Below are 126,200 nucleotides of genomic sequence, written 5' to 3'. Positions count from 1 at the left end.
AGAAAAAGAAAAAGAAAAAGAAAAAGAAAAAGAAAAAGAAAAAGAAAAAGAAAAAGAAAAAGAAAAAGAAAAAGAAAAAGAAAAAGAAAAAGGAAGAAAAAAAACAAAACCAAACAAAATTACGAATGTTCTCAAAAAGCTTTTCTAAAATGGTCTATTCACCTTCCAGTGGGACTCTTTTCCAAACCTGAGTGTCATTCTTCAATTAAAAGATGTATGATAACATATATCCTGCAGGAGATTGCTGAAGGTGATTCAATGTAGTTACACACCTTTTTCACCATGTTTATGTTCTTGGCATAATTTGATGTGGCATTTTAAAACAGCTTACACAAAATTAGCAACAGAAGGATAAATCCCGGAGGCACAATTATCTGACAAGCCATATCTTCGACACAGTATCATATTCAATTTCTCCAATTATATTTTATGAGAAAGAGATAGCACAAAGAAGATAACATCCTTTCATCACTGTCTCACATCATTCTGAAAGGAAGACTCCACACAGCTTTGTTTATTGGGACCACATCAGAAGCTGAAGGTCACAAAATAAAGCCTCAAGCCAATATATAGTCATAGAATCATTGAGGTTGGAAAAGACCTTTAGGATCTTCAATTCAAACTGTAAACTGCCAAGTTTGCCAAGTCTAAAAATGCCAAGCACTGCCAAGTTCACCACTAAACCCTTATGTCCTTAAGTTCCATCATCTACACATCTTTAAAATACCTCCAAGGATGGTGACTCCTCCACTTCCCCAGGCAGCTTGTTCCAAAGACAAGCCTTTCAATGAAGAATTTTTTTCTGGTCTCCAGTCTAAACCCGATACTTATCTACCCCCACCTTCCTTTTATAGAGGTCTCTTTTCTGTGGATTTCATGCCTGTCTTCATGTTCCAACCTATTCCTGACATGCTGCCGTGCTCCACTGGGCTCTTCTTGTTATCCAGTGCCCCATACACCTGAGTGGTCTCCATTCCCTGTTGCTGGTTCACCAAGTTTCACCAGCCCAGGTTAAGAATACAAATGTGATATGAAATATTATTCATATTTTTTTCTAATTTTAAGCCATATATTAATCCTCTTAAATAAGGACCGTATTCTGCACTCAGCAGGCTCCACCTGGTCCCAGTGGCCATAGGGTAGTATGCAAGTGAAGACATCTTTTCCCTAACTATATTAAAACTCAAAAAGTCAGTCAAGTTAGGCCAGCCTTATGTTAGGTTCAGCTCACAAGCAATTACTCTATTTTCTGAAAAGCTGCTCATTATAAGAATATGCATACTCAGGTGAACTTTAGTAATAGTGCAATGTTCCAGTAATTTAAGTACATATGAAAAGGCAAACAGCACTTTAAAAATAATTTTTAAGTTAATTGTGTGCATCTCACTGAAAGTATAATCTCAGCATCAGCAGATTATAAAATTTGTAGTTCATTTAAAAGCTTCATATTTTCATGTATGTTAATTACTGAAAAACAGAATAGAAATATGTTTTAGTGTGCTTTGCTAATGATCTAGGACTTTGGGGTTTTTTTAATGTTTAAACCTCTAATTCTAAATTTGGTATAAAGTGAGCATACGGATGGGTATAGACATTTTTTCCTAAAAAAAATTAAATATTTTAAATTATTTCATAAATTATTTAATTCTAGTCAATTTCTCTGAATGTTGCTGTGGAAAACAAACATGTTTCATCTAAACAATGGACTACCACATTTATATCTAATCCTGCTCTTGTCTGTGCTAACATAAATCAGGACAATAACTAAAGCCAATAGGATGACATGGGGTCAAACCAGTTTGAAATCTGAATGAAGACCACACACCTTTCATCCCTTGGAAACTCTCATACCATTTTGCTGTTGCTTCTCTTAACTAGGCTTTGCTTTCTGGTTTTTACACACCAAGCATAAGAGCAGCACACATTCATGGATTTAAATTGAAATGAAACAAAAGTTAATTCAATTACATATTTCTCCCCACTAGTCTGACTGTTAAAGTCAAACAAGCTATAAACTTTCTGATGCTATTTGCTTTAAAGATATGCAGGATTATTACAAAAACACTTTCTTTGTAGTTTTCAAATAATTGCTAATATATAAACTCCTCATCTGGTTATTTCTTACTGCATGGTAAGCCTAGAAAGCTTTTTCATCTTGACCAGGGAATCAGGGGAACAGATCCTCCAGCCTCTGACAGCAAAACAAGGTATCCACTGACTTGACAGAAGGGGCACCATCCAAAAGCTCACAGAATTCAGTGAATAAATGGTGATCTGGTCCTGCGGTGAATAAAAAAGAAAAGGGAGATTCCAGCAATAATTCCTCATCCAGAAACGCAACAGAATCACAAGACATGGAAAGCAGCTCTTCATCCTGCACTCACTGACGTCTAAGAAGCACTAGATAATATTGTAATTTGAGGTCCAAGGCAGTACATTAATACTACACCATAAAATGTATTTCACATTTTAATATACGTTTTGCTGCAATGGCATTTTCTTCCTTTTTTTTTCTTCATACTTTTGCTTTGATATATAAACTCAGGTGAAAAATGTTAAAGGAAAAAAAAATCAGTTGAGATACAATGTGTTTCCCTGCATCATTCAAATTGCCACAGATTTATTTTTTTTTTCTTGGTATGTTTTCTGAGGTTTTCCTAATTAGCTCTAGGCTTTGTTTCAAATTTTCTCCCTTTTGTTTTAAATATCAGAGCTCATATCTTAGTCTGTTTGCAGCACACAGGCTTGGATGGGAGTTTATCATGCCCTTCAACTGTTCATAGTTCCTTTTAAACAGTAGCTTTGTCCTCTTCAGTTTGAGATAAAAATCCTTAAAATCAAAAGCTACTAGTTAGAAGAGCCTACATTTGAAGTGCCTTGAAGTCTGGTTTTCCTTTCATTTCTGTGGGCCTCGGATCAGCCTGTACAGTCCCCTTTGTTCATTTATAAGCACAAAGAAGAGATTCTCTTTTATTTATCAGAACTGTAGCCACTCGGATAAAAAAGACTTTTTTTTTATGGGGGATGTTATGGAGTTATTTAATGATCTTATAAGCTAAAAGCTCATTACATGATTCCTTTTAGATCCCTGCTAAGGATCTGAGCGGGACTAGGCTTTGCACAGAGACAGGGCTGGATTAACTAAGCTGAACCCAAGTCTGAAGAAGACTCGGACTCGTTCAAGCGTGTGGGCACAGCGAAGCCAAGCACGAGCCTGAGGTGTCTTGCCAAAGGCAGTGGGGTAAATCAGGAGCTGGGCTTGGCCCCACATGCCTGTGCAGGAATCCGAGCTGTCACCGCCACATGGAGCCAGGATTGACTTATTAAGAGTTTGACGAGAGGCACTTGGTATTCCACGGGGAAGGTGGCCTTCGCCTGTGTGTCGGGAATGAAGGAGTTGTGGCGTTTCTATGGGTCCTGTGAGCCTTTTATTTCATTCAGCTCTCTGCTGCTGCACAGCATGAACTGACTGAGCCCCAGAAGAGGTTAACGAGCACAACAGCCATCATTTGTGAGGAGTGGGAAAGAGCCATGTGCTGCACCAGCTTCTTTTCAAGGCTCCTGATTTTTTTTTGTCTTCACACTGGCACAGGGGCATGCACCCAGCATAGCTTGTCTTGGGGAGCTTGGCAGCATTCTCCTCTCCTGGCAAACCTGACGAAGCCAAATAAAGTAATCTGTGCATTGTCTATTCCTTCTCTTGGGTGACTTTTAAGTTGAGAAAAAAAGGAACAGGGCGGCGATAAGACTTTTGGATTGTGGGCCCTGTTAACTACTCATACTGCAAGCATCTTGCTTGGGACAAATTAACTGAAATGCTTTTTTGAAATTGCACTTATTAAGTAGAATTTATTTTTTGAGACTGTTCTCCCTCCACCATCCTCCTCCCATCTTTTCTGAAGCCATCGTTGCATAGATTTATTCTATTCAGCCCTCACATTAGCAGATGTGAATGAGGGAATCTGACTGAGCCTGTCAAGGCAAAGAAAGCCATGAAAGAAGAGAAAGAAGAAACATTACACGACTATAATGGCAGCCACAATGGAAATATGCTGGCGTGAAAGCAATTAATGCAATTGGTGCACTAAGTTCATGGCTTACTCCAAAACCAAGCAGCCCCTGGAAGTACGAAGCTTATCGCAATGTGGGACAAACCCGGAGCCACTGAGGAAAGCACAAGTAAAAAGGCTTTGCTGTGCAGGCAAAGCTGCTCTGGGAAAGGGCTTTAGCATGGAGCTTCTCTGCCATGAGATCCTGTTCCATCCTGGAGCTCCATTTGAGGACCAGAAGGCAGCCGGGGTATCACACTGCAAGGCTTTGTATAAATCCTTGCAGCCACACTATAGGGTGTGAGAGCCGAGCTAGGCAGCCTTCCTCCCCACTGCCAATCTGAGGATCCAAACCCTTCCTCTTCTCAATGGAACAAAAAGCCAAAATCCTTAAAAGGTTTGAAAATCAATAGCTGTAAGGAGAGAAAGAAGGAGAAGTCCAGGTGGAATGTTTTCTTTTGATAATTTTGCGTTTTATGCCAAGGCATAAAAACAAAAATTTCGTCTAGAAAATGTTGAAATATGCAGTTTCAGTAATTTGTTCATTCCTGAAAACAGTCTTTGCTGTAACTAGGTATCATCTCAGAGGAAAGAGGAACATTTTCTGGAGATGTCTAACTAGCTCTGTTGCACGTACACCCAGCTACAGCTGACTCCAAGTATCCCTCATAGCACATTTGAGTCACTCGGGACTAGTGGTACAGGTTAACTTTGGCACAGCAGAAGTGCCACTTTCCCACAGCTCAATCTCACTAATGACTCATGATAGCAGAAGCAATCTTTGGACCCAAAAAGTGAAGTGTTACAGAGCATGCAACACCTTACATGACAGCAGGTCTGAAACAGGATTAAAAGCCATGGGCTAATTTGCATATTTTTACCTTCCAGGATTAATACAAACAGGACAAAGGAAGACAAGGGAGAGATGTTTTCCTCTCTGAGGTGTTACAATGTATGAAGAGATATGAAGAGAGACCTTCTGCTGGTCTCAGTGGTCAGATACATGATCATCTCTATCACTCCCCATCTCCTGGACCTGGAGGGCAGTGATTAGGCACGTGGGGAAGGAGAGGGCTGCCTCTGAGCATTACCAAAGATTTCTCCACACATCTGCTCCATTTCCAGCAGCACCTTGAGAGGACAACGATTTTTATTCCTTAATGCAATTTCATATAGTGTCTTCTCTACAGCCTCAAATTTAGGGGCTTTCTTCAACCTGCTGCATAGTAGCAGCAGCGCTGTGACTCAATCGTCGTTAGATCGCCCTTCTGGTAGGGACACATACATCATTGCTCAAGAGGAACAAACATAACTTGTCCCTGCTCTCTTTCCTCAGATCAGGATTTACATTCAAAACAATTTAATTATCTGAATTATAGATTGAATACATTAAAAATATCTTCTATTTTCTTTTTCCATTATTTACAAAGGGCCTCTTTTTACTTCCTAACATTATATTTGCTTATATTATGTGATAGGTTTCTAGTTGTCTCTGAAAGTTGTTCCGTCTCATTTGCATATTTTTGCCCATTAACGTAGTCATAAAAGAATGGTATACACTTGTTGTTCTGTTTATAACTTATCTCCTTGTAGAGATAGAAATGATCCCTCAAAATGCAAAGGAGATCCATCAGCGCATTTTTCCTTCCTTCATCCCTTTCTTTTTAGAATCACCTCTTTCCATTGTAGTTATAAATACGGCTTCTTTTCTTCCCTTTTGTGAATTTTGGGGGAGCTATCAGTCACTGGTGTAGGTCACAAACCTGTTACACATTACAGTGATAAATCATTGTCAGGAGGCAGTCACTGTAGAGTAAAACAGGGCCCTGCCCCATGACAATGCAACAAAATGTGCAAGTGGACCTGCAGTGTCTCACTTCACCTGAAAATCCTGAAATCCACACAGTTATTTTCCAGAACTTTCCCCAGCAAGTTTTTCCTCCTTTTTGTTTCCCAGGGCACATGCACATTTCCTTTGAACTCTGTGGGATCCCCGGTGCTCCAGGTCAGTCACTGTCAGAGCATGGGGTAGGGAGATCTTGGGGTATCTTGGTTGAGTTGACATTCCAAGTCTGGCCCCAGAAACAATCAGTGAACCAGGGGGAAAGAGAGGGAGGAAGCAGGAGGCACAGGTGACACAGAAAGTCTGGCCATAAAGAAAAAGGGCTGAATGATTGTTTTACTGTTATAGAAAATAAATTAGTTTAGAGTCAATGCAAACACACAGCACTATCAACAAACTCAACGTGTTAGGAGAAGGTTTGCTGAAGGCCAAAAAATAAATCAGGTATCACGTGTCAAACACCAACTTTTAAATCAGAATGTAAGCCTCAGGCTTTGTACACCATGGAATTAGCTCACATCTTAAAGTTTAATTTCAAAAGGACAAAATTCTACATACATTATCCAGTTACCTTATTGCTCCACATCACATGCAGTCCCTAAGGCAGTACTTGAGCTATACAAAAGAGCATATTTTCTTTGCTTCTTTCTGTTCAAAATAGAGCAGACAACGTAAACAAGATGTTATAAGCCTACTATGCTAATTGTATTATTATTAGAATGCACAACTTCTAACTATTTGACAAAAAAAAAAAAAAAAAAAGAGCAGGGGAAATGAGGAAAGCAGCAGCAAGCAGCAGTGTTTGCCAGCTCCCCATTATGACAGGGTGTAAATAGAGGTTAGGCTCATGCCTCCGTCTGCGAGGGGGTCACATCAAACCGCTTTCACCCCACAGGCAAGGTGAAAACAAGACCACATAGACAAAGAGGAATTGAGCTTCAGCTGGCATGACTGGAACCAATGCCAGTCAAAGAGTTCATTGAACAGTTCAATCATTTATCTTGACAGGATATGATTCTTTTCAGTCTCCTTCTAGCACTCAAGCACAGCCAGCTCCTTAAAACCTGACACAGGATTTAATAGCTCTAATGATCCAAATGAATATTTAGTCTAGAAAATTAACTTTTGATAACAGTGGCTGATATACCCTCTTAAAGCATACTGTGTTTATCAAATGTTACGGTAATTTATCACTGGGGAAAACAGAATGTTAGCTTTTATGGACAGACCCCAGCACTTCTTTCTAAATGAAAGTTTAGAGACAGATTTACAGTGGTCCATACCACACAGGTTGCCAGAGGATGAATTTCAAGTTCTTGAAACCAAAACGCATACCTCCGTCACTTGAGAGGAAGCAACCGTGCTGCTGGACCTCCCATTCAGTGGGGTCTAAACCATGTTTTATGCATTCTTCCTGCTAAGTCTGACTTCCAAACTGACAACTCTCTGAGAGTTTTCATTCTCATGAATTGCATTATTAACATGTTTTGTTATCTCCACACAGGAAAACCATGACTTTAATAAGGAAATTTTAGTTAAGGCTGAAATTAGACAGTAGCAAATTCCAGTTTTCCTGTAGCTATGGTCTGGCTGGGGAATTTCAAGGCTTCACAAGAGTCCTGCTGCAAGATGGACCATATGGATAAAAGCATATCAGTTTGCAACAGGATTTTCTTCCCAGATCCATCCTGAGCTGCATCACACCACTGTGCAGCTTTCTGTATTCTATTGTTGATTCTCAGAGCAATGGATATAATATTAATTATTTTTGGGGTCCTACCTATGACATGTTTAGACCAACTGACTAGACTGAACAACCTACTCCCCCTTTTTGAATTGCTCCTTTTCTTACAACTAGCTGTCTTTTTTCTAGCTGTTCTTGAATGGATTTTGGAAATATCTCCTTTAGTCACAAATCAGTTTTTCTTTCATTATTCTAAAAACATTTCAGTTGTAAGGAGGGACAAAATGTTCTCTACTCTGCTACCACAGAAATATGTTTTGGGGCTGCGATGAATACAGCATCCAACCTACGTCATTAATTCAGCTTTGGCATCATTAGCATCTCTCCAATAACAACCCAAAATTAGGTGATTTTTGTGAAAGGTGCCATCCTGTCCAGTCAGGATTCAAACAGACACCTCAGCCAAAATTTATAAAAAATCTAAAACCCCAAAGCACAGCTTGGGCAGAAGTTACAGACCAGTCCTCACAATCCAGCCTACACCCTCCAGCACAGCATTATGTCCCACTCATAACTCAGCAGTTACTTGTACAGCTGTAGCATCTGCTTTTGAAAGATACCTAAAAATCTTCCTTCAGTGCCTGGAGAATGCAGCTCACCCCATTTGATAACTAATGACAAATTTGTTATCCAGGCTGATTGCCTCAATGATAAAAATATGCAATATTTTTCTCTTCTGGAATTATTAAGCTATGTTTTCCTCTTGCATTACTGCATTTATTTTAGATGTACTACCTAGTACTTTTGACACTAGTTGCCTCTTGGCTCTTTGTTTAATTAAACAGACAAAGAGACTTAACTTCATTAATCTCTTTCATAAAGCCATGTTTTCCAAGAGCTACATTTTAATGTTACAACATTTTCATTAGTTCGTTGTGGCAATTATTTTCTAATATCAATAAAAGTTAAGCCCATATTCTTTTCTATGCCAGAATTCATAATTTCCAATGCTCATGTTAGAAGCGGACAAAATATTTGGATTGATCATTTTAGACCAACAGCATCAGTATGAAAGCTTTCATGAGAAAACTTCATTATGCTTTATATTCCTAAAAGAAAAAAGTGTTTCACTTAAAAGATTCTCTTTTCCATAAATTTTAAATGGGATTTAGGTAAAGAAGTGCTTTACCTATGCCCAAGCACTTTCTATGCATTGATACAGCAAAGAGAGGAGAACCCAAACCCCTTCCGAAGTCAGGAATAAACAGAATGAGAGAGATTTCTTTTGTGAAGGGCTCTCCATGACCAAGAGTGTAAGAGACAAAACAACTTGGAGCACCTATCACATGGAAGGCAATTACAGGAAAGCAATCTAGAGTGCTACAGTGACAAATAATAATTTAGGAAATAGAAAATAAAATACACCCTACCCGGTATCATAAAACCGTAACTTCACATGGGGATTTTCACAATGTTATTAAGTTTGAGAGACAAGCTCAAGTGGTTTAAATAATTGAAAGAACGAAATACAACTTCCACGACATCGTGTCTCAAAGTACACTTCTTGGATCTAATATATAGGGCAGCCTCACTCCAAATGCATTTGAGATTTTCTATTTCTTGTTCTGCTGATGATGTTTGCAGCTCTGTATAGGTATCTAATTTCCAGCCAAAGACAATACACTGGGAGCAGCATGAGGTTATAGCAACAAGCCAGTCAGAAAACAAGTTATTCAAAGACTGTTCAAAATAATCCTGTAATTCTATCTATTGTGCTACCTTTCCTTTCAAAGGATAGAGCAATACACTGCTCACTGAACAGTTTTCATGAAGCCAACATTATATAGTTTTGTTCTTAGATTCAGTTTGGAGCAAAAATAATAAATATTTCACTTTACAATATCACTGCCATACTTCTGCATGAGTCCCAAATGATCAAACTATTCTCATTTCTCTGCCTCAAAGACTAAAAGAAGGTGAGAGTATATGCCTGCACCAGCACCTTGCTTTTGGATAAAGAAACTATAGATGAAATACGAAGTTTTTTATGGCAACTTGAAATAACACAGTTGAGCATCTTGGTCAAGAAACTGAGACGATAGATTTTCTTATGCTCAGCCTCCAGTATTGAGCACTCTCAAGAAGAGATCATCAAAGGAACCATTGATTTTATGTAGCATGTTACTATATTCTTGCACTCTGACAAACCTCAAGGGTTAAATTCAGAATAATGTGTTCACTCAGGAGCTCTGCCAAAGATGCCAAATTTGGGCATTTTGCCTCTTAAGCACTGTGACAGGAATTAGTTAAATCCAAGTTTGTAATGGATGCAGTGTTTAAAAGCCTCACTGCCATCCCCAGTGCTGTCATCCTTGGAGGCAGGACTGCCATCAGCACTGTCACTTTTTACCCTAGACTTTGGTCTTGAGGTATTAACACTGACTGAAGAATTCACCCTCATTCTTCTACCATATCTTCTCTTGCTACTTATCAACAACCCAGGAAACTTTGCTCAATAATAGCATTCAGTTTTTACTGTGATCAATCCATCAATAGGAAGGCTGTGTTTTATTGACCCTGAGTTATTGCACCCTGGTGAAATCTATGGCTGCTCTACTATTCTAATTTCACAGAAACTTGTCCTTGGGTGACTTTTATGGTGCTTGTATCCCCAATTGTCTCTTCTGTTTATGCTGAATATTGAGTTTTGAACATTTAAGACAGGTTCCAAGAGTGAAGGGGTAACGAAGAAGCCGCAACTTGTTTTCAGAAACGGCACTTGCTCCCCGACATGCTTCTCCGGACTGTGCTGTCCACAGCATGGACAGACATCAGGACAGAGCTCTCCTTTGCTTTTTAGTTAGTTTTTAGCTAGCTGAGGCAGAGAAATGTCCTGGACTGTGGTTTTTCTGTTTCTTGGAACTGTTCAAACCTGCTCTGGACTGAAGACCCAGACAAACACCAGGAGCTCCCACCTGTGGCCCACCAGGGGCCGGGAGGCTGCATTCCAGCACAGAAAGGACTGGTAAGAGACTGAGTGAGCTGAGCTACACCCCATGACAAGGACTTTCTGAATTTGCCATAACTTCAGAACTGCAAGAGGTTTCATTGTTTAATTTTAATCATTTTTTTATACTCGTGAATACTTTGATTGTTAAATAAACAGTTTTTTCCACTTTTCTCCAAGGAAATCTTTTACCAAACCCAAAAGTTGGGGAAGGGGCCACTTGAATTTGTTTTCTAGAAGGACACCATTTAGAGGTTTCCTCCCAAAATTTGCCCTAGACCAGGACAAAACTGCATCCAAAACAGCTCAAATACTGAAAATATATAAAAACAAATTATATACAGGGAACATGAAATATTAATAATATTCATCACTGAGTGGTAAGATTTTCCAGAAAGAATCAGCTTTTAGAATCAGACTCAGATGCTATTTAGTCACCTAAATGATTATTAGGATAATTTCAAAGGAGCTCAGCACTCAGTCTGTTGAAATATTTTGAAAACCTGGTCACAATAGTCACAACGAGAACTGAGTTCTTTTGAAAAACTAGTCAACAGCTGATAGTGCCAAGCCAGTGAGAGCTGGATTCAGACAGAAATCTTGCTTCATAACACCTCTTGAAATACTCAGCGGTGGTTGATGGGACAGGTGAGTATCTACTCTACCCTCTGATTGCAGCCAGCATCAGATAAACAAATTGTTACTTTTCCATTGTATTGATTTTCCCAGCAAAAAAAAACTGGATTCCAAAAATCCTTTTATGAGGGAAGGTATTGATTCAAGGAATGAGTTTGCTTTCCCCTCAGAACACTGGTCCCATGTACTGCAGTTCTCAGGACATCCAGGCAGCCACTGCTTCCTGGCTTGGGGTTCACAAGTAAGAGGGAAATCTGCATCTTAAAAAATGGGATTCTATGGATGTTTGCCTGCTGGGACTTGGAAAGGAGATAGCTGTGGTCATCCTGCATTCTACATCCTCAGTAGCCACTGCAGCTCTTGGCACTTTCAGGTTTCTAGTTCCTTAGAGTCCTTATACCCGCAGGGTGTGTTTTAATCATCTAGGACTCTTTTGGAGGCCTCCTGGTACCCCATGTGGCTGCCAGATGCTACTCCAGGAAGTCACAGCACTCACTAGTACCAAAGGCATCTAAAGCAGCTCTAGATGCCAGTGTGTAGGCGCCTGAATTGCTCCTCAACAAAGTTTGAGACAAGCAACTACATTTCGAGGGGTCCAGTGCACCAGACAGATGCTTTATCCATCAACTGAGGCAAAAAAAGTGAACATTCATGTTTTTCCTTCAGTAAAACTTTTTCAGCCTAAAAGTTATTCTGAATACTTTCTACAAGAAACAAGAGTTTACTTCTTACACACTCTAAATGCTGCACAGGAAGTCTGTGAAACAATTTTCTGCCTTGTTCTTCTCAACCACAAACTTCTAAAACATGAAGCTTTACCTACCCACATTATGCAATAAGAAAAAGAGAAGTTTCATTAGCAAAAATGACTGAAAGCTTTTTTCACCTCTTATTTACAAAGAAACAACTATCTTTTGTCCTTTTTTTCGAGACAATTCTTTCAAAACATCTCTTATTGTAGAATTAAAATAAGAAAAACTCAAGAACTTCCTATGTGTGATTTCTACACATATCATAATACCTCTATTCATTTTACCTCTCTTCAGTTTTCTACATACTCTACACAGAAATTTATCTCTTCCTAATTTTCTAATATCTGCCATTTTCATTCTCCAGATCCTTCCAAATCTTTCTATATTTTTCATGAAAACTAGAGTCAGAAGAAGAATGAAGAGAACCTCTGTCATTAAAATATTCAGGCCATATTTTTAATCATCTGTTTGGTTTTCTTCTAGGAAATAGAGTTTGTTTTCCCCCATGAGATCAATAACATAATTTCCCCAAATGATTCCTGAAGTTTTTATACTACTTCACAGCTGTGGGTCAAAATTGAAAAAGAAAAAACAAATAATAACTTGAAATTTAAATGGCATTTTCCTACAGCGCTGTTCCTTATCCCTAAAACCCTGTGGGCAGCCAGCCAGAATTTGTCATATATGGACAATTCCAGGGAATTTGGGGTTCTGGTTGGTTCAGAGTCAATTGATGGTGATGGACAAAAAGAGAACACTAAAAAGTTGTGAATGTGAAATAATATTTCTTAACACTGCTTTCACACTGCTCATGTTAAATGATATTAAAGTACACTCTACAGTTACAGAAAGAGATAGATAGTGCTGGATGAGAGTCTTGGAAAAGTGTCTGGCAGGACCAGAAAGAGATGCATTTGCAAATGGCAGTGTTGGTACTGGGCCCAAAGATGTAAATTATCCTTCCTTAGAGTTTCACATCATCAGTCTTGTTTCTGTGCCTAAAAACCTGTGTGGATTTGAAATAACTGCATTGAAACTTTATTTGCAGCTGGGTTTGGTGTTTTCTGTCTTTTTTTTTTTTTTAATATTTTAGTTCATAGCATTTCCAAAAACTTTTTTTAAAACAATAAACAAACAAACAAGAACCACAAAAATGTCACAGCAGTTAAAAAAAACCCCAACCTTTCTACTTTTAAAATTTGAAAACAATACAAGCACTCAAAACCTAGGTAGTTTCTGTTTTATAATCCCTACATAAGCTACATTTTTCCTCTCTTGAGAGGACTACTTCATGATATTGTCTAACTGCTAAAGTGAGTAACAGCCTTGGAGAGGACATTTAATTCTGGATTGTTCATAGCTCTAAATACTTGACTTCTCCATCAAAACTTTCAAAACTGTAGCTCTTTTTTTTTTTCATATTAGACATGTCCAAAACTTATCTGTTTGTAGGTGAGCACTTTGCACAGTCCTTTAAAAGAGCCTTCTGTAAAGAGCCTTGCTACACATTGGTGAGCCCTTGATGAGGTTTTTCTGCATGTGTGCTCAGCCTAATCTCATTGCCAGTAACATTGGCTTTACATTTTTCTGTTTATTAGGCTTTTCAGTGTGTTTTACACAAAGTATAGTCTTTTTACCATAGCTTTTGTATAATTGGAGAGAATCCTTTTATGTTTACTTCATCACCATAAAAAAAAAACAAACAAACAACTAGAACCACCACCAAACAGTAAACTTTGTAACAAAGTTTAGTCTTCAACACAGAAGGCACAAAGCAGAATCTTTTGGATAAATCTGCAGCAGATGCTCCCATATATTTGAAATCATTCCAATTTCTTACTCATAGTGTATATATAATTTTGTGGGAGTCAGGGAAAAGTGAACTGTCCCCTGACTGCTCATTTTCTGAGATGCAGCATATGTTTGTGCAGGTATCTGACTATATCCTCTCCCTTCTACCTCATGTATTTTCTACTCTTAACAACAGGTGGCTGTTTCCAGATATCTATACGTAAAAGCTGCATCATTTTAACATTGCCATAATTGCATTTCTGTATCTTTATTCTATATTTTTATTTGTTATACATATCTATTACATCTTTATGTTAATTTTATATTTCTTTTATGCCTCTTAATATTAATTTTATGTATTTGCTTGCCTTTTATTTTTTTTAATATATTTTCATAGTTATACCTATGTTCTATGTATCTCTTTTTGCATTTCTATTTGACGGATTTATTTCCGATATGCTTATTAACCATCATATCTTTTAATCCCCATTTCTTTCCTATATTTCTTCCTACCCTCTCGCTCTCAGGCCTCCTCTCGGAGCATCTTCCAGGCTCTGGTTTTGGGGTTTGGAGCGGTGCCTTGGGCTCTGCTGCCCTCCGGTGGTCCCGGGGCCAGGCCATCCTCACGGGCCCCTCCGGCAGAGAGCCTGCCGAGGTCCTGCGCACCCAATGAGGGGCAACAGAGGATGCTGAGGGAGAAACCGAGTGTTGTTACCAACATTAACTGGCCCAGGAGCCATCCTGTGGAGGCACGGACACACAGACACGTGGTGAGAGCCAGACAAACTCTCCAGAGGCAGAAAGGAGACACAGCCGAGGCAGATGGATAGCGCCTTGTCCACATCTTTCAATGATGGAGCCAAAAACAGAGCCTGAGTTTCCTTCTCCCGAGTCCAGCTCTGTTTCCTATGGCAGCAGCTCACAATCCCTGCGTGCCTGTGGCCCCCTAACTCGTGCCAGGAACGCCACACTTGGCTCTTCCGAGCCATGCCTTGGCTTAGGGATTCCCATTCTGCATTCCCACTCCGAGCTACCCAACTAGAGCAGCACACAGCCCTGTAACTTGATGTAAACCGTGGCAAGTTTTCACATCATGAGGAGGAAGGAAATTAAATACAACACTGTGTTATTATTCTGTTTGTGGGAATTGCGCCGCATTGTTTTCCACACGATTTTCTTTCCTAACCAGATTTGGGGATGGCTTTTCCTAGATAAGATAATTGGCTGAAATCAATCCACCATAGCCACAAACATGCAAATTTGGATAATGCTATAAAGGCTGCGTTTAAAAGGAAGAAAGAAGAAGGGGAAAAAAAAAAAACCTGAGCAAGGGCTGATTGCTCCATATCACTATCTGCAATTCAGTTCCATTTGTAGTGAATTATTAACTATATTAATCTTTGTTTAAGTCTGACTAGACAAAACAGAAATATTACTGTGAAAACATACAAGTTCTACACAGGCCAAAATTACAGCAAGCTCTCTGCATTGTCTAGAGCTTGTCTAGAGGAAGGAAATCATCAGGTAATAACATTGCTGTAACACCACAGCTTCTGCTCCTGCCCCCAGCTCCACAAAATCCCTTAACTTATGGTGCCTGAATTTCCCAAACATCCCCAGTCCTACCACAGCTACCTGCTAAGCAGTGAAATGGATGTGCTGCTCTCCATCCTGCTCCTCCATCGTAGGGTTAGAAAAATCAATGTAATATTTACAGCATCAGAGATCCATGCCGTACATCCCTCTACCCATCCCAAATCCTGGAATCTCAGGCCTTCCCTAGCACTTTTGCTTTACATACTGGAACCTTAGCAGAACTGCAGTAAAAAACACATACAGAAAAACCCCACCATCCTTCCTGCATGTTTATAAACTGAAAAATAGGCTTGCATGATAAAAGCCATAAAGATCCATTTGAGCCAACTTTGAAAGTCCATTATTGGATCCTAGACTTCAATCTCCTTTAATCACATCTTAAAGCTGAAGTTCCTTACATGCTGGCTTTACACAGCCAGCATGTTAACCCAAGCTAAAATTTATTTTAGTGTATTTACCCAGCAGTTCATAATTGTAATCAATTTTATTTCAAATCTCTGCAAGGAATACATGCTATATTTATACTTCATTAAACATGAGATTTAATGATTCTGAAGTGTGTTATACCACCAGGAAGAGCCACAGTGTTCAAAGAAAGTCGAGATTTTGTACCAGGGCAGTACCTCCTCCATTTATCACACCATTAGCTGGCAGTAACATGGGACCAGAGTCTGTGTATGGTCTGTCAAGAATGACAAGGCAGTAGATGGAAAGTATAGAAAGGGACACAAAGATGACTTTAATATTCCTGTAAGCCACCTGTACTTCCAGATCCAGGTTACCAAGTCCTTTCCCCTATTCCATGGCATTGCTTCCCAGGAATGCTGTAGATCCATCCCCTTGTACATCTGTCTCACAGCTGTACACGGAGAACACTTCCAAGAAACTGGGGACTTATCGATAAATCCTGTATCCTGCAGAACATACATGACCTGGGACTTTACCCATTCCTTGAGGATGACTTCCATTTTTTTGAGCCACATGCAATTATAAATAACATGAAGGGGTAGCAGAGGTACCTGTGAACAGCTCCTGATTTTGTGGTCATTCAATTTTGGAGCATGATACTGGTTCTAAGCTCAGCCTTACAGCTCTCCAACTCAATCCTGCCCTGAAAACTTGTGGTAAATATCATTGTCCAAGTTAGCACCACACACACCACTCTCCTCATGGCTCCCTAGCAAAGCCCTCTCACCACAGCTTCAGCTAGAATGCCTTTTGTTTACAATTTCACCAGCTGAAAGACTCTTTTGAGAACACAAAAAAAAACCAAAAAAAAAAAAGAAAGAAAAAAAAAAAAAAACACCAGAAGGGAAAGAAAGCAAGCTGAAGAGGCCACTATGAGGATCTAATCTATGGCTAAGACCACCCCTTGCCTGGCAGTCTGCATTGCCATCAGCTGTATGCATTGTGAGTGCATTGGGGTTTAGATCAGCTGTCTGTGCCTTCTCCCTCATTAACATGGATAAAAGCGATGGCCTCTGCCGGGTGCACGGCATTCCTCAGCATACCAGCTGCAGCTCCATCTTAATGCATCCTCTGGGCTTGGAGAATTAATTAGTTCTGATAGTCACCATGTTTCAAAATGATGGCTGTCATAACCCCACAGATAAAATTACACACCCCTGGCATATTCCACATTGCCCATTCAGGCTCTCTGTAGGCCACCGTTGGCTTCCTCAGATGTATGGCACAGGAAAGATTTAACTTGCCAAACCCTTTTTTTTTTATATCTCTTTGTTATGTTCCAATTAAGTCTGTGTTAATCAAAGGCAGTATTTCCCAAATATTCCCCCCTCCTTTCCCCAAGCCTCCTCCTAGGCAACTTGAGGGTTTGTACCCCCCTTCCTCCCACCTACAATTAGCATTCAGACGTTTCTCTCGGCAGAGCCAAAGACTCCCTCCCCCTAGGAAGCTTTCTTCTTATGAACACATTTTATATTTCTCTATCCCTCTGCAAGGTGCTCCAGCCAGTTTCCAAACAAAGAGCAAAGTGACTTCCCTCAGACATGTGGAGCCTCCAACTGTATTCAAACACCCCTGTGACAGTTTTCCTGCTGTGACTGGCTCTAAAACAGAAGCCACATGCAGTAAAAAAAACAATAATTCATTGATTTTCTTCTGCTTACTTCCAAATTACCAAGAATATCAAATTTAGCTCAATACTGCCCTCACCCTTGAGACCCTCTAAGATCTCACTAAATAGGCTGCACCCCTGGGAGAGGAGCTGAGCTGCAAGTAGGGTAGAACATACCAGGATAGCAGTACCAGATTTCATCATGCAGAGCTCACAAATATTCAGGCTGTAGTGAGTGCCTTCTTTCAAAGTAGCCTTGTTTCTTTCTTATTTCTTCCTCTGAAATGGTGCTCTGGCAATATGGTTGTGAAATGTCTGAGCTTTGTATGAGTTTCTGAGACATCATCATGCGAAGTTTAGTCACCTCTGGTCGAGGGAGCTTCACATTCTGAAAGTTAAGGGGAACAATATACAATGCAAGCTATGTGATCAATATTCAATTAAAAATGTTTAAAATGCAGGAAATTGTGTGGTCATCAAAACTGTGTAGAACAAAGCAAGTGCTGCGACCCTCACGTCTGTATCTGCTGATTTTGATTTACTTTTGAACTGACCTCACGAAGCTGGCTCTGAGAAAGAGCAAATACCTCATTGTCACACTGAAATAAGCACAAATATTGTTTTCAAAAGCATCTACATAAATGAGCTGTCACGTTTTCTCTGGTTGGTTGACATTTACAGCACAAAAATAGAAGCAGTAACTTGGGAGAGGCCATAGGTGGATGAAGAAAGTAAAAGGACAACTAGTTCACAATTGCCTAAAGTAGGAGCATCCAGTCCAGGAATGAGAGAGCAGAGCAAGACTGTAACACACCAAAGGAAATGCCCCAGCACATGGTATTTGCAGTATTAAAGCACACACAGTAACTCCTAATAATCTTTTTCACCAGACTGCTTGCAGCCTGAAAGTTTTCAGAGGTGCAAGGGTGCCTAGCAGCTGAGACACAGGGCATCTGAGAAGGGAGGCTTGGCTGGGCTCCCCATGCCAAATTGACCCCAGTTCTCAGGAAGCCAGCTCCCTGGCTGGTGGCAGACACCCTGCCACACTGCACAGGCTGCTTCAAGCACTGAGGTGACACCTTCATACCCCCAAGGGCCCAGGGAGCCCCACCTTGTGTGCCAGCTGACCTTTTAGCCCGAATTTCTGCCCAAAGTGGTGCAGGAGCCAGCCAGGTAGAGCTGTAGTCAGAGCCTGGCATGGTCTGTAACCCCCATGAAGAAGGAGAATGCCCATCACCAACAGGAGGAAAGGGTGGCTGCTCCCTCTGGAACAAGGAAAGTGGACATCGTAGCAGTCAGTGAGGAGATCATGCTCTGCTGAGAAGGGAGAGGAAGGAAAGGGGAAAAGAGTTTACTTCACACAAATGCCTATACAAGAGGCAAGAGCAGATAACAAGAGAGCTGATGCTGTTACTTTTTATCTCAGTCTACAGGACAGGAAAGGGACGTGCTTGATTTACAGCTCTTTTCACCACAGCCCTGCCTGAAGTGGTAACAGGCAAGAGACCCAGCTGACCTCAAGCTGCTGAAGAAGCTGTCAGCTCCTGCCAGCACCCACACAGGGACCAGCCAGATGTGTTTTGCCCAGGTGACACAGACCCTGTCCAGGCAGCCACTCTGCCCACACTCCCACAAGGGGTTCCTGCAGAAGAGGGAGGGTAAGTTTCATCCCAAACATCCCAAACATCTCAAACATCCCATAAGAAATGGGATGTGGCCATGGGCTATCACCACACAGAAGAGGAGATCCTCCAGGATTCTGCTTCTGGAGTAAAACCTGAGCCATCCCTTCCGCCAGGCTAGATTGTACATTGCAGCAAAGCCAAAATAACATGAAACCTTGACCTCAGAAAAAAGAAACAGCCCTTCTTAGGAACACACCTACTGTCAGCATGTCCATCACAACCCTGGCTGCTATCCTGTCTGCATAAACAAGGAATGATTTACTTTCCTCATCCTATAGGGAAAGGAACAGGATCTGATGATGCACAGGAAACACCTTGCCCTGCCAGCTCCAGCGATTTTGCAGTTAGAGCATATAACAAAAGTAGATAGATTTGTACATTATATGCTTATCACCACTCAGTTCTTTAGGAAAACCACACAGAGTTAAAGATAAGGTGTTATGAAGCACAGCTTTGTATTAAGACACCCTTAAGGAGCACCATCTAATGGCAGAGAAAATTCTAATGTCAGGGGGACCAGGCAAAGCTGACAAACTGAAGGTTGCCACACTATTGGGTATTTGAGACAGGACAGAGCCCTCCCTTACAAGACTGACCAGAGCAGTGGCAAAGAGCAGCACTAGAAATGAGCTGAAAAACTCAGAAAAAAGAAAAGTCTTGCTTTTGGCAAATCAAAATGGCAAAATCAAAATAGTTTTGGCAAATCTGAGTATTCATCTCTGTCAAGCATATCCAAAGGGGTGGGGGAAATCTGCCCCTTTTCAACTAGCTAACCAAATGTGGAAGATGTTATTTTGCCCTCCTGAGATAAAATCTGTAGTACTTTTCCCAGAACCACATTGGGGTGACCTATCCTATCCTTTTGTTGATTAAGGGCTGATAAGCCAACTTGCAGAGATCCTTTGCTCTGAGGATCTCTGAGATCTCTGAGATCTCTTTAGATCAATTAAATAACTGTAATAATAAGAAGCACAGTAGCTACTCCAGCCCCCTGTCCATGTTCACGTAGAAGAAGAAATCATCTTCTGTCATACCAGTTCAGTGTCCTTGGTTTGTACTATCAACAGCTCCAGAGAGAGGAATAAATGATCAGAGGCCCATCAGGATATCCTGTCATTCAGTGGGGAGGCTTTATTCAGCTTCCCAGTGAAAACTTTCAGCAAATACCCTGCATTTTGGAATCTCTCCTGCCTGGGCAAGCTCTGCATGCCTTATCCTTCACTCATTTACCTTGGGGAAGACAAGAGTCCTGTTAGAAGTATTTGCCTGAGAATGCAGAAGAAACAGCACCTCTAACAATCATTTTACATCAGAATTGAGTTTTCATGCTTGGACAACTTTGAAAGAAAAAAGTCCAGCTCACAATGGAAAAGAGTCCAGAGTTTTTATTCTTTTTTGCTTTTTTGGTTGCAATGAAACTATGTTTGACATCACAAGTCCAAGATGAGGTAAGAAGCAGCTTTTTACCTAATGGATTTTTATTTGCTTGTATTACTCTGCTTTATAGAGAGAACATTTATCAGATACTGTATCTTACAGCAGGAAAAAAAACACTTTAACAGTCACTGCTAATGAATTTATAACCTACGAGCTATGTAATTCAGACCTCTGAAATAACAGAAATGCATCTGTTTATTCTGCATGAGAATTTGGCTCAAATGATATAACATGAGTACACTGAAAAAGTGTCTAAAACTGGCATATGTGGAAAATACTGTAAATGATGCATTTATCAAAAGAAATTGCTTGGGATTTCTGGTAAGTCAGAAGATGAAAACAGAAGTTTTTTCTATAGTGAAAATTATCTGTTCCTACTAACTAAAAGGAAGAAAATCTAAAAAAAAATTAGACAGGCAAGGGATAAAAATCAAAGGAATTGAACTATTTAGAGTAATAACACAAAGTTAAAAACATATTTAAAGGGTTTGTAGACCTTAGGGGAAGTGGTACATTTGTCATGTACAGATACTATGAATCTGTGGTACTTCACAACATTTATTTTCATTACCCTTGTAGAGAGGCAAAACAGATCTAGAAGAGAAAATAAAAGGACAGAGAAAAATTAGAAGGGGGAAAAGGGAGACACTCAGGTGTTTGTTGCTATTGTTGTTGGTTGGTTGCAGTTTTTAAATGGAAACATACATTGAAATGCACAAAAAGTACTGGGAAATATGTTAAAGTCATCCTTCTTCTTAAAAAATAAAACAAAACACTAAAAGAAGAGGCAGTAAAAGAAGAGACACTAAAAAGTCAACTTTATTCCATTTTCTCTAAAAGCAAAAAGAGAAAATGAGGAATTTGGACAAAGTGGAAATAAAATGTTACCATTCCAAAACAAATAGTGTTTTACAGCTGGTGGCAGAGAAAGGGCATAAGCTATTTTTATTTTAATTTTTCCTTTTCAAAACACCCAGTGAATTTTATTGTTCTGAAATGAAATTTTGTGGGGTGTCTTTTCTGATAGCAACCAAATGTCTTTTCAAGCTGTATCCACATTATATCCACATCTGGGAAAAGGTCACATTTTTACTTCAGACTCCTGAAAAGCATCTACACAACAAAAGGGTTTCACTACCCAAATATTTCAATGTTACCCAGACCAGATTTCACCAGTGCACTAATGAAGACTAAAATTTGGCAACTAAATAGATGTTGAAGTGTGCTTATATGTGGGTGGTGGCAATCACATACAGTGGCTCTGAGGTTATGCAGCTTAATCTCCTTATTGTGGTCTGTGATAAACTTTGTCTGTGACAAATTTTGCTGCTGGAATGTCCAGCTGTCAAGGGGAGAAATTGCTGAGTGAGGGCTTCATCCAGGACCACCAAGGGACACATAGAGATCCTGCCCAAGGTGCCAGGGTACCCACCCAGACCAGCTGTGAGATTCCACAGAGGCTGCAGCATCCCACAAGTGCCCAGAAGGTCCAGGACTCTCTGGACTGCACAGGGTTATGTTGCTGGTTTTTAAAAACCATATTCTGAATTAGGTCATTTCTCACCATTTATGAATGATGAACTTCTACAAATACCAGGAAGAAAGAAGATGAAGCCAACATTAGATGAAGTTCAACAAAGACTTACTGCTTTAAAATAGACACATGAAAACAGGTTAAAACAAAAAAAAAAAAAAAATGAGGCTGCTCTTCTCAGTATGCTCTGGTGGGGTCAGATTCAAAACCTCCACCTTTGAACTCAAAGCAAGGTGTCATTCTTTGACAGCAATTTGAAACTAGCAGCCTTTAGATCAGTACAGTGGTGCTGATTTAATTTTGCCTCCTCCACACATTGTTTAATTTTGCCTTTGAGTGGGGAAGGCACTTGTCAGCAGCTTTGGAACTAACACTCCGTAGGATGATGCTGTCTCTATAACCTAGCTTTTAAGTCTGACAAACTCAAAGTATTTGTTGATAAAGCACTCTTGGGAAAAATATTACACTTAGAAGGGTTTATCCTGCAGTGGTTGGACATATTTTGTGCAGACAAAGCTTCTGCAAAGCACTAATAAATAGTCTATTACCTAGTTTAACTCCAAAAAATGGAGCTCCTGCTGAACAGAAAAGAGCTGTGAGTGAGAACAAAGCTGAGTTAAACTTGCCATTTTTCAGCAATGTCACTCGTGGTAGTGTTTTTCTTTGTTGTTAATTATTCTTCTCCTATTGCAGATGAAGAAGCAATGTGATCAAAAGCTGCTCATTAGAATGAAGACCAAATGTGTACCTTGCTCTTTAAACCTTGACACCCAGTGCCCTGCTGGTTACACCAAAATTACCAACGGGACTGGGACACCAGACTGCAGGTATCTCCTCTGGCAGAGCCTTTCTCATCAATATTGTTCTCCAGTCATTAGAAAAACTTAATACATATAAAAAATTCTCTAGTTTATGCAATTTTCTTCTGGAACATTTACATCAGCTTCACCAGCTCCAGAGCTCAAGCTGCATTCAGGGTATTTGATGCTTGAAGTTGCAAGTGATATAAGAGGAAAATAAACATTGCTACTGATGATCTAACAGATTTTTCTCTTGAATAATATCATAGAATCTCTTCTACATTTATTCTCCACACTTGATCTAAATTATATAAAAATACATGATAAATATATATTACTATATTATACTTATGTGTTAATCTTATCATATCATATTTATATATCATATAAATAATCTATTTTTCACATTTCTAGATCAGTGAGTTGTGGGGGTGAAGGACAGGAAGAGATATCTCAAAACCATTTGACATCTTGCCATTCCAATTGGAAAAAAAAGAAGCAGTATTTTAAAGAAAAATTAACTATTTTAGAGAAAATGTAACTATTTTGAACTTAAATAACATTTAAGTAATCTTGATATTAAACATTTTTTAAAATACTGTTTCAAATCAAAACTTAGAGAAATGTGCTGTATTTAGGCTGGAGTGGGAAGATAAATACATTGTTCAAAAGAAACAGCTCCAAGCATCTTTTTAGACCTTGAGTTTTAATGTATGTTTTAATGAAGAAGAAGAAAAGGTAGAGCAATGCAACCAAGCTTAAAATGCTCGTCTGACACTGAAAAGAGAAGAACTTAAGAATTTCATTTTTCCCCACAGAAGGCTTCTAAGTACTTTAAAGCAGCTCTAACTTCTTTTCCACAGGTACTACCTGGAAATTAAAACACACACACTTTCTTTTCCGGGCTGTCGGCATCGATGTGTGAAGGAATTTGAACACCCTGAGTGCTGCCAGGGACACTGGGGCCCAGACTGCATGGGTAAGTTGTTTTGGGCTTTGGGAATTTATTTTCTTATAGAATTTGAACAGAAATAAAGCAGCAACTTTTCTTCTTTTCAGAAACTACTGCTGTGAGAAGTTTGCTTCTCAGAGCTTGTTATAAAAGTAGAAATAAATAGCAGTTTTCAGCTAAAATTTAGGGGATTTGAAGAAAAAACAGGTATTCAAATTTTAATTTAAAAAATAAAAGTCATAGAAAAATTTAAAGAGCCTCAGAAAGCCTCTTAGATCTTGGGATTTTCAAAACAAATCCTTACATTCAATGCCTGCAAAATTATTTCATTCAGGAGGATCCCTAAAATGGATTTTAAATATTAAGATTTTCAAACCACAAATTTAAATGTTTCATTTTAGGTCAAAACCACCCTAAATCTGCATCTGAATTATTTCCAAATCTTTTTAATTCTTGACTTTGTGATGCAGAGAGGATCTTTTCTTACAGCTCAACTTGAGACAGTTTCTTGAACTGCCTGTGAATGCTGAAGGCCATTACTGAAGCAAGGGAATCAGGAGTGCCTCCTCTCCTGCTGCCCCTTCCTCAGGAAAAGCTTTTCAGCATCTCCACAAATACATCAAATCTCAGGCAACCAAGATGGGCATCCAGACCCACAGAGGAAGTTTCCCTGCCCAGCCAGAGTGTTTCCTCCTTTAGTTAATGGCCTCGAGGTCTGTTGCAATGTCTGTGAAGTCCTTTGTCCGCAAAATAGATTTTAAAAAACATATCATTTTAGCCCAAGCTATTATTTAAATACCAGCAGCCATTTATCCTCTATAGGAAAGCAGTCCAACTGCAGCTCACAGCAACTTCAAGAGAAAAGACAGGCAAAGAGCTGAGTGCGTAGTGTGTGCTCATGTCTTTTGAGTGACTTGTGGGGTGGTTTACCACCCCACCACCAAATCTACCTCATCATCCCAAAATCAGGGTAGCCACACAAGGGGCATCAGTATTTCTGGAGAGAACAGAGTGAGTCCCCTGTCCCAGAGCCAGAGCCCTGCCTGCACCACTGTGTGAAGGAGGCTGCAAAGGCAAGGAAGCCTCCTCTTCCTTTGGACAAACTTCCTGACCCCAAAAAGCAAAGGACCAAGGTCTCAGCATTGTTTCTGCTTTCATTTGGAAGGAAAAAAAAATTGTTATCTCTATGTTATCTCAACCTCTGTAATAGAACACAGCACAAGTTGAAATATTTGGAGGAAAGACGGTCCTTCCTGAGGCAGGGCAAAAATCCCTGACTAAAGGTTTACTTCACATTTAGCATCTGACGGCAAGGACAAAATCAGGTCTTAAATTGAACTCTGACTTCCTTAAATGATAGCACATGTTGAAACACACAGTGTGAATGAAAGATCTTCTGTCACATTCCCTCCCCATGAAGCACACCGAGTCATCCAGCTGCACACCAGCTCACACTCTGTAAAAAGTCATAAAGTCAAAAGAGAAAAGGGTCAGAAAAGGTCCAGGGGGGAAGAGCACAGCCTTTCAACACTGCCTGTATCACCCAGCCACAGGTACTACAGCTGGTGGATCTCAGGTGCAGAAGGAGCTGCTCCCTACCCCAGCACAGGTTCCCACTCTGGGCAAATATTGCCATGGCTCTGAAGAAAAGCCTGGGTAGCAGCTGAAAGATGTATGGCATGACCAGCTGAGTAAAAAGGACTGTAAGAATAAAGAGGGGGAAATGTTAAAAGAAAAAAATAAAAGCCAAGAGGAAAGATACTAAATTTAATGGTACCAAATTACATGGTTCAAAATACTACTTTTCAAGTACTACTCACTGTTTCAGCCTCACAGGGAGTCAAGCAAAGGGATTTAAAGAGGCTCTATTTGACAACAGGAAAGTTAGGAATTTAAGTGCTGAATTTAAATCCATGAAGGGAAAAAAGTGCTGATAGATTTCGGTTCTTTTGGCCTAGATTTAGAGATTTGGCCTTCACACTCTGTCAGCTGTTAAGAGATAAGCAAGAGCACCTCTTTCTTATTGCTTGTCAAAAAACATCCTCAATAAAAGCAAAGGTCTCTCTTCTCCCCGGGGTGGCAGCAGGCGACTGTTCCAGCTCTGCTCCAGTGTCCCAGCACTGCCTCCTGTAGCATGGCTGGCTGCAGGAAGCATTTTATCTGCCTGGCCAAACTTGTTCAACAGTATGGTAATTTACCCAGCTTCTGATAAAGCTGTCCCTTGGTCCTGGTTTCAAAGCAAGAGACAAGATGTAGTGAAGACAAGGGCAAGTGCAATGAATGCCAACAGCAAAAAAACCAAACCGAAACAAAAAGCCCAAATTTAAATTACTGCTTTGTCAATAATTTAAAAGTAACTTTTCCTAGGAATTACACTATGAACTCTGAGTTTTCTCTATCCTTGCACATTCAATATAATCATCAGTGCAAATAAATTATTTTCCATTCTGTGCAAATATTAAACAGTTTCCATTAGGATTTAGCTTTCATATGGTAGCCAGAAAACAAGATTCACTAAAAGCCACTTGAAAGATTAAAGTATATTTATTTACTACTTTCCCTCAATTATAGTTATTTAACATAAATTCTTAAAACATCTTATTATTTCAGGGTGTATGAGATAAACAGCACTAAAATTTTCATCTTAAGCTCATTGTTTTTTTCAAAAGAAGCTTACACAGATACAATAGACCTCAGACTACCTTAGGGAATAAATTAAGAAATACTAACAGACTGGTTTAAAGCCAAAGCTTTTAGTGGAATTAAGTGTACACATATGCACATCTACTTATTTGCTCATCACTCTATCCAAATCAAATTAATTTTTGCTAAAACTTCCCCATTAATTAAATACTCTCAATCAGGACTAACTTAGGCAGGGGGAGCACAAATCCGGTGCTGCCCATCTCCACCCACACAGAACAAACTCTGAGACTCTTTATAAGCAATAAATCTCACTAGTAATGTACAGCAGAGTACCTGGCAGGCCAATGGGAGTATGATACATTTAGCTACCATCTGCATCAAAATTATGGTACCTAATGGGAATCCTAATTCCAGGAAGGAAAGGCTTATGGAAGAGAGTTAATATATCATTTGCAAGGAAGGGCAGGACAACTGTGAAAAATAAGGGTATCCCTATAGGAGAGAAAAGCTGACAGAACAATCTGACTGAAAAACACTGTAATATACATTTCCTGTAGGCAACCTTTCAGTAAAAATTTGTATCTTGAAACCTTTCATACAAAAAAATTGGACTACTTTTATTATAAATATGGCATTTTTTTCTTATCCTGCTGGCTGGGGTTTTTGTTCAGACCATGTCACCATACATATATATATATATATATATACACAACACTGCCTGTAGCCATAGTTTTAGCACCAGAGGCACTAGAGAGTATAACACACCTTTGGCACATAAGCTTGATTAGTGACCACAGCCCTTTGAACAGGATTTGGTTGTGAGATATCTAGATATTTCAATTTCCAAGATCATTTGAATCAATCATCACAGTCTTATGAAGGTAACAGGGAAAAGGAAAATTTCCCACATAAAGCAAATTCAATTTTTAGTGGGGAAAGAAAAAAGGCTTATTAAACTCTAACTTAGCATCAAATAAAATCCTGAGGGCAAATTATCAACCCATCAGAGTTATATCAACACACAGGAGTGGTCAGGCAAGCTCCACTTGTACCAGGGAACCAACAGCTTAGGGTGTGGCAGACAGAGGTGGATCAGAAGGAACAAAACCATATGGTACTTCAGAATAAGAGAATTATTTTTTTGTTCAATCCTTTGACTACAGTCACTAGCCTGAGTTCCCGGACAAGAGAGGGTGATGGTCTCTGCTAAGATTCCAGTGAAGAGATTCAGGCAGCTACAAAACAGCAGCTGTACCCCAGAGTCCCTGCTTGGTCCAAAACCCTGCAGCTGCCAAGGGGAGCAGAAGGGTCAGAGCAAGGTGACTGATGGCTTAAACATTGTCACTTCCAGCCTGTCCAGGAGGAGCTGCTTCACCATGCAACAGGAGAGGCCACTGCTCACAGGGCATAACTGGGAACGGAACATGCACGTGTCAGGTACGTCCCTCCTTTCAAATGAAAAATAGCATACAGCATGTAAGCTGTCCTAGGGAGTGATGAATGTTCTACTGTATAAATACATTAAAGGAAAGTATTCCAGAAACAGCAGTGATGATCAGCTTGGAGTTCATTTTTTTGCTTGGATTGCATTAATCTTCGCACTATTATTTCTCCAGACTTAAGCGTGTTCAGGTGGAATTATTAAGTTCTTTCATCTTACCTTCCTGAGACAGGTGTTTTGAGTTCCTCTATTTTTTTTAATTGTGACTTTTTGCCCTAAGTAGAAAGTACTTATACATGGGGCTATATTCTCCACACATTGTTCCTTTGCTGAGAGTGCAAAGTGTAGTGTTTAACCTCAGGAAAATAGAAACAATTCAAATTAATCTTTTCTACCTCCCCCACAACCAGTTCATCTTTACATCCTAAGTCTTCTTCTGGGGACATGTGAAAAAGAGACAGAGGTAGAATTAGCCAGAAAATACAATCCAACAATTGTAAGCCTGACTTGGACTTTAGGCTTGATTACTGTACTTTATTTTTACCTTGATATTCAGAACATCTGATTTGAAGAACTAGAAATTCTTTTTTAAAAATATGTGGGGACAAGATTGTTCGAAAGACAAAGTTCTCTAGATTGTGGTAGCTACTGATTGAAACTGCGTATGTTATTTTCTCTTGGCAGCAAAAGGTGCTGTTTTCAGCCTGCTAAGTATATATCTATCTGTATAAAGAGATGAGAAACTTCAAGTTTTTATTTCCATTGTGTAATCCACAGAAAGGGTTTGGTGGGACAGCCTGTGAAAAATGTGCTGAAGACAATTTATTCGGTCCTGACTGCACATCAGGTAGAGTTTTAACTTGCTTTATTTGACTGGGGAAAAGAAGGGAGTGAAAGCTGTATTCAGACTGTAAGAAAACAAAGTGAAATGGGTAGAGGGCCTAAAGAGTTCCCAGTAGGAGCTGCTGTCTGCCTTAGAGAACACAGTGGGGAAAGGAAAGAGAGCTCTTCGCTCTGTTCTGTGCCAGGGAGAGATACAATTCTGTCAAAGGTGTGGAAAAGATTGTGTTTACTTTAGTTTTTGGGTTTGGGTGATTGATTAATTTGATAATTAGCCATACATCTGTCAGAAGTGGAAGTCTGAAGGATCAGTTAAAGCTGTGTACACTTTTTAAAATGTTTATGTATCACGAGTGTATACATGCATATAACATTTTCCAGTTTTGCCTGCTTCTTACACTGAAAAAACAGAAAACTCCCTGAAAAAAAATTTTAAATGGTCACTCTTAAGTGGTCATGGTTGTTTATCTCAAAGTAAAACTTTTCTTCCCTCAAGATCTACAAAATGTTAATTTTAAGGAGTCACAAATACTCTCAATTTAAATAATCTGTGTTGGCCTTTTTACATTAATCCTACACCACTGCTGGCTCAAAGACCCTTTTTCCACCAGCTGTCCACTGGATGCCAGTGTTGATACATAGAAATGTAACTGAGGCAGCATTTTCATGGAAAATACTTGGATTAATTTAATATCATAAATGTAATTATTTTCCAAGAAGTTACTGGAGGATTCAATTATTCATTAATTTAAGCAATATTTTACACTTCAGCTTTCAGATATTTGAGCTCCTCCAAGCTCAAATAGAACCTCCTCAAGTTCTAAAATAAATTAAATATAAACAATGTTCATTTGTGGCTGCTTTTGTGTAATACCTTAGACATTCCTGGGTTTGATAGTAAGATTATTAACATAGGTAGGAAATTACTAATTAATTAATTAGTGCAAGTGATTTGCATGAACACAAGCTATGTTTTTAAGAGGAAGTGGATATGCTACATCACTGCAGCTTAAAAACCAAGTCAGCAATACAATTCCGTACTTCTTTTAGACTTTTCCAAGTGTAACTCTAAATGGCCTCTCTAAAAAGCATCATTTCCATAATTCAAGCAGTTATAAATATAAAGCTTTTGCAGTATACTTAAGGCCTCAAAAATTATTCATAGAAGGGTCTTAAAGTTGCCTGAACTGTGAATGCATCATCTTGTGTGCTTATTGTTATTGGGTTTATAAAAAGAATATAACCAGAAATGAGAGACTATAGGAAGAAAGAAGCCTGAGATCACTCCACGGTGATTAATTATGTTTTTATCTAAATAAATTCAGTTTAGGGAGGGGAAAAATAAAGTCACAAAATTCATCTCTTCTTGAGATGCTTGAGAGATACAGAAATGAAGCAAAACCAAATAATAGCTTAACTGTTATTGAAGAGGTCTGTGTTGCATATCCAACTTTGACTTCAGATTGTCAAATTTTACAAGTTTTATGGCATTAGCAGCAAGTCAGTTTGGTGGTTACAGTGTGTGTTCTGCAGATTTTCAGACCCCAGGCTCTCAACAGCCTCCAAAATGTGTGTGTTATTTACTGACGTATGCAGCTGCAAGTATTGATCACCTCAGTAACAGAAGCCTATCAAGTCAGGTCAGAGCTTGGTTTGGCCAAAGCTGCTGGCCAGGACACTCCTTGATACTAATAACCTCTAATGATGTCTTTCCAAACACCATTATTATTCCATAAAGCAAATCCATTTCTCCCTCTAGTCTGTGACTGTGTCCATGGAGTTTGCCACAGTGGAATTGCAGGGGATGGAAAATGCACTTGCCTGTCTGGATACAAAGGGCTCCGCTGTGATCAGCGTAAGTGGCATTTTCCATATGGGATGTATTCAACAGCTGTGATTCAGGTAGAATACACTCACTGAACCCCAAAGCCTGACAGAGTGAGGGCAGCTTAACCTGTCCCCCTCTGTCCCTCAGCCATAGCCGAGTGTGAGGCGCTGCGCTGCCCTGCAAACTCCAGGTGTGTGGCCTCGGGTGAGGATGGAAGTCAGCTGCAATGCTCGTGTCTGCCCAACTTCCACGGGGACAGTACACGATGTGAACGTGAGTAATTTCCGTGTCTGCCCCAGTTCTTTGAATATACCACCATCAGTGTTATAGCTCATATATGCCCTTTTGAGCCACATCTCACCATCTCATTTTTCTTGGGCTAATATCCCAAAGTACAAATTAGATTCCTTCAGGATGAAACAAAATCCTAAAAGGTGCTTCAGAAGCCCATCCATCCAATTGCTGACAAGTTACAATCCGTGCAATCAGACTAAAGCTAGTCAACTCCCTTGAAATACATAATGTGGACACTGTGTCGTCAGTGCTTACAAATCCACTGCTGTCATATCCCTCTGCTTGGTACAGTTCAGCCTCATAGCTTGCTTCCATGAAAATCAACAACAGCAACCAAGGGAAATCCATCATGTGGCAGCCCAGTTCCATCAGCAAGCACAAAATATAGAGACAAGTAAAGTTCGTCTTAGCTTTCCTGTTTTTCATGAAACAAAGCTAATAGCATCTCAGCTAGAGGTAAACTCTACCTTAGAGGTGTCTTTATAGACCCCTCAACTTGCCATTGAATGTCCAAATTAACTGTATAAGAGTCCAGATTTTCTTTTCCCTAGTCACTTTATGTCTTATGGTAGCAGTTCCTCTTCCTAGACTAATTGCAACAAAGAATATTGTTTAATCCGATGCTGGAAGCACAGTTTACAAGAGGTTGGCTCAGATCAGTCCCAGCTGAGGGGAAAGAAAGGGAGGAAAAGAGGAGAAAACAGTGAGAAGCACCACTTTGTAGGTGTCCAGGACATGCCATCTTCTAGATACAGTGTGTGCTTAACCATAAGCTAACCTGGACACAAAGATGTGAGAAGTTACTCCAAGCACTGCTTAATTTTGAAAAAGAACAAGCAATGCTATTGCCTCAAAAAAAAAAAATGGTTCATGGAAATAACTAGTGAGCTTCTAGGGCCATCCTGAAAGTAGAAGAGTATGGAAGACTAAAACACTTGCTGGACAGTTTTCCATACAGCTGAACTGATGACATTATATTGTTTAACCACCGGAAAGAAAACAGTGAAGCCTATTGTATTGAGAAATATTTTCCAACTGATCTAACATGTGCTTGAAGCTTGCACAGACCTTATACCTCCCACCTGACCTTCTCTAGTTAAAATCCACCAGAGAACAAGGAAATAGTTGTGATATTTTAATGAGCACGTTACATGCTTTAATCTGTTTATAACTCAACTTGCCAAGTTAAGAGATCATTTCTGCTCAAAAGCAAACAGTTGGTTGCTACGTTAGCATAAACACATTCCTCCCTTCCATCTCCATGCGGCCACAATACTTCAGACTTGGCTGTTATGAAAAGTTTAGTCTGCCCAGGCTTTGTTTGGCATGGAGGTGCTCTGGTAAATCCTTGTCTTCAATTTTAGATCTGTGGGCAATGATTTATTTACTTCGCTTCTTTTTTCACAAGCTATCAACCCGTGCTCCAAAAGGGCCTGCAATCCTAACGCCGACTGCGTTTACCTCGGGCCAAACCAGCACAAATGCGTCTGTCGAGAGGGTTACACAGGGGATGGTCAAATCTGCCTGCCCATAGACCCTTGCCAGGCAGCACATGGGAGCTGCCCTGCACAGACCAGCATCTGCATCTATGACGGTCCAGGAAAGGTCAGTGTAAATGCCCAGGAGGAAATAATGCTTCCTCTCCAAAAAGAAGGTGTGAGGGTATGGAAACAGCTCGCAAGGAAATCAAACGCTGTTGCCAGCTTTACCATAAGCCCTGCTGTTGACCAGGAGGGAGTCCTTTTAGCTCCCCTCTGAAAATAAGAATGGCAATGGTGTTGTTTTTTCTGGGACTATTTTGGCTCTGATTTGCCTCCCCAAAATGGAGGCATTGAAATAAATCTTCTCCCAGTTAAATTTTGTCTCTCTGACCACAGGAGACTCGTAGGACCAGAAGGGTCCATATACTGGTACCACATATACATGTCTAAATTTAGTTTATTTAGGAAAAGCAATCTGAGCCTTTGAAAAGATTCAGTGAACAGCACTTTACAAAGACTGTATATTATTCATGATGTTAGGACTTGTTCCAATTTCTGTGTGTAAAACGCGGACCAGCAAAAAAGCGAAACTTCAAAAGGCCTGGTTTGCTTGGACACCCTGAAGATCCAAGAAGGGATTTGATCATTCAGGCTTGTTTGCAGCTCATAGTCATCCCTCAGTGAAGTGCACGTGGCTGAAACACAGGCTGGTGTGTACAAATGTAATCTCTATATTTGTGGCTGAACTCAACAGGTGATTAAGTAAGACACTTACTTAAGTGTTCAAGCTAGTTCCCAAAATTATGCTGAAATCCGCAGTTTGTGCATGGCTAATTTTCTCTCCCTTCTCACATCCTTCTGATTTAGTCCCACTGTGAATGCAAGGAACATTATACCAACTTTATACCTGGGAAAGGCTGCAGCATGAAGGACAGCTGTGAAACAAACAACACCTGCCACAAAAAAGCCAAATGCTCAACAGTTGCACCGGGACAGACTATGTGAGTATTTTTGCTATGAAAAGTTTCACAGCTTCTCCTTCCTTCCCTAGTAAACAGTCTGCTAAAACAAATCCTGTGGATGGACACCTCCTGGAGTTATCTTTAATGGCTTCTTTATCAAGGACAAATCACAAGATTTAATGGGGTTAGGGTCAGACAATTAACATAGTGTTAGATTTCATCAAGCCATTTGCTAATACCTATTGAGTTTTATTTTTAAAGCACTCACAAGTCATTTCTACACTAGTAAATAAAAGGGACCAAAGCCTCTTTTCTCTTCCTCAGGGCAAGCAGCATTGTCTGTCTCACAGCTAAAGTCTCTTCCAGAACAGAGTAGCTGCCTCTTGGCAGCAGTCCCTGGCACATGCTATCCCTTCAACTGTGCCTGAGCACTTCCAGGGAAAACTGTTACTTGGTGTGGGCCAGAAACACGCCAGGCAGCATGCTGAAAATTAATTGGCATTAATTATGGGATAGCACTGAAGCCCTACCTCTCCTGAGTACCCTAATACAGATACAACCAGGGAATCTGCCCCCCCAAGCTGTGAAAGCAACACCAACCCTAGCAGATTCCTTAAAACCTCGAGCCAAGCAGGTGGGAAACTGCAAAACCTCTGTCAGACTTGGCTTTTTCTGTACAGAAATATGCTACATGGATGGTAGGAAAAAGGCACAAATGGCACTAAACTCTACAAAGCTCTCTTAAACCCCAGAATTTGGCTTCTGTGTTTCTATAGCCCAGTGATGCCACATACTGGGTTAAAGAGCTGTGACTGAAATAACAGTTTTTGGGAGCTGAGAGCTTGTACAGGAAAGACAACATGGGCCATTCATTGTAAGTTAGGAACAAATTATCACATAGATCTGTAGACAGAAAGAACTCACTCAGGAGAGCACTCTTACTGCCAGTCCTTGTGCCATCATGCAGCTTTCCCTTACAGGATAATATCAGCAACACTTCTGCAGAAGCCATTTCAAACAAATTTATGTAGAATATCCCCTAGTTCTCTTCTACAGCATAGTGTGCTACTCAGACTGCTTACAGACTGCTTATAGACCCACACAACACTTAGTGTAGAGTACTACCATGCTGCACAACATCAGTTGGAATTTTGAAATAAAATTCCAAATCAGGAGCTTTTTTTCCTAATTGGTCTCTGTTTCACCATTGTAAATTTTTGAAAGCTGAGAAAGCTTTAAAAATTTTAGAATGGGAAAATGAAAAATTTATTACTGGGGATGAAAAGAAAAATAAAAATTCGCTGCACATCATTCGTTTAATGATATTTAATGGGAAAAAAGTACCAAAGAATGGAGTGAGATTAAAATAAAACTTGAGCTAAGGAAAATCTGTTTAGGAAAGAGGAACTTTACAAAGAAAAGTGTTGATTTGTAAATGTGAGCACAATAAATAGATTCTGGTAAGTGACGGACTATTTTGGTTGCATCTCAGATTTTAAATGCATATTGGAGGGCTTTTCTGGTTGGGTTTTGTTTGTTTGTTTTCTAAAACATAAAGCTATAACAGAGGCCACAAAACTGCAGTGCTTCCTTCGTATTTTTGTTTCGGTTTGTTTTTTTTAAGGATACAGTTGTGCTATTAGCTTTCCCCACAGAGACAGTTCTACTTTCTCCAGAACCAAATTATTTGTACAGGATGAAACTCTCAGACAGGCAAAGATGGAAAAACCCAAATATTTGATTTGTAAGCATTACACAGCAACCTCCTCAAAAATCACAATTGCCTCTGTCTTATGTTCCCATGTAGGTCTTTCCTGAGTGGGTGCTGACACTTTCTGTAGTGTTGCTTTAGTACAGTAATCATGTTCAGCCTTGCCCAGAAGCTATGAAACTCCAACCAGTGCAAATTTCCCTGCATATTAGATCATAACCTCTCTGGTTTCCAAGGAGAGCTGCCTTACCATCAGTTTAAACTCTATTATTTTCTATCTTAATCCCACTCTTATTTTTCCTCTAGGTCTTCAATGTAGAAATTAGTAACTTCATAAACCAAAACTCTATTACAGAGGGGTTTGGTAAAATGGAGACAGAAAGCTGAGCTTTCCTCTTCCAGAGAGATAGAGTAAGCTGAAGTGGTGACAGTTCTCATATTTTTTAGTTCTGCTGGTCTTCCCCATGCCCAGCCACAGCAAGTCCATTCTTCATCAGGAGGAGTGAGGAAACAGGCAGGTTGAAGGGTTCGATCCCATGCCATAGGTGCTAATCTGTAATTGTTCAATGCTTTCCTTTGGCACACAAATCCAAACTATGTTACCTGGATGTCCACTCAGTCATGAGCAATATTGTCCTCAGGACAGAAGTTTCAAGCTATGCAGGCATTTCTGCAGTTCACTGTGCCCCCAGAAATGATAGCCAAGAAGTTCTTATGTTTAACCAGCTGCTTCTTTATGAGCATTGGATGAAAAAGTGAGGAGAGCTTTATTTTGAAACCTGGATCTGGTTTATGCCATATTTCAAGGGTAGTTCCTTTTTTTCTACTATGCTATTTCTCAGCTCCTTTGAAGCCTCAGTTGTTTTCTTCTCTGTTCAGAAATGCAAGGGACCTGCCTACATCAATTCAGCAATATTTGCCCCACCAGAAAAAATGGATCAGCACCCAAGGAGCAGCTGCTGTTCACTCCCAGCTGTAAACCCTTCATCCAGGCTCCACAGTCACACTCCCTCTGCTCAAGAGATCCCCTTAAAAAGAAGCGGATAAACCCTCAGAATAGCATCATAAAATTTAGGATGCTTTTAGGCTGCCATTTTTACCCAGGATCAGAGTAAAAACTTGAGAGTCTTGGCCAAAATCTCAACATTCCTCTGAGCCTGCATGCAGCTCCCTAGATTGCAGGGACTTGAGGGGACATTCAAATAATATTGCTGTCACCAGAGAAACAGCTACAGCAGAGACCATACATGGAGAAAAAAGAGATGGTCTGGCATCAGGCTGCCACTGCTGTGGGGTGTTAGTGGCAGGTGTGTGTTTCTAATAACCAGCAGATGCAAATGATAATTACAGAAAGGGCATCTTTTGCTGATGTGATGTTCCTTCTCTAGTGCTGCCATTAGGAAAAAATATCCAGAGAGATGAATCATTGTGGGTAGAGCTTGTATGAATACTGAACATGCTGCAGACTTAATTGGGAAGGGTGCTATTAAATCCAGTGTCTGTCTGTCCACCTCATGGGCACTGTGACCTGAGTCTGCTTTAGACACACAGAGGACTGGGTCAAGCACACATCACTGGCACCTCTCTCGGGCTGGAGTCCCCAGGAGACAGACAAGGTGTTATATATGAGTTGCTGTTTCCAGAAGAGAGACAGCAGCAACACGCACATCTGAAAAAGCATGAGATTTTGTGCTGCAGCAGATAGATCACGTTAAAAGTACAAGTATTACTGCCCAAAATGGTGGCATTACTTAAAGGTCAGTGTAACAAACCACCCCATTGCTTTGCTGAAAGGAAAAAACTTTTTCTACAAAACCCATGCTGCTATTACAAGGGCTGATGAGCTGCTATCACTCCCATAACTACCATTAATCCTGCCAAACCCCATGACATGAGTGAGACCTTCACAAAGCAGACTCCCTGCTGCAAGAGTCACACTCAACACATTTATCCTCACCCACAGACAGGCAGGTTCAGTGGATTTCTGTGCTCCAACAACCACATTTTGGGACCAGAGGCTGCACATAGCTTTATTCAGAGGTCCTGCAAGACAGACACCACTGTCTCCTGACCCAGCTAACAAGAGACCACCACATCAGGCAAGGATCCATCAGGCTGCCCCACACACTGACACACTTCACAGCATGCAGAAGCAAAGAATTAACTGCAATGCACTGGTGCTTCCTGAAAATGCCTTCAGAGAAGCAGCAGGTGACATTTTATTGCGAGCCACAGGTAAAAATCCCAATCCCTTCACAGGTGCACGTGCCAGGGAGGCTCCGTGGGGAACGGGTTTGTGTGCTACGGGAACATCATGGAGCGCCTCCAAGAGCTAAATGCAGAAGTGGGAGGACAGTGGCAGGGCAAGCTGACATCCAGCCTCTGGCTCATGGGTGAGTAACCACACACGAGAGGAGCCAGCTTCTGCCCAGGGGGCTGATCCTGCCCTGACTCCCCCCATGCCCCCTGCTACAGCAAAGTGCCACCCACAGAGCGACACAGCACACGTGCCCTCGCTGCAAAGGCCATCAGACCATCTAAAGCTGCTCTGTTCCTCACACCATGAATGCAGTCTGCAAGAACTTCCAGGCAGAAGTGCTAAACGTGTGTCCACAACCCCTCACACACCATTATCAACAGCGAGTTTCTCCCCACAGTGTAACAAGTAGAGTTACCCCACTTCTCCCTGCCCCCACTGTTTTGGACAAATGAGATTTGGTCTGGCATGACACACAGTAGTCCATCATAAACACTGGCATTCCCAGGTTCCTTGTGAACTGAACAAACTAACAGCCTTCATCATCTTCTCCATGGCCAAAAATTTGAGCTATGGACAAACACTGCTAGAACTGAGCTGGATCTTTGACTTAAACTTGTAAATAGGGGGGGAAAAAAAACATCTTCTGTTTAATATAATTTGCTAAGTCCCACAAAGCCCAGCAATTAAAATAAAGACCATGAATTCCTGAACAGAACAGAATAAGAATCCCCTCAGCTGGCCAAGGTCAAAACCTGGCAGTGACTTTCATACTCAGCACTGAAGATCAATATCCATTGGCTCAGCACTGGGAGTTCAGTCACAGTTTCTCTATGCATTTCTCCTCAGCATGCTGAGTTAACAACAACCCAGATTTTATGTTCTTTGGTAAAGTTTTGGACATAAATGTACCATGTGATCTACTAGCCAGAAGCTACAAAGATGCATTAACACACAGATTATTTTACAATATGTTCACTCCACACTGATGTCTTTCAAAAGCTAAGAATTTATAGATGTTTTGTGGGACAGCATATTAATTTTGAGATACATTCTCTGTATAATACACCTGTAACAACTGTAAAGATTTTTACAGTTCTGATTTTATACCTCTGGAAAAAGAGCTGAATATCAGAAATATTTAATGCCTTCAGCTGCAGAACCAGTGCTGTCTCATGCTGCTGTCTTGGATACAGAAACAGCCTCTGGGTAGTAAATGAATTCTAATTAACTTTCAGTGCATCAGTTTTGATTACCAGTCATGTGTTTGCTGATATTTGCAGTACCAGCAGGTTGGCAGCAGCATATTTCCCACCCCATAGAGACGGAATTGATTTAGAGCAGAAGGCTGTCTTCCTGTAAGGACACATCTCCAAAGAAACTGCTGGGTTTGTGCTCTTGCTCTGGTCTGCATGCCACAGAATCCAGGCTGGCAAAGGCATCCTGAACATTTTGTCTCATTTTGTGTCAAATATGCAGCAGCACCTGGATTCCACATCCCATCTGTCTCTCATCTCTTAATGACTTGGACAAGCAAATCTTAAATTAATATTTAATAATCAGATAGTATTATTGCTTATTCTCTCAGCTTTGCACAGTCTCTTTGTTAAACAAGCTTTTCAATAGGCATTTAAACTTTTTTTATTCCCTCTTCTCATAAGAAAATACCTATGAATGGCAGCTGAGCACTCTGGGACCATTTACTGTGCTTGTACCAACGAACAAGGGACTCAAAGGTACAAATGTAAGTAAACAAGAGAAAAGGTTTCACATCAGGGGGATTTGAGTTCTGCAGAAATCTCATCTGTATTGTGTTTTGATTCAGCAGATACAGATAATTTTCTCCAGTACACTTCTGGTCACATTTAAATCTAGGGGCCACAGATTGCATTTTTCCCACTTGAAAGAAAAACAAAATAATTTGTTAAGTTAGGGTAGAACGCTGTCACACCTCAAGTTTTGGATTGTCTTACATGACTGTGTTCAAAGTCTTTTCGCTCAGTTGAGACAGGGGCTGAACTAAGATCTGAATTGTCAGCAGCCAGGCCTTCAGGTCACCTTTTATATAAGGGGGGATAAAAAAAAGGCTATAGTGATAAAAAACAGAGACTGACATGTAGCTAGCACCTTCCACTGACATCAGGACAATTCTGGAGGTACCAACTCCTCATGCAGGGACATAAGGGTACAATGTGAGCTGAACAGAAACCAAGAGAAGCCTCCACTTTTTTCAGACTCCACCACCTCACTCTAGGGTAAAATATGTAATTTCAGAATGTAACAACTGAAGAGAACAAAAAATAATTCACCATTAATATTTATTTTTTTTTAGATGAAGTCTGCATTGAAATAAATCTCTGTTCCTCTGCTTTTCTAGATAAAGGATCTTCTTCAAAATAAACAGAAAGCTCAGTACTTCGTTAAACTCCATGTTATTGCAGGTCAACTGAACACCAGTAGCTTGAATAATGCTAATGTAATATATACTTTGACTGGCAAGTCAGGAGAGATGTCAAAGAGAGAAAAGGTAAGTGGCCTTTCAGCCTCCCACAGCAAGAATTGTGCTCTCTGTTCCCTCCACAAGGATTAGGAAAGCTCTTTCTGCAGGGAGACATCAGGGTGAATATAACTGTTGGATTATGAAAAACCACAGCTGTAGCCACAAGTCAAACTTGAAATCTCACTGGCACCAAAGTTTCCACTAAAACCAGAGGGGAAAAAAAAAGTTACTTTTAGACAGGTATCAGCACTGAGTGACTTGGCAGACTAACACAGACTGGTCTAAAATGTTTGCTGAAATGAAGTTCTCTTAAATCTGCAGGTATGACCAACACAGCTGGGGGGGCAGGGGAGGGGCGTTAAGAGAGCCCAGGTCCAGTAAGAGGTGTCAGGGAGAGAAAGAAGCCCAGAGTTTGTGCTGGAAACCTGTGAATACTGCTCACATGGGGCAAGCACTGAATGAGCTGCAGATCCCACCTCCCACTGAGCATCAGCAGCCTTGGAACAATGCAGCAAATGGAAAAATAACTAGCAAAGTTCATCGTTAGCCCTGATCATCTAATGTCAGTAAACATCAGGGCAGTCTGATTCCACACTTACAAAAACTTGTTTTCTATGGATGATATACTGGATTTTATAATCTGAAATTATTGTTCTTGGTCCATTATGTGTCTCTTGATGGATTGTGCCTACGTGGAGGCTGAAATCAAGTACTTCTCATGTTTTGCATTAGATCAGTGGCACCTGAGCAGAGATATCTGCTTTGTGTGTTCAGTGAGTACACACTCCACTTGTAACAGGAAAATATCCTTGCTGTCTGAGCCCTGTTTGTTTCCTGAAGGCTTCAGTACAGTGCATAATCAGCAATATCTTGTTGTTTTAAATATACATAGAATATAAGGAAATGGGTTGGAGTGCCATAAGATTATAGGAGCTGACCTTTCCAGTACAACAATATTTTAAATCATTTCCTGACAGATTTTTATTGCTAGCGGTCACCAGACCACTCTCAGGTATACTGAATTCCCCTCAGGGCCTGTCTCTGTTTCTCTTCTGAATTTTGCTGTCCTGAGACAAAAGAATATGGTCCTGATCCAACAGGGTTGTTTTCCATTTCCTTGATATGCATTGGAAGCAATCTTTAGCCTCTCCAGATTTAAAATGCTCAGGTGTTGGCAACTGGAGGGGGTCTTAGAGTACAATCAACCTCTGTACTCACTCTGCTATCATTTCATAATAAAGAATTCACTATCCATTGCTTGGCTTCTTTCAGGATAATCAGTTAAGGATTAGAATCCAAGGAGGAAGGAGGAAAGCAAAAATTTTGCAGGGAGATATTATTGCTTCCAATGGAATTTTGCACATTATTGACAAAGCCATGGACAGCGTGGAGCCAACATTTGAGAGCAGCAAAGAGGTGAGCCATAAATTTAAATTATATACATACAATATCAAACTTTCTCTTAAAATTGTTTCACATTAAGTGAATGTGAAGGAGGATGACTGACAGAAACTAAACAAACTCTACTGAACCATTGCACATCAGCTCACAGAACAATATTCCAAGTTGAAAGGTAATGACACAGTTTCCACAGAAAACAGGCATTCAGCTTCTGCCAAGCTGGTCCATAGAGGGTTTGGGTGTTCTCACTGTATCTGAGTGACTCCTTGGAAAATTGGCAGTCATGATTGGTGAATTTCACTGAATTCCAGAATCACATACTAAAAGGAACACCTGTACAGATATCAGGCAAGACTTGTATTCAAAGTTTCAATTCCTCCCCCCAAAAGGCTAATATTAAAAAAAAAATGGTGATTTTAAATACTTTGGGTTTTTTGATGCCCAGTTTATCATGCTTGCTTAAAAATCCTCTTCCTTATGCTGCATTTTTCAAACATTTTACTCCTCTACCTCTTTTTAGTGGAGATGAAGAGGTAAAAACCCTTTACCCATACACACACATCTGTGCCACCACCCAATATTTCAGGACAATGACAAAATCTAACTATAATCCAGCATAGCACCAGGAAAGAAGTGCTGCCATCTCTGTCATTTCCAAGCACCACCATCCCCCTGAATGAAATGTATTCAACCTGTAAGAGCTAAGACTCATGCAGTAAGTCAAAAAATGTCTCATAAGACTGGTGTTGATTTCATGTTCCAAGTTACAAAAAAAATCTTACTTGTATCCTATTTCAGAAAACCATAATGTCAGTACTTCAAGCTAATGGGAGATACAGCCAATTTACATCTTTGATAGAGGTAAGAACCCAGAAAAGCAATTACATAAAGCTACTTTCAGATGTTCTTTGACATTAATATGCAATTTCACTTTTGTTTCTAAACCAAAACAGAAAACTGGCCTGGGAATGGATTTACAGCAGGACAGCCAGCCTTACACTGTCTTTGTTCCAAGTAACAAGGCTCTGAGTAACATAAAAGCTGAGGTTCTGGATTACCTGCTTTCTGCAGAGGTACAGTCTTTCTATAAGGCAAATCTTTCTCAGCTGATAGGTAGAAAGATAGGAGATGCATACATGCATTGTGCAATGTTCATCTAAATTAGCTCTTATGATCAAGGCAGAAAGCCATCCCCAGCAGTTAAGGATCAAGACATCAGCTAGAGAGGAAAAGGATCTGGGGTCTCCCATCACATTCAGGGATGCTGTTCCTCCACACCAGGCCCCCAAACCTCTGCTTTTGCCCAGACTTCAGACTGGACAGCCACATGGCACAGCCCCAAAACCTCTCCTGAAATGCACCACCCTTGGTAGGAACAGTCAAGGGAAGCAGCTGCCACAAGGGCTTGGCTGGATGGGAGACCCTGCTGATGGGGTCCCAGGAGGAGGATACCGGTGTCCTGTCCCCTGGACACCTCCTGCTGTCCCAGCACACATGCAGGTCATGGAAGGCCCATATCAGAATAAAATGTGGTGTAGGGTGAGGGCATGGAGAATGCCAGGGTGCCTGCCACAAGCTCAGCACCACCACTGACCCAGAGGTTTCTGGTGCACCAGAATGGTGTTCTCATCCCCATGTCCACTCAACAAGCCAGACTGGGTTTCTGAGGTTCATTTTGGGCTAAAACAGCCTCTTTTCTGCCCTGGCAGGGCTCCTGGAAGCTGCTGGAGCTGGTCCGATATCACATTGTCTCCAACACTGAGGTGAGCACAGCTGCTTTGCCAGCCCAGAGTGTAAGAGCAAGAGCCACTGTCAGGGGGTATTTTCAGGGCTGCAGGCATGAGCAGCAGGAAAAGGACTTACTGCCATTGAAATCAAGCTATCTCTGAGCCTTTTCTGCTAAAATCAGTCTTCTGTTTTTCAGAAAGAGCTGGCTTTTCCATCCTCTAAGCAAGCCCTCTGTTTTCCCTGGAGGCAAGTTCATTCCCACCTCAGTCTCTGTTGTGGGGAAGGAAGGAAAGAAGTGTCTGTATCCTTAATGAAAGCTCTGTTTATATCATCTGCCATGGTCACTCCCAGCACAGACAGTGGGATCAGAGGGAACAGAGGCAACATGAAGGACCATGTACATGTGTCATGGTACCACCACCACCACAGGGCTATTTTTAGAGACAAGTATTAACTTTAATTAGACTGATTGTTATAATTGGAAGAAAAACTCATATTCTTTTGAGCAATAAGGTTCTCACAATGCAGGAACCAGCAAGCTCAGTCATGATTTAATGACACTAACTTTGTTACACAAGCTGGTTAGTCACTGCAAGGCTGACCACATTGATAATAATTTTCACGCCCCGAAGAAAGTCTTTCTTGTGAAATCTGTCTGGATTTGAAAAGAGTAATGATATTACACTTCTCTCAACCTATTTGTATTCATTTCAGCTAGAGGTTGCCAGCCTTGTCTCAATAGAGCACATCAGGACCATGGCAAAGCAGTTCATTCACTTCAACAGGACCAGCACTGTAAGTCACAGCCCTCACCTGTGAGCAGCTCACTCTGATCAAGGCAAATTTGCATGCAGGGAGAATAAAAAATGGGATAAGGGGAGCATTATCAGAGGAATTTCTTGCTAGAATGAGGCAGGAATTTTCAACTTTTCATTCCCACCTACTGTCGGCATTAATATTATAAAGGATGCTGAGCCAATGAGTAGTATATAGCCCCCATTCTATAGGGGTTTTGTCCTTATGATTATCCACAGTCCAGGAATGATCTCTGTTCATGCTCTGCCTTATTTAAAAACAAAAATAAAATCTATTAAAAATATTTTAAATTATTCTGTAACATATTTTAGTAATTTCAAACACTTATCAGTGCACACAAAAATATTATTTTTCTCTCTTTAATATTCTAGTCTCTGATCGTGATGTACCTAGTGAACACATTTTTTAAAGTGTTAATTTATCAGTGCTTGTGCAAAACCAAACTGATCTGTTAGGTTAACTTCCTTCTCTTCTGGAGTGGAGATGCACCTATAAAAATTCTTGTAAGGGCAGAGCAGCTGCAGGAGTAAATGCTGAAAGATTGCTTTTTTTCCTCTCTCCTGTGAATTTGGATAGATCCCAAATTATCACTCACTTCCCCCCTCCTCTGACAGAGAGAACACCAAGGCATGCTTAAACCCACTGAAATCAGTGCCTGAAGTCAGCAGTCTTCTCATTTTGGCCAGTCTGTTATTCACCAGTTCCAGAGGCTGACAGGGCAGATACATGGAAAAACTTCAGATACCTCTGCTGAAGACCAGTATTCAAAAAAATACACAATGTATGTGTGCTTCCTGCATAAACAAGCATAATAAAAATTAGATAGCAAATTCAAAAGAAGCATGACTAGAAAGTAATTTTCAACATTTAAACTTAAATCATCAGAATTTGAGGACCTAAAAACACTTTATTATTAATAATAATTTATTGTTTCATAGGGACAAGTCTTGGTGAGTGGAGAAAAAATGGAAGAAATAGATATTGTTGCAAGAAATGGTCGCATTTATACCCTTGAGGGCGTTCTCATCCCACCCACAATTGTTCCAATCTTACCACATTGGTGTGAGGAGACAAGTCAGGTCACAAAGGTAAGAGAAACATGATGAATCTGTATCTCCAGCTTTTCCCTACAAAGCATTCCAGCTTCCTCTTTATTAACTTTCTCTGATATCATCCATTTGAAACAGGTATTTTTTGGAAATGATAAAATAATAAAAGTGGTCACCAGCCTAGCAGTACTACAAACAGGGAACTCATATGAACACATCCTATACCATTGTAAAAAATGTTAAGCTGTTGCATTACCCCTTTGAAATACTCTTTGTCTTTCCAGTCCAACTCTTTCCTCCAGTTCCTGAGTCCCATCTGTGCATACAATGGGGATGGGAATGGTACATGGGAATTTACACGTGTCATGTTCTCAGGGCAAACTACTCCAGATCAATATTTTCATTTCTACTAAATATGCAGGGAAAGGAAACAGAAAATTAAAATATTTACATAACCATTTTATATTTGTATATTAGAAATAAGTTATTTTCAGCAGACACAAATTCCCCTAGCCCTGCTTTCCTCCAGAAACAAAACTGTTCCTGTTTAAAAGGGTGGATTTTGACAAACCTTGCTTACTTAGGTTACACAGTCCAGGCCTTTACTTGGTAACATTCAGATGCTGTTTCTGGTAAGAGGGCTGAATGTCAGACCAAACTTTTCACTTGGAGCAAGCACAGCTCCAGTGAGCTGCCTCTGGACCATGTTCAAGCCCATATCTGGGCCAGTAACAGTTCCGGTACAAAAGGAAAACATTTAATGTCTCAGCTTACAGCAGTCCAGAACCACAGCCTGCAAAGAGGTTCCCAGCAGAGCTGGACAGCATCAAACTGTAATGAAGAAAACACTGGCAGTAAAGATCTATTACCTCTGGCAGTAACTACAAAGTGCTGCACTTGCAATATAGTCATAAGCCAGGCAAAGCTCCAAGCAGCAATCTCTGATGCAAAAAGCAATCCACACCCAGAACATTCCAGTAATTCAAATTCCTAGAAATTATTTACAACATCAATTGATCCTAAAGCATCAGACAAAAACTAATTTAAAGACAAAACAAACACTGTTGGTCGCAAAAATTATTCCCCAAATTTAAGTTAGGCACTTCTGTCAGCCTTGAAATCTTAATGCATTGCTAAAAATATAGTTATATATTCCATGATTTAAGCAAAGCAATGCTAACCAGGAAAACATAATTTTGAGAAATTTTGCAGTTTTTACTCTGCACCAAGCATTTCCATCACTCTCAGAAAACAGGAGTAACACCACTTAATAAATACTACTTGTATTTGAAGAGTTAAAGGACACAAACCTTGTGGGAACCTGTAGATCTACACATGTACAAGAACTTTGCATCCCTAAAGATGAAACCTTTGGGCAAATGCATATTTATCTGTGTAACCATACCCAAATGCTGAAAGCTGCAGCTGAGCCTAGCTGAAGGAAAGCAGGGCTTTTTCTTAATGTCACAAAGAGCACGGAAGGGACAGCAGGTGCTCAGTAGCTGCCTGATGTGTGGACCATGGCCAGATCTGATGATCTCTGACAAGTGGTGCTCAGAGCACTGAAGGAGCAGCTGACCCCAACTCCCTGCTCCCCTTTCCCCCAGAGACCATCACCCCCATGGCAGATTTGATGGGAATATATCTCTGTGCTCCAACTACTTCAGTGTGAAGGCAGTGTGTCAATCTGCTACTGAAAACAGATCTGACCTTGCCTGGATGTGCAGACTCTTTTCTCTCTCCTCCACTGGGCCGTGGCAGAAGAGAGAGACCAGGCTCCCACTCTCAGGAAAAGGAGGGAGCAGGTGCATGTGGCTGGGACCATTCCAGGGGGAGAAAGGGACTGAGTAGGTGACACTAAGTGGCACTGAGCAGCAGGAAGAGCAGCACCAACAGAGGAAAACTTTGCCCACAACAATCAGCCAGATTTTTATGTTCTAAAGGGGCAAAAGCACAATTACAGGAATTTTCAGACAAAGGCAAGACTTCATGTCAGCTTCAGACATGACTATGAAGCTTGTAAAAGAGCTTTTATAACATCTAAATGTATTTGCCAAAATATATATATCTGACCCACAGATTTTAAAATAGGAGTGGTGTTGGTACCTCAGCTGTTTGCTGCATGAATACTTTTGTAAGTCTGGTTCTTTATTCCTTTAAGCCTTGGAGACATGAGGGACTGCTAAATCCAAACCAGTACCTGATTCTTTCCCCACAGCTCCAGTGATAAATCTGTGGGAGAAATGACATAATTCAGGTTTATGGTCTCCTGTTCAATGGCTACAAAACAGAAGCACGTAACACATTGGATGCTGACTCTAGGATTCATGCTAACTTGATTGAAAAACAAGACATTAATAGTCACAAGGACAATAGCTTTGACAAACTCCATATCCACACTCTGAAAGTTTCAACCTCTCTGAAGTAATTGCATGTAGAGCTTGTAGAGAATTCACCTTTAAAACTGCCAATGGAGTTTATATATCCTCAGTAATGTAATTGCCAGCCTCTGTCACCACCACGTGATGATAAATTAGCTAGTCAGGAAAAGCAACCAAAGGGTGAAGACAAAAATATATCTATGTACCACTGGAGCTTAATGGAGTACAGAATCCAGGATTTGGAAACAAAGAATATTTCTCTCTTTGCCACCTATACACAAGACAAATTTGTGTTCACAGTGCCTGCATTCTAGACTCAAATAATCCATGGTTTTCCAGGAAGAAATAAGATATTCTCACAGAAGTTAAATGTGTAGACTTCACTAGACTCTCAGACAATATTAGTTAACTCATTTATACTGAGTCGAGTAGAGGACAGCAATGCATTCATGTCCTTGATTTCTTCTGTCAAGGAAGCTTCATTAAAAGAAGGGAGTGAGGGAAGGAAAAATGGGGAAAGAAAGGAGAAAGTGGAAATTAACAACCATTCTTCAAAAATCAAAGCCAGCAGATATACTGCTGGTGCTGCCCTTTGGTTCCAGATTCATGCTGTAACACTTAGAAGTCATAAAACAGAGGTACTTAAAATTTACAGGGTACGCCATTCAAAAGTATGCATCTCAGCAGTTGGTATAATGCCTTTTCAAATCCCTGTCCCTGTTGTTTCCTTCTAGGGTGTGTGTGCAGGTTGTTTACAACGTGCACTGGCTCCCTGTCCCCAGGATGCACAGCCCATCCTAAGTGACATTTCCCTGCAGGCTCCCCAGTTGTACAAAAGGCACAGGGGACATAGGAAGGCATGCCCATATTTTGGTTATTGTTCTGCCAATATAGAGAGCAAAAGGACCATATGGAGGCTGAATAAAAATACAAGTAGAGATGGTACTTTCACCTCTTTTTGGCAATGACTGAATCATCTGATAATTTCAGCATTATTTTGTTTGCTGTTGCAAAACTCCCTGTATACTTCATAGAAGCTCTTACTTGTTTCTCAGGTCCTATTTCAGCAGAGAGATGTGAGGAATGAGAAGCACTGTGACAATGCTTTGAGAGTTAATGAAACGAATATGTTTAAAATAGACCTCACATCTGTTAAAAGTTTCCTTTTGATTAAGCATCTTCCCTGAAGTAACAGTCTGCAGACACAGGTTCAGGAAGGATTGAAGTCCTCCCATCTGCTTTGTATCTAAGAGATGCAAATTTAGCTGCATATTTCTCTGCATACAAAATTCAAGTCTAGCTACCATGAGAATGTTATTCCCCATTTTATAAAAATTCACTGATAGTAGTCCTGTAAATCAGTAGTCAGAATACAATGAAATGAAATTTCATATCGTGAAAAATAGATGATTTAATAAAATTTTAAAATGCAATACCAGCAAGGTGCTTTTTGTTCTCCAGGTAAATTATGCTGTGATATTAAGACTGTATCACAGAACTCTACATAGCTTAGAAATACTAAAGCTTCCCTTTTGTGCATGTTCCAGCCTTTGTCAAAACAGAGGTTCATTATTGAATGCCCATCCTCTTAAAAAAAACAGCTTTGCAAGAGCCTGGAGTCATAAAGTCACCCCAGGACATTGCAATATAACAGCAGAGCTATAGTATTACAGCTCCTGAAGGAAAAGTATGTAAAAGTTTCTCAAAATATTGTCTTATATATGGTGAACTTTCCTTTTGCAGCTGAGAGATGTTTGGGCATGTCCATGTAGTTTCCATGCACTTCAACACCAGGCTGAGAGGAGCTAGTGTAGATCTCAAAGCTAAATCTCAGGGAAAATCCAGATTAGTTGTCATGTTATTGACAACAGCCAACTCACACTGTGCCATGCAGGACTTTTCACACAAGGCTCCAAGGCCAGGTGAATTCATTTTCCCATACAGCTTCACCCATGAAGAACAGGACAGCTCATCCTCTCCTGGTCCCAGCCACTCCTGTCCCAGGACTTCCCATGATATTGGATAACAATGAGTGGGAAATATTCATGAGAAACACACATCAACTACTGCTTGGGAAGTCTAGTTCTTGCAGAAGCCATTAGCCCCTGAGAAGTTCTTACACCCTTCTGGCTTCTGGGGCTCCTAAATAGGCTTCTGCACTTCATGAGCACCACTTAGTGACAGGCAGATAAGCCTAAAAACTGTAAGCTTTGTAAGCCTTCTGCTAAGTCCTAGTTCTCTGCAATCACACATGCAAATGAGTCTTTTCTAATACACTTTCTCTTGATAAATAAATGGATCAAGAAGGCATTTCACAAATAAAACAACAGATTTGACTGAAAAGACCATTCAGAGCTGCATGGTGGCTAAATCCCACCCTGATGCAGAGGTAAAGGAGAAGGATCAAAGCAGCACGTCTGGCTGTCACAGCATCTCCCTGGGGTGAGATATCCTGAGGTTCCTGATCTCAGAATCCAAGGAGACTGCCTACAGCCCAATTCCACTGTACTCCCACTGGCAAACATGAGACTGCACACAATATGAGGAGATAGCCACTGGCATGTTTGTAAGTGGGGACAGGATGGGGATTTCAAACACTGAAAGAACAAGGACAATAGCTGGTGGTCTGTGCATCCCTTTACTGAGCTGTCAACACCCCTCCAGGTTTTTAACAAGGCCATTGCGGGGCTGGTTCTGGTTCAACACAAGGCTTTTCAGAGACAGTTATCCCTGTGGGCCTTCCCAGAGGGCCAAAACACGACAAAGACTTGATCTTTGTGCACTGCCTCTGCCCTAAAGCACTGAAAAACATATACTTTCTTTATTTTCTTTATTTTGCAGGAACCAAAGTGTTGCAAAGGCTTCTTTGGCCCTGACTGCAGGCCGTGTCCAGGAGGTTTCTCCAAACCCTGCTCTGGAAACGGGCAGGTAAGCAGAGCATCCAGCAGCATCCTGCACTCCAAGGGTGGGGAAAGACAAGCTGTGTCCTGAAAGTTCCTGGAGCATCTCTGTCCAGCAGGAATTTTGGGCTCCACAAGGGCTGCCCCCTTCATCTGTGTCCAGTGATGGCCATGAATTTCAGGGTCAGTTATAGGTAGGAGGGAAAAGGAATCTTTCACCACTCAGATGTCCAAATTGCAGATTTCTAGGGTTCCAACACACAGCACACAGGCAAGGCTGAGTGGCCCATTCTCATGCTTTTAATTTGCACAGCTCAGTGTAATGACCCAGCTCACTATTCTCACATAAAAACTGCAAAGAAAGGTAGAATATATAGCAGCAAAGAAAAAGCATAAGGAAAGTTTTTCTTTGAAACTTTTTCAGCAAACCTGGGGTTCTTCCTGAGAGTCTGTCAGAGTCACAAAATATGCACAGGCATGTAGTCCCTTTTCTAGGGTAAAGACTTGCTTGAATTCATACATAACAATCATCTCCCTTCCATATCACAGTGTATGGATGGCCTGGATGGAAATGGCACTTGTGTTTGCTCTGAGGCATTTCAAGGCTGGAGCTGCCAGTTCTGCTCAGACCCTGGCAAATATGGACCTCAGTGTGACAAAGGTAAGTGCAGCTCTGCAGCCTCAGCCCAAGAGTGTGGGCTGTTTCTTTTGGACCCTAGTGGTGTTCAGGTAGGAGTTAACTGGTTGTCCCTGTGGAGGATGAGCAAGATGTTCCTGGGGTATTTTCATTTCCTATTTCAAAGGGACACGTCATAAGGCCAGGGTCTGTGTAAATACTCTAAATTACTTTTTGCAGGGGGCATAGCTTGTTTCATACTAATTTAATGTTCTTTTTTATTTCTGTCTCACTCACACAAGTAATTAAAAAGAAAATCTTTCCTATTCTGTTCCCATCTGCTATTGCCCACAACAGAACAGATTTTGCCTGCAATGACAAGCATAACTAATCTAAGAACAACTAGATCTATAAACAAGTCATATTTAGGCCACTTAACTATCCCTACTGAATAATTTCTGATCTAATTTATAGTTTATAGTTCTGCACTGATAGATTTAATCCTACTGAGCCAAACCATAATACTTTTGAGAGCCTACAGCATATACAACATCAAACATATATACATTCTTCATCTACAAAATCATTGTTAGTCTTTTTTGTTATGAAATAGCCTGCCATTCATGAAGCAGAGCTCACTTGAGGGTTCAGAGGTACATGGACAAAAGCTGAGACACAACTTCCATAAGGAATGGTGGTAGTTGCTAAACTCCCACCAAAGTAGTAAGTGTTTGCTTTACTAGTCACCACTGGCACTTCTTTGGAATGCACAAAGCTTTCCTGCTGTGTCCTTTGGGCACATTGCTGTGCCTCCAGCAGCACCAATCCACCAGTTCTGCAAAGTGCTGGTAGGTCTGTGCTGATGCTCTGAGTACCCAGCACTGTGCAATCTGTAGGGTCTGTGGGCTCAATGCTTAAAGGCTTGCTCTGTCACAGCAAAAGTCGTGCAATCAATCACTTTAATAGTCTAGGACACAGCATTTTGTTCCTACTTCTCTGAAGCACTTTGAAATTCATTTATAAGAGAAGTGTAAAAATACAGCAGGTTTTATAGAGTTACCCATAAAACACACCTGAAAAGGCATGGCTATGACTAACAAACAAGTCCCCCATCAAAGTGAGATTAAAAAATACGAAAATTTAGATTCTTGAAGAAAATAGGAAGGGCTGATTCATAAGAAATGCTATGCAAGGATAAATGTTTTTTTCCGCTATGGGACTGCACATTGTAATTTATCTCTGGTAGAGTGCCTCTGCATTCATGGGAAGTGTGATAACCGAATAGACAGCGATGGGACCTGTCTTCCTGGATCCTGCAGCACTGGGTACACAGGGAAACTCTGTGAGGAGCAGATTGTTCCCTGTGAGCCCTCCCTACAGCTCTGCCACGTGCATGCAGACTGTCAGCTTAGCGATGGCACAGTGAGGTAAGTCAGTAACTTGCATCAAATTAAAATTCACTGTGCTGCAGCTCCTTCCCGTTTGCCTGACCAAAACAGTCCCTGGCAGCAGTGCACAGACAGCAGCCACTGCAATCCTGCTATGCAGCAAATAAGCATAAGCATGCACCACATCAGCCTTGATTGCAAGATAATAATTATGTGTTTTCAATACCCTGTACCTTATATATTTTACACTGAAAGATAGTTGCATTCAGATCTGATTCTTGATTAAAAACCTCCCTTCCTACCAGCATCTACAGAGGCTTTTAGGAAGCTCTTCTTTCTAACCACTCCTTAGCAATTTAGGAGTTTAAGCCTTGCTGAGAAAGAATGAAATTCTCAGCAGTTTGAGGATCGATATCTCACTGTGGTCAGCTCAGGTAAGTTTTGCACACCACAGCACCACAGACTTCAGCACAGGTTCCCCAGTCCTGCCAGGACTGGTCACAAAACTCTGCTACAGCTGCAGCTGCCCTGCACTTTCCTCAAGCTCACCGTCACATGCAGCAAGTTTGCCTCTTGCCGCAGTGTATCCATAATGAGTCACGACAAAGCACAATGGGGGATGCTGCAGAACCTGAGTGCTTAATTCCCTCCAATATAGGTTAATCCTGGGGAGGGACCCAGGGAAACAGGGGGGGCTCATTGTCTTGCACACATTTCAGGGAGAGAGCCATCTTCTGTATCACTGAGAGCAAGCATAGCCAGCCCATAAATATTTCAGAGCTGTTAGCTCAGCTTTACAATGATAACATTAGCTTGGAATTAATTTCACTCCCCATCTCATATGCAGAGAATGGATCCCTGATTTGGCTCAATTAACCCAGTCAATATTTTGGAAAAAAAAAAAGATTAGTGTACACACTTGAGCTACTTGCATCACGAATCCAAGGTTACCATTTTTAAGCTGCCTATAAATAGCATGTTACAGTGGAAAACAATCACTGTACTTTAGAGCTGTCCTGTCACGTGTAATGCCTCCTTCCTCCTCTTGTCTCTGTAGCTGTGTTTGCAAACCTGGCTATGAGGGAGACGGCTTGAGCTGCAGCAAAGTTGATCCTTGTGCTGTTTTAAACCCTGCTGGCTGCAATATCAATGTAAGTATGTCCTTTTCCCTCTGAAAGGTGAGCAAAGAGGAGTGTTTGGCCAGAAACTTCTGCAGAAGAGTCACAGTTTTCATTGGAGCTCCAGGCTGTTTCCCCAGATACCACTACAGAGCTTAGACAGCCTTATGGCTAAAGCCAGATGCCCCCTAAGAGTCCTGAATAGCTGCCTCTGCATCTTCCCCTAGGCTGAGTGTGTTCAGACAGGCCCAGGGGAGCACAGGTGCATTTGCCAGGCGGGATGGACAGGAGATGGAAGGGACTGCTCAGCCATCGACAACTGCCTGCTGCGCACCTCGGCACGGTGCCACGAGAATGCCACCTGCATTTACATTGGGCCAGGTCAGGTAGGTCCTCCCATTCAGTGTCACCTTCAGTGCATGTCCTCAACCATTTTCCTCTGCCAGAGCTTGGGCTCCCTACCCTGTCTTCTTCCCCAAAGCCTCCTCTCCCTGACAGCCACAATGTTATTTCCACATGGTGCTCTCTACCCAAAACAGTCTCCTGAAATTCCAGTCCCAGTGCTCCCTCCTTTCTATGTGGTGGTGCTCTGGCAGAAAACACGTTTTCAGAAAGCACATTAGTAGATGTCAGTATAAAGGTCTGCTGCAGATATTAGTCAGTGTCATTCCACTGAAGCCAATGCTAAGCTACAGAAACACAGGGAAACTAATTCACCATGTCTAGAATATGCACACTATTTTAATCCTTTTAATGAATTGTCGTGTTTTATTGAAATGACAGAATGACTGTAAGTGTAAGGATGGATTTCAAGGGAATGGAATTGAATGCACACTCATAAACTCGTGCCTGGAACAAAATGGAAAATGCCATCATCTGGTGAGTAATTAATCATTCCCTGAACAAAGTGTTCAGATACATATCACACCTCGCCTCCTGCGCACACCATAGAATTTATTTCCCATTTCAAGCCTGCAATTTCTTTTTGAGAAAGCCCTTTCCAACCAGTTCTACAAGCACCAAAAACTGTGTGAACCACATCAGTATGGTACATGAGTTGAGGATAGACTGCAAGGGCTGCTCCCAAATCTGCTGGTACAGGGATTATCTTGAGCCTGGAATAAATAAATGCTGTTTTTCTACCAGCAATTACAACATGGATGCACTATCCTGTTGGGATATTTACCCAAGTCAAACATCTCTACCAGGCATCTATCAGTTTTATCAGTGGCTGCACATGCTCTGCTGTGCCCTGCAGTCCCAGCCTCAGGTGGGGCACAGGGACAGAGCTGAGGTGAGGAGCTCTGGGCAGCAGAGGATGGATCATTCAAGTGAAAGAATAGGGCCCAGAATATGTAGAGAGGAAACCAGAAAAGGTGGAGCAAGGGTTTAGATTCCTACAGACTTAGTGCATGGTGGGTAGGGGAGGGAGGTAGTGCCCTGGGCTGATGGAATGTGTCCTACAGGAAGGTGAGAACATCCATGGAAGATGGCAAAAAACTCCTTTGTAAGTTTATGCTTGTATATGAACAGGTCCTAGTAAGAGGCTTAAAAGGCCATCCTTGCTGGAGTGGTCTCCTGAGTATTTGACAAATTCTCTCTCTTTCTGGTTTGAAGGCAACTTGTCAGTTTGAGTCTTCTCGTGGCTGGGAGTGTGTGTGCCCAAAGGGCTACGAGGGGGACGGTAGGATATGCTATGGAAACGCTGCAGATGTAAGTAATGGGGTCACTCCCTCTGGCACAGGACCTGCTGCACAGGTCTCACACTGGATCTTACCCAGAGAGAATAGCAAAGACTTTATACACAGCCAGAAAAATATGAAGCCCATCAGTGATCCCTGCAAAGAGCATTCCAGTGGGAGCTGCTTGCCTGATTGATAAATGATCTGTTGTGTTTAAAACACAGCTTGGAAAGGGGCCTAAGGGAGCAGAGCATATTTCTGGCTCCAAACCAACTGAAAATTTGAAATTGAAAACAAGTTGAAAAATGCCAATCCCAGAGCCCAGACCTGCAGAAGTGCTAAGCACTCACCTCCCAGCTGGGAGCAACAAGCAGTCAATGCTTCTGAAGTTCTGCCCTGCAGCCTCTCTCAGTGGAAATGATCAATTTATCATGTTGAAACCAACTGTGCTGACCCACAGACAGATAAAATCAAAGCAAGTCAATTGGTGAAATAAATATGCATTTAACAGCGCAGAAGAAAAGAAAGTGCCCTCAGTCTCAGCTCCTGGCAATAATCTTACATGGCTCTCAGCACTATCTGCCACCCCTGCTTATACTATCATCTATCTCTGTTCTAAGTACTGTGGCAGAATAAGGGCTGGGTGATGTGAAAGCTGCTGTACAAATATCAGCTAAAACAACATATACTTCAATCAATTTTGCATGGAGTTAAGAGAAGAATTAAGTTTAACATCACAGGAAATGAATGCTTAGCCTGGGGTCAGTACAAAATACTTACCAGGTACACACCTAAGCAATCCATGGCCTGATTTTCAAGAATTGGTAACTCATCATTTCCATTACCAGAAAGTATCAGTATTAAAAAAAACATTAATGCCATCCCTTTTCACACACACAATGAAAACTTCCTCTTCCATGTCACATCAGCCAGGCCAGACACGGTGGTTTGCACCATAGTCAAGAGCACTTTGTTATAGCTAATTATAGCTTATAAACTCACTGATCTCTTTTCTTTCTAATCAGGAGTTATCCACTCTGTCAGAAGCAGCTGCTTTTAACCAATGGGTTAATGTAAGTACCCTTCATGGCTGATTTCTTTAGAATGTTCAAGTTTGCAGAAATACATTAGCCTTGTAGAGTTTAGAAATGGGAACCTCACAGCAATATTTCCATCAGAGCGAGGAAGCTGAAGATCTGGAGAGACATCAGGGTGCCTTTCCCACCAGTTGTGGAGGGGCTAATCATGTGGTTCTCTATTTCTGCCTGAAGAACAACTTCTAAACCCAAGTTCAGCAAGTAAGGAAGCTCCACAAGCAGCAGAGCTAGTGCTCTCTGAGGCAGGGAGCTACATAAGCCTTGACTAGTTTAGCATGAAAACACAAGTTGCAGCCCAGATGACCAGCAGCAGGGTGTGAGCAGCGACTGAACATGACCCCAAGTGTCTTTTTCTGCGTCTCTCATTTAATAAAATGGCAAGTGCAAGGGAAGACAATGTCTTATCCCTCATTTCCATGTCCCATGGCAGGAAAATGCAAGTGTATGGCTGGACAATGTGTTGCTGCCACAGCAAGAGAACAGGAAAAGAAATCAGTCTGTGCAGGCCTGGCTGAGGTGCAGGAAAGAGGATCATAGAATGGTTTGAGTAGAAAAGGACCTTTAAAGGCCATCTGGTCCAATCTCCCTGCTATAAGCAGGAACATCTTCAACTAGATCAGGTTGCTCAGGGTCCTGCCCAGCCTGACCCTGAATGACTCCAGGGACAGGTCATCCACCACCTCCCTGAGAGAACTCTTCCTGTGTTTCGTCAGGGAAGATGGAGAGAGAACTTCTCCCTGAAACACTCTTCCAGTGTTTCATCACCCTCATTGTAAAAAAACCTTTTCTTATAACTAATGTAAATCCACTCTTTTTCGGTTTAGAACCATTATCTCTTTTTCTTTTGGAAAAGGTCCTGCTAAAAAGTCTGCCCCCATCTTTCTTACAAGCTCCATGAAAGGCCACAAAAGGTCTCCCTGAAGTATTCTTTTCTCCAGTTTGAACAACCTCAGTGAGGAAAGAGATTAACTTCTTTGTCTCCAGATTATGGAATAAACACAAAATCAGGTTTTAAACCCCAAAGCCTTGGACACACTGGTTATCAAAATTTACTTTCTATTTTCACCTGCTATCATTTATTACTGGAGCAGCAGTAACATCAGTAACATCCACTGTGACTGAAACTTTATTCATAAAGACCAAAACCAGTTGCTCCCACAAAGCATTTAAAACCTAAATGTAAGGAGTGTACAGCAAATACACAGTGAACCAAAAAAGGACAAGTGATGTGTTCATGAATAGGATCAGAAGCAGAAGTTGTGGCAGATTAGTTGCTTTAAGGCTTTTCAAAGTCAGATGGCTTGGGGATCATTAAAGCACTTAATTGCAAGGAACACCTCAGGGAGCTTCTTGAGGGAGCTCAGTGTAGTTAATTCAAGTCAGCTGTCTGCCTGGCCCTGAGCTCAGACTGTGGCACTGGACACTGCACAGAGAAACTGAAGGATTTAAAGAAATGGGCACAATAGGAAACGCTGTTCACCTGCTAATGTGCTCTTCAGATAATGAGGGAACAAATCAGAGGGAAGATTCTGTATAATCTATTGAAACAGAGATGTGGAAAGTTCTGCTACACTTCAGAGAAATGCTATCACTTGAAATAAACATCAGTAACTAAAAACATGAGCAAAATAGGGAGGCATATCCATCTGTGGGTTTTTAACTTAGTACTTGAGCAGGAATGTGATGTTTACCACTTCTTAAAACCAACTATTTTTCTTGCTGGTCAGGAAGAATGAGAAGGAGAGGTTTGTTGCTCTTTCTTTATTTAAATATTTGGAAGGTGATAGGGATGATGGCTAGAAAGAAGAATTATCTTAACAGAGACAAAATTCCCAGCTATTTAAGGGAGCTGATTCCCTTTTTGGCTTAAAACCCAATATGGGTAATGAAGGACTATCCAAAACAAGCCAGCTTCCAGGCAGCATACCAGCTGCAAAAAGGTAGAACCTAAGCTCATATTGCTCCTTCAAGTTTTGCAGTATCAAAAATGGCAAGTTGTGGAGCTTGTGAAAAGCTTGGAGAATCCCATCTTCAGCAAGATCACATGTAATTTTTTTACTCAAAAAAAAAATTCCACACAAATAGAAAAATACTCTCCAGTGAAGACTCTTTCCATCCTTAAGGCAGATAAAAACATGGAAGATGAATTAATTCATGCATGCTACAGATCTCACAACCCCCATCTAAAATTAGAGTTGTCAGCAGCAAGCTCCACTGCAGTGCTAGTGGGCACAAATAACCCTTGGACATCTTGAAAAACATCCCAGCCACGTTAAATAGTCTTCTTTCAAATGGGAACATTGTGTCATGGGAGTTTCTTATATCATGGTTCATAGTCCTTCTAGCTATTAAATAGCATGGTGTGCTCTGTAAGAGCAAGTTATTTGAATTTATCAGTAACCACTAACATTTATCACCCTCATTTATCACCACTATATTTTTTCTAACATTCAAGTGCATAATACAATACCTATGAGACAGGCTACCTTTTGTGAGGGTCAAGTTATGTGTGTTATAATAAAAAACAATTCTCACCTGAACATTATTTCTGCCCTTTAAATGCTGGCAATCTATTCTGTAAAAAATAGACACCTTTACCATGTTTGTAGAGCCTTAAGTGCTATTGTTCAAGTCATTGCTCAGCACAATAATTTTTTCCTTTCCAGGCTGGTCACAAAGCACGTCACATACTCCACCTTGCTTGAAATGTCACCAGCTACTATTTATAGACCATCCTTAGAATGAATTATTTTACCCTCTTTATTTCCATGCAGGAGGCCAAGATAAACTCGGTGCTGTCCACCACCTCAAACCTAACTGTCCTTGTGCCTTCTCTGAAAGCAATTGAAAACATGGATGAAGATGAGAAAGCCTTTTGGATGTCAAAAAGTAACATTCCAACTCTCCTTAAGTACGTTAAATGTTTGGGGGTTTGGCTTTTTTAATTAACTGCTTCTTGTGCTAAACAAGCCTTTGGTTTGAAGCCACTAGAGCAAGAGGGGTATTTTGATTTTAAAGGAAGGGCATAGGATTCCCCTTCCAGTTCCAGAGGTATTAATCTCTGTAGCAAGGCCACTGGAAAAGAAGGAATAATTTATATTATGTCAGAAATGTTTAAAGGTCAAACTAAGATCAAAACATGGCTGAACAAGGTGTTGTAGAAGCAATTCCTGCTTAAAACCGCAGTTTTAGATGCACTAAGCATGTTTATCTGAAATAAGAAAAACGAGAAAATACAAAACATTCAAATCCAGTTAATTTCCTTTAGGTATCATGTACTGACAGGAGCTTACAGCTTTGCTGATTTCCAGAATTTATCGTCCTCTGACATGCTGCCAACATCGCTGCAGAGCAAATTCCTACGCTTGTCTAAAGAAAATGGGGTGAGATGACCTGCAAACCACTGTGGTATCATACAGCAAACCCTGACCATCACTGCCACTGACCTTCTTTCTTGTATCACAAAACCACACAGACATGTATTTTTTTAAATACATGACATAAAATTAAAGGCATAGTTCAATTATATTGGGCCCTCTGGGAGAAACATTAGCTTGTCTCCAACACTTTACATCACTGAAATTTGTCCAAAATGTTATTTATTTGTAATGTCCCCAGTGACCACACTTAGTCTTGTAAGCAAGCAGAAGGGCAGTCCTTGCCTGGAGCAGCCTGTGTGAGCTAAATTAAGACAAAGAGCATCAAGGAAACCAAATAACTTAGTTTAGGGAACCGGGGAAGTAGGAGGAAGCAGTGATAACACATGTCTCCACATATGCAACTTGATAGTCCTAAACCCCCTGAGGGTATTTTTAATGGTAAATAACAAGTTACAGCCCTTCCCCCTTAGCCTTTTTACTAGGTAAATTCCATGTTCTGAGGAGGATTTCCTGGAAATGCACAAGTCACATTTAAGCACTTCATCCCTATTGAGGGAGAGGGGAGCTCCCTCACCTCCATGTTCCTGTCTCCACACAGGGAGCAGCAAAGAACCCTAAAGTCTCCTGCCCTGTGCTTGATTCCTTGAGGGCAACCCAGCCTCTGGTGCCAATTGGTGTGAGGTGATTTGCATTGGTGCAGCCCTGGGCAAGCATTTGGGAAGGTGTGGAAATCCATTGGTGCAGCCCTGGGCAAGCATTTGGGAAGGTGTGGAAATCCATTGGTGCAGCCCTGGGCAAACGTTTGGGAAGGTGTGGAAATCCACAGGATGAGCTGCAGGGCATCACCACCCCAACAATTCAAAAGCAAAGCCTCTCTCCTCTCTCTTTTCCAGAAGCCAACCCTGGAGGGTGCTCACTTTGTGGCCAGTGACATCGCATCCACAAACGGGGTCATTCACGTTATTGATAAGGTATACAATATATCGATAAGGATTTGCTCCTCTGCACCACAAGCAGTATTAACCTCCTGTGGGAAAATCAGCACACAGAACAGCCTGTTGTCCTGCATCTGATCCCTGCAGGTGACTGATGTGGGATTTCTGCTCCTTTGCAGGTCCTCACCCCGCTCCGCAGCGCTGTCATGCCCAGGCTGCTGGCCCGCCTGGAGCAAATGCCCGACTACTCCATTTTCAGGGGCTACATCATTGTAAGCTTTCACATCTTTTTCACGTGGTTTTCAGCACAGAGGAGGCTCTCTGCTTTGCACTTCAGGCTAGTGTCAGACTATCAGTGGTTGTTCTGATTTTTTTTATTTTTTTTTATGTGTTTCACAACAGCAATACAGCCTGGCTAACGAAATAGAAGCAGCAAACACATACACAGTCTTTGCCCCAAGTAATGATGCCATAGAAAATTACCTAAAGGATAAGAAATCTGCTTCTCTGGTACGTATTACTCACTAGGCTTGTCCTAACAGCTCAGTGTTTCATCTTTGTTTCAAGTGGATGGGTTACAAGAACACAGATATAGGAAGAGATTTGTTTCCCAGGAACCCAGTAAGTTAGGTTTTGTCTGTAACTCCAGAGAAGGTGAAATGGGATGGATCTACCTATATTTTTCTGACTTTCTGGAAGATCCTAGGTATTTGTTCTGTGTTTTGGCATTCTCTAGATTAAAAAAATGGTGACAATTTCCAAGACATCTTGTCAGTAGATTTTTTTTTTTTGCTTGGTATTTTAAGAGAGTTTTTTTATGTAAAGAAGATCAGTGCAGGAGTGACCAGAAAAAACACCTAAATGAGTTTAGGTGAACAAACTCCAGTCCCCTGACATCACTAATATCCCATCATTAATAATTCCAGAAAATATTCTGACTCTTTCTTAAAACTATCCAGATACTGGCCTTGTCATTCCTGCAGGAATGCTGCAGCAACACTCTCCCTCTGGCATTTGTACCCTGACATATTTACAAGTTCAAACCCCCTTTTCAGCCTTGCTGGTTTCTTCCCAAGATAAGCTATCCTTTTTCTGCATCATCCCAGCAGCTTTCTTCATTTTTTTCTCCAATTTGAAACAGCTTTATAAATTGCACATATCAAGAGCCACACACCTTGCAGAGGAAGCTCCACCCATGATTTGCCCAATGGCTTTAATGCTTTCCTGTCTCTTCCAGAAATATTTACCCTGCCACACTCTATCCCTACTTGCATGGTCTCCATTTACAGCCAGGAAACTGAGAAGTACAGGGTTCAAATGACTCATCCCAAATCATTTACCAGCAACAGCACACCTGTGGCAGAAGTCCCATGCTCACAAGTCATCAAGCTCCATCTGCTTAAATGGCTTTTGAAGACTGTTTTAGTTGTTTCTTGATACAACATCATTATTTCCACATCACTACAGGAAGAATTTATAACAAATTTAGAGAGACACATAGGACATCATTCCCAGTAGATCTGGATTACACATGCACACACACAAAGAAATAATTTTCATTTCCACTACTCATCAGTGTTTCCTAGGTCTTTCTTCTATCCTCCAGACCTTGTCTGATATGGCAATCTAAGAAAAAAAACAACCATAACATTAAGTCTGCTTGAGTCTTAACCTCTTTGTGAAACCCTTGGGAGAACTCTGCTGCAGAGGGAAGTTTGGCACAGGGAGAAGATCCCATTTCTTGGCCTGATGAGGCAAGATGTCTAAAGCCAGAAATCAAGATGGATCAGCAGTAGCTTTTCCTACAATTCATCGAAGTCAGGAGATGAAATAGGGCTGGACACTGATGGAGATTATCTCTACCTTAATTTCCACTTTCTCATCTGCAAATATTTCTTTCCCAAATCTGTGGAACAAGACTAGCCCTAAGAGATGTCAAGGCCACTCTCACTCTGTGGGCACAGCCAGGCAACATCACAAATCTCATGTCCTGGAGTTGCTTCACGCTTTCACACACTTTTGAAGGAGCAGAAGAGCAGGAGAAGCACAGACATTCTGAACAAGGGGACAGCAAAGCAGGATTTCCCACAAGCACCTTTTATTGCAAAGACAAAGTTGCAGCAGCACTATCTATTGGCTAGGCAACACCTAAGCGCTCCAAATGCCCCAGCTTCTCTCACATTGATCAATCTCTCACCAACACATCCTGCTTCTGCTTCCTCCTCCTACTCAGGGAGAGCTCTGGAGGTCTTCTGCTTCAGAACAAGATGCAGAAACATTGGGAAACCCACACAAAAATTTGATATATAGAGAGTATCTTCATCACTTTTCAATGAAATACGAATACTACCAACCAGGCATAGAAAACATTTCAATTAAAGGCAATTAAAACCATTTTTTATTGACTGAAGATGCCCTTATCTATATATAGATAAATATAAATATTTAAAAAGATAGATAGATAGATAGATAGATAGATAGATAGATAGATAGATAGATAGACAGACAGAAACAAAAATTACTCTAAATATTCACCACAGCTTTTTCCCCTATAGGTTATTCAGGGATTCCCAAAGGAATAAGGAATAGGTAGTGAAAAGATTATAAAAACACTATTGAATATGCAACCCTTCATGTCAAATGAACCCATGAACCATCAAATGAACCCTAAAAATCATCTTTTTCCTTGAATTCAGCAGCTAGCCCTATAGACAGAAGCACACTACAGGCTCAAGCAAACCTTGGTCCTCCCAGTTCAATAGCCTTTCACCCACCATAGTCAATAACATTTTCATTGTGGCAAAAATGCAGGCTCTCTGCAGGAGGAAATATGAAATAACCTGCCTACTGGAGAAGCTTATCTTTAAATTCAGGCTTAAACCCTTTGGAAAATGCTATCCCTAGGAAGCTTTCATTCTTTATTGCATAACTCTGAATGCAATTGTGTGTTGGCAGGATGAGGGCCAAATCCGCTATCATGTTGTGCTGGATGAGAAGCTCCTGAAGAACAACCTGCACAATGGCATGCACAGGGACACCATGCTAGGGTTCTCCTACCAGGTTGGGTTCTTCCTCCACAACAGCCAGGTACTGCTGTCTGCACTTGCTGGGAGAAACAGGTTTCCTGCTTTTTACGATTCAGCTTCAGCTATAAACTGACATGGAGTCAAAAGGAGCTGTGCATCCCTCATTAGCTCCTGTGACTCAACAGCATAAAAGTTGTTACTCAAATGCAAGGCCTGTCTCAGACCTGCTTAATTCAAGGTCACCCCTGAAGGTATCTTTGATTGAATTTGATTTCAAATTTCAAAGGCTGTTCACATTTAGAATTGAATTTAAGGTGTCCGTCTCTAGCAACTACAGGCCTGAATTCCAGAGTAGTCATTAATCTGACTTCCAAGGGCTATTAGAAACCTGCCCTCAATTATAAACATTAATTCTATTTTCTGCAGATTCACTCTTCTTTCAATCCTAACAGCTCAAAGCACCCGGCGACAAATATTAATTGCCTTTCAATACCACTCATGGAAAAATCAGGCACAGCAAGATTAAGAGACAGGGCCAGGACAGGGGGAACTTGGTCCTCCTTCTCTGTCCCAGAACTCCCTCTGGGCATAGGCAAAGGAAGGCAGAAAGCTTCTCACCCACAGAATTTCAGTCCTGCTCTTTGCTGCACTGAGATGATGGAAGTCCTCCTTGAAAGAGCAGCTGCTGGGAGGGTTTCCTTGAAGCCCCACATCACCCAGACACAGCAAACCTACCTTTTGGCACACCTTAGGCTCCTTCTTCATAGCCTTTACACCTCTTGGTAAAAGCTGCTCTGCCAAATCCTGTTGCTAAGAAATTTCAGCAGGCTGCAAATCATCCCATGCCCTCCAGTGCAGTGCAGTAGTTAAATGCAGCAGCTGGAATATGAGCAAGTGCCTGATGCTAACTACCTTTGTTGGTTTTCCTTAAGTGATTCCTGTGCATTTCTCTCTTTCTTACACCTCCTACTGGTCAGGTTAGCACACAGAACACCTCTGCTGCTCTAACTGATTGCATGTCTTTTGCAGCTATATATAAATGATGCTCCCATAAGCTATGCAAACGTTGCCACAGACAAAGGAATTATTCATGGACTGGGAAAGGTCCTGGAAATCCAGAAGAACAGATGTGATACCAACAATACCGTGATCATTGTAAGTGGTCCTATTTGTATAGAGGCTTAAAGCCTCTCAGAGAGACCTACAGCCAAACAAAGCTCAAAAGTATAGGATATACACACACATTTTCCACAAAGGAAACTCCCACCAGAGTTTTAGCATCTCTTAAGACAACTTTGGTCCTGAAATTGGCGTTCTGGCAGCCTGGATAAAATATAATCAGAGCAGCTCAAGAATAAGACTGTCCTGAGCTCTAATATTCAGATAATATTAGTAGTACACAATTCTAATACATCTTTGTAAACCAGACCACTCATTTACAAAGTGGGAAGCATCACTTTAGAGGAGAAAATAAAAAGAACCAAATTATCTTTCCTTCTTCCCCATGGGGGAAGGCTGTCCCCAGAGAGGTGCTCGTAGGGATATTCTTCCTTGCTGATCAGGACAGCTTCCCTCACCATCTTTAACTAATAGGTTATCCTGATAATGTACCTCAAGCACTAGATTTAGAAACATGGCTGGAAATCATTCTTTTTCTATGAAACAGCCTGCCTGAAGCTCTGTGCAGTCTGTTAACTATCTCCCATTTGTGTTGCTTCAGGAAAAGTGCAGAATTTGTTCCCAACCATCAAGTTGTCCCCCAGGAACAAAAGAAATAGTAAGTACTTTTTTCTGTGTTTTTTCCATATCAAAACTGACTATATATGCATTCAATCCTATTTTTAATATAATTGCCTCAGTTTCAACAAAAGGTGTAGTATTTACCTCTGCCTGCTACATATATCACTTATAGTCATGAGACTCAATCCACTCTGACCTCAAAGTTTGGGTTTTTTTTTAAATCTATCTGGGATCAAAGTAGCAGAAGGGCAGCTTAAAGATAGTTTTATTTTTCAAGGTCAGTTTCTCATATTCACTAGAACGACTAAGACTCCTAAAACTGCAAAGTTTACTTCCACCATGCAAAATTAGGGGAGTTAAATGTTGTTTGGAGTATGCCTGCTCCAGAAGAAATCACAGAACCAACTCTGAGCCCTTCAAATCAGAGATGTACAGAAGGGAAAGCTCAATCCATCCCCACCACTATGCTGTAAATTATAGTCACAAGAAGACTTGGAGATTAAAGAGATTTTGGATGCCCAGGTCTAGCACATGAAAACTGCAGATATTTAGAGTTTCTTGGTACCTAGTTTATCTGTGAAAGCCTCTCCACTGGGATTACATAAATATATTTTCCTTTATTATTTATTATTTTTTTAATTCATTATGCCAGTAATGGTATTCCAAAGCAGATCAAGTCCCATCCACCTCATCAAAGTACTTGACTGGCAGAACCAAATTTAAGTCCTCACGGGTAAAACTCAAATTCATTAAAATTTCCTTTGCAATAACAGCTGTATGGATTCTTGTCTCAATCTCCTCACAAGTGTATACTGAGATCAAATGCAAACAATCTTTCCCTAATTGTGTTCAGATCTAGAATAATATTTCAACAGCTGCTCTTGCACAATTCCATACCTCAGTTTTCCAGGAGGAATTAGAAAGATCAGAAAATGTGAAAAATGGGGGAAAAAAGTTTGTAAAAGTTCTGAATAGAATCTGTTTGGTTCTGAGCAAAGGAAATTTTAGACATCTTTAAAACTCCACAAGACAATGAGTTAAAATGATCATATGTTCACTAGAAATTATTTAGCTAATTCATTTTGATTTCTAAAAGTATTTCCTTCATTTTAATTACAAAGTGTGAGTCAGTGCACAGCATGCATAAAGTTAATGTCCCATTTTTTAACACATGTGAAGGTAGCTGATCAATATTATTCAGAAGTGCATCTGTTTCTCCAATATTTGCTCAGGTGGGGGAGAAGAAATACTGTGTTCTCACAGAAAACCACATGAGACTGTACACCATCCAGATCGGGTGCAAGCCCAAGTGTGCTAAAACCATCATCGTGAGTTCACTGCTTCTATTGTGGTAAAAACCAGAAACCCCCTTCTCTGAGCTTTGTCCTCCTCTTAATTCCCACTGAGCATGTTGAGGCAGCTCCTGGCAGTACACCTATTGACCCTCACTCTGGACACAGCAGAGTGCTAAAGACTGATGATAGCTGCAGCACAGGGAGGTCCACATGGTGCAGAGGGAACACAGGTTTGGGAAGGGTAATCCTGTGCTTGTCCCTAGCAGTTCTCCACCTCTCCCTGAGGTGGTGAAGAGCACCTGGGTCCCACCAAGGACTTGGGGTGGCAGCCTGTGTCCTGGTACATTGAGGAGTGTGGTCACAGACCAGCAGAGCTGATGTGCTGCCAAAAATCAAAGACCTGTTTGGGTTGGAAGGGACTTAAAGCATCATGTAGTTCCAACCACCCTGCCATGGGCAGAAACATCCTCCCCTTGACCAGGTTGCTCAAATCCCCCTACAGCCTTGCCTTGAACTTCCAGGCATGGGGCCCCCCATAACTTCTCTGGGAAATCTGTTCCAGTGCTTCACCACAGTAAAGCATTTCTTCCTCATCCAATATAAACCCACCCTCTTAGTTTGAAGCCATTCCCCCTTTTCCTGTCACTAAAACCCCTTGTAAAAATCCAGACCTCTCATTCACCCTGCCTACCACCCCGACCCTCAGCACAGCATTTCTGGGTTTCCAGACCAGGGAGTGCTGCACGGGTTTCTTCGGCCAGCAGTGCCAGCCGTGCCCAGGAAAAGCCGGGAAGGCCTGCTTCGGGAACGGCGTGTGCCTGGATGGCATCAATGGCACCGGCAGCTGCCAGTGCGAGGAGGGCTTTGCGGGCACGGCCTGCGAGAGCTGCAGCGAGGGCAAATACGGCCCCGGCTGTGACCAAGGTACCGCGCATCCCCCAGCCACAGGCGCTTTGCTAGCCTCATCAGGCCTCCAAACCTTCTTCTTTTATCTTCTAACCATGCTCAGCCTAGATTCTAGAAAGGTACGGCACTTCCAGGGTAATAGGCCAGTCTTAAAAACATCGTTAACCCCTTTTCTTCCCCCCATTTATGGTGTTTTCCCTCTAATCCCTAGGCTGGAGACAGTGCATTCCATGCTGGCACACCACAGATTTAGAAAATAATCCAGCAAGCACAATCCTCTTTAGCACTGCTATTTTTCACTGATTCTTTCCCATTAAAATCCAGTTTCAGACCCTGCATTTAGGAATAGAGGAAAGATAAGCATAGTTTGAATTTAAAGTTATTGTGTAACTAGAAACCAAAAGGCACAAAACAGTGCCTTTCTTCAAACGGCCTAGAGCAGAAGGTGCCACCAGCAGGTGATGTCTGGGCCACCCCTGGTGTCCTTCCAAGGTGTCCCTTGCTGCCCACGCTGCCAGGGACAGTGGCTTTCCCCATCTCTCCCCCAGTGTGCACTTGTGTCCATGGGAAATGCAGCAGCGGGGTGGACGGCGATGGCTCCTGTGACTGTGACATTGGCTGGAGAGGAGTGACGTGTGAGACTGGTGAGTGTCCTGTCTTTTTTGATTTCTGAGGTAAAAAGTGAGCATTTCAGAAAATGGCAGAGCTATCCCAGTGCAGCTTCCCACATGAAGTGAAATACGGGTCACATTCCTGTGCTACGGCAATTAATTACTGTATTATTGGAGAGCCAGCTGAGACACTGCTCACGATACTGAAACACTTACTTAGCTAATCCTCTACCTGTGTCACCCTCTATCTGTCCCAAAAGAATATCCCATTTATTAAAGCTATATGTTTTCCAGAGCAGGATTACCCAGCACATGTTGACCCTCGGATCAAAAGCCTCTCAAATGCTACAAAAAGTTGATTTAGCTATAGAGCACCAGATATTAAATTATGTTCTTGTTAATGTGATAAAAAAAATAATTAGCAAATCAATCATTTTGTGCTGGCTTAATACAGCACTTATATCCAATCAAATTATATTCTATTTAAACATAATTAAAATATATTCAGTAAGTATTGCAAAACTCTAGCTATTATAGTACGAAATTTTAAAATGTTACAAGCACGTTTATAATAGCATTCAAGATCAGTTTTAAATTTTCCCAGGAAAAAAATTAGTAATAAGTAGAGTTCTGTAAGAGGGTTGCTATAGTTTCTATGTCTGAGAAAAATTTCAGCTCCTTTAGAAAACCTACTCTTACATAATTCTAATATTATACAAGATTCACCAGAATAAATACAGATAAATTACAACAGGTTAAATGTTTTCCTGACAACCTGACACAACTCTTCCTTGTGAGTGAATTTAAGAGGTTGTCCACTGCTCTACACAGACTCTACAGGTGGAGTCTCTACAGAGACTGAGAGCACAGTTGTCTAACACAGAACTCAGACTCCAGCTCCACGTGGTAGGAGCAAAAGACTCTTGAGTCTAAAAAAGATGTTAACCCAAAAGGTTCTGATCCCTATTTCTTCTTTTTTTTTTCCCACTTGCAGAAATCAAAGATGATGCATGTAACACCTCGTGCCACACCAGTGCTAAGTATGTATGAAAAGTACTTTTTTAGAGGAGAGGGGATAAAAAAGCCTTTTGCAAGGCAAAAATCAAGTCCACCTTGCTCATGACTTCAACATATCAACATATATCAACAGCATATCTCACAGAGATAAGGAGAAATGTAAATCTATATATAAATAATAATGTAAATCAAAAGAGAGGGGTAAACCCTCTTTTTCCCATATGTAGGTCATTCTCTCACCTGTGTGTGACCTTCAGTTCATGGTAGCAATATTCTACCAGGCTTTTTTGGCAAAACTACACTCTCAGATTTTCTCATGGGGACCCCACACATTCTGGAATCAAAACTGTGTTTCTGACAGGAGCAGGTTGTTCCTCTCTTGTGTATTTTTCATCCACTGACATACACCTGCAGGTGTGAGGATAGGTGCAGGCATGCAGGAGTAGGGGGCAGTGATGAAGTGTGCAGGCTGCATCCTTCCATAAATTGGTCGCACACAAACAGAAATTGTGCACAGCCTTTTTGGGTGAGTAGATATGTAAATTCTGGAGTTCTGCACAAAAGAAAAAAAATAAATAGGATACTCAAAGACCAACACATGGAATTCTAATACCTAAAATAATACATTCATATCACAATTGAAAAGCTTGGTCCAGCTAGGTCCATTTTTATGGTTTTAGCTACCTCTTACTGTAGTGTTAAATGCCTTGTTATTTCTATGCAACATTACCTTCAGAAACACTGACAAAAACAAGGGCTGTACAAAAGACCTGACCAGTTTTTTTTTTCCCCTCTCTTTTTAATGATGCCTCCCTCCTTTTATTTTATTAGCTGCCTTCTCCTATCAAATGGCACTGCCTATTGCAAGTGTGCAGCTGGGTTTGAGGGGAACGGGACATTCTGCACAGGCAAGTGAACTTTGTTTCTTCCCTTTTGAAAATTAAAAAAAAAAAGAAACCAAAGAAGAATTCTTGAAGTACTCTCTGGTCACAGTAGAGTGGGTGAGAGATGAGCACTTCCCTATGCACCAGTTAAAAAGCAGGAATTGTTGCCAGTTCCCTCAAAACAAATAGCAGCCCAACAGGTGCGGATTCATAGCAAACAAAGGGCTCCAATTCTCCAGGCTGTGAGGCATTGTGCTGAGGGAGACCAGAGAAAAGGGAACATGCTGTGCACAACCCCAGCCCCATTGTCTGCAGAGTAATGAAACCTGGTTTGTGACTTTTACTCCCTTTCCCAACAAAGCCCAGCAGAGAGAGGCCAAGTCAGGGTACAATAACATTTCCAGCTATTGGAAGTGGTGTAGTTCTTCCATTTCCTCAGCTTTCTGAGCTTGCTCAGATTCCTGGTGTGGTAAAATCCATTTCTTTAGACTAGAGAGATTTAAGAGGCCCTCAGAAAGGGAAAATAAAACTTAATGTTAGATGTTCTCCAAAAATCTGGATTATCCAAAACAGACTGCTTACAGCTACAATAATCATAATTAATTATAATTTTTCTTAATTCTTAACTGATTAAAATACTAATGTTTTTCAGAACAGAAATTCATTTTTCTATTTATTCACAATGGCTGGCAGGGTCCTAATCCCAGATTTTTCCACTTTTACTCTGCCTGCTTTCATTTTCTCTTCTGGCACAAGACAGACAAATCCATTTTAATCTACTGGGGTACAATTTCCCATGTGCAGGAAGAGCTGGGTGACACAGATCACCTGCAGTGACTCTGCACTCACCTTTGCTCCCATATACAAGATTCCTGGGCAAAAGTATTTGCAGAAAAATATTAATTCCCCTGTCTGAAATTGCTGAAACAGAAATTTAGGGTCATTTGAAGCAAAAATTAAAGTAATTTCAGGCTGATTTGAATCAGGCTGAAGATCAGACAAGGCTCCCTCCCTGCTCTCATATTGTGAGCATCCAGGTCATCCAGAGTTGGAGAAACAGGATGAGTATCCATCTGAATAAGAACCAGGACTTTCTGTCACAGGAGGGCTAGCTGGTGTTATACCCTAGACCTCCTGCAAGAGAAGCTGTATGATCTGTGTGCAGAAAATATTGTGCTCAGGGAACACTTAAATGGCTATTTAAACTAGAGATGAACACAAACATTCTTGTTTGTGTGTGTTTTGTCAAAATGGGCAGAATTGAAAGACAGAAAGTTACTGAAACTCAGTCCTGGAATTCTAACATTCCAGACTAGAAACATCATTTCAGCTTTCCCCCTTGAAATAATAACAGGTATTAAATAACTGCCACTAGTGAAGTCTGCGGATTCCTAATTCAGAAAGATTCTGTTCAGAAAATGTTAGTAAATCCCTTTAAAAGATGGAGACAGGTTATCATGAGAAGCAAGAAGCCAGTCCAGCCAGGTTTACTCTCTGCTGTTGTCCCTGTTCAGCTATTGATGCCTGTAAGAGCAGCAATGGGGGCTGTTCCTCCAAGGCAGAGTGCAGGAGAACAACGCCGGGGAACAGAGCCTGCATCTGCAGCGCCGGGTACACCGGGGATGGGATTGTCTGCATTGGTAAGCACGTGCCCTGTCTCCTGTATCACAAAGAGGAAAATCACAGGAGCAAGGTCTCCTGCAGGGGGATGATCCTCCTTCCACTCTGACCCAGAAGTGCAGCTTGCTGACAGTATATCCCCTGATGCCAAAGGCATCTTTTCCTGCCACAGGGCTGGTATACTACTTGGCAAACCATGCACCTGCAGCAGTGTGGTGTGACACCAAATCTTACCAAACAGCATCTAGCTCTAGCAAGGATAACCCCATCTCCAGCAGCTTGACACACACACACTCCTCTGACCATCACAAAGACTTTTAGGCACTGTACCACACCTGCCCAGCTTTGGTTTCAGAAATGCTGCTGGCAGGGCTTTAGCCTCCACCAAGACAGCTGAAGACTTAGACTGAGGTAATAAGTAACTGAGGGAAAGAATTTTGTCATAAATCTGCATTCCTTGTATGCTTTACTTAAAATTCATTCTTCTTGGGTTTTCAGAATTACTCTCTCTTTATTACACTGTTTCTGTTTTGTAAAGAAATCAACCCTTGTCTGGTGAACAATGGTGGGTGCGATAGAAATGCAGAATGTACACAGACTGGACCTAATCAAGTGAGTACTTTGTTAACAAAGAAAAATAGGCCTAGTCAAGTGTTTATTGCTGGGTGAAGAACAATTTCCCCATGACAATTTTGTTTTTAAGTAGAAAACTGAGTTTCATAACAATTCTGAAAAGTATGTGCTTCCCTCAAAAAGGCATTTGAGGGGGAGTGCAGACAAACATGAAAACAAAAATCTATTTCAGTGAAAGAAATGCAAAACTGCAGAGGAAAGCAGTGTTTTGCTATTTCAAGTGGTTGTTTTTCTCCTTTGGGAGGTTTTGATGTGAAAAGCTGTAAGTTTGAAAGTATTATTAGATGATGTTTCTTTTATTGTTATAGAAACTGTCCATGGAAAAAAAATTCCATTTTAGCCTAGCCCTTCTCCCCTCACAGTACAAATGTATCCACAAGGAAACAAAATGGCCTAAACCATAGCTCTTGCACAGGGGATACAACATTCCAGCATCCACTCGCTCCTCTGCTGATCTCTAGATCTCTGGAAGTAGTTACAACCTGTTTATTTATTCTGCCTTACCTGTGAAAATGCAATTAACATCAGAGTAATAACAACCTCCACTACAAAACCTCAGCACTGCAAAGGCAAATTTGTAGGACAGAAATGCATCTGCTTTTTTGGGGGCTTTCACTCAGCCATGAGGAATATAAACACTGCTACTAGACTATCTCCCAGTTTTATTTCTGCTGTAGAAATCTCACTGGATTTCCAAATTCTTACATATTAAATGTAAATTCTAATTTGAGAACCACTAAACCGTGAATTGGAGAATATAATTCATTTATTTGCAACTATATTTCATCTTCATGACAACTGCAAATGTGAAATAAAGTAACCAGAACAAAGTGTCAGATGCATTTCCACTGCATGGGATGTTGCCAGTAACACACAATTCCAGATGTGCTTTAAGGGTACTTTTCATCACTTAAAAAAAGCAGGGGAAGGAGAGGGATACAAGGGAAATACCAACCTGTGCAAAAAAAAATTGAGGGAAACAAATTAGGGGTTTAGCCTGTTTTGTCAGCAAGACAAAAATGTGCAGATGTCAGAGGGGTCATTTCAAATGAACAGGACAGCAGAGAGGAGACCAGAGATGGACAGGAAGGGAAAAGACAGATACAGCCTAATGAAAATTATTACTCCCAGGCTCAGTCTATGGTTACTCATACTGGCCACAAAACTGCTCTGGGAGACATAATGTACTTTTAGCTTAATAAATTGCACATCATATCACAATTAAGTTATCTGGGGAAAAAAGTAAACTATGTATTTGCATGCTGAAAAAAAAAATCAGGCATTTTTCAAAGCATGCATGTTTTCTGATTTTGCTTTGCAGGCAGTATGTAATTGCCTGAAGGGATATTCTGGAGATGGCAAAACCTGCACATATATCAGTCTGTGTTCACAAGTGAGTATCCATTTAAGGAGACAATTTCAGGTCTCGTTATAATCATTACATTTTGCATGTATTCTAAACTAAGTTAGGTGTGCTAAGAATCAATTTATGTTAACTTGGCTAATCTTTAGATATCCTCAGTTCCTCATGCTTTAGTGCTGTCACTATGAGAGATACTAAATATGCAGGAAGGGCTTTTTCTCAACCACAGCCTGGAAATAACAACAAGTGAGGGCCTGGACTCATCACTGAGTCTTAAATAACTCACTTCAAATACAATCCAGAGAAAGAGACCCTGGTCTGTAGGACTAAAACCTAAGTCAGCAAATTATTTGCCACATAGAGTTCCTATAAAAAACCAGCAAAACCACTTCCTTCCACAACACCCAGCCCAGGACATGGCATGGCACTACCCATTCTGTCCCTCACTTATCACTGCAGGCTGAGAATTAGCCACATTTGTTTAGCACAAGCTGGCTCACACACTGCAAGCCACATTCTGGCAGTCAGTGTGATTCTCTGCACCAGCTCTACTACTCTGCCTCTTGGCAAGCTGCAGCAGGGACACATCCACTCCCCCATGTACATTAATCCTCCGTGCTCTCAGCACAGTAACAATAATTCTCACCCTCCCAGCCTGGCCTCTCAACTGGCTTTCTCTGACCTTGAAAGGTTTCAGGCATGAAAGAGCAAGGGCAAAAACAGAAGCTGGAAGAAGGGGAGTTTTAAGTTTTGAGCCACTGCTCCCTATGATTTTGTATTCTCTTGCTTTTTCCTGTGCTATGTTCCAGCAGCTCTGCTTCCACTTGACTAATTAGGCCAGGCTAATTATGTATTAAATTATAAAGATCATCTTGAGGAGCATCAATGTCATACCAGAGGCTAACCTGGCTCCACAATGACCAAACCTCTGTGCAGCAAAGCTTCCCAGGTAGCCAAGGCTGCTAACAGTCTGCCTAAGCCAAGCCAAATCCATAGCAAATCCACCCAAACCCACTTCTTACAGCCAGGCATCTCTCTGACCTGTCAGGTCAGGCCTCACTATAGCTCCCAAAGGAGCTTCTGCTCCTTCTCATGGCCCATGGGAAAGGATCCCTGAGATGATCAGCAACAGGAAGGACACCATTAAACAAGTACAAGAAGAGAAAACAAGAAAGCCTCTCAATTTTTCCCATTTTGCTCCCAAGCCCAGGATAGGAACGTATTTGTAAGCTGAGGCAGTAACAGGGGAGCACCTACTTGTGACTGAGCAGAGCTCTGAGCCCCAACTTGCTGCTGGGTGAGGAACATCTTGGTTTAGTACAGAGAAATTTCTGGAGGCAGGCAGCTGGGTGAGATGCATCCACTGCTCCAAGCCCAAAGTTGGACTGGGGTGCAGACAGGAAATGTTTTAGAGACAAGGAAAGGCAAGTCCCTGTTACAGCTGACCTGGGCCATCAGACAGTCCTGTGCTAATGCTCCTCCATAAATCCAGGCTCCTGGCACCATCCCAGTGATTTACAGTGTGCAAATAGTTCCCCTTAGACTAAGTCAGAGCTGCACTGGCAGAGAAGCTAAGACTCATCCCTAAGGTGCAGAGTGAGACTTGCATGCAAATATTTTGTGTCCTTACAGCATCATGAACTAAATATATAAGGAAGGAACAAAAACTACATCCTCTGCATAAAAGTAGACTTATTTCTTATAAACCCTAAACACTCTTTAATGTTTGGAAGGAAATACATGCCATCAGATATATTCCAGCAAGATGTGGTTTCAAAAAGATTTTGTGATTAAACCTTTCTAAGTTATATAAATAGAGTGGGGGAGTGGGGGAAGTGGTGAAGTGGGATTGTTTTATACACCTGGCAATGAAGGATATATATATTTTATACTTTGCTCTTACAAGAATAATGGAGGCTGCAGTGAATTTGCTGTCTGTAATGACACTGAGCTGACAGAAAGGACCTGCACCTGCAAACCTAACTACATTGGGGATGGATTTACATGCCGAGGCAACATCTTCCAGGTAAAGTGCTTCACATGTTTGCTGTCTCCTATTTTTTCTTCACATAGTTCCTAATACAATGGTTGAAACACACCACTCTTTTCTTGGACAAAATTGTATCCCGGAATTTGAAGTCATCCCAATCCAAGAAACCAAGAATAGGAACAGGATGCTGCAAGATAACCTTAACTGCCAAAACAAACAAAAAACCCTGATGGACAATCATTATGACTGCAGTATTAGGGAGGTTTAGGTTTCAAAGAAGCCTGCTGTTTGACAGAGTAAGGTAAGAGCAGAACAGAAGAAATACTGATATGCAGCACTTATTCCAAACCAGGAGTTCCCTTTCTTGTCTGAGTGCTGAATTTGTTTGCACTCCACAGACGTTGCCTCACATTCGCAGCAATGTTACAGAGTCTTGTTCTTAATTGCAGGAACTTCTCAGGAACTCCAACACATCTAGGTTTTATTTTCATTTAGAGGTAAGAAAAGGTTGAGTGGCTGGGGTTTGTTGGGGTTTTCATGGGGGGGTTCTCCTCCCTTTTTTTTCTCCAAGATTATAGAGCAGAGAGAAATGGGCAAGAATCTGGTGTGTACCAACTCCCTTCAATGTAATTGGGACTGGATTATGATTATCAGTCACTAATACTTGAGATGCTCCAATGTAAACTATTAACTGTCACTAAACTGTATTAATGATCTAGAGTGTTAATGATAAAGGCCAAGGTCCCAGGGAAAGGTAGGGCCTCCAGATTGGGCATAAAACTGAAACTTTCACCAGTTCACAGTCTGAGATGTCAGCACGTCTCTCATGAAGCTTGGAGAAAGAACATACCACCCTTTTACTACCCCTTCTGCATCTCCAAATGGCAACAATTTCAGTTGCCTCCCTGAAACATCACAGGGTGCTCTGTGCCTTGCAAGACAGCCAGCGTGCAGCCAGCTCTCACTGATTTTTGGAGACTGGTGACAGCAATTCTCTGTTTACCAGAAGCCTCAGGGCAGCACAGACCTGTATACTGGCATGCTGACCTAAAGACCTATAATCTATTTTTAGTTTTGCTACCATGGTTGACAGGTGGCTCTCAATTTAGCTTATCAGTGGTCATTGCAAAGTGTCTGCAATAGCCCAGGTCCATTTGTACCCCTAAGAGAAATTAATTTAATTCCCTCATCTCCTGTTTTTGCAGAGGGGATAAAGGCATGGCTATAAGACAAAATCTTCTAAAGGGAACCCAATGTGTGGCAGCAGTGGAACTGCAGGCACCACTTTCCCCTCCACAGGGCAGTCCCTGTCACTGTGTGACATCCCATGCACTAACTCATTGCTGCTTTTTCCTCTTAAATTTGGCAGGCTTTTTCTATCAGAGATATCTCAGGCCCCGGTCCTTTCACCCTGTTTGTCCCTCACTCAGACGTACTGAACAGTGACCCGCAAGTAAGTAAAAGGGTTCAGTAAAAATGAGCTTTCTGCTTCAGAAGTCTTGCTCAGCTGCTTCTCAACCCCTCCATTCCCCACTGCAGGTCAAGGACTGGATTGCCAAAGGAGTGATGGCTCAAGTGCTCCGGCACCACATGGTGGGTTGTGCCAATCTGCTGTACAAGGACCTGACAGCAATCAGCAACATCACCTCTCTCCACGGTGACCTCATACACATCAGCTACTCCCAGGTAACCAAACATGGACAGACAGGGAACAGAACAGTAAAACACTCTACTCTCATTCACCTTTTTAAAAACGTCAGCGGTTCCCTTTCCTCCTCTGGTGCACAAAAGTAAACTAATTACTTTTAAATAAGATTGTTCAGCTGAAGTGTTCAGCACTTATTTGGTATTCCAAGAGTGGAATTCTACAACCCTTGCTTTGACACAAGCTATTTTATCCTCAGACTCTGGTTTTATGACCATGAGGAAAGTTTGAAAAAGCAAAGGGGAATTTATTAAAGCTGAAAGTACTGTTTGCACAGAACAGAAAGAAAAGGTGGTCTGGGCTCATCAAAGCAGTTCAGCATCAGCCTCACTTTCCCACAAGGTTTCACAGAAAAAAATGGTTTTGTTGCCTTTCCAGAACTCGCTGGTTTTGAACAACAAAGCTGAAATTATACTCAGTGATGCTGTTGGCACAAATGGTGTGATCCATGTCATAAACCAGATTCTGGTCCCTTCACACATGCAGGATTTCCCCCTCAAGAAGGTATGTGCAGCTTATCACCCCTGCCAACTCAGGGGCTTTTCCACAGTTACTGTCAGATATATAAAATCATATAAGTCAACAAAAAAAATACTAAAAAGACCTTATACAAACATTGTGTGACAGTGCTGAATAAATTCAATATTGTATTTCAAATTCACTGGAATTACAAATAAAGAAAGAACAGTACAAGATTTTTGCAGAGGGCTTTTACAGCAGCTTTGATTTTATAACAAAAAGTGATTAACAGGGAAAAGCAAGCCCTTATCTGCTTTTTTAATACTGAAAAAATGTATTTCTTAGATAAATTACTCACTTTTATTTCTTTGTAGGAAAGCCTTAAAATGGTTGCAGCCAAGCATGGGTACATTCTGTTCAGCTCTTTGCTAGAGGTAAGGACACAAATGACAGGAGCCATTGGTCGAAGTTGAAAACAATTTTTTTTGAAGACAAAGGAAACACAGAGCACATGACATCAGTGTCAGTAGAACCAAAAGGCTCACAGTACAGTACACAGCAACCCTGCTCACCACCAGTCACACTCCCACACAGGTTGGGGGATGTTAAGCAGACCCACAGACACCTTTCCCTTCCCCACTCAGCTCTGTCCTACTGCACATCTGGTTTTTAAAATCAAGGTATTTTCAAGCTGGTGACCAGGCAGCCCATAGGGCACCACACCCCAGTTATACCTGACATTCACCCCACAGGTGGAAGAGCATTAATCTTCTGCCTCAATTTTTACTGTGTTTTGCTGTGTTGTAGAAAAACAACCTGCTTGGGCTGATCAACGATCCCATCCACAAACCCGTCACGCTCTTCTGGCCCACAGACACAGCCATCCGTGGGCTGCCACAGGAGCAGCAGGACTTCCTCTTCAAGAAGTCCAACACCGACAAACTGGTGCAGTACCTCAAATTCCACATTGTCCGTGATGCTGCGGTAAGCCCTCGAGTTTTGGGAGTGTTGCCACGGCCGAAACATGCAAGCCCAGACATGTGCATCTCCCCTTTTCTTTCCCAGGTGTTGGCCTACCAGCTCTCCAGCTCCACCTCACTGAAGACCCTGCAAGGCTCCAACCTCAGCGTGAGCTGTGGGGATAATGGGGAGATCGTAAGTGTTCACTCTGCTGGCACATTTATTCCTCACCCCTGCTGCAGGATCGGCTCCTGGAGACCACACTCTGCCTTTGCACAGCCCTCAGGCCACAGTGGCACCCAAACTTCATTGGTCATCACCTCCACATGCCAAGAGCCACACCAACACATTCAGCAAACTGTATGGTTTGCAGGACTTTTTGGAGCTGTCATTTGCTCTGTTGCAAGATGCTATTTGTTCAAAACAGCTCTCATTCACTTTGAAATACCAGCAAATACAAGTGCAAAACCACTAAGATCAGCCTGGTTTTGAGCCCCATGAATGCAGCATCTGCATGCAAACTCTGGTGTGTAAGCACTTCCAAGCTAAGGTTTCAGGCCTGATAAACCAGAAGAGTGTCGCTTTTCTCTTTGCAAATGTATCAGATCACACCTGGCAAGCATCTAAGTCTAAATATACATAAGATAAACCTGCAAACACGGGACTGGCATATTCTGTCCTCTTCAGAAAAGAAAGATCTCACAGAATCATAAAATGGTTTGGGTTGGAGGAACCTTGAAGATCGTCTCGTTCTAACCCCCCTGCTATGAACAGTGACACCTTACACGAGACCAGGTTGCTCAAAATCCCATTCAACCTGGCCATGAACACTTCCAAGGATAGGGTGTCCACAGCTCTCTGGGCAACTTCTTCCAGTGTCTCACCTACATCACAGTAAAGATTTTCTTCCCAATATCCAATCTAAACCCAGCTTAAAGCCATTACCCATTGTCTTACCATTACATACATTACATTACACATGCCCTTGCTAAAAATGTTCCAACTCTCACATAACCCCACTTTGGCACTGGAAAGTGCTCTAGGGTCTCCCTGAAGCCTTCTCTTCTCCCAGGTGAACAGCCCCAGCTCTCTTAGCCTGTCTTCATAGGAGAAGTGCTCCAAAGCTCTGAGTACCTTCATGGCCCTCCTCTGGACTTGCTCCAACGTGTCCACATCCTTCCTATGCTGGGAACCCCAGAGCTGGACACAGTACTCCAGACACACATCTGCCCGTTGGAAGAGAGGCCCCAAAACTGGGTTTGAGCCCCTATAGCCATCAGTTTTACTTACAGGATAGTTTGACATACCACCTTGCCCCAAGAGCACTCCTACAGAGAGCAGGAACCCAAGGAGGAGCAGCTCATGACTTGCCACGTTCCCCTCTCCCAGGGTGCCCTTTTCCTGAACGACGGGCAGTGCAAGGTGGTGCAGAGGCAGCTGGAGTTTGACGGGGGCATCGCCTACGGGATCAACTGCCTGCTGACAGAGCCCAGCCTGGGGGGACGCTGCGACAGCTTCTTCACCATGGAGTTCATGGTTAGCACCCCTTTTGGGTCCCTCACCCTGACAACAACACAGCCCAGGGCCATGTCCTCCTCCACTGGGGTAACTCTCCCTGCAGCTCAGGTAATCCTGTGAGTCAAGCCCAGCTGCTGCACTGGTTAGAGAGAAATTAAGTGCAGCACAATGCTTCAGAGGTGTACAACATGCTTCATGTGGATAAATCTTCTATCCACATGAAGCAGCACACAGGACAAGTGGGTTTACTTAAGACCATAAAAAAAAAAAAAATGCAAGCAAAAATTTGAGCAAGGACAAATCTTTCTGTCATGGTTTTAAATTAGTGGAAGTTCAAACTACTTGTTTGTCCTTAGAGATCACATTTACAAAGCTCCCTATTAAAAAAGAACAGCATTGCTACTCCAGCAGCACAGGGTATGAAGGACACAAGATAGAGAACTGTCTATTCTGTCTCAGTCTCTGACATTTTTTGTTTTTAACACAGCTGAACAGGCATTGTTGGTGTGGAGGAAATTTCCTCTATGAACTTTGTTTCTCCAGAGTTTTCTATAATTTTTTTAAGTGCAATAAGCTTTACCTTTTCTCTGCTTATCTCTTCTGCTCTCATAAACAGACTTTCTGTCCAAGTCAAATGGCCTTTTGTAGCCATTATTTTAATATATCTTTTTTTTTTTCCCTTTTCCAGGGGCATTGTGCTAGCTGTTTCAGTAACACGAAATGCCCTCCAGGGACAAAACCAAAGGTAAAACATTCAAATCTCACATGTAAGCAGTCTAATATGCACTTCTCTGTACTTCACACCAGCAAACCAGAAGTTTCTAGAATAAATAAAAAGAGTACCTTTGACAGTGCTACCACATTATTAAGTGACAAAGCTGTCCCTGAGCAAACACCCAGGCACTGGTGGTGGGGGATGCTTGTTGGTCTCACACAGCATCCACTGTAAAAGCACTTCAGCTGACTCCAGAGCAGCCCCTGCACTCTCAGGAATGGTGCTTAGCATGTCAGGAATCAGAGAGGGTGGGGATCTCACACCCACACTCTTCACACATCATATTTTGATTCAATGTACATCAGAAATTACAATTGAAAGAGGGAAAAAACCAAACTCCATGCAGCGCTCACCTTCCTGTGTGCTCTCCCACTCCTGTCTCTGTGCTGACACGTGTGACATGCAGGAAAGGATCCACGCGTGCACCTACGAGTCCTACGGGCTGCGGAGGGATGGTTGCCGTAGGAACTGCTCCATCGTCATCCACATAGCCAAGTGCTGCAAGGGCTACTTCGGGCCAGACTGCCAAGGTAGGATTCCCACCCACATGGCCATCCTGTGCCCTCCCCTTCCCCAGTACAGCTGTGTAAGGTAAAGTTCTGTCCAGCAGGCAAAACTGGGGACAATTGGGATAAGGGGCATGAGGAGACCAGCTGCAAGATGAGGGAACTTGGTTGCAAGAGCTGAAGAACACAAAGTGTTAACTGCTTCTTCAATTCAGCTTTCCTCCTCACATTTAGAGCAAGTTTTAAACTCCATAGCAGGAGCAGGTGAGCACTACAGAGTGTAAAGGCTGTCCTGCTGAGCAGATCACCAGGCTCAGGTTCACACAGCCACACCAGCACACACTTGAGGACCAGAGCATGATTGCTCAGCCACAGGCAAGTGCACTCATCATGGAGCAAGCTCAGAAGTTGTAGTTCTGAACAGATGGAGATGATCTGGAAGGCTCCATCTCAGCAGTTTGTTAGCAGACACTTCCAAACCATTCTCCTTCACCTGCCAGCCCTGTAGGGCACACAGGGTCACGATCCAGGTCAGGATCTCTGCTGGCAGGTAAGTCCAGCCACACATAGCCCTGCCAGCTTGCTCTGACCCGGTTTCACAGATAGACACATGCAGACCCCACACAATTTTGGCCAGCTCAGCCTGAGCTGCCCTTTGTGGTCACCCTGACAGCACACAGACCCATAGAGAAAACCAAGAGAGGCTCAATTTGGGCAGTGCCATTCACAGATGGGTCTGAATGAGCAAGCAGCCAGATAACAGCATCTACAAGTCAGGGCTGGAAAGATCCTCAGCACCTTTCTGATGCGAGCTGTGGAATTGTGTCAAGGAATTCAGAACACGGGGCTCAAAGTAGTCAAAAGTGTCACAGCCGCTTTTACACACCCCAAGAGAGGTGCATTTACAGGCATTCCCCGCTCAGTGATTTTTACAGAATGCTAGATAACCAACACTGACAATGAATAAACCTGTACCTGAGCTAAAGAGCCACTTTTCTTTTTCAACCTTTCAGCTTGCCCAGGGGGCCCAGAGACCCCATGCAATGGCCACGGCTCCTGCGATGACGGGTACACGGGGACAGGAGAGTGCCGCTGCCACGGCGGCTTCAACGGGACCTCGTGTGAGCTGTGTTTGCCGGGCAGATACGGCTTCACCTGCAGGCGTATGTCGGAGTTCCCTTTCCATATCAATGCCTATGCCAAGCCTAAACTATTCTAAGTAAGCCAAGGAATGCTTCCCTCTTAACACCAATGTTTTTCCTGGGTGCCTCCTCAGGCCAGGGGATGGCACAAGGTCTGAGAAGGGAGGAGGATAAGAGGGGCTGCATAGCTGCATAGTCTGCACAGCACCTCCTGCTCTCACACAGTACATCAGCAACACAACAGAAGCAGGGCCTCCAGCAACAAGTGGGTTTAGCTACAGCACAGCTTTCTCCTCCATCCCCAAAAGGCTTAAGATGGCATTTTAGCAACATGGCTCCTCAAGGAATGCAGGAGGCCAAGGCCATGCACTACTGCAGAGAAGAAAAAGGACACCAAGATGAGGGCTGTTTGCAAAGAGGGACAGCCAAGCAACTGTTCACAAAATCCACCTCTCTGTGGCTTTAAATGTAAACTAGGTGGGAGCAAGATTAATATCTCCCTTTAAACTTAAATGTTTTCCTGGCATATGGCCTTCAGATAAGAAGTTCCCACATTAATGCTTCCATCCTAACCCAATGCACCTGTACTGCTCCTGAGGCATGTAGGATGGGGGGTACGGGCAAGACTCCACTGCAATGTGCAGATCAATACTCTTTTTCAATTTCAGAGGCACATTGAACTTATGCCAATTATAAAATCCTACTAACACAGGATAACTCAGATTGGAAGGGGTATCAGAAGGTCTCTAGTCCAATCCCTTCTCAAAACAGGGTCAGTTCTGAGCTCATGTTCCAGGACTTGAAAACCTCCAAGGATGACAATTGCTCAATCACTCTGGAAAGTCTGACCCTCTGCTTGACTGGCCTCATGGTGAAATACCATGAAGATGAATACTCATCTATATTATTTCTGGATAATACTGTATCTAAACTGGCAAGATGATGTCTCTCCAGAGAAAGACTTTCCCGCTCTGCAAGTGACCCCTGTGTTTCTTTTCCAGCTTGTGAATGCAAGAACAACGGGCAGTGTGATGAAGGATACTCAGGGACAGGACGATGCTTCTGTGAAACAGGATGGACTGGCCGGCTGTGTGAAACCAAGCTAGGTCTGCCTGCTCTCACCAGACTCTGTCCATATGGGTTGAAAAGACTCACAGTTCAAAAGGTTTCCATAGATAAGACAGAAAGGGTTAATAAATGTCAGGAGCTAAGAGCACTTAGGAACTCTGCTCTGGACTGAGGAAAAACCCCTTCACCCCACTGTCTCCTCTTTCATGATATGGCAATACGAATTCCTACCTCCCCTGTGGAGGGGCTTTGGGCCACGGCATTCAAAAAATAAATTTCTTACAAGTTTTCCAGTTAGCCAGACTGGTATGAAGGGTTCTCCTTCTGCATGAAACAAGGGCATTGTGGTACCAGGGCTCTTTGATTCCAGCTGTCCTGCCTTCCCTGCAGCTCTGCCACCAGTGTGTTCCCCGAGCTGCTCAGCCAACGCTGTCTGCACAGAGAACAACACATGCCAGTGCAAGCCCTTGTACAACGGGGACGGGATCACGTGCACAGGTGAGCCCCCATCCCTGCTCACAGCCAGAAGGCAAGTTATTCCCTCTTGCACACACACAGGAATGCAGGTACTGCCCACCACAAAATGTTGCCTGCCCAACCTAAAAACTTCCACTGCGCAGCCAGTGGGACAGATTCAGGATATATGGAATTCAGGTTCTTCTAAATCAGAAGGCTGACTTCTCCAGACTTTACCAAGTAGGACCTTGGGCAACAAGTGGACCTCAGTCAAGCTTTGAAGACAGCAGGGTTTTAAGCTGGGTTTCCCTCAGAGGATTTACAGGGGGACACAAAGATGTCAAAGCGGTTTTCCAACAAAAATGTTTCTATGATTATTTTTATGACTGAAGGCAAGGCAACTCCCTGGTAACACTGCTACAGAAAGACTTGCCCTTTCTCAGCCAGGTGTCTTACACCTTTCAAAGGCAACCTGGACAGAAATCTGAGGGCTGGTACCATGAATCAAGAACATCCTGACAAGGCCTTCAGAGCCCTAAGGGACAGACTCACAGAAATTCAGTAATGCCTCGGGAAACGGAAACAGCTTTTTTCTTTTCCCTCAAACAAGTAGTCTAGTATTTTCAGCCAGAAAGGGCTGGCAATGGTTTGTCTTTATGAAGAACATCCTCTTTAAAAGCAGACTTTACTCACTTGTTGTTTCTTTTTCCCCTGCAGCTGAAGAACTTTGCAAACAAAACAATGGTGGATGCCACAAGGCAGCTGTATGCACACAGCACGGGGTGAAAGTCTTCTGTAGCTGCCAGAAGGGATACAAGGGAGATGGGTTTACCTGCCTTCCAATAAACCCTTGTGCTGATGGCCTCAACGGAGGCTGCCACGAGCATGCCATCTGCATCGTCATAGGACCTGTAAGTTGAATTATTTCAGTCCCCAGCAGGGAAGTCTGAGGTGTTTCTCCCTGGTGCCAGCATTAATCTCCTCTGGCTGGATCACACTCTGTATCCCTCTAAATCCCTGTTTTCCAAAACAACCTTCACTTAGTTTCCAACCTGCTTCCCACTTCAGTTTAAGGCTGAGAAACGGTTTGACATCTTTGCTCTGGGGAATGGGCTGACACAGAAGCTGGGATGTTTTGCCTATGGAGTCTTTCTGTCCCAGTCTTAGCTCTCCCTAAATGTCTATCCTTATTTGCAACAGGAATCAGTTGGATCAAAATTAAATACATTTTGGAAGCTATACAAAGGGACAGCTGGGAGAATAGTGTCAAGTGTTGATTGCTTGAACTCAACTTAAAAAGCTCTGTGGCCACATGATGCAAATTCCATGACCCACATAGTCAGTGTGGTTGGGGAAAATTTGTGCAGGTGACTTGATCCAGAATTTGTCCTGATGCTTGCAGGATCACTTCTCCATTGCATTTTGATGTCTTGCCTGAGCTGCCTTCCAGGAGTGATCTAGAAAAGCCTTGCTGATAATCCATTCCAGCTGTCAACCATTGCAATCCCTGGATGTCACCTATTCCCACTTGGTTTACAGTTCTCATTTATTACTAGCAGTGGGCTGTTAAATTCCATGCCTGCTTCCATGCCCAGTCATTTAAAACTCATTTTGATATGTTTGCCATCCATTTTTTTGTGAATTACGTGTCATATAATCCTCCAGTGCGTGTTATTGACTTTGTGGATGAAATTATGCTTTGGTGTTAATTCAGCAAAGCACCCAGGTACACGTGTAAATGTTTGGCTCAGTTGTCAGTAGCAACTTTTCTTTTTGTCCATTCCTGCTTATACCAAGTGAAATTTCCCCAACAGCTCAGAGCATTGCCTGAAACACCGGTTTCATGTCAGCTAAGTGCTTATCCTGGCCTTTTTCCTTCTCCCCCCGAGCAGGACAGACGGAAGTGTGAATGCAAGAAGAACTTCATTGGGGACGGGCTGAACTGCTCCGTGGTGCAGCTCCCCCTGGACCGCTGCCTGCAGGACAACGGGCAGTGCCACCCTGACGCCGACTGTGCCGACCTGCACTTCCAAGGTGAGGAGGGCACACCTGCACACCGCTGTGCCGTGAGGCCACTGACCTCAGGGCAGTGACCAGGAGCTGGGAGCTCCCTCGGGCCTCTACCTATGGCCCCGCAGGACAATGAGATCACTGCTGGAACGTGAGTTTATGCTCCTGTAGATTCATGAAGCAATGTGTGCGGGCAGTCCAGCTCTCACTGTTACCCCTGAGGAAGCAATCTGCTCTAACTGCATTTCACAAAACCCACGGGTATTTGTACTGTGCTGCTGACTCTGCTCCATAAGGTGGAAAACCCCTTCAGGAAGAGCTGGTCCTTGTCTCCCTTTGCAGACACCACGGTCGGGGTGTTCCACCTGCGGTCCCCTGTGGGGCAGTACAGAATGACCTACGAGCAGGCCAAGGAGGCCTGTGCCAATGAGTCGGCCACCATCGCTACCTACACCCAGCTGCTGTATGCACAGAAGGTGAGGAGGCCTCTCGGGGCAGGGAGACCCCCAAATAGGACAGAGACACAATGTAAATGCAGAGGGAGGAGCAAGGGGGCTGCTCTGTGCTGATAAACATCATTTTCTCTCCTTTCCTTCGCCCATGCCCCAGGGAATGTTTGGCTGGGAGCAGATTCAGACTGTTTATTGGTTTCACACCTGTTCACACAGCACTGAAAGCACTTGCCAAGTTCTTGTTTCCAGTGATGCTGGGGTGAGAGGTAGAGTTAGACTTCCAGAGTATTTTCAGGGGGATTTTAATTATTAACACTTCTTAAAGAAATGTGCACTTCAGAATTATGCTTAATTTATTTCTTTACAGTAAGTCTCCAGGAACCTTTTTCTCAAATGCTGTTAACAGACCCATTTCCATATTGCCTCTCTTGAGCATGTTATAGACAGCCCATGGCTGATGTCAGTGTGATGAGCAGCTCAGCTTGGGTTTGCAAAACTTGTTTTAGAAGAGTGGGCCAAGACTGACTGTCCCTTTCTGGCTCCTTCCAGCTACTGAAGGAAGAAAGACACTCACTTTTTAGAGACACTTTTAGCAAAATGCTAGGCTGACTGGTGCTGGCAGGGCAGGTGCTGCCTGAGTGCCCCAGGGGCTCTGTTCATTTCATGTGCAGTTCCCCAGCCTCACCACTCAGCTTCTCCCCTGAGTTTTTCCCTTCTGGCTGTGCTGACCCCAGGCAAGGTACCACCTGTGCTCTGCTGGCTGGCTAGATGGTGAAAGAGTGGGCTACCCCACCGGCTTCTCCTCCCCAAACTGCGGCTCCGGATACGTCGGCATTGTGGACTACGGGAGAAGAGTCAATCTGAGCGAAACCTGGGATGTTTTCTGCTACAGGGAGAAAGGTAAGAGGGTCTTTTGCCTCATCCCACTGTGCAAATGAGAGCAGCAGCCCAGATTTTGGTTCCTTCCATCAGTCACAGGCTGCTAGATAACACCACAAGAGACTCTGCCTCTTTTTTAACTTTAAAAAAAAATCCTAACCTGTTGGGTAGTTTTTCAGGCACAGGGCAGCCTAAAGCTTTCTTGGAAAGGGTGTTTTCCCATACAGCTCTCCCTGTTTGTACCTTTCAGAGGTGAACTGCACCTGCAAGCCAGGCTACGTGGGGGACGGCATCTCCTGTAGTGGGAACTTGCTGCAAGTGCTGATGTCCTTCCCAACGCTGACAAACTTCCTCTCGGTAGGAACAAAGGCTGGGGCAGGAGTGGAGCAAAGCAGGCCCTGAGTGTTGTATCCAGGGTTTGCTTTACTAGCCCAGAAAGCACAGGCAATAGCAACACACCAGTGAAGCAAGGCTGAGTGGTCTATATCTGTACCTATCTGGTCTAAATCCAAACCAGAGCTTAGTTACTACTTTTTTAATTACTTCCTCCAAAGAAGTTTCAGGGTTCTAAAATTCAGTTGGAATTAAAAGCCTGGTACAGCTTTAGCTTAAAGGAGGAGACTCTCTGCACTACTTTTTAAGCATCACAAGGAGCACTGTGCTTTGGAATTTCATTGAATTGCTACTGGGAAAAGGCAAAGTGTTAAGAGTTCTTGTCACTACTCAGAAAGGCACTTATATGTATCAGCAGCCTCAAAGACCACGGAGGCCCAACGTCTGCTAATCAGTTTAATATGTACTCATCAAATTAGCAGCTGGAGCTGGGTTTTGAATACAAACTTCCTTTGGAAGTCACTCTGGAGCTGCTTCATGGCTAATAACAGAGAGTTCCTTTGCTGTTGTTTATACAGTGTCATCTTTTCCGCTCTCCACACGGGAGTGCACAATTGCTCTCTGTAAAGCTGGATCTTGTTTCTGCCTAGGACATCATGGCTTACTCCAACACCTCTAAGAAGGGGAGAGAGTTCCTGCGGTACCTCACAGACCTGTCAGTGCACGCCACCCTCTTTGCTCCAAATGATAGTGGGTTAAAGGAAAATGAGGTCAGGGGTTTTTTCTTTTTTTCCTTCCTTCTCCTAATAACACTTCTGAAACAGCTATTATGGGTTTCTGCATCCCATTGAAATTTAAGCTTAGAAAAATAATCTTGGTATGATGTGACTTCTGCTTAACCTCATATAATTTAAACTGTTCTCACAAAAGACATTAATTCATTGTTTCCATTTCCCTTCCATGGTTAGGGGTGCAAGGTTATTGAGTGTTCAAGTCACTACAGAGACTTTTCCATCAGGGATTTTAGTAACCCTGTTATGAAGGAGTCTGCCTGAGATGTAGTCTGTTCTGGCTCATTAGCATGGAGCACAGTTATTTGAAGAAAGCAGCACACAGCTTTGGTATTTCCCAAAAATGCATTAAAGGCATCCATTCCTAACTTCATTTCTATGCTTATCCCATTCTTTCCCTCCCTCCGTCCCTCCTTCAATTCACAAGGGTTTATGCATCTTCAAGCTGTTTGGAATATCTCTGAGTCTCATCACTTCAGGTCATCCTACAGAGGAGTAAAATCCTTTGTCCTGCTGGTAATAAGGTCCTGCCCGCTGCAGGCAGCCATCAGAGGCCAGGAGGGACAGAATGTCCCACTGCTCCCTGCACATTCCCCAATAACCTCTAACGATGCTGCACTTGCTGCAGAGGGAAAAAAAATGTCACAGGCACACGGCTTACTATTAAAGCAAAAGGATTAATGAGTTCATTAATACTCCTTGTATTTTGCCCTCATCTGCAGACACTTTCTGGGAGAGACATTGAGTATCATTTATCTAATGCCAAAATAATGTTTTATGAGGACTTGACCAATGGAACCACCCTTCTAACTCGTCTAGGGAAAAAAATCCTCATTACAAACACCAGGGGCCAGGAACATCAAGTCCCCACTGCTGATCAGGTACCTCTGTAATAAAATTTTCCATCTTAGTGCTTTTCCTCCTCCTATGCTATACCCTGTAATCAAGGGACACACTGATCTGGAGGGCATTTTGATAAGGTTTTGATGAGGTTGGAGTGGGCAGCTATGAGAGACTGAGTTCAGAAGGCTCTTTCCTATCCAGAGACTGTAGGATAGCAGCTGGCAAACTGCAAATTTACAAGCTTGCAAATGGACATCTCTTACCTGCAAAACTTAAAGGGAGCTCTTGAAGTGGCTTTCAGTAGAAAAATGGGGATATGGGCTTCAGTTAACTCTTCTCTCAGCTTGGTAGGATTATGGGGGTAGCTGTGTGATAGGTGAAGCAGCTAATCATTTAAAAAAGATGTTTGCACTTATAAAGTTTCTTGGTAACTTTCTGGGAGAGGCAGAAGACACCAACAGAGCCTTGCTCACAGCAAGCAAACTCCAGCCACAAACTCGAGTGCCAAGTGGCATCTTCCACAGTGAAAGTGGCTGCCTGGCATTCAGGAATGACTGCACTTCTAGGCAGAGCTTGGCAACTTCACAAATATCACAAAAGCCTTCAGTTAGAGAGGAAAAAAAGGACACAGCAACATGAAGGCAACAGGCAGGTAATGATGATGGCTATTTCATGCACAGGAGAACCATGACCAGCCAGGGGTTATCCCCCGCTGATGTCCAGGAAGGCAGCAGTGTAACTTTCCATGGTTTTTTTCCATGTTTTTTCTCTTCGGGTGTCAGCAACTGAGGTGGGAAAACCATCTTAATGCAAATCTCAGTACCAAATGGAGAAGGGTCAAAGCTCAGCTCTCATTCCTTCTTTTCCTGGCAGAGCGAGATCCGATATGTGGACAGAAGTGCTATTGTTGAGTGGGATATAATTGCTTCCAACGGGATAATCCACATCATTTCAGAGCCTTTAAAGGCTCCATCAGAACCTGTAAGTACAACAATTCAGGTTTTGGGGTGGTGAGAGGCAACTGTGTTTTATTTTACCCTAAACCAATTGCTGACACTCGTATATTCCCAGTATGCCTGACATATATGCAGCTTTCAGCTTGAAAGGTTACTTTCAAAGAGAATTAGAAGTTGAAAACAAGGTACCAGTGACACCAAAAATTTGTCTGAACAATTTCTTCCCACAGTTATAGTTTTTTTTCTTTATATAAAATAATGGAAGTCATGTATGTAATTGAGAATTTTAAATGCTCCAGCTGCTAAGGCACCTCATTTACTCTTGCCTTGGCCTTCATTCCTATCCAAAACAACAAGGTGTTTTGAAAATAGGTATCTTTTGCCTGCATGAACTCCTGCAAAACTCCCAATTATCCAGCTGTCTCGTTGATCCCCAAGGTTTAGTGATGGACTTGGCAGTGCTGGGTGAACAGTTGGACTCTATCATCTATTTCAACATGAACAGTTCCGTGATCATGTCAAAAGGCCACATTTAAGTGTCTCTAGGAAACACCTACCAGGAAACCCAAGCACAAGAACAGCTCAGGACCAACCATATCTCAAAGGGACACTGCCTGTGCTTGAGTGCTGTAAGCTGACCAGCGCCCACCCATAACTCATCCTCTCCCTTGCTTCCAGGCTCCTCTCCATGCCACTACTGGGACAGGAATATTCTTTGGCATCTGTCTAGTTACTGGAATTGTGGCTCTCATTGGGTATTCTTACCTCAGGTTCAGGAAGAAAAACATAGGCTTCCAGCACTTCAAGGTAGGTGGGAACACGAAGCTGGGGGGGGAACAACTGCACTTCCCAAATTCACAGCTTTCAGTTTCTCCATACATTTGGTTAAGCTAGAAACATTCCTGATCACTTCACACTTGAGCTGTTCAGACTGACAGAGAAAGTGGAGAAGGCTCACAAGCTTCCCTTGGGCATGAGCTTACATTTGCCTCCAGACCTCTCCACCCAATATCTGCCCACACAGACACTTCCAACACGGAGGACTGGCCCAAAGCTGATTTTACTACACCACAGCAGTGCAGAAGTCCTTGCCTCCCCAGAGAGCTCACCCTTAGGGAATCAAAGAATCACAGCCACTGAAAGGATACCTGTTCTCCTCCTCCATTACTATTAATTTTGATGTTCTAGAGGTTGAAATGTTTCAGAAGAAAAAGGCCAGATCCAACAGACAAACAAATTCAAATGCCTGTAGGATTGAAAAGGGCAGGTTTTTATACTGATGCACTTTCATGCTTGATTTCTCTTTACTAATTTTGCTAGCAATACATAGATTCAAAACACGTCAGCAACAGCTGAGCTAGAGACATGAGGGATGAGGAAAAAAAAAAGTTACAAAATACACAAGAAATACACAAGAACAAACCAGAAAGTCTACCTAGGTGAACAGAGATCCCTTCCTGCTTTAGTCTCTGCATGTAATGCGAATCATCTTGTAGAAAGAAAAGCCAGTAGCCAAGAGCCAGAGAAAACACTTCTATTTTTAAATAATTTCAATGAGAGCCCTCAGAACTAACTAGGTACTTTTTACCCCAACCATCATTTCAGGGCCACACCTCCTCTCCCATTCTTTGCTGAGGCTTAAAAATAAGAAGGGAGTGGAAAAGAGATACCAGTGTTAAGTCACCTGAGATAAAACAACAACCAAAGCCACAGTTCATGCCCAGAGACAGATTTAGATAATAAAGCCAGTCGAATCACAACACTGCACCAGCTGGTAGGGAAGCTCAAGTGTCCCATTTAATGCACTGTGGGAAGAGGATGAAATTTAAATAAGTTTGTGTGCTTTTGTGTAGTCAAAAGATGACATTGACACAACGCCACTGGACAAGTCACAGCCTTCAAATATCACCAACCCCTCATATGAAAGTTCTTCAACACTGACTTCACCAGAACCTACGTACGATCTTTTCTCAGTAAGTATTCCTCTTGATTTGAGACTACTGATATATAATGGCAAGAGGGAATGACTTTATAATATAAAGAAAAGTGTCTAGTTGGAAAAGAAAAATTAATTCAAGAAGCCAGCATTTGAGTTCCTGGCTCTCCTGCCTCCCCCCCCTGCTTGAAATTAGGTTGTCTCACATGTAGTAAAATTGAATCTGTGGTCAACAGATGCATTTCAAGGACATCTTCAAAGACAGCTGAATTAAACTGGACTTCAAATGCCACTGAATGACAGTGACACGCCTATACAAGCTTTAAAAGCCTTCTAATTTTGTCTTTATATCTCCTTGCTACAAATGCAGCTGGGAGCCACACTAGCACTCCAAAGAATCTGAAACACAGCAGAGAGGCAGCTGGGAATCCACGGAAGGAAAGATTGCACCCTCATGTACATGCAAAGTCTAAAACCAAAATGCACCAATTTCCATCCAGTAAAAGAGGGCTTGTTTGGTGCAAAAATGTCAGGCGCCAACTCTGCCATCTGTACCGACAAATCTGTCAAAAAGTTACATTTGTTTCTTAATGCGATGTTCAAGTCTGATTTTCTTTTTATTCTGTTTTCTAGGATTCAGATGACCAACAACTTGTGATGAGTGGCCCTCATGACTAGAATTAAAAACTGAATTTGGCATTAGTCATCTAATAAACACATTTTTATTTACACTTACCGTGAAAAAAAAGTGTACCTACATTACAGGGAATAAAATCTTGTTACAGATTATAAACCAAAAGAGCACAGCTTTGTTTAAGATGTCTTCTACACAGATACCAACTTCAGAAGTGTTGGCTGAATCTGAGCAGTACCCACTATGAGTGCTAAAAGCAAAATTAAGTCTCAACTAAACTACCCAGAAGCAGACACCCCACTGGGGAAAGCAGCTGATTTTCACTCACCTGCTATTTAACTTTTTATTTTACTTCATAGACTTTAAAATGGCCACAAGCACACAGGCTGCTAACTTGGCAAATATCCTAAATTTTCTAGTACTCCAGGCCTGTGCTTTCATTTTGGCTCAGTTACAATTAGAACAGGCAAGCGTGAAACAGAACATGTGGTAAACCTCTATTTTTAAACTGAGGGGATATTTTTGCTGGTATACTTTCCTGTTAGATAGTCAGCAGCAGGAAACACAACCATCCTGACTGTCTTTCTCTACCTCCTCTGTCTTTCCTTGACCTTGGCTTGGTGTTTGTTTTACATCTCACCTCACTGTACAAAGGGAAGCAGTAACTGAGGCAGCTTTAGGAAGAAATGCAGGTGATATGAAAGCATTCTAAAGAGCCATTTCTGTGAAAAGTGGGCTATAAAGATGAACATCCCCTTGCTATGCAATGTCTACATTCAGTTCCTCGGTCTGAGAGGAGCAGCAGCTGCTCCTTCAGATGCTGTGTGTTTTTACCAAGCACAGCACACACAGTTACCATTGTCACCACACACAGTTAGAGATGAATCAAACTGGAGTTTGATTCACTGTCACCTTCTTCCATCAAAATATTAAATATCGTAATGACAACGTGAGAACACGAAAGAAACCACAAAATGGTAAGAAAATAAAGGTTTTCTTTCTGGCAGCAGTACCATCCCCTCAATCTATAGGGGCAGGAGGGAAGCCCAGGAAAGTTTTAGTTACCTCTGGGAACTGCCCCAGGAGGCATTCTCTCAGAATTCTCTGGGGCAAATCCAGGGTTGATGATGCAGCTATCAAGCACAAGGAAGGGAATGTAAGTGTAAATACACATTCACCTGGATGAAACAAACAGTCCATTTCCTCATCTCCTTCCCCTGTCCCCCTACACAAGCCTGCTTGTTTTCACAGACTTTAGAACCCAAACACACTTAAACACACACATCTAGGAGAGTTTTCCCCACAAAATTTTGCAATCAATAAAACTCATGTTCTTTCCATCTCCCCAGTCAATCAAAATATTATGGTTCACAGAGACCAGAAGATAAAGTCCAAGCATTTATTTTTGTAACAATCATTAAATATTTTTATCACAAAAAAAAAAAAAAAAAGCTCCACAATTCATTAAACTCTTTTTTAACTGACAGGTTATTCAGCTCTGTGGTTTTGATAGACCAGAACAAAAATTTCTTCTTGCTTTGATGTTCACATGAACCATACTCCCAAAATTAGAAGAGACACTGTCCATTAAACATGCCTAAAAATCTCTTTGAAATCAGTAGCATAAGGTTAAAATGAGTAATGCAGAGAGCATCAAGGTGAAATCATTAAAAAAATGCAAGACATTTTTAAAAATTAAAAAGCAGCACTTTAGCACTGAAAAATAAATAATACACTTGAATATTCTCACTTAAATTTATATTATGTATATCAGGGTTATTTTAAAGAAACATAACTCTTTGATAATTAACTTTTTTCATGCAACATCGTTTATTTCAACAAGTCATGCAATATAAACAATATTTTACTTCAGCTGGCTGTTGCAACATAGCTTGGCAGAGAAGTCTGATTTCTAATTTAAGAGAAAGGAAGGGTGAGAGAAGAAAATAATCTTGAAACAAAACATGCATTATGTGCATAATATAACCATCCAAGCCAATTAAATTGTTCCTGCTTAACACAGGATGAATGTACAGTGGGCTGAGCATTACAATAAAGAAATGAAGGCAAATCTGGGTTTTCCCATCTTCATATTTCATTATCAAGTTATGCTAAATATTTCTTGCACAGCCCCACCAAGTCAGCTCCTGATACAGTCAAACTAGCTTCCTGCAACACATAATCTTTTTATTCCAGCAAAATGAGCAGGACAATCAGATGAACTTACTCATTTCAAGTATATTCATCTGTTTAAACACAAGGGTGTTTAAATCACACACTTCAGTTAAGTTTGAAATAGGAGCATAGGAAAATCATAAAATCTAAACCACCTCTGAGAACTTCGTACTGATTTCAAGCATACAGGAAAACTACTTACAAAACTGTGCAGGCTAAATTAGAACATATTCTTTACTTTGCAAACATGCTTTTACAAACATGAAATGTACTGTATATGAAATTCAATCTGGGTACTTGCACATACAGACAGGTTAAAAAAACCCAAACTAACCAAACCAGAAAACTTTTGGTCAACAAAAGTTTGTTTGCCTGACAATCATGACAGAAAACAAGTGATATCCCAAAAAGAATACCAAATGCTATATGTTTTGTTAATCACATGCTTTTAAAAACCAAGCCTTTAATAACTAAAATTTTAAAATTATTAGTCATATTATGCCTTCTAAAGTGGCTGGGGTGGGAAGCACCACTTAAAAAACAAACATTTCCTTTGGATTCAGAGAAAGGAAACAATTCTTATTTAAAAACAACTATATAGAAGTTCTATAAAGTGCCTCTTTGAGGAAATACATCAAGAGATGTTTTCCTTGTGCAAAATAGACATTTTTCAGCTCAAATCTCTGAAACACATACCTACCAGAGTTACCCAGAGTTTGTGTTCATGTATTACCTTCATGATCAGTAATTCAATAAAACTTCTAATCCATAACAAAATTATTTTTCTTTATTCAAAATGTGTACCACTCCTAATTCAGCTTTCAGGCCTTGAGCTAAAACCACATCACCTGAAAACTCTGGGTTTCACTTTCTCAGTTCTTAATTTTTCTTTAAGTCCTCTGCCCATTGTGCGTGTTTACTTTTGACTGTAGAAGTCCATTACTGAAGGCTATATGAAATACATTCTCTCCTAGGGAACAGCAAAGCCACATTGCATACCACTGGAATAAGACACTGTTAAAATCTTTAAAAGCAGCATTTAGGATTGAACTAAAGCCTGATAGAGAGATCTGTCTCCATTTTGAAATGCAAAATGCAAAACCTCTTGAAACTACTATTATTGGAAAGTGGATACTTGAAGTGTTCTGAAACTTAAAAAATAAGGTACCTGAAAGTTAAGAGAAGGAAGCTGAAGCAGCCCAAGCTAGCACAATTTTCAGTTTTAGGCTCAGGTCCACCTGCAGCCAAGCACAGACATGGCAAGAACAGAAACTGCAGACAGGAGAAAGAGCCCAGGAGCCTGAGCCCAGTGCAGCAGAGCCAGGACACTCCAGCCCTCGGCCCCTCACAGGTAAGGCTCCATCTGTAGCAGCAGGGAAAGCTACAAAGAGACCACCCCTCTCAGTCTCATCCTAAGCTTGTTACTAACTTGTATCACTGAATTACTGATGCTGGATTTAAGCTCTTCTGTGCCAAGATCCATTACAGTCTCCAGCTGGACTGCTGAAAAGGGCCAGAAGAAAGAGTCCTGGTATTTCTTTGTAAGCCACAAGGCTGCAGATCAAAGTTTTCAATGAACAAGCAAAAATAACCACCCAGAACACCAGCAGTCCTCCCCCTCAGATGTGCCCTCCCTCCTGGCCCACTACTAGCTTGTTTTAGTTTCACCTCTTCTGTTTGTAAGAGGAATTTTCACATGTCTGAGCAGGAGGCAAGAAAAACAGGTACAAAGCTTATGAGAATAAGTATGAAATACAACTAAGGTAACAGATTTAAGTGACTTAAATGAAGTACACGTACATTCAAGAAAACCAACAGATATTTGTCCACTTTAGAGAGGAGCCACCAGGAGTTTATTTGATCTGAACTGTCTCTTGTAGGAAGGGTATTCTGAATGTACCAGTGCACAGCTGGTCTGACCAGCCAGGAAGTTCATGCTGCAAAGGAGTCCTTCTTGGATAAAATGTGTAATTAGGTTCGTAGTTCAAGAGACAGCTCAGTGATGCCATGTAGATATCAGCAAATCTGGAGAGACGTCTCAGGAAGTAAGTTGGATTCTCATCAGTTCTGAATATGCTTCCAAACTGTGCATTGAAGAAATTCCTGTTCATCTCCCTGTCCCCCAAAAAGAGAAAGCAAAGACAATGAAGTAAACAGACCTGCACACATCTCTTCACCAGCTGGCATCCATAACCTGAAGCAAGCAGACCCTAAAACCTGTTCTATGCATTGTTCTCTTGCCATTGTTCTTCAAAACAACAAAATGGGCCACAGAAGCTTTTTACCTCTTGCACATTTACAACCCAGGTTAGAAATTGTGTGTATTAGAAATATGGGTGAAAAGCCTCACACATCTCCTACTAGAGATAAGTTGCTTATGACATCAGAAATACGACATCCAAAGCCTTCTTCTCTAGGGATTGTGAAAGAAGATTTTTGCCTTTATCTAAATACTAATGACATTCAATGTTCCAAAGATAAAAGACTTAAGAAAAGGCAAAGATTTGGCTTAATGCACACAAAAAGCTTAAGCGAATCTTGGAATTAAGTTCTGGGCATTAGTCACTGCCAAGTATCATTCCCATTTCATGTATTCCCACACTTCTGGGGAAGGCTGGTGGTGGTACAGCTGCTGGCCTTGAAAATTGTGCACTTCACAGCCCCTGCCTTTAGGGATTTCTCCTTCATTATAATAGATTATTAGGACTTCTAGCCCTATTACCTATCTTGGTGATAAATCCACTGCTAAATCCAATCTAGTGCAGAGCTCAGTTTCTATATATTCTAATATGCATTACACACAATCTGCAGAAATCATGTAAAAATCCTGGAAACGTGATCTAAATCTTGACAAAGAAAATTTTTGTTCGTGCAGAAGCTGTGTGATACTGACACATGGTGACAGCTGAACACAGAGGGACAGAAGAATCAAAATGAGAGGGAAAGGGATTTAATACAATGTTACCTTTCCATAAAGAAAAGTTACATCTGTTCTAAAGACAGGGAACAGGGAAAAGGGCCCATATATACAAAGTGTCTGAGGGGAGAAGAGCTGCACAAGAGACAGGAAGAATATTGGTATAAAAATATGTTATAATATCTGTAACTACCAGGGAATATAAACCAGGAAAGAAAATGCAAATTAACTTGTGGAACACATTGCATAGAGCCCTTGGCTACCAAAGCATACTGCAAATTCTTCATCCCCTGTGTTTTACCTCATTTCCTTTCTTTCCTTCTTCCATTCTTCTAAAATCATTTGGGAATCAGGATCACGGTGAACCTGAAATGTAAAGTATGGATAACTTGTAACTAAGGATAACTTTGTAAATAAGCCTTTATATCAATAAACACTTATCAGCTAACAAGGCATGAGCAATAATTCAGAGATGTGTACACAGAACTTATCCATGTGCATTTGAAACAACCAGAAGCAGGAACTGATCCAGGCTGACCAATGGAGAAAGGGAACAAGATGGTGAGAAAACTCCTATTAACCAACCACACAAATAACTGTGTTTATCTACAGTCCAACACTTCAGCGAGACTGAAAGCACTTGCAAACATCAATGTCCAGCATTTAGAAATTTGGCTGGATCCCTTTGGCTCTCCAGAGCCGATTACACACACACAGAGCACAAACCTGCATGTGTTCCAATAATCCTGTCAAGGTTTGCAGCCAGGTCATGGTTTGAATGTACTTCTCTGTGTTCATGATTTTAATCTCCGATCGTAACTCTGGAATAATCGCACCAGTGCGCCAGCCATGCTTCAGGGTCAAGTCCTGTTTACCAGGAATTACAAAATACAGATATTAATCTTAAAAAGAACTAATTAAAGGAAAAGAATCTGACTATTGTTTATCCCAAAGCAGCACTGATTTAATTGGTTTTTATGTACAAACAGAAGCATGAAACACTGGGACTTTATTGTGCCAATGGACAATATAATTTAATTTCAGATTAAGCATCAAATCCGACATTTTTGAGGAGAAAGAGATGAAGAACACACAAGCACTTCCAAATAAACACTAATTCATTAGGTTTAAAACAAACAGCAGGAAATGCCTCTGAAGATGAGAGCTCTGCTGCTGCCAGCAGTACCTGGAGGAACCGTGTGCTGGGTTTGTTCTGTTTACCCACACACCCGGCTGACAGAAGGCTACAACCAGAAGCCCCAGCTATTCAAGCTCCTCCTGACAGGTACAACACAAGACAGCTGCCACCTGTGCTGTCCTCTCCATTGTGCCACAGCAGAACAGAACTTCCTCCTCCTGGAGGATGCCAAGTAGTGGTCACTTACCCCAAAGTAACACTTAACAGAGCATTTGTTCATAAGGTAGCAAAAAAAAAAAAAAAAAACCCAAAAAAAAAACCAAGCCTGGAAAGTGGGGATAAAAATCAAAGCAAGATCTTGGGAAGAACATTTACACTTAGGGACAGGAAGATTGCCTCTTGCATTCAAAACAGAAGTTCATTCAGCTGTCATCCAAGTCAGGCATATCCTGTGCATTTGGATATCTGTGTTTACCCTCTGTTACATCTGACACAATCAGTATCTGGACCAGGAATACAACCTCACACATTCCTGACCACAGTTAGTAAACAACTTAAATGCTACAAGTCAGCTGGAAAATATGGTTGGCATTTTACAGCACCAAGGTTCTTCACTGGGAAAAAAAACAAAAAACAATATAGCTTAACTAACAAATTTTTCTGTATTTTAAAATCTCAAATGAAAGTGTGTTACATTGACAAACTGGGGAGGAAGAGAGAAAAACTAACAGAAAGCCTTATCTTTTCTCTGATTTTGGGAAAGCAAACTACTTACTGCCAAGTCACTGTATATGTGGTCACCAAAGTAGAGAACCTTAGAGCCCCTCCAGCCAGTAAGCTTCAGAAATTCGTACAAGTTGCCCTGCAGAAAAAATAACATAGACATTGTAGCAGCATGTGACTTGCACCTTCACAGGCATGAAAAAAGGAACTTAGTATGCCATTAAAAATATTTCATATCACAAATCTCATCCTCAGTTTATACACTGTGAAACCCAAATTTTACAGGTGATTTCAGTGATAGAAGCACTTCAAGACACAAGGACATACAATACCAACAAAGAATTTGTACAACTTCAGACATTAAAATAACTCTCTTAAAGAATCTGCATTTTAAAAGCCTTTATAACCAAAGAAGCTTAGGATACTAGGAAATAGGTATGAAAACTCAACAGAAAGAGTCCATTGAAAGCATACCTGTTTGTAAATCTGGCCTTTCTGCAGTTTGTGAATCTTGTCCCAGAGCAAGACTCCCCTTTCATTCACCTTCCGAAATGGTCTAGAATAGATACACAATTGTTATATTGCTGTAGAAATCCTGACACTTCTTAGGAAATTAAAGCCTTAACATAAAATATTCATCTCTCAAAAGGAAAAAAAAATATCTCTAGCATCTGAATTTTGTAAGAGAAAAAGCAAAACTCCAAAGCTTCCACTGTAACCAGCAAAAAACAATGTAACTCTCCAGTATAGCTATGACATTTATAAATATATAAATATATGAATAGTTTGAGAACAACTGCTGAGAAGTAAGGCAGGGCCCCCAGGCAGAGGGGAAGAAACAGCATTAATTGTCTGCCACTAAGGACAGAACACAAAAAGCAGATGTGTAAGAATCTTGCCCAATCCTTCAGTTTGCACACCTGGATAACTGAAGATGAGAGAGGACAGGACTGGGGCCAAGAAATACAGCAATGTTATTTTTAAAATTAAATGCAAAAAGTAAAGGGAAAATAATCCCACCTCCCTCTATCTCTCTTTCAAATCATAAGTACACATACAGGAACAGGTCTTTTTCAAGGGTAAAAGTAGGGCACACACATAAGAAATGTGTTTACTTAATCACAACTAGTCCAAATATTCCAGATTGTCAGCCAGACAGATGCCTTTTAAATATGTGTGATAAAAAAAAAAAAAAAAAACAACACAAAACCCAGAAGCAATGGAAGACATTTCCAGATAAGGGTCTGATTTGAAAGACATCAAGATTTCTCAGGTTTATTAGGAAAGAAGCACACTTCACTAATGTGCAAGTAAGACTTTAAAATTGGCTTCTGTGGCCCTCAGTTGCTCCAGTAGACCTGTGACAGCTCCTAGAACTTTCTTAGGCAAGAAAGTGTAAATATTTAGACTTCAGCATTGGGTGTTGCTGCATTCTGTAATGACCTTACCCAGGATTTCAAATATGATTTCATTTTACATTGCAGCCAAACGAAAAGATTTCCTAACACACTCTATAGCCTTATAAGGAAGAGCTGCTTGAATCATTCTTTACTGACTGAACACCCACCTTCGCTTATCATTGAAAAAGTTTGGTTTCTCAGCCTGGACAATGACCACATCAAAGAGATCCCTCCAGTCCTTGCCAACGATGAACTTCATGCCTTTGTCCCTAAAAAGGACAGAGGGATATAAACAATCAAGTGTGGCAAAGTGCAGTTGCCTGTGCAATAAAATTAGTTATACTAGAGATCCTCATCTTCCCCATCCTTTAAGAATGCTTAGTCAAACAGCAAACAACTGCTCACTTACACAAAGCTGCTGGGACTGTTTGTGATGAGAAACATCTTCTTTCCATGATCAGCCAGCTTTGCTAACACTGCACGAGTTTGTTCAGCATAGCAGATGTACTTCTCTGTGAGAATTGGGGAAAACAGCATTGATTGAGAAAACTCTTGTGAAAAACTTTCTATGCATTCAACCAAGAGTTCAGAACACAAGGTTATACTTAAACACACCTTTGTCAAGTGGGAATAACTCTTCCAAACTTTAAAAATTTACAATTTGTAATCTTTAAATATGGAAGCCAGAAAAATCATCAGTAAGAAAATCTTTGATAGGTTATACCATTAGTACTTACCAATATCTGCTTCAATTGCTCTGTACATTATTCCTTTGATATGAACATCCCTGATTGAATCCTGTAATAAAAAAATGAGCAATAAAGAACTTAATTTTTTCAAGTGTAACATCCATGCCCACTACAGCAATAGAAATTTTTTTTAAAACAACTCCTTTCTTAACACTTCCTATTTTACAGAAATGCCATTTAATGTTCAATATAATTATATATATATATGTGTGTGTGTATATATATATTTGATGTCATCAGTAGACAAAGACTAAGCATGTCTTCTGAGAAATTAACTTCAAAATTTTGGGAAGTACAAAACTAAAACAGCAGAGGGGCTGTTTTAGGTAACTGTGAAAGGTTGCTCAGGAGGGTGAAGTGGGGTGAAAGCCCTCTGCAGAAGCAGAGTCATCACAGATTTCCAGTGACCTTTGGAGCAGAACACATTCCTTTCCCCTTACAAAAAAAAAAAAGTTGTACATCTGACAGATTTTAGATTACAATCACTCACAAATGCCCTGATTATTTACATAAGAAATTTATGAACAGATGAAAGAAGCTAAATGTTTTAACAAAGTACTTATAAGGCGCTCTGGAGGCATTTAACAGCTCTCCTGAGCCAGCTCTGTACCAGACAGCTTTGTTTAGAACAGTGGTAGTGCCATTTTGGTACTAACACAGGGTGTGTCCTCAAAATCCTCAGAAAATACCACTCTAGGGTTTCCAAAATGCTTGTAATGCTGAATAGTTCAAAAAATTCTCTACACACATCAGAGAAACCACAAGAATTGGCCTTCTCTATGTTACATAACCATGACAAAATTATCTCCTCTGCAGGACACATGATAAGGAATCAAGAGGGTCAAATTACTCTAGTAACTTAATAAAAACTCTAGTACTAGAGCTTTTTTGGAGGAAGAAGAGATGTAAACAGGGAAAATTGCTCAAAAGTATGAGACAGCAAATGATTGTACACTAGCCAAAATGAAAGCTCTAAACTGGAATTCCCTGTAGCCTCTTACATTCCCTATAGCCTGGTAAATCCCCAATAGTGAGAAAAAGGATATGTTGAACAACAACCACAAGAACTTTTAACATCTTACAAGATCTTCTTCACTTTCCCCCTATTCACCCCTCAAACCTACAAAAAGAGAAAAAGCCCTAGAATGTCAGCTTTCAAACAAATTTCAGTTGATTCTTTTCCAAGCTCTACCTTAATTTGACTTATGTATTTATAGTTGCATACCCATAATTATTCCATACAAAACCTAAGGTGAGGTATTTCATTGAGGCTGGCACAACAGACAAAAGCTTCCTGAAGTGCTCACAGAGAGGACACACAAATATACAAGTTTCTCTAAATCTTCAAAGCTTGACATCTACCTTGACATCTTTGTACAGATGAACAGGTTCATAGTCTATGTTGTTTTTCAGAAAATATTCATTCACACAAGACAGGAGTGTCATTTCTGGCAAGGAAAATATATCCATGAATTGCTTCATTGTATTTCCTTGTGAGCTCTACAGTGATGGAAGAAAATAAAAAACAAAGGCATTTCTCAGATTAGAACACTTTAATTTGTTTAGTATAAACACTTCGGCCTAGTTGCAGATATTCAGATTTTGCTATCCCTGTTCACATTGCTACAGATTTTTTTCTTACCCCGAGATCTTCAATAAAGTTATCTCCAACAAAAGTGTTGTGATAAATTCTTCAAATAAATCCAAATCATTACTCTTAGGAGTGGTATTTTAATTCATAAAAACAAGACAGTGCTTAGCTAAAAGTCAAGAGAAGGCCTTCAGTAGAAGACTGCACTTCTGCAAACAAGAGGTGCTGATGGATGAGGGATGGAGGTTTTTTTAGTTTGGTGGCTTTTTTAGTAATTGGAATACTAATTAGAATTGCAAAGTAATTTATCTCCTTGAAATGAGATAATAAAAAGATGTAAGGATCCACAACACCTAGCACAGTAACAGAGGAAGAGATTTCTAGCCTGCAAAAGCTGTAATAACAGTTATATCTTACTGGAGAATCTCATTAATATAACAGCAAATACACCCCAAATACCTCTCAATAAGAAGGGAGGTAAAGCAAGAAGCTCAGGATCAGAGTAACACAAAGCAGAGGCTGCAAGGGACCACTGGAGGTCATCTTGTCCAAGCCCCCTGCTCAAGCAGGGCCACCTAGAGCCAGCTGCCCCGGAGCCTGCCCAGATGGCTTCTGAGTATCCAACAACGGAGACTCCACAGCTCCCTGGGCAACCAGCCTGTGCCAGTGCTAGGTCAGCCTCACAGCAAAGAAAGCATTTCCTGATGTTCAGAGGAAACCTCCTCTGTTTCAAGTTTGTGTCCCTTGCCTCTTGTCCTGCCACTGTCCTCTACAAGGTCCAGGAAAGTATAGGCTTAAACAGATCAGGGCATCCCCCTGGGAATGCCAGAGTGATATTCACAACTGCTGCAGAGACTAGTTTCAGGAACTTTAAATTCAGCTTCTTAAAATAAGAACAAGTGCAAGATCAATAAAATGTTCCACATCACAAAGAAGGGCTTTTCATGACAACATGAAATTAACATCTGTACATAAAAAGGGGTGAAATAAACTCGGCTGTTAAGCATAAAGTCAGCTTCATCTCATCCTTCATTTAGGAAAGGGGAAGCAACCCACCAGAGGGAAAAATCTACTTTCTTGGCAAGGTTTAGGATTTAACATAGAAATTTCATCTTTCATGTTTCATCTTTTGTCAAATCCTCTTACTTTCACTCTGCCAGTTTGCATGCAGGACTTGCCTCCATACAGTTACTTGCTGCTACACCAGGTAAGCTATCAGACCACCAGAAAAAAAGTAAAGTACATAAACCAGATATGGTTCATTTCCCAGCCTTTATCAGATTCTGTGTGCAAGACTGAGCAAGTCACTTGATCTTCTGTGTTCCACCACTCTGTCTGTATGACTTGGTAAGGAAATAGTCAGAGAACAAACTACAGCAAGCAGGAGAGAGAAAAGTAATTTGTCATTTAAAGGGCAAACTTCACACTAAACTAAAGTCGATCATATATTGAGAAAATATAACTGCTAGTTATAATGAGTACAAAATTTAAACATTGGCATACCCTCGTGCCAAAAAAACTTCACCCAATTTTAAAGAACCATTTGTGGGTTTACCTTTCCATAGAAGTCACTCATTTGTTCTAAAGGGACATGGGAACCATCATACATTGCAATGACTTCTTCATCTGGGACAACACTGAGGCCTCTGGAAAAAAAACACTAGCTTTAGTTGAAAAGTCAGATTAAAATTTTCAAGTAATCACAAAACCCTGACAGATTAACATTTAGATCTGGATCTTATTAAAACCCTAATAATGTCACAGGAACATCTTTGTTTGTAAGTTAAAACAGCATCTTTCCTTACCAAACAAATAATATTTTAACAGGCTCATGCACACAGAACACATTCCAATTAAAAGTCCTTTTTTACTTATGAGAAAAAGAGCTTATCAGTCTCCATTAAAGCTATGCCTCAAGGGATTTTTTAAGAAGTGGTTAGAACTTCCAGTTTCTTAACACAAAGTAATTCCTCACACTGCCTTTTATACAGCACTGATGATATGATAGTGTTTAAATCAGATTATTCTACAGCATGACCTTGAAGATCTAAGGGAGTGAAAAATATACACAACATTTAACCAAATAAGAATTTCTTTTAAACTGCATGAACAGTTCAGTTTCCCAAAATTTAAAACTACTTGAAGGATGGTTGATAATTAAAACATTCAAATATAACAACAAATGGGGAAGAAGGAGATAACGTCTCCCCAGAGTTTATCAACTATTAGGAAAGTAAAGGCTTTAGTTTGGTTTTGAATGTTTACAGCATCAAGCACCTTGCACTAAAGCATCTAAAAGACTGCAGGCATGCAAACATCCTCACCAGAGGCCACAGAAGTGTTGAGATTTTACTCAGGATTAAAAAAACACTAATGCAAACCAGATCAGCTGGTCTCCTTTTCCCAAACCTACTCATGGTGGTTTGCAGCCTTGTAAAACAGACCAAGAAGTGTTGCCAGGCGCTAAAATAAAAATAAATTAATTCACAAGCCTAGTGCTTTCAGTGCTTAGAGTCCACACCAGTGTTGCAGTGGAAAAGCATGACACATGAACTTCCTCAGGGCTTCTGTGGTGGCAGAGCCTCACATTAACCAGCTCCTTTACTGCACTTTGGTCCCCACACCAACTGGGACACAACTCTGAGCTGCTGCTGGCAGAACTCCAGCATTCAAGTTGGTCTTGTGCACCAACAGGACAGAGAATACCTGGGTTTTGTAACATACAGAGTTCAGCATCAGCCCCTCCACGGCAGGAAGCACAAAGAAATGCAACCAAAATATAAACAGATACCAGGTAACACCATCAGAATTGAGGAGGTACCTTCTGGTCTGCAGACAGCTATGCCAAGTGCTACTTGAATACTGCTAGAGAGAACACCTGTGCATCAGGAGCTACTCGAGCCCAGATCAAGAGGAAAATGTGAAAACCACACTGGAGAGATGACTGCCTAGGCAAAGCTGTAGAGTGCTTTTACCACAAGCCTCCCAGTCTTGACACAGTTCACACTGCAGCTGTGACCACACATCATCATGACATTAGCCCTCACAGCCTTCAGCCTCTCTTTTCCTCCCCTCATCCCTGTACAGGTGTTTGGGGAAACAGCATGAAGGTCTGATGCAAACCATCATTTCCAGGTCACATCCCTTTTGGACCCAAATTTGGGGGTTTTGTCCTCATGGTGGGTGGGGAAGACAACTGAGAGTACAACAGAATAAACCTGGGTAAAAGTCTTTTTGTCCAGTGACTTTAAGAAAGGTGGCCTGACTTCTTGTCTAATTTAAGGTCTGGTACTGAGTGTGATGCAAATCTGATTTGGTTGATGTGTCCAAACTTAAAAGCTCTGTGCAAACACAGCAGGGCCTCTCAAGTGTCTCCACAACCACACCAAAGTCATGCTATCAGGCACTCTGTGACAATTATTTACATAGAAAGCAAGAGCAGAGAAGTCATCAGGGTATTTTTAGATGTCTTTCAGCACAATTTAACAGCCGGAAACAAAGTGAGTCAGCACTATGTGACCAACCAGCTTGCCAATTCTGCCAGGGCTGAACTGGGGAATCAGCTGTGCTGGATCAGGCAGTAGATGTGTACACACAGAAAAGTGCAAAGAAAACCCTTCCAGCAAGGCTGCAATGCTCATTCGTGTCTGCACTCATCAGGGCACAGCTCCTGGTAAGAATCCAAGCTGCACACTAATAAATGCAGTTAGTTAAAAGACACAAAAAATAAAAGCATACATTGCTATTATGAAGAACAAATAACTTTACCCACCTGTAAACTGTTCCCAGCTGAATATAATGAAAAGCATCGATCTTCATTAATAATGCCTTGCAAGTAAAAAAAAAAAAAAGAAAATAATAGTTTTTATCACTTCAACTATTTGACATGAAATTACAAAAGTCAAAGCAATTTTATCTACAGCCTTTCTGCCTAAAGAACACCTGAGCACTCTCCCTGCAACTTCCTTCACGGCTTCCAAAATACTTTTATCACTGACTTTCACCTGGTTTTATCCTGTTGCACCCTAAGTTGTCTTTTCCCAAACATCATGAGGACAAAATGCCTAAAACATGTTCTACTTATGAACCATTTTAAAAAATATTGTTTTTCTTATTGATGATGTTAATAATATTAACATTAATATTAATAATAATAAAATAATAATAGTCATAATAGTAATAATAAATAATAGTAATAATAACAATAGCAATAATAAAGAATAAATCTTGCTATTAAAGAGAAAAACATGAAACTAAATCCTTATACAACAATGCAGAGTGAAAAGCTGAAAGGTTTAAAAGCTGTATTTTCTTTGGATAAGTTCACAGCGCTACATAACTCATCACAAAGTTATTTATACATACCCGGTGCACATCATAATGAAGTCCTCTGATGGCAAAATTGGGATCATAATCATATTTTCTTATTTCTGCAGGATACTAAGAAAAGAGAGCAGTGATTTGACCTTTAAAAGCATAATCAAAACAATAAAAATTGTTTCTGCAGAATTTCAAAAGTCTAAGTTTTCTATGCTTCTCCTTTGCTCTAATCATTTAGGAGAATTTTTCATAGGCTGGTGAGATTTGCAGGAACATATATCCACAAGACAAGTCAAACTTTTTTTCCAAAATCAAAATTGTTTTAAATTTAAGGCCATCCTGGTCCCTGAAGCTGAACATCCAGGTAGTCTGTAGTCATTACCTTTGAACATTAGCCTCTTCATCAAAAAAAGTTAATTTAACATATTCTTCATACAATAAAAAAAATATAATTATTTAGATATGAACTAAATGTCTGTCATGTACTCTTCCCTCAGGTTCCTTATATATAGTGTAAGTAGCCCACACCATTACATAGTGAGAGTTGTAGTCTAACATTTTTCAGTACAAGCCCATTTTCAGTCAGCTATAATTTTGTTGTGCTTAAACACAGGTTGCCATGAAAAGAAATGTTAGGAGCATGTCTTGGGTTTTGTTTACTTGTTTTTAAAGGGTGAAATGCTTCAGTAGTTTCAACAAGACCTGAGAAAACTATAATTTCCTTGATTATGCCTCTGAAAGGCAATCCTTCATTTTCTTCCCACAGGTTACAGCAGCCTTAGAACCTGACATTGTTTTTCACCTTCTCTACAACAGTCTCCATACATATATGGCAAATTAACAAGCCTTCGGGGGAAAAGTGCATTATGCAGCTTCAGCAGAGCCTCTAGGTACTTTACAAGAAACAAACAGTCATTTCACCCCTAAGTTCTTATCTTGCTGAAGAGGACTTGCTCTGCAACTGCTGTAAATTGCACTTGTACTGAGTACAGGCATCTACAGTTAAAGAAAACAGTCCTATCATCCTTACACTAGCACTTCCAGAAAACATGGGGCAGGCTACTGATCTGAATGAAGAACAGCATCAAAAGCCTACAGATGGGTTGGAAGAGGTGTAGGCTTGGTCAGGGAACACAAAGCAAGGAAATAATCAGGGAATGATACAGAATGTGATCAACTAAAAGCTACCACGCACTGCACGTGCCCCAGAGCAACCACATCAAGTGTGTACAATGAAATTTACTTCTGACTTTATCAAATTTCCGCATACTTGACTTGCCATTGCAATTTATTCTACTAGAAAGATGCCTTTTTGGATACATGCCAGTACAGATGAGAAAAAAAGATTGAGCTTACCCTGGCACACAAATCAAAGCTTCCTTGCAAACCAAACAAAGTAGTACTGTTTGCTTACCCCACTTTTGGTAGGGAGAAATATAACTGGACTAAAACAGAAGTCCTGATAAAAAGGCACAAGACCTGTGCTTACACAGAACACCTGCTGCCACCTCCATGATTAGCATTAAATTGATGCTTATTCTCTTGGACAATTCCTTGCTTCCTACAGTGCATTTTGCAATTTTTGATGTATTGCCTCCCACTGTCACAAGCAAAACTGGCTATCTTTCTTCTGGGTTGGCTGTGACAGTCATAACAGACACTTTCTAGAAGGGTTTTTTTTTATTGATAAAGGCAAAAAAAAATATTAACAGTATAAGCAGCTACAGACACAGTATCAATAAAAACTATTGTGCCTCAGTAAATTCCAAAAGGAGACAATGTATTTTAATAAGATGTCTCAAAAAGAAATTACAGCTTTGTTTAGTAGAACTCAGGAGATGTTAACAAGACAAACTGGAAGACTATTGCTACCCAAATCCAGTCAAATAGTAAAGGCAGAACACCAATATAATTTTTATCTACAAGAATTAATCTTGAACTCCTACAGTAACATGGGTTTTCCCAAGAACCATGTAGCTTTAATAAAGTATATTTACACATCCCACAAAAATTGCTATCAAGACATGCCAAAATTGCAGGGGGATGAAGCTGTATGCTTGCAGCACCCATGAAATTTTGCTTGCTCTTCCAAGGATATTTATAGGTGTTTATATATAGCTCCTAACCTTTAGATTGAAATACGAAAGTAGAATAACACCACGCATTCGGATTTAGGTTGTATAAAAATACACAAGCAGCTTTATTAACATACTCCGTGGACTTTTTGTCTTTTACTTTCCTGCAAGTCCTACAGTTTAGTTAAATTTGCTTCTTTTAGTGCACAGATTTTTTTTTTTTCAGTCTTTCTCCCAGCAATGCCTTCAGTTTCCCAAGTGACCCATCTCCCCCCCTCCACTTGCTGACACATGGGAGCTTATCCCATCCCCAAAGTAGACAATAAGCAGCTCCAAACTGCCTGGATGTCAAGTGGTCACCAAAAACACTGCTTGGAGAGGCAACAGGGCACTGCTCTGAGCTGAACACTTCCTTGTATCCAGGGTCTGATCACTGCACACACTGCCCCCTCAGCCAAGGCAGCCAAAATACCAGATACACACAGAACACCTCACAAGCACTCAGTGCAATCAAACTTCCTCCTAGGAAGTCCAGCTAAAAATATTTCATAGGGAGATTAATTGCTGTACTCACAGCAAGGGATGAAACACAGTAATGGTAACTTTTAAGTTTCTCATTTATTAATGCGACTCCAATAAATGACAATCAGGAACAAACAACAAACTACATGCCCACACTAAAAGATAAGACAAATATAACTGTATTCCCTAACAGACTGTTCCCTGCTCAAAACTGCAGCTGAGAATAAAACAGGGCTTCTGTTGTGCATATGTAGCTACTGTACAAAATGTGCTATAAGGGAGCCAAGCTAAGACTGAGGCACGAAAAGATGATTTATGCCTCTCAGTCAAAAACTATTTCCTATACCTTTTACTCATAAATCTATTGTTATTTTATTAATTTTACTTACCCGATGCTCATTAATAAGAAGATCTCTAGCAGCATTGAATATGAGTGTGTGCAGATGTGTAGAATAAAAGACCAAGGTGTAATCATAATCAAACCCATAAATTTCAATGTCTGACAGGCTCATTTCGTTGTTTGAAAAAATAGCATCTGGATTCAGCATGTTACTCATAATTGAAGGAACCAACTCTGTGAACAGGGGAGAAGGAAAAAAAGTTACACCAGTCTTGTAGTTTTATTTAGATAAATATATACAAATATATTAGCAACTTCTAAATATAGATAATGGAAACTATAAAACTAATTCACAATAACCAGTTCATCTTTAATAATACGATGCTATTGAACATGCTGTCCCTAACCTGTCTTGGTGACCCATAGTTTTTATTCCAAGTACACTTTTCTCTGCAGTCCAAGTTCAAAGAGAAGATGCATTTTGGTATTTTTCTTATCAGAGAACACCAGACATAATTTTTTGCTAACTCTATTAACATATTTATTAATGTTTTTGAAAATTAATTTGGAGTTGAAGAATATTATTATTATTACTAGTCTAGGAGCTTTGTCTTTTCTTTCCATTACCTGATGCAGCTCCTGCCCCTGAAGCAGAGCTGACATTGTTTTAATTTGATTTTGCTTTAATTTTTGCTTCACCATTTCAAGGTTATCACATTAATCAATTTCAACTCAAATAAACTATATGTGACTGTGTACATAACAACTATTATATAAACATTGTTATGCTTATTAACCTCCTAGAGAATTGGAAAACCAAAAATATTCTGCTTATTTTCTACACACACACACAGAGTATAAACCGCTCTCATTTTTAAGAGTATGTTTCTGTTGATATTTGATGGAAAAGTATATTGACTCAGAAACTACAACTGATATAACAAGTAGTAACTTTAGGACCCACACCAATGTCAGTACTAAACATTGAGAGTGCTTATATTTCTTGTTTACAAAACTTGAAAGAGCAACATTAGGAGGTTAAATGCTACTCTCCTGGCAGCATAAAACATGAGCATGTTTTCTTTCCCTCCTTTCTCATATTCTGTCTTTTATACTCCAGACTTCCCCACCAGTGGAAAAAAATGGGGAACATTCATCTTAAATCTGTGCTTGGAAAGGCGAGTTTAAAGGGAACATGCTTTGTTTGGTAATTTTCTATATAGGTCTAAAAGGAATTGATCGAGCTTCTCTCAACACCTTCATCTCTGAGGACACATCCTACGTGCTCCACCACTGAAAATACCTCAACAAGGCAGATAGGTGTGGGGACTTCAGATGCAGACACCTGAGTGTTTTCATTTTCAAGAGAAGGAATAAAGCAAATCCACTGCGTTTAATTCTAAACTTCAAATAAAGCCCAGCAATCAAACCAAATACAATCCGACACGCTACAATTAAGGCAAACATTCCTACTCTATAGAAAAGGCCACAGAGCATTTTATTAACTTGGAAGTCATAAGCACAATTTTTAATCAACTTCCAAAATCATGTTACAACAACTGTTTCTGTATTATAAAGTATTTTTCCAAATGTCAATTATGCAGCTTGGTGAGTCAACACTTGTTTTAATAATGTTTATGTAGCTATATATAGAAAAAAAGATACTTCAGCTGAAAACTAGCTTGACTGGTGGCTGTCTGAAACAGACAGTATAAACAGTTGGCAGCTATTAGACATTCTGGCCAGCACACAGCATCACAAGTGCCATAAACCTTGGGTCAAAAAACCGGAGAGCCTTGTAATCTCAACATCATAACTAACTGAAATATCATCTACTTCGAGCCATTGGCTGACTTAGGTTGTAATATAATAGCCTGAAATATTCTAGAAGCAGTTGTTTCATCTTTCACCAACTCACACCCACCGACCAACTTATTTTCTCATAACATTACCCTACCTCAGCTCTAAAGTATTAGTTGGGTGTGGTTTAGAACAAGAGAAAGTTAATTCCAAAAACAGGAAAAGAAGAAATAGATTCAAAATGAAAGGCACTTCCCTTCTTCCTATCCCTTATCTCATCCTTCAAAGCCCACAGACCTCTCTTGAGATCACTACCACAGCTTTTAATTTCACTTCTGAAATGCTGACACTATTTTACATCCACAAATGCCTTGTTTGCACCCAGTGCTGTGAAGTTCAATTCACATCCAAGACTCTGAAGCCCAGAAAAACACAATGATTTCTGTTTTTAAGAGGAAAGCAAGTAATCTAAAGCATTATCCATTGCCACTACAGGACATGCTCTTCCCCTTGGTACTGTAGAACACATTCTGCCTCTTCTTCTTTCCGTCTCTCAGATAAGACCACATTTTCAAGCAAGTATTATCTTGGTAATTCTCTTCCTGTCAGAGCAAGGGCAGAAGCAAGCAAACGTTTCTCCCCTAGCTTTTTGCCTGGCTGATCAGAAGAACAAGGCTTCCCAGGGTCATGTATAGTACCGCGAGCATTTTATAATGCCTCACACAGTGTCACGATGGAACCATAGGTGAAACAAAAAGAGCCGTCCAAAACTTCACAGCATTTTAACTTTTTGGAAGAGCAGCCGATTTCAGAATAGTTGTGTTTAGATATATATAATAGATATTCGAGATAATATATAACGAGATGACCCAACTTCTCGGATTTTCTTTCTACATTTGCTTTTCCACACGCAACACACCTCCAAAACCTGCCACTTCGCCCGGCCCAAGCTGCGCTGGACCAAAGGCAGCCGCGGCCCCGGACGGGCGATGGTCCGAGGGGAGGATGAAGGAGGATGGAGGATGAAGCCGGTGTCCCCGCTGTCCGGCCCGCAGGACCCGCCGGGTCCGGCCCTGGCCACAGCACGGGAGCGCAGAGCGCACGGACGCCGGAGCCGCTGCGGGACGGACCCGCGCCTCGCCCCCCGGGCCCTTCCCTCTGCCCGCCCAGGCTCCGCTCCCAGCCGCCACCCCGGACCCGTTCCCTCCAGGAGCGGCGGCGCTCCGGCCCGCTGAGGGGGAGCCGCTCACCCTTGGTGACCCTCTTGGCCTCCTTGTAGCGCGACCACAGGTAGCTCTTCATGTCGGGCGACGGCTGCTGCTGCTGCTGCGGGGCCACGGTGCAGAGGGGAGCGGCGCCCGCGGCGGGCAGGACGCGGCCCCGCCGCCCGCCCGCCCTGCCCGCCGCCAGCAGCGCCCGCGCCGCCGCTGCCGCTGCCATGCTCCGTGCACAGCCGAGCCCAGCACAGCCGCCGCCGCCGGCTGAAGTCACTTCCTCGGGCCCCGCCCCGGGACGGGAGGCGGGCCCGGCCCCGCAGGTAGCGGCGGGAGGCTGGGCTTGGCCGCCCCGACGTCCCCTCGCCTCGGGGCCCGGCGCTGGGCGGGCTCGGCTGCACCGAGAATTCAACAGAAATCAACAGAAATCAACAGAATTCAACAGAATGACTAGGTTGGAAGAGACCTGCAAGATCAGCGAGTCCAACTCATGGCCTAACACCACAATTAAACCATGGCACCCAGTGCCACATCCAGTCTTTTTTAACACATCCAGGGATGGTGACTCCACCACCTCCCCGGGCAGACCATTCCAGTACTTTATTATTCTTTCCGTGAAAAACTTTTTCCTAATATCCAACCTATATTTCCCTTGGTGCAGCTTGAGCCTGTGTCCCCTCGTTCTGTCAGTTGCTGCCCGGTGAAAGCACCAACCCCCACCTGCCTACAGCCACCTCTCGGGGAGTTGTAGAGAGTGGTAAGGTCACCTCTGAGTCTCCTTCTCTCCACGATAAACAACCCCAGCTCCCTCAGTCGTTCCTCACAGGGTTTGTGTCCCAAGCCCCTCACCAGCCTCGTTGCCTCCTCTGGATGCACTCAAGCTTCTCAACGTCCTTCCCAAACTGCGGGCCCAGAACTGGACACAGAACTCCAGGTGTGGCCTCACCAGTGCCGAGTACAGGGGGAGAATGACCTCCCTGCTCCTGCTGGCCACACCATTCCTGATCCAGGCCAGGATGCCATTGGTCTTGTCCGCCAGGGCACACTGCGGGCTCACGTTCAGCCAGCTGTCATCAGCTCTCCTTGGTCCCTTTCCACCTGGGCATTGTCCAGCCACATCGTCCCTTGCCTGCATGACTCACAGAGAAGAGGTGCGTCAAGAAGAGGTGTCTGATGGGCCCCGCATCTCCCATCTGCCGTCCCGAGGAGGGAAAGCAGAGTCCCCCCATCCACCATCACCACCAACAGCATTTTATCGGTGCTGCTGAGCAAGGCCAAGAGGAGCTGCCTGGGGAACATACCCCGACCTCACGGCTCTGCTGCTTTTCAGGTCTGTGCTGCGCTCGGACCTGCCTGGGATTCTTTCACACCAAACACCTCAACAGCAAATAGTTACTTCTCCAGCCCGCTTGCACTTCCAAAGTACTATATACACCTGCTTACATCTGTAACAAAATAAGCTCAAAACACAGGCTGCATGTAAAATACACAGATGTTCTACTGCTGCTTTGAGGCCCTCATGTCCTTGTGAAGCACTAGCCACTGATAGCTGTAGATCCTGGCAGACTAAGAATTTGAGCTGTATCTATGAATATTTGGAGAAAAAAAAAAAAAATTAGATGATGCATGGATGAAGAAGAATGAGACCAAACCACTGCCACAGTGAACTGGTTACAGCTCCACATGCAGAATTCCTGGTGTAGTCAGAAACTTTTTGCAACAAAAGGAACATATTCTTTTTCCAGTACAGTAAACATTGAATACAACTTGTTCTTATTTCAAGGAGATCTACATAACCCATTGTTGTTTATGTCTGGAAGTTACTCAGCCATTCATCCCCACCCATCTAAAAAAAAAGCAATCCTATACAAAACTGAGGGATTTCAGACAAAATACCACTCTGACCACTCTCTCTTTTTTATTTTTTTTTTTTTTTTACAAAGAATGGCACTCACCTTATTTTTACAGGCAAAAACACAACAAACTGAAAGAAAAATAATCAACTTTGGATTTCAAAGTATCTGTCAGTGGGTAGCTATGTGTTCTGTACTTCCAACCAAGGCTGAGTTCTTGATTGACAGTGCAACTATTACAATTGAGATTGACAAAAGTCTGATACGCTAAGGACTTCCCAGTCTTGGTTATTGGTGGAGACCAGACACAGCTTTCATCAAAGTTCCTACATTATCCTTTATGTTAATTGCATTGTCATTTCAGTATGTGATTCTGGTATGTATCACTACAAATACCATCACGATAAATTCTGGGAACAAGATCATCAATATTTAGAAAACAGAGGTGAGAGGAAGAACATCCTAGAGAATTACTAGTCTGGTACTTGCCTTCTTTGATGTTCCTAGTCTGAGAATACTTTTGCAGAACCCTGCAGCAGACAAAATGAAAACTCCCATTTAACTTTCAGCATCAGATTTTCTATGTACAACTACAAAAAATAAAAAATTAAGTCATTTATGAAATTACAAGACTTGGTTAAAGTAATTTTGAATTTATGGCATAGTTCTAGAGTATCATGAGTTTTCTCATCAGCCCAACTCTTCATCACCTTCAACACAAACACATAATAATTGGACAGCTTTTTTAATCCAGCCTATGGGTTAATTAACCCCACATGAATTCAGTTGAGATTAATAGAAAAAGTTTCATTGTTCTTCTCCTGAACACAACCTATCCTGGTCTACAATATTTATAGTCCCAAGACTATAAATATTGTAAACAATAACCACTTTGGTAGGTGAGGCATTTTCAAAGAAGAATTACAACTCCTCTGAATAAAACAAGAAGGAGCAGTAATGAAGAAGACATGTTGAATGTGTTGGCACATGTGTTGTTTCTTCTGCCGTAGGCAGTAACAGAATACTGCAGAGACAGGATTTATGTTCCCTCACTGTGACACCAGCATTAAGGTTAGAAAAATCTAATAAAAATCCAGGAAAAAGGCAGTGTTCTATAGCACTATTACTCATCCCTTGAAACCTCAAGGCTTTAAATCTTCGCAATATTTTTTATAATGAATGTCAATATTACTATTTCTTCTACCAGCATGTGCAAGACAGAATCTTGAATGTGTAAACTATTATTGGTGATAGAAATCCCATCTTTGCTGCAGACAGTTTAGGTCCCCAGATAACCAGGATGAACCTTTAAAAATATCATTCTCTCTACATATCAGACAACAAGATTTTTTTATGCCTTATGTATGCAATACAAATAAAAAGGTGTTTTCTCTGTGTAATTTGGTTAGCTAAAGCAACTCCCACAGGGTGTTTGGCCAGCGAGTTATTCTCACAAATCAAACTAATCCCTAAGCATTAGCAGTGAGACTAGAGACAGAACTAAAACATGAGGTAACAGTGTTTAAAAATAAGTTGTTAAACATCTCAACTTCAGACAACTCTGTTCTTCCCTGTGTCTGCTGGTCTCCAAGTAATGACTCAAATAGTGGAAAATATGTGATAATGTAAACTGGTATGAAGGAGCACACATGGAAATTAATTGATCTTTATTTGGGGTCCACATTCCTTCTTCCAATACTTAAATCAGCTTTTATTTAAGCAGAAGAGAACATGCAGAAGTAGATGATGTCAACTTCAAGAATTTTTTCTAAAATGGCACTTACCATGAAATATGGTCCTGCAAGCTAATGTTACTTTAAATACTTCCTAATCAGATCAGTCTAAGTGATCCTAAAGATGACTGTGATTAAACAATATTAATTAATTAATTAAACAATGCACAAAAGAACACAGACTTTCCCTTATCTTATTGTCAGAGTCGACCACACCTATGATACTTACTTGGTGCAAACTGAAAGGCATTTAGGTATATCTGACAATTAAAAGAATCAGAGAAGAATCTCAGAGGGCTGTCTTACAGAACAAGAGAGAGCATGGGCCTAAAACCAAAATAGCATGAGTTTTGTTACGTACATACCACATAGGCTGATTTATATCTGGCATCCCACTATTATTCATGGCCTGTAGAATTTACTAGGACTTGGGTGAGGATAACAGACATGATTTCTTTCAAGCTAAAGAGAATACTTATGAAGTGTTTCACTTTTGACTGAATTTTGTGACCAGGAATAATTCAGAGAGAGGCTACACAGTATCCTCATTCACAAGCACCAGCTCCTTTAGCGCTGCTGAAGGCTCAGGACACAGATGCCATGTGATCTCTGCATGTGCACACATAAAACACCTCTGAGAACCTGTCAAGTGTTTCATGTATATCATAGATGATGGCTCAGACCCATATCTAATTTCTCCGGTTTGAAAGTTTTGTTGACACAGGGAAAGCACGCAAATTTCTCTGCAGCCTGATCAGCCCTGACAGCTCCTTCCCACATCTAAGAGCGCTCAGCACCTCAGAAACCACTTGGCCAATGAAGACACTCCTGCACTTAAGTCACTGAGGGATGTATTTCTAATCAGCTTGTACCGCCTTCAACTAAAGCCTCTGACTGGACTAAGAGATACTGCAATTCATTAAAGTACCATTAAATGAAATTAAAATGCAACACTAGGAAAGCTGACAATGCCTTATGCAGCTTCTGTGATTCAGTGTTCCAAACAGAACAGCTTCATAAGCAATGAAACCATTTGACAGATTTTGTCAGACAGTTGTTTATCACCGAGGTGACCTTGGACTGACAGAGAATGGACAAAGGCAGCACAGAAACAACCTCCTGAGAAAGAATAAGGAAAGAAAGAACAGTCTCTTACCACCTTAAAAGATTCTGAGGAATGTTATTTTCCTCATCTTTATTGTATTTCCTACTTATGTAAACTTTCCTAGATGTGTTTCCAAAAAATGATTTTGCTTTTTTACAGAACCATCAGATGCTATTGACCCAAGTCTTCTTGAAAATCATACCCTTTTATAGTCTCTTTAGCCAGAGTACCACTCCTGCTAGCAAATGCTTCCATATGGAAATTTTTAGCCGGTGTTTTATCCTGATATGCTTTACATTTTGGTACTGATACTTAAAAATATGTGGAATTGTGTTCACGTGCACCTATTTGGCAAAAGCATCTAACTCTTTGGAGAAAAAAAAACTTTTCTGCCTGAGCTACTAATTTGCTTCCTTTGCTTCTATTTCAATAATAATAAGACACCATTTGAAATTAATTAGCCACATCCGATGTGGAAAAGAGAGAATATAAGCACATACTAGCCAAGCATATCAATAAATGGTTAAAATGAGAGCAGAAAAAGAAAGCAACTGAAATCAGAAACATTAGTGTCTGCATTCTTCCTCACAAACTTCAATATAAAGCACATCTGAATACTTTCAGTGTTACACTTCCATAATGCATCTGGGTAGAGAAGATTCTGACTATTTAGTTCTGCCTGGTGAGCATTTGTCAGCTGTCCCTCCTCCCAGAAGAAAATGTGTAATCCAAACAAGTTATGAGATTTCCTGTTAACTGAAGTGGCACAGTTTTACTACCCAAGCACCTTGGAGTGTGCATTCTTGTACATTATTCCATCCACTACATCAGGCATCCTAAAAACTTGCCAGAACTTTCAGTATGTTTTAATACAATTTGAAATAGTACACAGTTTGTACAGACTTTTTTAAAAAAAGAAAAAACAGATCACAGCAAACAGACAGATCCAGTAATAACACAAAATCTGAGTTGAAAGGTACTCAAAAAGGATCATTAAGTACAGTTCACAAGTGAAGGGCCCACCCAGGGATCAATATTGAGCAATCTTAAATAGGGATGCAAGTTTTGTAACTGCTTTTTCCCAACTTCCTACCTTTGCAGCCTAAGAGTATATTGAGAAGATTAAATGGCAATTAATAAAAAAAAAAAAAAAGTAAAAACGCACCACCTTTCTTTTCACATGAGATACGTTTTACACTACAGATCCACTTAGGAGTAAACTCAGCAGAGGAGTTTGAAGTCTGTCATTATTCTTGGTTAATACCATCCAGTATAGCACAGGCTACCTCTTATGTGACAGCTGAGCACTTAGGTAGCATCTAGTCCAAAGGAGAGTCTGAGTCTGCAAAGTAAAAAACAAGCAGCCCTGAATTATTTTATACCAAGTCTCAAAAAGCAGGCACAGCCAAGTGTGTCTTCACTTAAATTCACAGTGGACAAGAAATGCTAAGAAACACACTACAGAGACCATCACACTGTCTGGAAGATGGGGAACATCTTAAACACCTGTGACTGTCCTCAATCACTCCCAAAAGCTCTTAGACAAGCTTGTTCAACCCTCATAAAGAATATTCTGGACTAAATCAAGTCCGCCAAGCACGGTTAACTACGTGTAATTCAAATTTTGTGTTGTAAGCACATCAAGCAGCAGGACAAAGAAATGTAGCTGTACCCCTGGCTTGGCCAAGGCAGTCCCAAAATGTAGGTATCACATTCATAAGACAGGACAAAATTTCACCACACCCTACACCAGAACAGAGCATTTTCTATCCCCAGGTTCAGTATGTGCCCAACAATTCATCCCCAAGATGACAGAATAAAAAAAAAATTATAGAATTCAGCATTTACACCAGGTCACAGCTTAAGATTTCAAATGTATCAAAACCCATTACTTTCTTTACAAACAAATTTAGGTGACATGATCATGTAACATGTCACTTATTACTCAACACTTTATATACAGCCCTGATTTTCCTTGAGATGACTTGAAAGCTCTGCCAGCTGTACTTGACCTCCAGATAAAGGATTCATCTTGCTATGCAAAATATAGCTTGCATAGAAGCAAAAAGGGGGATATCCTTCACCCAAAAAAACCCTGAAAATAAAAAAAAGTAATTAAAAACTACAAATATGGCAAGAAGTTAATTACTAGAAAATTACTAAAAATCCATTACATTACATTGCACATGGCTGTAAATTAAGTTTAGCATAATTACGCCATGTCTGAAGCCTGCAAAGGTTTATGGATACACTTGACTTAGGAGTCTCCTTGAAGTTTTAGCTCCTCACTGCACAAAGTCATTCCCTGAGGTAAGTCTTCATAGGCAGAAGCTCCAAGAAGACAGGACTCACAAACTGTGCCTTACCAGGGCATAATGCTAAAACAGTAATGTGAAAGTTGTGAATGACATTCCAAGAGAAAAGTCAGTAAAAGGATGGCTCCTTCCCCGTAACTTTGTCCATAATGTTACTAGGCAACACGAATTTGCAGGCACTTCACTGCTGCAATTACTGTGATCTCTCTGATAAAATTGGTACAGCTTCAATCTGCAGTCTTGAGTAATTTCTGAACCCTGTAATTAGTTTTATCAGAAGAAAGGCTCAGACTATTTCATTGCACATAGAGTAAATAGACAGTTAATTTACAGTGGTTTCCATGTTCTCTACATTTTGATATAAAATTAAATACATGTTTGCTTCTGTCCTCTATTTTTGATATTTAAAGCAGCAGATGCCCATCCAAGAAGTCTCATTATCCTAAAGAACTGAGAACTATAAAGCAAATAATCCTGTTGATTATGGAAACATCTTACTGATAAGAATTGTACATAGAAGAAATATAAGATTATAGCCATCCAGTGTGGCACTGTCCTACCTGGCAAGTTCATGGTGTCTATCTTGCATGAATTAAATGCTACAAACATTTTTAAATGAGCCTCGCAGGAAATATCATCACTCTAAATCAATGATAATTCACCCCACATGAAGAACCTTACTTTCTAATCTACCCTTAGGTTCTAGGGTATACAAATCAAGAAGTTCTTATGGAAATCCAGTTTTGGCAAATAACCGAAGGTATCTTCCTTCTTCTCTAGCTCAAACTTATAAAACTTGGAAGATAAACAAAATTTTCATGTACTTGAAAGTTCAGAAAAACTCAGTATCAACAGGATAACACAGAACAGCATATTAAATTATGACAGATCTCTCATTGCAGGGTAACATACATGGATAAGGGGCTGTATTGTCAAGTAAGACTTGATCATGCATATCTGAAATCAACAGAAGTTTTGCCTCTGTTTTCTTGGGACTGAACCAAGAGATAATCACTATAAGTAATGTTTCCAGAACTGTTAAATGCCAAGCAGGTCTCACTTAATAACAACAATAATAAGGAATTGTTTGGTACAGACTGAGTTTGGAGTCTCGGTTAAGATTTGACTCTCATGTCCTATTGAGCATTTATATCTTTTAAAAAGCTGGATACCTAGTGATAGATCTAAATTCAGATAATGGAGGTCTTAGAAACTCTATTTCAAAAAGTACAGCTAAATCTATTAAAACTAGTAACACATCATTCTTAAAATACAACTTACTCAGAAAATCTAAAACCATAGATGCATTTGCTCTTAAAAATCTACAGTGAATCCTTTGAAAGACTTCATTAGTTTCCTAAGATTGATATTTTCACCACATCATCCACTGCATTCTGCTGCTTCTTTAAAAGAATGTACATTTAGCATAGCTATTAATAAAAAACTCACAGCAAGAAACATTTAATTCCCTAAAATTGTATAGGTCTTGTAGCTGGAGAATTAGTGAATCACTTGTTTCAAAACTATTACAGCAAATTTCAGCCTGTCTCTTCTGCTTGTTTCTGTCTTTTGTGAGAATGCGGAACATTCCCTCCCCCTTCTTTCTCTGTAGATTTAATGAGCCAGGTTTGACTGCATTTCATCTTTCACAGCATCTTGTCAGATACAAAGTCTCTTTCTCCATCATAAATTTTATTATTGTCTGCTTTTGTTGCATAATCATTCCCACAGGCATTTTCATAAACTGTTGGATACAAACAGGATGAATTCTCAAGAAAATCCTCAAAACTACTTCTTTATATTCAATACTCCTAATCCATATTATAATTCAGAGTACACAACATGATGAGAAAACACCAAGTACAAGAGGGTAGTAAGGCAGCTATGGATTAAACACTTGTACACGAAGAGATAGAACAAGAGTCAAATCAGTCGACTCTTACAATGACCAAGAAATCCCAGGCTAAAAGCACATGAGAAAAGTAGCTGGACAAGTAATCCTGAGTATTCTAAAATAGATATCGTCATTCATCTCTGTTAAAGCTGTTCCACTTCACATGAAATAATTAAATCATTTGGTCCAGGAACAGAAAGGACAGTCTAATGACACAGAGAAGACCTGAAAAGGAGTTTTGCAATCAGTGTACCCCAGAAAACCAGGAAACCAAGTTCAGTGAAGAAGAGAAACACACCCTAGAGAAAAAAAAAAAATAATTTTGTCCTGATCAATAAATATTTCATTTATTTTCCAATATATTAACCATATTATCAAAGCTGCTCATGCTGCCTGGAGCTTCCACAATGAAGAGGGGTCACTGGAGTTTCCTGAACTCATCCCATAGCAGCAGCAAGAAAAGGGAGATTTCATACTTGTCTGCATAGCTGGAACACCTCAGCCAGGGTATCTCACAATCCCCTAAATTGAAAAAGGAAATATTTCAGAAACAAAACCCCAGACCCACAAAAAGGCTATCAACTTCTTTGAGGAGCCTACAACCTTTCTTCCATACCAAACTTTTGCAATCCTCATCATCCACCCTCCCTCCTCTGAGACTTCAGCTGCCAGTGTTCTGGCCATCCTCTGATGTAGCACAGCTGTGTCCTGGAGCAGGTCCTGTGAGAACAGCTGTGAGAGACCTTGTCTGTGCTTCCACCCACACATCTCCCACTCTTTGGCTCCTGAGTTGCAGGTAAGCTCAGGATTGGGCTTTAGTTTGCTTCTAGGCTATGATCTAGGTATACCTGGCTTGGTCAAGGTGATGCCCTAGCTAGACTCATCTGCACCTGGTCAATATAGACTAGTAAAGAAAAAAATGGTGGTGCTATCCTTAAAATTCATTTCAGGATCCCAAACTAAGGTTCTCTCTTCTTTTTAAGTAAATCTGGACATACAACAAGCACTCAGGTTTTTAATTGATATAAAAATGGATTTCACAAAATTAGTTACAAATTTATTTTTTTCTCCTAATCAATATTGTTTTAGTATTTATTTTCCAGGTACATTACATTTGACCTAACATATAAGAAACAAAACCCAGACATAACTAAAGTACACCTCCAGCTATTCACAGAGATCCTGGCACTCCTTGCTGTGCAGTTAATAGGTCAAAAGTTCCCAGGCTACTGCAGTTTACTCATGATTTCTCTGAATGGAGGAATAAAGACTGGTTTTTCCTGACATAAATGGGTGCTGTTGAAAGGTTGTCTATTAATTTTCTTTAGCAGTACTGCAAAGAGCCTTTCTGGGACACAAGAAGAGAGAAATCATGAAAAATCATTTTCAAGAAGATGGCAATTTGTGTAACCACCATAAATATAATCTCCCTACTAAAAAGAGAAATATTTTAAATACGTCTACATACATATATGCAAAGAACAGCTGAAATATTTGAGAAATCCCTCTTTCCAGTTGTAATGTCTCTATAAGGGGATAAACACATAAAGGCAGTGCCAAAAGGAGAATAAGATGATGAAATATTTCCTAAAAGGAGGAGGAACAACAAATACAAGGCAGCCGTGTGCACGTAAGGACCTGGCAGGGCTGAGCTCTTGACAGGCCAGCAGGGCGAGCTCTCGCCCAGCAAATCCAGCCCCAGCCCTGCAGCTCCTCCACTCTGGCTCTTCCCTCCTCCCGTGCTGTCAGGCAGGGGAGGACGAAAAAGAAAACACTTTTTCTAAAGCTCAATGTCTTCTCTTCGAAACCTTTTATACCTTCATGCCTCTGTTCTTGGGCAAAACTGCCAGTGGGCAGAAACGGTATTAGCCATAGATATATGTTGCTGCAGGTGCAGATTTCCAGTGATACTGAAACTTACAGAGGTTTCAGTATTTGAAGACTGAAGGAGAGTTTTATAATGATCAAAACATGGTTATTTTATCTGTAAAAAGATCCTTCTAGATATAAATCTTCACCTTAACTAAATTTTCCCTTAGTGGTAGGCTTCTTAAAGTCCATTCTCTTCTGTGAATTCCTCTATTATAAAGATATAGAGCATTAAACTCCAAGGAACACCTTGCAAATTTCAAAAATATTTGATGAGGGGGACACGCCTCAGATAACAGACTTTTCAACAGTGACAGCTGCAGTGCAATCAACAGTCTCCAGAGAAATGGGATAAAGACAACCAAAAGCCTAATTATATCTGCAGAACAAACACTTTACTCCAAACTTTAAACAACAGCATTTTAATCCTGCTTGTATGTATGTAGTTACTGTCAAAATTTTCTAATATTTGGATAATCAGCTTGAAAAGCTAGCTACTGGCAGCAATTTTTTTGTTTCATTTTCATACTCAGTCCCAGATGTTGCAGAACATCTTATGTAAGAGGCAATGTTTTCAGTTTGTGCTGTACATACAGTATTTAGTCCCTGATGCAGACACTGCAGACAGAAGGAATATAAACTCTCCATGTATGGTTTTAAAAGATACCACAATGCATTATAATGTGAGAAAGGCAGGGCTCAATTTGGTGGTACAAACTTCAGACTACATTAATTATTCTCACATAAAATCACTTACATGTCTTTTTCAAATACAGTATGGCCATAAATGGCTGGCTAGCAGTAACACAAATTAAAGAATTTTAATTATCCATGAACAAAAATGTAACTTGTATTAGTTACAGATTTCAATTTAACTGCGTACTAAGGTGATATTCTGACATTGCAAATTAATTGTTTAGTTTTATGGCTTCCTTATGTTTGCACCTATATACAATATCTTCGTCCTATGTAATTTACATCCCAGGTTCAGCTCACTGCCACAAAAACCAGAATATCACCTTCTCTTAGCCACAAACTCCTGGTCTTTACCATGCTCTTGTCTGGTTCAGCCTGCACCTGGTATAAGCCGATTTAACTACCAAGCATTTTGCAGGACTAGAGAGTTAAATCTGCTCAGGAGAGTCTGACAGAGCCAAAGCAGGATAGTGAAAGGAGGACTGGCTCCCTGTTACAGATGGAGCCCAGGAAGATTAGCTGGCTAATTTAGCTGGTTAAGTCCAATACCCACAGTTAGGTCTTAAGAACTCCTCTCAGTTTATCTGCACAGCTATTTCTGTCAAGGTTACACTTCTTGCTAGTTCCAACAAATCGAGTTGGAATGGCATGGCCTGCTTCAGAGAGGTGACTTACACACGGACACAGGCATGACCTGATAAAGTTGTGTCCAACAGACTGGAGAGGGGCTCACTCTGCTGTTTGCATGGAAGGAGACACTGCCTGATTTCCATTTCTCTTATCACCACATGACCCTGAATTTTTATTCAACAGAAAAGCACAGTGCTAAAATAGACTATTTCAATCGTTATGCACACAATTATCAAAACATATCTAATTGCTTTATAGATCTCTGTAATGCAAGTTAAATCTAAGTTGCTGAAGAACTATCACCGCTTAACAGTTACATCTTCCCTTTGGTATTAATTC

At 41.2% G+C, this 126,200-nt stretch overlaps 2 protein-coding genes across 2 annotated transcripts; one reads left to right on the top strand and one right to left on the bottom strand.

Moving 5' to 3' along the window:
- The first annotated feature begins 20,263 nt into the window (after nucleotides 1-20,263).
- On the top strand, nucleotides 20,264-92,967 carry STAB2 (stabilin 2). Its single transcript, XM_015628555.2, has 67 exons — nucleotides 20,264-20,568; nucleotides 22,785-22,918; nucleotides 23,755-23,870; nucleotides 27,841-27,926; nucleotides 28,708-28,777; nucleotides 30,530-30,625; nucleotides 30,746-30,871; nucleotides 32,301-32,497; nucleotides 33,241-33,374; nucleotides 37,306-37,439; nucleotides 38,965-39,047; nucleotides 39,681-39,830; nucleotides 41,076-41,219; nucleotides 42,003-42,065; nucleotides 42,158-42,277; nucleotides 42,914-42,967; nucleotides 43,647-43,727; nucleotides 44,687-44,836; nucleotides 50,020-50,106; nucleotides 50,628-50,739; nucleotides 51,941-52,121; nucleotides 53,140-53,233; nucleotides 53,428-53,586; nucleotides 53,984-54,079; nucleotides 54,818-54,913; nucleotides 55,908-55,955; nucleotides 58,754-58,890; nucleotides 59,248-59,362; nucleotides 60,253-60,330; nucleotides 60,474-60,566; nucleotides 60,697-60,804; nucleotides 63,250-63,381; nucleotides 64,350-64,475; nucleotides 65,041-65,097; nucleotides 66,293-66,388; nucleotides 67,084-67,279; nucleotides 67,810-67,905; nucleotides 68,867-68,912; nucleotides 69,721-69,797; nucleotides 71,288-71,413; nucleotides 71,932-72,005; nucleotides 73,348-73,419; nucleotides 75,296-75,415; nucleotides 75,829-75,876; nucleotides 76,749-76,832; nucleotides 76,919-77,065; nucleotides 77,463-77,588; nucleotides 77,918-77,977; nucleotides 78,351-78,527; nucleotides 78,609-78,698; nucleotides 79,893-80,039; nucleotides 80,710-80,766; nucleotides 81,203-81,326; nucleotides 82,316-82,465; nucleotides 83,446-83,550; nucleotides 83,903-84,010; nucleotides 84,686-84,879; nucleotides 85,861-86,002; nucleotides 86,321-86,454; nucleotides 87,165-87,330; nucleotides 87,560-87,666; nucleotides 88,293-88,412; nucleotides 89,156-89,314; nucleotides 90,150-90,257; nucleotides 90,911-91,039; nucleotides 92,086-92,205; nucleotides 92,802-92,967. Exons 1-67 carry the CDS (start codon nucleotides 20,485-20,487, stop codon nucleotides 92,844-92,846), a joined length of 7,491 nt encoding a protein of 2,496 aa, XP_015484041.1. The 5' UTR covers nucleotides 20,264-20,484; the 3' UTR covers nucleotides 92,847-92,967.
- Nucleotides 92,968-94,187: 1,220 nt separating this feature from the next.
- On the bottom strand, nucleotides 94,188-113,947 carry NT5DC3 (5'-nucleotidase domain containing 3). Its single transcript, XM_015628556.2, has 14 exons — nucleotides 113,803-113,947; nucleotides 110,802-110,986; nucleotides 107,861-107,935; nucleotides 107,268-107,323; nucleotides 105,051-105,141; nucleotides 103,267-103,404; nucleotides 101,893-101,953; nucleotides 101,565-101,667; nucleotides 101,323-101,424; nucleotides 100,230-100,311; nucleotides 99,808-99,894; nucleotides 98,621-98,761; nucleotides 98,196-98,260; nucleotides 94,188-97,092 (listed from the first exon to the last, which is right to left on the bottom strand). The coding sequence occupies exons 1-14, from the start codon at nucleotides 113,852-113,854 to the stop codon at nucleotides 96,831-96,833; spliced, it is 1,500 nt and encodes a 499-aa protein (XP_015484042.1). The 5' UTR covers nucleotides 113,855-113,947; the 3' UTR covers nucleotides 94,188-96,830.
- Between the last annotated feature and the right edge of the window lie 12,253 nt (nucleotides 113,948-126,200).

Source organism: Parus major, chromosome 1A (assembly GCF_001522545.3).
Source record: "Parus major isolate Abel chromosome 1A, Parus_major1.1, whole genome shotgun sequence".
Classification (NCBI taxonomy): domain Eukaryota; kingdom Metazoa; phylum Chordata; class Aves; order Passeriformes; family Paridae; genus Parus; species Parus major.
Note: the sequence above shows the minus strand (reverse complement) of the source record. Positions and strands in the feature narration are given on the sequence as shown.

Coding starts and splice junctions, on each gene's coding strand:
- STAB2 (XM_015628555.2), top strand. CDS start 20,485: ATGGAAAAGAGTCCAGAGTTTTTATTCTTTTTTGCTTTTTTGGTTGCA. Junction 87,667..88,292: donor CGCTGACAAACTTCCTCTCG/GTAGGAACAAAG, acceptor GTTTCTGCCTAG/GACATCATGGCTTACTCCAA. Junction 91,040..92,085: donor TAGGCTTCCAGCACTTCAAG/GTAGGTGGGAAC, acceptor GCTTTTGTGTAG/TCAAAAGATGACATTGACAC.
- NT5DC3 (XM_015628556.2), bottom strand. CDS start 113,854: ATGAAGAGCTACCTGTGGTCGCGCTACAAGGAGGCCAAGAGGGTCACC. Junction 101,425..101,564: donor AACAGTCCCAGCAGCTTTGT/GTAAGTGAGCAG, acceptor TGTCCTTTTTAG/GGACAAAGGCATGAAGTTCA. Junction 98,762..99,807: donor ACATATACAGTGACTTGGCA/GTAAGTAGTTTG, acceptor CCTGGTAAACAG/GACTTGACCCTGAAGCATGG.